The sequence below is a fragment of the Manis javanica genome, chromosome 6, assembly GCF_040802235.1.
Source record: "Manis javanica isolate MJ-LG chromosome 6, MJ_LKY, whole genome shotgun sequence".
NCBI lineage: Eukaryota > Metazoa > Chordata > Mammalia > Pholidota > Manidae > Manis > Manis javanica.
In genome coordinates, this window is record NC_133161.1 from 60,531,513 (window position 1) to 60,675,691 (window position 144,179).

Below are 144,179 nucleotides of genomic sequence, written 5' to 3' on the forward strand. Positions count from 1 at the left end.
AACCAATGAAACACAAATGATTCAGGTTATGGATATGCCTTGCATATTTCTTTTATTAGCTAAATAGGCCAACACCAGGAGAAAGCAAGGAGCAGAAACCCCCATCCCTAACCAAAAAAACTTGCCTGCCAGCAAACCTCTCAGTAATCTTAACCTTGTTAAGCTCTGTTGGTGCATTGATTCTCTCCCTGGCATTATCAACAATGAAATCCCCAACTGTGCTTTTCTCAGGAGTTTTTACCATAGATTATTTGTTAAGTCCCTTAACAAGGAGTTGAGAATAGGACAAGGGAGCCAGGAGTCATTTCCCTAGAATCCTCTTTCTGTTCCAGATATTGACTTTAATTTCTTAAGAAATATGTATTAAAAATGCTTAGAAATATATTATCTCATTATCTTCAAGCTCATTATCTGCCTTCCTCTGACTTCTTAGCTTTTCCAATTTGCAATAATGAGATGGAAATTAATCCGAAACCTGCCATCTTTGTTTTTCCTTCTTGTTTCCCCCACTAAAAGGTTTGAATTTTAATAAGGTTACTGAATTTGATACCATAGTGCTTCCGATTCACCTGTGGATTCTGGTTACCCATAGTGACACTTTCTTCCATTGCACTGGAGATTAAAATCAATGTGCTATAAGGGGATGTTTCTTAAAATTGGGGAACAAAAGTAGGAGAGATTGGACTCTAGTTCAGTGCCTTTCCAGTTTTGGTATACAAAAGAATCACTAGAATTTTTAAAAATAATGCATATTTTTGGATATCACTGCTGGAGATCCTGGTTTTATGTGTGTTTGTGTGTGTGTAAGCTTAAGAAACTTAGAATTTTTAAATGACCGTCCCAAGAGTTTTGATGTAGGTGCTCTGTAGACTAATTTGAGAAAAACTGTTTTAGGGAGTAGCGTTGAGCTGTATCTGAAGAGTTCAAAAGGATTTCCTAAAAGAAAAACATCTGAGTGGTAGAAAAAGTAGACCAAGATGAAAAATTCTTTATTTAGCTTGTATTCTTGAATTTGGGAATCAAAGTACATATGTACAGAATATGTTCTGAAGCTACTTACATTAGTACAAAAAATAGATTCCTATTTCCCTTAAAAGATCTTTATGTAACATTGATTCCCTCACGGCATATGGTCTGTATTGTTTGCTCGCACACCTGCTCATTGGTTGTCTTGGAATTGCCTTTGAATTGCTCATCATGATGACGTAGTGTGGTGTCAGAGACACAGATTTTAGACTTATTTATTTCCCACCCAGATTGGAAACATTGATTCTTTTTGTGAAACCCTACTACCTTAAGAAGTCTCAATGGGACAAGGGGGATCCCTGGCCATAGATGTTTGGCAAACAGCCTATATTCTCTTCTGTTCCTATATTCCCAATGCATGTTAGTTTATTCAAGGCTCTGACAAGTCCTGTAGCAGACTGCAGGATCCTTGGCGTTAATGTTGATACTGAACATTGTACTTCAGTGCTAAACTATTGATTTCATTTAATAATATTTAGAAAACATTTTTAATTAGCCTCCCAATTAAAATGAGTTTTGGTTGTAGTAAGAAGAGTATAAAGTAAGAAGAGTATAAAGTCCTCAGGCTCAGATTTTGTCTTATTTTTCTTTGTACAGTACATAGTACATGGAAGCAAATAAAAAACTTCTCCCCCAATAATCATATTTTGAATGAGTACATTACATTTGTGTAGTGGAAAGAATGTAGAGCCCTAGGTGACAGAAAGAAAACAGTACTACTTAACTGTGATATGGAATAGTCCAGCAATTGCTTGAACACTTCTGTGGTTGGGAATTCTACTTTGCAAACATAGGGAGAATAATACCACTAGGAAGAACTTACCACTAAAGAGAATAATCTTCATATTACAATGCAGTGAAAAGATCTCACACAAAATAACTTTTATGATAGTTTACCATTGGGATTTTTTTACCACTGGTAAACAATTAACAACTTTGTGTTAAAGACTGAAGTCTTGCAAATATCAAAGAGTAGGCTAATACTGGATTATGGAATTGATGTGTGAACATGATATCACTCCCTGGCCAAATTCTCAAACAGATTAATAAACAGTCACTTCGTGAATCCTTACAAAAGAATGTAGTGATCATAGAAAAAAAATTAAGGAAGTAATGCCAGAAGAGTCATTTCCTTTTTAGGAAATGTTTATTGGACTAGAATATTTGGGGAATATTCTATTGTAGACATATTATAGCTTGATATTTGGAAAGGAAAGATATTTGACATCTTCTCATCTTAATGTTTAAAGACAAGATGAAAAAATTATGGGAAGAATGTGACTTGTTTGCAGTTTTGCAGAGATATAGGAATAAGAAAGCGTCTGAATATAGAGTTTGTAAAATATCATTTCTAATGTTCTCATGGTTATTTACTATTTCTATGGTTAAACTTTAAATAAGCTCCTCCGACTGCTTCCTCTTTCTTCGCGTCCCCCTTCAGTAGCTAGTTCTGCTCTTTCTAATTCTGCTAGTCAAACTCTCATGTAATCCTGTGTGGAATACTTCTCCAGATCTTCTCAATTAGCTCACCTTTGTTACATATGGAATGGAAAAAATTAGATTCACTCTTGATACATTGGAAATTAGAGTCTTTCAAAGGCATTATGACACAAGTTTTGAAAAAAGTTTAACAGTACATTTAATTGTTAAATTATTCAAAAACAATTTTTTTGTGTGGGGGAGTTATTCATGATAGTTTATTATTTGAGCTGGAGTACATATGTAAAAATGTATCAGCATATCAATTTTAACAAATATATTTGCACACAGAATTCTATCCCCTTGCCCTTTATGGGCAGAGTTAATTACACATATGTGAGTTCTAGTTTAGAAAGCCCAATTTATGAGGAAGTTGGAGACTTCTGGTATGGGAGTTCTATTATATTACTAATGCATCTGAACTGCCATTTTTAATCTTTGGCATTCCTTGCATGTATACTTAAAAATTGTTTTTTCTTTTAAGAAAGATATTTTGTATCATTTAAAAAAGATATTTGACAGAGTAACTGAAATAAAAATGTACCTAAATTCATTCTTGGTTTATTCTGTTACTGCTTAGGGAACATTTGATCTTGGCCTATGATATTCTGGACTGAATGTCTTGCCAGTGGATTTCAGCCACTGGCAAGTTTGCTATGGATTCATTGTGATCAAAGAAAATGACAGTAAAACGTTCTTGGAGTGAAAGGGTTATAACCAACTTTATTCCCACCGTGGCAGGTCAATCACTCTGGGCCTCTCTGCCCACACAACTGTCCTACACAGCCGTCCTCTGGGTCTCTGTCCTCGGCACTGCCACCAATACAACCTCTGCTCTGTTCTCCTGCAGCCATGCAGCCATGCCTCTGTGTCACCCAGAGCACTGGGCAGAGCTCTTTATATAGAGTCAGTAGCAACATATTGCCTGCACGTGTGTAGTGAGCTAGCCGACCAGGGCCAGGTGAGAATCCTGGCCACAGGGATTTTCATTTTATCCACGCTGAATTAGATAGCTTCCTTTATAGTTGTATCAATATATTCCCACCACACTCCATCTTACCTTTTCTTAGGTCTCAAAAAGCTCTTGCATACCTTGAGGCAGCATTGCACACTGGTTAGGACTCACAGTGGAGTATGACAGATCTGGAGTCATGCCTCACATATGTCACTTTCTACTTATTTGATTTGAGGCAAGTAATTACTCTATTCCTCAGTTTTTTCATCTGTAAATATCTGGCACACCACTCAGAATCTGCTTGGACTGCCTACACTTCCCTTGAGGCCTAAAGTACTTATTCCGCAGCTGCTGGGAGTGTTGGAGCTGATGACTCACAGCTGAGCATCCTTCTGGAGATTGCCTTCTGCTCTTAACCCAGGCCTCAGTACTTCCCGGGTGCAGGTCACTGAGGGGGCATCAATCCCTGACCCCTTTGCCCCAATTTGTACCCTCTGCAGGGGCCATCTCAGCTCCAGAGCTCCCTGGGGGCGTGGCCAAGACCTTTGTTGCAGCAGCATGACAGACCAACTCATCCCTCTCACCTCCTTGCCTCCCCCTACAGATCTCAATCCTGATGCCCACTGCCCAATAAACTTCCTGCATTCCAGTCTCTATCTCAGGGTCTACATTCCAGGGAAACTGATCTGTGACAGTGCCTACTTCATAGGCATGGTTATGAGGTTTAAATGAGGTAATTTCTGAATGTTAGCTATGAATACCATCCTTTTAAATAGGATGTACTGAACCATAATGTCAGCCCGAATGCTTTAATAGTTATAGTCAGGTTCTAAGTCTTGGAATCAGACTGGTGAGGTTTGAAATCTGCCTCCACCACTTATTGGCCATGTATCACGTTAACTCTCCTGTGTCTGTTTCTTGATTTGGAAATGAGTAAAGATGGTTTCATATCATGTTATTTTGTGAGATAAATACTATAAAGGGCTGATAACATTTATTGAGCTTACTCATGGCCCAGGCACTGTTAACTATGACTGTAATTGTAACTCATGATCATTATTCCCCACTTGACATCAGTGATGTGATAAGATGTCTCTATCAGAGCACTTGCTTCGAACACCTGGAGTCTGAGGCCAACTGACACCAGAAATTAATCTAGATAGGTTATTTCTGATTCAAAATAAAATTCCACAGGGACAGATCTAACTGTGGGAAAGAAGTGAGTATTTGAGAACAAGTGAGTTAAAGGGATTTTCCTTAATTCACAAACTTCTTAAGATTTTAACCATTCACTTGTTAATTTTAAATAAGTAGTTGAACCTTGTTCTTCTACATAATTTTGACTTTAATTGAATGAATGGTATGGATACATTGGGCAAGTTCAGGCTGATTAGATTGTGAGACTAAGGAATGAAGAGTCTACTGGGGGAGGGAATGAGAGCTAGAAAACTTGGGTTCAAATGGACTCTGTCAGGTGCTCATGTTTCTTTGTAGGGGTGTGTGTGTATATATATATATATATATGTGTGTGTGTGTGTGTGCATGTATAATTTCTCTGAGCGTATTCCATCTAAGATTTCACTACTTGCTGAAGAGCAGAAGAAACATACAGTGTGCTTGTTAGTCCTGACCTTGAAAGCACATACTACTTATATATTTTTGGTCTGCAAAATGAATGGAGCTCATTTACAATACTCACACTGTATTTCAGTATGTGAGCAATCCAGTATAATGATGGCTTATATTGGGGCTAAAGTTCCTATTCTTTGAATGACATAAAAACAAACAGCATTAAAAGCTATGCGTATTGAATTTAAGGCCTCCAGGAGTGAATGTTTTTTAAAGGGGGAAAGGATAGAGTTTTGCTTATCTTAATAACATACAGTGGCAAATAAAATGTACAGCTTTGTGAAAGTGCTACCTCATTTCTGCTGTGTTATAACTTTAGGTTGGCTTCCTCCTTCAAAGGGAAGCATACCCAAGGTAAGACCTGCATGTAGGGGACAGGGACTGTTGTTCAGTAAATGTTGATTGGCCAAGTTAAAGAATCAAAGCACAGATGCTAAGATCTATCTTGGCCTGTAGGGTGCTAGCCCTTTGTGGTTGCACAGGCCATCTTCCTCCTCCAAATTGACAGTCTCAAGATGTTGCAGGAAACAAGAACATATGTGAATAGAAAAAGGAGTTTCATTCCTTCTTTTACTCCCACTTAGATGAACTTGAGCAAAAACACCTTCTCTGGGTCTTGGCTTAATAATTCTAAAGTAGTTGGACAGGATTAGTGATTTCCATATTATAATTTTTTTTTCAGATGGGCCTTTTTTTGTGCAATGAAAACTTCACTGAAATGAAAACCCTGTACTTAACACATGTTGGTCCACTATAAGCAGAGCAAAATGTTTGCCTTTCTTCTAAGACAGAAGACAGTCTTTGAAGCTTTTCCTGAAACCAGGGCGTATACAAAACATGTTTTGAACAACTGAAATTAAATTTAACAACACTTTAAAGTTAAGAATTTGATTACCTGTCACCTAGGTCAGTGATTCTCAACCCTGGGGTTATGACACTGCTGTGCTGTGTCAGTTGTGTTACTGGCCATATTGTTATTGGAAGAAAACCAAGCTGTTGAATCAAACTCATGATCTCAGTGGATTAATGCACTGTCAGTTCTCATTTGCTATTTATCTCCAAAACTCTGGCTTACAATAGACATTTGTTATTTTTTCATGGTTCTGTGGATCATCTAGGCAGTTAGTCTGGTCTGGAGCAACAGGGCTGATTTCTGAGGTAAGCTGGATGCCAAGGTAAAAAACAGGGTCATTTATAAGAAGGACAAAGCAAGAGTCCAATCATTAACAGCAGTGTTGCTTCTATATCATTGGTAGACAACTGTCAATCAATCCTCTGGTATAATGTGGGTGTTTAGGGTTTTCCTAGTGATTCATCTTCTTTATATACCTTTTCATCTTCCATTCTTCTCCATACGCCCCTTTCCTCTTCCTTTCATCGTGTTTTAAGATCTTGGCCAGAGAAATGACCAAGTTTTCCACTGAGAAGATATAAATTCATGTTTTGAGTAATCTTTGGGCTCTTTGTTAAGAGGTATGGAATTCAGGAAATATTGAACCAATTTTTAAGTGAGAAAGTACAAATCTGATTTGATCTCCCTGACCATGAGACCTAATCCTGGAAGTAGATATGATTATCTTTTTCCAATAAAATCAAGAAAAATGTTAATTATTTTATTGATATATAATTTATATACAACATTGTGTAACTTTAAGTTGTACAGTATGTTGATTTGATATATATCTAGTGCAATATTATTACCAAAATAATATTAGTATCTCTGTCATGTCACATTATTATCTCTTTTTTGTGCTGAGAATAATTAAGATCTAGTCTCAGCAACTTTGAAGTTTATAATACATGGTGACTATAATCACTATGCTGTGCATTAGCTCTCTAGAACTTATTTGCTAGTTACTAGTTTGTACCCTTAAACCACATCTCCCCGATTTCTCCATCCCTAAGCCTTTGGTAACTACCTTTCTACTCTACTTCTATGAGTTTGACATTTTTAGATTCCACTTAAAAGTGATAGAATTTCAGTATTTGCCCTTCTCTAATTTATTTCACTTAGCATAGTGCCCTCAAGGTCCGTCCTTGTCGTTGGTTGCAAATGTCCTTTTCTGAGGCTGAGTAATATTCACGTATGTATGTCGTCTTCTTTATCCATTCATTTGTTGATAGACACTTAGGTTGCTAGCTATCTTGGCTACTGTGAATAATGCTGCAATAAACAAGGACACAATATCTTTTTGATACCCCGTTTTCATTTCCTTTGGATATAGATTGAAGAGTGGGATTGATGGATCATATTGTAGTTCTATTTTTAACTTAAGGAAATGTCATACTGTTTCCTATAGTGGCTGAAACAATTTATATTTCCACTGAAGCTGCACAAGGGTTCTCTTTTCTTCACACCCTTACCAAGGCTTGTTATCTCTTGTCTTCTTGATGCTAGTGAAACTGACAAGTATGAGATGTATGAGATAATATCTCACTGGGGTTTTGATTTGTATTTCCCTGATGCTTTAGTGATGTTTGGTATCTTTCCATGTACCTGTTGGCCATTTGTATATCTTCTTTGGAAAAATGTCAATTCAGGTCCTTTGCCTATTTTTAATTTTTTTTTGTTATTGAAATTGTATGAGTTCTTTTCTATATTTTAGATATGAATTGTTTATCTGATACAGGATATACAAATATTTCCTTCCATTTTGTATTTGCCTTTTTATTTTTTTGATTGTTTGGCTGTGCAGAAGCTTTTTTTCTGTTTCTCTGAAACATGTCATCTGAATTTTGATAGGGGCTGCACTGAACCTGTAGATAGCTTTGAAGAGTATGGGCATTTAAATAATACTAACTCTTCTCTATGACATGAGACAGCTTTCCACTTGGGTCTTCTTTAACTTTAATTAAAGAGTTGTAGTTTGCATTGTATAGATATTTTACATCCTTGGTTAAATTTATTCCTAAGTATTTTATTGATTTTGGTGCTATTGTGAATGGGATAGTTTTTTTTTTCCAATATATTTCATTGCTAGTATATAGAAACACAACTGATTTTTGTATGCTTAATTTATATCCTACAACTTTCTGAATTCATTCATTAATTCCAACAGTTTTCTTCTTCTTTTTTTTTTTTGGTCAACTCTGTAGGGCTTTTATGTATATAAAATCACATCACCTGTAAATAGTGACAGTTTTACTTTTTCTTTAACGATTTGAATGCTTTTCATTCAAATGAATGAATCAGGCATACTTTGCTTGCCTGATTGCTTTAGCTGGGACTTTCAGGATTATGTTGAAAAAGAAGTGTGACGGTGGGCACCCTTGCCTTGTTTCTGATCTTAGAGGAAAAGCTTTCAGCATTTCACCATTGAGTATATTAGTTGTAGGTTTGTCATATATAATTTATTATATTGAGGTATGTTCTTTGTAAATGCAATTTGTTGATGATTTTTATCATAAAAGGATGTCATATTTTGTCAAAAGCTTTTTCTGCCTCTATTGAGAAGATCATATCATTTTGACCTTTTAACTCAGTTAATGTGGTATGTCAAACTATTGATATGCATATGTTGAACCACCCTTGCATCCCAGGGATAAATCCCACTTTATCATGGTTTATGATCCTTTAATGTATTGTGGACATTTTTTGCTAGTATGTTTTTGAGAATTTTTCAATCTCAATTTAGAATCTATATTAATCAGGGATACTGGTTTATAATTTTCTTTTCTTGTAGTCTTATCTTGCTTTGGTATCAGGGTAATTCTAGCCTTGTAAAAAGTTTGAAAGTGTTTGCTCTTCAATTTTTTAGAAGAGTTTGAGAAGGATTGACATTAATTCTTTAAAAGTTTGGTAGAATTCAGTGAAAAGACCATCTGGTTCTGGACTTCTTTGCATTGATAGGTTTTTATTTCTGATTAAATATCCTTACTGATTTGTTCAGATTTTCTGTATCTTTATAAAGACTTTGTCTTGGTAGTTTGTATGTTTCTAGGCATGTGTCTTTTTCTTCTATGTTGTCCATTTTGTTGGCATATCCACAGTAGTCTCATCACCCTTTGTATTTCTATATCAGTTGTCATGCCTCTTATTTATAAATTTTTTCCCTGTACTCTAAAGGTTTGTCAATTTTCTTTTCAAAAAACAAGTTCTTAATTTCATTGATCTTTTCTATTTTTCTGGTTTCTAGTACATTTATTTCCATTGTGATATTTGTTTTTTCCTTCCCTCTGTTCATTTAGGGCTTAGTTCTTTGAGGTGTGGTTCTTCAAGTTATAAATTTAGGTTGAGATCTTTCTTGTTTCTTGACTAAGTATTTATCACTCTGAACTTCCCTCTCAGAACTGCTTTTGAACTTTTCCATAGGTGTTAGTGTTGTACCCATTTTTACTTGCTTCAGGATATTTTTTTATTTTTCTTTTGATTTCTTTTTTGACCCATTGATTGTTCAGGAGTTTGTGGTTTAGTTTCTACATGCCTATAAGTTTCCTAGCTTTCCTCTTGTTGATTTCTATTTTCATACTGTTGAGGTCAGAAAAGATATCTGGTATGACTTCAGTCTTGACTTTGCTAAGACACATTTTGTAGCCTATCATATGACGTTTCCTGGAGAATATTCCATGTGCACTGGAGAAAAATGTGAATTGTGCTCCAATTGGACAGAATATTCTGTAAATGTTTAAGTCCATCTGCTCTAATGCATACTTTAAATCAAATGTTTTGTTATTAATTTTTGGTCTGATATCCATCCATTGCTGAAAGTGGGGTTATTGAAATCCCCTACTATTATTGTATTGTATGTTTTTCCCTTCAGATCTGTTAGTATTTGCTTAATATATTCAGGTGCTCCAATATTGGGTTCATCTATGTTTATGACTATTATATCTTCTTGATAAATTAACCCCTTTAACATTGTTTAATGACCTTGTTTGTCTCTTCATCACTTTTGGCTTAAAGTTTATTTTATCTAAGTAGAGCTAGGCCCACTTTTTTGGGTTTGTACTTACATGGAATATCATTTTCCATCACTTCACTTTCAGCCTATGTGTGTTCTTAAAGTTGAAGTGAGTTGCCTGTAGGCAGTGTAGAGTTTTTTTTTAAATCCATCCATTCATTCTATGTCTTTTGGTGAATTCAATCCATCTATATTTAGAGTAATTATTGATATAGAAGGACTTACCAATATTATCTTATATCATTTTATATCTTCAGTGTCTATTTTCCTTCTCTCATCCTACCTTTGTGAATTGGTAGTATTTCATGGTGATATGTTCTAATTCCCCTGTTTTATCTTTTGCAAATCTGCTGTCAGTTACCAAATGCTTACATATAACATCTTATGTACTATATAATGTAAAATAGCTCTGCACTTTTACTTCCCCCTTTAATATGCTTGTGACAATTTACTTTCTTTATATTGTGCATTCATTAAAAAATTTTACTCTTTTCCACCAGCCTTTCTTTATTCCACATATTACAGAATTAGAGCTTTCTAAATCTGACTTATATTTAATTTTACCAGTTGTTGTATATTTTCATGTTACTAATTAGCAGTTTTCCATTTCTGCTTGAAGAACTCCTTTCAGCTTTTCTTGCAAGACAGATTTAGTGGTGATGAACTTGCTTAGCTTTTGTCTAGGAAAGTCGTTCTCCTTTCATACAGCTTGTTGAATTTCCTCAGAACAGCTATTTTGAATTCTTTATCAGCTAAATCACAAAACTGTGTACTTTTGAATTCTGTTACTGGAGGATTGTTGTTATCGTTTGGTGATGACATGTTTCCTTAATTCTTCACATTCCTTGGGAGTTTGCGCTACTGTTTTTGCATATGAAGCAGAAGACACCTCTTCAAATCTTAATCTTCATTTGGGAGATATTCTTCCTTTTATCTGCTACTTTTCCCTCCCTGTACAGATACACTAGTTCCACACTTACTGCTCCTTTTCCTGTCAATTCTTAAGCTTGTATGTCTTCTCTGGTTCTTAGAACTCACCAGTCTGACTACTAGAAAACTCTTGTTTACCCGAAGATGGCACTACAGTTAAGGTCATAGGTCTTCCCTTGCCTATAATCCCCAGCCTGTTCTTTTGAGGGGACCTCCTGTTTACTGGAGCTTGCTTTCATAGGTACACTTGAGACTGCACACAAGGGACAGCTAGCAGAATTGAGGGAGGTGTGACTTTACCTCCTGGGGCATTGGGGTTGCCCATGGGGGAATCCTTGAGTGTGTTTCTCCCAATAGCTCATGGAGGAGATTTCTGCTGGAGTCCTGAAAGCAGTCAGCTAGAACTGTATGCTTTTAATGCTCTTTTGATAATCTTATTTGCTTCTTTCCTGACTTCCTCCCACAAGCCATGGAGGTCCCTCCTTAATGCTTGGGGTGTTGTAGGAGAAATAGGTTTCTTCAACAGCCTCCTATACAGCTTTGGTAGCTGGGCACTCTCTCACAGCTCTTTACCCTGCAGGAGTGGGCCCTACCAGCTTGTTCTGCCTTGTGTTGTACTGCCTCGGGGGATGGCTGCCACCATCAAAGGTCTGCTTACCCTCTCCGAAATGTCCAAATTTTTTTTACCCCCCACCACCACAACCCCTTGAATGGAGTGCCATAATCTCTCCTTAAGGCTGGATTTCTACATAGTCTCTCTCATCTGTGCATTTCTGTCCAAGTCAGCACTTTCCTGATTTCTGCTGACCAAGGTTGAGAGGGGCGATGCTTTGGTTTGTAAGCTCCTGTTGGTTCTTCAGCCCACACAGAGGTCTGTCTGCCCACCAGTCAATGTGTGGTGGTGATACTCTTCCTCAGCCCTTGTTGCGTGATGATGGATCCCACAACTCCCACAGAGGAACTTTTGCTCATGGATGGAGGCTAAATTAATTGTTAAAAATGTGGGGATAAAAAGAAGGGACCTCTTATGCCACCATGATGCTGACATCACTCCCTAAAAAGATTAAATAGGTGCTATGTATGTACCATAATACATATGTGTGTATTAAGGATAAGTGGTGCTAACTTTTATCCTGCAAGGTAATATTAAATGTTTAGGCCCCATTGCTGAAACCTTAGACACATGTTTGCACTAAGTATATATGAAACAATACATATCTGTATATAATACATAACTAAATGAATGCATATATATATATATCGAGGAGTCTACACATACACACATTTTGAAGAATTTCATTGAAAGGATTAAGACACTCATTATCTAGTTGAATAAAAGTTGGCTCTACTTTATATGTGGAGAAACTTGAGCTATCATGTTCATCTTATATCTGAACAAAAGTAGCTATAATTTTTAAGGCTCTTTTCCTCATCACATGTCTTGAAATCTCCGTGAAATCAAACTTTCATGATTCAACTATCATTGCTTCAGTCTTAAGAGGAGAACCACATATTTGACTATTGCTTTTTCTGAGTTTTAAGATTGGAAAAATAAAGCATAGTTACTATTTTGTTACATGTTAGACTTGGGCACAGCAAAATTAACCATATTTTATAACCTAACAAATGATAAACTGTAGTTTCAGAAATAGAGAAAAAAACTACTTCGAAAAGGTTCTTCCCCATTTACTGAAAAAAAAATTCAAAAGCTGCCATTGAAAATCCTAGTGATCAGCAAAAATACATGGGCTTGCTTGATAGCCTTAATTAGTGATCTTGTAATTGGCTATCATGTCAGTTGTCATGTAGCTGGCAGCATGCACTGAGAACACATCTAAATCCCTATTCTTTCACTCTCTCTCAAACGTTGTCATTCATTTGGGTGACAATTCATGCATAATATAATAGCCCTGGGGTGCAATTAATTTTAGCAGTTGCACAACTTAGTAAGAAAAAAAATGCATCACTGGTATCTTGTGTGCCTTGAAGGTCAGATGATGCTACAATTTGCACCTTTGTTGTGAGACATGAAAATTAGCAATTAACATAAATATATTGATTAACATATGGATAGTTTAGCCTGACGTACTAATGAAGCTAATCATATTTTACCAGCTGTAAGATTTTGTTCTATCTTCTACAATGAGACATTTAAAAATTTTAAAATTTTAAATTTTAAAACATTTTTAAAAAATGTTATAATTATTTTAAAAATAAAGTTGAGAAAAATTTTGGTTTAATAATGTTATATGATAAATATGCCAGATGAAAAATAAGATGGGTCTCTGCTCTCAAAAGTGTAAACAAACAAAAATTAGATATAGTTTTATTTCTCTTGTACTACCCATGTTACACGAGTGATACATGCTTCTGTCTCTTTCATATAGCTCATGTCTCTCCCATTTTTTACATAGTAGCTGCCACTCTTGCATTTAAGTCTTCACCATTTTTCCTTTTCACTGTTGCCGTAATGTTATAGCTAGATTTGTTTGTTTAAATACTGCTGGAAGGTGCTTTCTGAGTCATACATCTGATTCCTGACCCTCTGTTGCAACTTTGATATGTACATAAAATCTGGATCTTAGTAAAGATTCTAATAACTAAGTTGTTGATATAAGCAAGTGGTTTGGATAAATTACTCTTCTCTTACCCTTATCTGTTAGGGATGCCTCTATATTGAGTAGAGCATGTAAAGTTTTTAAAGTAGTAGTATTGATGGTATTAATAGCATCTTTTGAGCATTTATTGTATCCTAGTCATTGTTTAAAGGATGTTATGTTTATTTCATTTAGTCTTCTCTCAATAATTCTCTCAGGAGGTTGCAATAATTGCCAGTTATATTTTATAGATGAAGAATCTGAGGTTCAGCAAGATCTACTATTTTTCCAAGGGAGATGAGATTTGTGTTTATACAAATTGAATTGAAACCTTATACTTTTTTTATCAAGTATGAGGGAACTGGGGCAAAGAATGAAAAAATCTAGAAGCCACCGTTTGGTGCCTTGTTCTCTGTAAACATATATAATGCTGAACATTTGTAGATTCTTACTTTGGTGATTGGCTAATGTGGAAATTTTAGATTGTCTTTGTTTAAACAGAGTATATTTATTTTTCAGTGTTAGCTACAAACTGAAGGGCATTATCTGATATAAACCAACATAATCAAGTATATGTCATTTTATAGTCAAAGTGAATGACATGTAATTTAAGGGCTAATGTCAGTCACTTCTGTGTACTGTGTAACAGAGGTGTTACATGCACCATTTAACTTATCTAAGTAAATAGATACTGTAGTTAATTTTTTTTCTGTTTTAAGGTTATCTGTAAGAATATTGTCGCTGATAAATCTGAAGCTAAAGTATATTCAGAAAGATTTGTTTTAAAAAAAGAGATTGTCAGGTAGTATTGAATAGTTATTCATTTCTTCAACAAGTTAGCATGAGTTCCCAGTTGTTAACCTTGTTAATTGAAAGTCACATGATGTCCCGTAGGCCATTACTTTCGATTGCATGTATTATTCTCAGCTGACCTGTCCAATGGTAATGCCAAATAAAACATACGGATAGTTAGAGGAGAACTAAATGGAAGAGATTAAAATTGCACAACTTCTGTTAGTGAGGCACGACTAGTGGAGTTGGACTGTTTTGGGAGAAATAAGACAATGTCCTATGTATTAGCCTGTATGTGTTGTTACTGTTCTGGAGAGGGAGAAGGAAAGAGCTGCGGAGAGGGCAGGGAAAAGAGAACAGTAAAAATAGAATGGAATTGTCATTGAGTAGAGCACATGAACAGTGAGAACTTTGTGGAGTGTCAATCTCATTTAGACTGTTGTAAATGCTGTATTTCCTCTGGTCACACAGCTAGTAAAAAATGGAGTGAGAATTTCAGTTCAAATAGTGGAATCCAAGGCTCAAATTCTTCACTATAAGACCCACCCTGTAGTTTCCAAGATGTGTGCTAGATGTTTATCATGGATGATGTCATTTAATTCTTATACCTGCCTTTCAGTTTTACTGTTGCATAGATGAGAAAACTAGAATTAAAAAAAAAATACCCTGAAGATGTAGCCAATTAGACTGCTTGCCCAGTTTGTTATAACTGTGTATTTTCAAAGCCAAAAATAAGATGTCAAAGGCTTATCAAAATCATGTCCTTATGCTACCACTAGCAAGAATGCTCTAAAGACTTACAATTCTTTATAAGACTTACAGATTTTAGACAATCTATTCTGTGGCAGTCCCAACTCCAGAGACCTGGTATGGGAATCACCCCAATTCCTGTGTTCTTGTTTGTTCACCTCTGGCAACTATCTTTGAATATTAATTATTTTTTGACTCTTGTCTGTGTCTAGATGAATAGGAAATTTAGAAACAAAGCAAAGCAAAACAAAAGAAAAAGCCAGGAGAAAATACCTCTTACATAGACCTGAACTACTTAAACATTTTAGTTTTATCATTGAGAAGTCAACACTAATATTGGAGATAAAAAAATATTTTTCTTTGCACTTTATTTCAATATAGTGGATTACTTTATAACCTGATTGCAAACATTAGGAACAATTATTATCTTTGCTCTTTTATTTGTAATTCAGCTGATTCTATTAGAAAATGAAACAGATCATATTCATTCAATATGTTGTAAATAGTGAAGATTTATTTTAGCCTTGCAGTATCTATCAACAATAAAAAGACCACATACAGGACTGAACAAAATGAACTGTCAATAAATACCAGGTGTGTTTCACATCAACATTTATGGCATTTGATGCTTCTGAAGCAATATGCGCATTGGAAGCCACTTTAAGTTACATGCAATATATTTTTTCTTACTAGCTTCAGAAGTACTAGAGCAATAAATGTGCCTCTATAAAGAACACTAAAGGTGAAATATTAACAGGGGAGATTGTAATTATGGAGTCAAATATTTAAGTAAACACTGAGAACATTATGTACCCATTCAAGCATTTGGATAACACCTTTCAGAGTGGTACCTATGGTAGTTGCATTATAGGGATGCTAAATTAGCACAAACAGTTGGGGGTAATTGGAAAAATATAACATTGGCTTTAAATCAAAACTAGTTTCAATATCCCCTATTAATTTTTTAAATTTCTGTCTTGTTCACTCTCTGAATGTGTGCATAATGTTTTCTGTTTGTGTATTATATTTTTGTAAATCACTTCAATGATCAATATATTATACAAGGAACTTTTTTATGTTATACATTAAGTAAAACATGATCATGTGTTTAACTACATGAATTCTGAGTCAATGTCTGTGATGAATCCTGGCACCACAGGGTAATAGATGTGTAATCTTGGGCAATTTGCTTGACCTCAGTGCCTTAGTTTATGACCCTGTCTGTAGAATGAGATAATAATAGCAGGTGTCTGAAAGGCTTGTTGTGAGGATTATATTGGTATTTGTAAAACACATTGTCCACTCAATAAATAAGAGTTTCAATCATGATAATGATGACTACAGCAAGAAGAATGATGTGTTCTACTTTTTTGAACACTGTGGAGCCTCGAGTATAGCACTTGGGTCTAATTTGAATATTAGATATCATAAAAATCTTATACTCAACTTCTTAATCATACATAGTAGGGAGTACATTAAATATAACTTAAAATCATGTAAAATTAACATGATGGGGAAGGGGTAGGAACAGGAATAGAGTGCTAATGAGGTCTTATTAAAGTTTTACTTGTTTTTAGATCATGAGAGAATATTGTCAACTTGTAGACTGCTCTGGGTGAGGGAGGGGTGTGCTAATCCTGGGTGAGTGATCAAATCATGCTTTTAACTACCTATCTTGTGGGTCCACAGCAGTGTCTAGTCACAGTATTAGGCCCCAAAACATTAACAGGTGAAACATACCCCAGAGCAGGTCGACAACTAATTACGAAGGGACAGAGTTTGAAACACAGTAATTTCAAAGTGGACTAGAATACACATTAAAACAAAAGGAAAGATTTCTGGGATACTCTATCCCAGAAGATATAGGGTGAGCTAAATTTAATGTCTTTAAGTGATGTTATGTTGTTTGGGCACAGATGGAAATAGTATATAACTTTTGTTGATTAAAAACTGGTGAAATCAATAGATGATTTATATGAAACGAGAATCCATGTGACTTTAAACCTAATGCTGTGATATAGTGTAGCATTCTACTCTTCTATGGATTATGATATTACTGTGAAAATAAAATACTTTTTTTGTGTATAACAGTTGTGAAAATTGGTATACTTTTGTCTCAAATCTAAACTTTACTACTTACTACTAAGTATGTAAAAGTGTCCACAACAGAGTGAAGTACTCAACAGAGGTTATTTTTTGTCAAACATATTTTTCTGAGGCCCACCAAAAATAATATTCTTATTCTGATCCAGAGGTTTATACTGAGGCTTACAATTAATTGAATTGGGGATTCTGAATTAGCTGGTTTTGTGGAGCTATAAACTTACACTTGTGTGGAGAATAAGAATTGCCCAGCAGTTTGTTGGCACATAGCAAACACTCGATAGCACTGGCAATCATTAGTAACTGTTGTCAGAACTCCAAAGACAGTGTCAGAAATTCTGGCAGAAGTCTTCCTTTTTCTGCAGGACACTTTGCCTACATCTTTGCTAGTCTGTATCATGTGTCAGGAAAACTTCTGTGATGGTCTCTGTGCTCTCCATTGCCATGATGCTTACATATTCACTTTATGAATTTACTATTGTTTTCTTGCCTTTCAGGTTTTTAAGCTTCTGAAGGGAGGGAAACCTGAAGGGCCAGTCAACTATTTTAAGAATATTTTATTTTCCTTTGCTGTACATGGGAGAGGGATGAACACATAACTGGAGTTCAAAGATTGACTCTCTGCACAAGCATTCACCAAAATGTACACATAGGTTGCTAAAACATATTCGCCCTAGTAACATATTACATATTCTAATTTGAACAGGGACACATCTGTTTGTACTTTCAGTGTTTAACATCTGATTCTTTTTATGTAAGATTTTAGGGCAGAAATAACTGGTCTTAAAATTAATGGTGATAACTGATTTCATGTGAAAGAACATAAAAATAATATACTTATCCTGATAGGCCATGTTTCGGTCTTCTGGTAGCCTTATATAAACAGTCTAGTGTTTTTTTACACATCAATGTGCAACATCATTGTTTGGAGAAACTGGTGAAATTCTAGTAAAGTCTGGAGTATAGGTAATAGTAATGTCCCAGTGTTGGTTTCTTAGTTATGGTGAGTGAGCCATGACAATGTTGTTGAGGGCTATAATAAGGGGTAAAGTCAGTTATTGACAAATGTGTAATTAACAGTGAATAGAAACAAGCAAGATGTTTAAAAATATTAAATGATCATTTCATTTCCAGTGGCATATTTACTTAATGGCATATAATGTAGTCATTAAAAAGTTTCATTGTAAAAAATGGGCTAAATGCAAAAAAAATTTCCTACTATATTGGGTAGAAAAAAAATTAAACAACAGTATGTCCATAGTGTGATTACAACCATAAAAATGTAACAATGAAAAAAATTTTATCAAAGTGGCCATGCTAGGACAATGGAATTCTGACTCATTCATTTTCTTTTTGTCTGTTTTCTAAGTTTCTCTGGCTTTTACTCTGGATAATCTTTGAAAGTGAAAGAGGTTCTAAATAACTGGGTTTACTTACCAGGAATGTGAATTAAGCCATGTTAAAGGAAACATATTTGACCATGACTTCCCCAGATATTTAATGAAAACAGTTTTATCAATCTTTACAAATTTGATAATTTTGGCTGAAGGTGGCCAAAAGGTACAAATGTCCAGTTGTAAATCTGAGGGCTGTAAATGCATAGCATGGTAACTACAGTTGATAATATGTGTTGTACATTTGAAAGTTACTAAGCAAATAATCTTAAAAGTTCTCAGCACAAAGAAAAAGATAGTAACTATGTGTGGTGATGAATGTTAAGTAAAACATCGTGGAGATCATTTCCCAGTATATACATACATTGAACCATTGTATTGTATGCCTGAAATGAATACTTATATTCATTTGTATCTCGGTAAAAAAGTGATTTTAGCCGATGTTTTATCTTAAGGATATACCTCCTTCAGCCAGTACTTCATTCTTATTTTACTCATTTTACTTAAATTGGGCTGAATATTCTGAAAGCCCTGTTCAAAATGTGTTACTTAGACACACTGACATAGGAAGAGATAGAGTCAGAAGTAACTTGTGCAAATTCAAAGGACTGCTGTGGGTGAAAGATCCAAGAAACAACTGTTGCTAACAAAGGGCAATCAAATCAAAAGTGACTCTGTAGTGAGAATGATGGAAGTGATCTTGAGGGAAGAGTGATGGCTTGACTCTCTCCTTGAGCATATGTATTCTGGCATCACTAAGAGTGGCACTTTTGGGTCCATCTGGAGCCTGACTTCCATCTGCACACTCACAGGTTACTTGCAGATCTTTTCCTGCATCCAGAAATTCTATCCTAAATTCATCTTCTTACTTTGGGAGTATACTACTTGATTAATTTCGTTTAGAATCAGGAAGAAATAAGTAAGTGCTTTAAACAAATATAAAACATAAAGATTATAATGGCTTATTGAAAATATGCTGTTACGGATAATTTTCTCTATCGTATATTTAGAAATGCTTTAGAGTACTTGAAACATAAATGCTACTCCAAAATAAAAACAATACAAGTGGAAATTCTTATTGGCAAAAAGTTTTCATAGCTTTAAGGCTCCTAGTTGGAAATAGTAGTATAAAGGGAATACATCTGTAAAATATACATAAGTATGAGGAGATTGACTGAAAGAGACCTTGCAATGCTTTCATTTCTTAGGGCTGAAGGAAGGTACATATTTAGAAGCAAAGACAGGATCCACTGGACAGTTTCACCAAATGATAGGCAAGGTGTGTGCTTGGAAATCATAGTGATAGGTCACTTCTTCCTTGGAGGTATTCCATCATTAAAAATGGGATAAGGTGTATTGAACCTTGTATCAGTGCTTCGATAGAACTTGGACAAGATTCAAAAAACTGTGAATCATTCCAGAAGCCCCTCTCAACCCTTTCAATGGATAAAATATTTGATCGGAACTCACCACTAAAGGGTGTGTGTGCGTGTGTGTGTGTGTGTGTGTGTGTGTGTGAAAGAGCCTTGGAAGATTTTCAACTTTTGATGAGATAGCTCCTTGGATGATTTTCAAGACCTGGAGGGGTCCATAATGAAGAATCACGCTGCTTCCATTAGTGTATTTTTCCTCTTCGTGTTTGCAGACAAAGCTGAGAATCTGTCCAATTTCTTCTTTGGCTAAGGTAGTCTTTATTTTAATAGAAAGGCTAGTCAACTTGGCACATTCACAAATGAGAAGAACAAGAGAAAGCAAGTAACATTTAGATAATTCTTGTAGCCAAAGGGAGGTAACTTTGCGTTTGTGACAGCTGCATTTTTTCCCCCAACAGTAGTTTACCAAAAGGAGTAATGTGTTTGGAAAATGATAAAATTATGTTTTGTTTTATAGCTATTAACCACTGGATGATTTTAGGGTTCATGTTGTGGAAGAAATTTAGTTGGGATATATGTATTTAAAAAATGATGCCTTTATATAGTTCATACTGCTTAATTAATGTGTTATTTTTTAAAGTTCTACAGGTTAATTATTAACTAGATTGATAGGACATGTATTAGTTTTGGGAGTTTCACCAACAATCATTGATTTGCTCTTAATTTAAAAGCCAGAAAGTCTTCATGCATCTTAATATGTGATTTAATTTTCCCTTGAACTTACTAAGGTAGTATTGTAACATGTACCAAGTATATTTAGTTATAACAATGATTAAGAAATATAAAGTAATGAACTTTGAGCATAATTTATTAAAAATAGTTACTTTCTATATATACTGAAATTTCATATACTAATAACTGGCATGACTTGACTAGTAGGGGAATATACTATTCCCTTAGATGCTACTGCTAGGGGGAATATAGGTATGATTCATACAAATGTTAAAATGACATTGTTTGTAGGCCTAATTTTTAAAAAATTGTCTAATTGCTAATTGGCTCCCAAATCTTCATTATCACTGTGCACCAAAACATAGAAGCATGATCAGAATTAAAACCCATTTTACATGAATATGATCTATTGCAATACCAATGAAGTTGCTTTGGTAGGTAGAAATTTAAGGGAGATAAGGAAACTAAATACAAAGCCCCAAAATTTCTGTTCTTTTGGGGAACATCTGTCTTATACTCTAATCAAAACCAGAGAATCTGTGAATAACCTCGTTAATACTGCAGGTGGTGGATATTCTTGAGCAGGTGATAAGTTCTGTGCAGCTTGTTCCATTATGGCTGTTTATACAACTTTGCTCAGTAAGGTGGTTCTAGTGAAACTCTTTATTCCCAATTTGAGATGAGCTTCTACAGGTTCCAAGAAAGGGGAAAAAAAGAAAAAATAACTTCAATGAAGTCAGAAAGGATCTCTGGGGTTCTATTTAACAAAAATTATATTCTGGCTTCCACAAAATGGTTTTCCTATTTAGGTAAGCCATTCAGTAGAAAAATGAAATGGGCGAAAATAGCATTTTTATTGCTTACACTTTCATTGCCGTGGCTCCCGTCCTACTTTTCCCAGTGGAATGTGAATTCTTAAGCTCAAAAGCCAAAGACACACACACAAAAAACCTGTTCTGTGGCTTTAAAAGTTATTGTTTTAAATGATCTGGCTCTGCAGTGGAATTGAAACACAATATATTCCTTTAGCCAGTGGCACAGACGGGCATTTCTGGATGATATTCTGCCCCCTTGTAGTGGAACGTGATGTACATTTTGATTCCCTGGCATGCCTACACTAACACCCATCTGTTAAGATGGCATTGTTCCTAAAAAAAATAAAAAAAGGATTTGCCAGGTTCCAGAAGTCCTAGGTGTCTGGCATATGTATACATTTCTGAAGGTATTTTCCAGAATTAAAAAAAAAAAGTTTAGGGTGCTTTCTCCTAGAGAATAGTATCATTGGTGAACCATCACAGGCAATTTTATGACTAATATGTAAATTTAAGTATAAATATCCTTTCTGATATTTGATATAGGGAAAGTTACACATGAACAAATCTAATTGTGACTTAGAACAAATATTAACTCATCTTACATATTAACATTTATTCATTGCAGTCACTCACTTTCACGGATACCTGTATTTGTTGTTCATGTTTTTTTCCCCAGTTCCATCAAGTATTCCAAGATGGTTTTGTTAGAGAGCAAAACATCCAAAAAGGTTGTGAAGAATTTTGAGATGGAAATCCATATCCCATGAAATTGACAGGACAGTGTCGATGGCCTATGGTGAAAGAGCCCAGAAATGGCTGATGTTAAAATCAAATGTTGGAAATCCTATGGAGCCCTGTCACCCAAAGAGGGTGATTGGATAATGTGGTTACTGAAGAGAAGACATCCGGTTGTTGCAGAACTCTGGGTGGTAGCTCTTTTTTCTTTCACATTTCCTGGTGTTTTGTTTTTGTAAATGTTTCTTGCAGATGACAGTGCCTGCATGCAGATGTCCATATTGCAAGTATTTGGATCTGTAAAATGAAATCATATTAGAGGAAGAAAAAAACAGGGAGATATAGAATTTGGGCAGGAAGTTCCTCTTTGTGCTTCATTGACTAAGATTAAATTAAGTTCTATAAAATATTGCAGACACTTATACTTTTGGTGTATATTTGTTAAGAGAAGCCTTTTGTGTTATAGCACTAGAATCATTTTTTTTCTCTCTAAAGAATAATGGCTATATATTGAAATAATGGGCATATATATATGTAGAAAATGCCAACACCTGTTGCATATACATGTATTGAAAATCATTGATATCCAATTTACTTGATGGAAAGTTTTCCAAAATATCAATTTCAAACATATTACATATATATGTTCACGTACATATTTTTCTATTTCATCTTTGACCATATTTGAGTTAAATTCTTTTACCATTTTAACTTTGTATGCTACTTTCTATATTAGTTCCTTACAGCTAAGGTATACTAGAGATTCAAATAATATTCTATAATTTTATCTATTCTATAAAACCCATTATAATTACATTCAATAAGTTTAGTTTGTAGTGATGAAAGTTTATTGAGGTATCGGAGCTAAAATAACAATAGATTTCTAATACAATTCCATGGGAAGACATTTGGTTATGCTTAGAAACTTGTTAGAAAGTTGAGGAATTAATTCAGAAGTTATAAAACTTTCAATTCTATAAGGTTAGTAAGGAAGTGTTAAAGAATAATTGGGTTCCTGTACCATTTGGAGTTCCCTTATTTTGGGGTAGACTAAAAACCTAATGTCTTTGGAAATGTTTTTCTCTCCTGTTAATTATATATGACACTGGATAAAGGGCATTAAAACAACAGTGAAAGAAAGTACTGTTAGGTTAAGGTGGCCAAGGACTCTTTGCTTGACAGTTCTAAACAATGAAATACAGATGTAGATACTTCTCTGTAAAATCTCACAATGTAAACTTTACAATTGTCAATTTAAAATTTTTGTAACAAAATCCCCAAACACACACTTAAATTACAAGTAGTAATTAGACAGTAATTTTCTGGGCAAATAGACCTTAGTGTGAAGATGAGAAAGAATGAAATGGGAACCTAGAAAAGACTGAAATTGATATTCTGATATCACCAGTGTCTCTATTCGATGCCTGATGCTAGGAGATCAAAAAGGTTTCCTAGGAAGCAAGGACCAACACTACCAGAAAGGTTTTAAAGGAGATGTAAGTTTACAGTGGGCTCTGACAGAATGCTGAGATTGGTGAAAGTGGATGTTCCAGTAAGTAAAATGCTGAAAAATAACAAAGAACTATAGAATCAATGCTCTGCAATTAAAATCTCCTGTTGAGTCATTGAACTATGCATCAATTTCATTAAAAGAGAGTTATTGAACACAGTAGAGATACTTGTCACTGAAAAAGCTAAATTAACAGCTTTTTTGGGGGGACAGATTCAGAGTGAAGTAGATATGTCTAGAAGTAAGTGTAATTGTGATTTGTGTTCCATCAAGATCATATGATTTAGAGAATTTACAGGAAAAAAATCAAGATGAGGAATATACACTAAAATCTTAGTAATCATTATTTATGGATGGAGGTCTATGGGGTGTTATTATATAATTCTTGTCATCTATATATTCTAAATGTCCAACAATATATGGATACTACTTAGTGGGGATCTTTATCATGTCATACTCAGATTACTGCCCAATAATATCAAATTTTTATCCCTATTGCCTTTGAAATAAGAAAATAAATTTCTCAAATTAGAAAAAGAAATTAGTTATTTTATAACTGTTACATTTATAATAGTTTAAGAGTATAGCCAAGCACAGTAGTTGTAGGTATGTGTCTGTATGTCATGCTTATTTTGGTAAAAACTAAAGAGTCAGTGTTCCAAAAGTCCAGAGAAAGAAAGAAAACATCTTTGCAAATGAAGAAAAGTAATTTTGAAAGAAATTAATTGTAGAGGGAAAGGACAGTAGTGGAGCGGCTAATTTTACATTACTTGGCAATAGCCTAAATATGGTATAAAAACAGCCTTTTTGAATAAGTAAATATTATTCCAAAAATGTTATTTATGTGTACATGTATTTACATAATGTATGTATATTGTAAACACGTGTATATGTATTTATATATATATATGTACATGTAATAGGGGTTTGGAAAACAGAGATAACTAAAAAGATTAATATAGAATTTTTCCATTGACTGTCCACCTATAAATAACCACTATTAAGATTTTAGTTTATTTAGGTTTTTTTTTTGGTAAATTACAAAAAAAAAGGAAATCATATGATCTTGAAGAAACACAAATTACTACCATACTTCCCTTTAGTGTTTATTCTATAAAAATCATGTATAAATCACTGGTTTTCTCACTTAATATACCTTATGTATTTCCTTTCTCAGTTGTTATTCTAATATATTACTGACAGTTCAGATTTTCTTAAGAATGCCAATTATTTCTATGTAATTCAGCCCAATGGTAGTAGTGATCTACATGTCCTCAATGTCTTGTTCCTTTTTTGCTTTTTGCCTTTAATCTTCTTCTATTTGTCAAGGTTCGGTGAAGTCAGTGACACCAACATTTCTATTTTGCTATAAAATAACTGATTTGCAATTTCCTACTTGTGATTAAGGAGTATAGAAGCCTAAAAAATGTACTATATTAAAACTGCAGGTCATATTTTCAAATGTTATGAACATTCTTTATGCAAGCTTTTTTCCATTTAACTTGACAAATTTGCATAAGTAATGAAAGACAGCTTACAACACAACTCCCTATACTCTAGATATTTCTACAAATATCTTTGGGGCTGTTTATGTTGAATATTATTTATAAATTATGAATGCTTTTTTCTCTTTCATCCTTCTTCTAGCCCAGAAAAGAACCAAGCCTCATTGGGGAGATGACAGATGAGTTTTTCCAGTTGCTTCCTCCAAACAGGAATATTAGGTACGAGGTTCCTTCCAGGGTGTCTCTGTGGAGAACCAAGGTTTTTATCTTTTTAGTTATATTGATACCACCAAAAATGTTGCAAAAACAAAAATTGACAATAGTTACTACATTATAAATTTCATACCATTGTAATCAGTAGCAAAATATATTCTACTTTAAAGTCCTAATGATGTAAAAAACGAGTATTTGAAAATCACATATATATTATGAATAATAATTCTACATAGGAGTTAGTGTTGATAGAGGTCATCTCTTTCAGTTTATAATAACAAAACTATTTATTTAGGAATTATCCATTGTAAAAACATTTTAAAAAAGAATGTAAGGGCATCTTACTACACTGATGGACAGTGACTGCATTGGGGTATGGGTGGGGACTTGATAAAAGGGGTAAGTGTAGTAACCACATTGTTTTTTCATGTGAAACCTTCATAAGAGTGTATGTTAATAATACCTTAATAAAAAAGAATCTAAGGAAGGTCAAATATATGGTATTAAGTATATAAATGTGAATCTCTTAAGCTAATTCTTCTACTTGTAGGCCATAATTACTATGTACCAAAACAACAAATGTATGTAGAAAAAAATAGTAAGATGAGATTTAAAGACTAAGAGCAAAGTAGCCTTCATATTGAGAGGAGAATACTTTTAAAACTTACTTATTCCTAACACAGAACCCTTCAACAGAGTATGCAGGAGGGTAAATGAATAAATAGTGGCAGTCTCTTTTTCTTTCATTTCTCACAGGCTTTTTTTTTTTAAATAAATGTAAGGCATACTTATTATAGCCCCTGGAACTTTTCCATCCTTAAAAAGCATCAAATATTTATTTTTGTTAACAACTTGGATCTTTTAAAAAGATTCATCATTATATAAAGCTGTTTTCCTATATTCTTCTAACCATTAAGATACATTGAGGTGACCATGTATTCAGCTTGGACCAGCAAGTTTCAGCAGACAGCAGCATTCTGGGCCTACCTTACTTATACCCCACTCTTTCACAGGAGAACAGAACAAATTAAGAAATTTTAATCAACATGGGGAAGTTCTTTCTAAATCCAAACAGCTGGTCTGAATAATTTATTCACTTTTTTATTTAAAGAGTCTGCTTTCATTTTTTTCTCATGTATTGTTTCTGTTGTAAAAGCTATCGTGCCCCATCTCCAGGTTGAGAAACATGAATCTGAATTCACTAGTAGAGGGAAGTGTGACATGAAATAAATATGTGTTTGTATGTAACAAATGAGAAGGAAAGAAAGAGTAAACTAAAGAGTAAAATTAAATGTCTGGAGAGAGTCCCAAGACTACCATACTGAATAGCGCGCGCACGCACACACACATACACACACACACACACACACACACACACACACACACACACACACACACAGTTACAGGACTAACTCCTTGTCTTATTCATGTTATGGCTCAAGGCTGCATATTTTTACCTTCCAGTGTTTTTATCAATAGTTAAAATGAGCAAAAAGCAGAGGACTTGATGATGTGAAGATATATGCTCAGAGTTTGTTCAGAGAAAAATGTTTATACTTATTTCCATGAAAATTTAGGAAGGACCTTGGGTAGTATGTTGAATGTAGCTGTCCTGAGCATCTGTTGGTTTTAAGTCTCAAGTAGAGAAAGAGTCTAGTGTTATGACAGACTACCTACTCAAGTGAATCATTTTGCCTCCCTCACTATTATTTCAAGTGGATAATTCATTCTGCACATTCCATCTGAAAACATATTAATGTAAAGCTGCACAGACAGAGCATAGCAGTGAGGTTACTTTTTAATGAACCAGGCCTATTTCTAATATATACAATATATGTATTCTATTTGTATACAAAAGGCAATAAGATTTTTTAAGGCTGATAAGCTGTTTGGAGTTACTTGTCATTCCAGTAACACGTCATTGCAGGAATAAGTGTTTAGACTTTATTGATGATTTTGCAGGTTGTCACTCATGTGAATGAAGATACTCTGATACCTGCTTTTTTGACACCATCCCCTGACCACCACCACCAAGTTTTATAATACCGTAGCTAGGAGGTATCAGGGTACACAGTCAAACAAGAGGTAATGGAGGATGGTGATGGGAGAGAGCACAGACTTTCAATCAGACCATCTTGTTTGAAACTAGGATCTACTAACTTACTAGCATTTTGAGTTAGCTACCCTCTCTAAGTCTCAATTTCCTCTTCAAAAATGGGGCAACAGTGTCCAAAACACAACCAAATGAAATAACAAGTTTGAATTGCTTGTCTTTGTATGTGGTACAGAATAAGCACTTAATCTAACTCTCCCAAGATGTCTTCTGGGGAAATGCACAAACTTCACCTTGCAGAAGGATTCTTATATAGTAGTAGCTTTCCCCCAGTTTAAGACTGAAACTTAGGCTTCTCTGGAGTATAGTGTACTTTTTGCCTGTCTCTTTTTTAAAAATACATAAATACAGCCCATGTACGTGCACATTTTTTGACTAACAAGAAACTCCATGACTTCACATAACTTGAATTTATGAGACTGTTAAAGGAACCATGGGAATAATACTGTGGTAAAGAGAGGGAAAAAAAAGAGATTGGTGGAAAATCAAGATAACAAAATCACAATTAAGTGCTGTAGTGAAATTTGCATATGAAACATGTTATTCTGTCTTCAACCGTTTTCATTTTCCTGCAAGAACTTAATATCATCTGGGAGATATTCTTCCTCAGTCTCCATTGCTGATGTACCCTCTTGCTGTACATATGCAGGTACAATAGTTCAATAAAACAAAGAGTGACTTGACATTGCGAGCTCTCAGTTGTTTGTGTTCACCTGTGACATTTACAAGTGAAGACATACAGAGCCTTCTTTTGTTTCCTGGATAATCGCTCAGGTGTTAAAGAAGTTGATTCAATTTTAAATGGCATGGTTTTCTCAAGACTTGGAAAAGTAACTGATGGATTTTCTTCTTCTTTTTCCATAGCTCAGATATACACACTGCAAAGTCATGTCTTACTGTTTAATTTTACAAGACTCAAAATACTGGCTTTAAAGCTTATGTTTTAGTTTAGGTTTATTCTTGGTGTTCCACCCTGTCTAAACTTTCACAGGCAAATCGGAAATGAGACACAATTGAAATTAACCAAGCTTTCTTTTCTGCCTGCAAAGGGACCTTAATATTTCATTTTGTATTTTCAGACTGAGTCTAATGAAAATGTGATTTTATACAGATTCCTTATGTCAGTTATTCCCTGTATCCCTTCTAAACTGATCTGTGCATTCAATGTGAAGCTTCATTAAGGATCAAGCCAAGTAGTCTTTAAAAAGTACAGGGTTTTGGTGATAGACAGATGGTGGCTTTCATGATGTCAGGAAGTGTCAGATATTATGGTTGGCTGCAGAGTGGTGGCTACTATCCAAACAGATTGGGAAACAGACAGAAAGAGCAAGAACACCATTTGTTTTATTTAGATACATTGTGAACAGAAGGAAGCAAGACAGAGCATACTTTTACACATCTTTTTTCCACTCCTTGTGAAAACAGTTTAGGATTTGTTATGTTATATTAGCCCTTTCATTATGCAAAAACATGTGAAAGCCAGAGATGCTGGTAAAAGAATTCATCTCATTGTGATTTTGTATGAAGTTTGTTTATTTTTATTTTTACAAAATGTGGTTTTTAAAAACATTCCCTCTTATTGGAAATACCAAATACTTCAAGCAGAGAGAACTGATATGAGTCCCTTTAGAAGTGCTGTACTGTGAAGAGAGTATTGACTTCATGACCTAGATGAGGGACTCTAAAGAATATTGTCAGAGAATTTCAGTTCCTAAGCTGAAGAACTTTAGTTCTGAAGAACTATAAATCTTATTTCTGTTAAGGCTTTCATTTAAATTGGCAGCCAGAGGGCAGTATCAGCTCCAGTCAAGTATGTTGGGTCTAGTTGTAGGGTTCAAGTTAAGCATTCATTCAGCCCCAGACCTAGGTATTAAGGCACCATCATATATTGGTGCAGGGCTTCTTGATCTTAGTCTAAAATAATTTCTAGCATCTTCAACAGTCCAGAATGCCTTGAAACTTACTTTTCCGATATTTACTTCTTAATCGCTTAATCGCTTACTCCATCTCTTGGGAGGTAACCAAAATTTTGTTAGAGATCCAGTGCTGCAATGTGCTCTCTAATATATCCCCAAATCATGGTGAATGTACTGGAAATTTGGTCCCTAACGTAACTCCTCATGTTTTTGAATATAAGGGACCATGTTAAAATCCTGAATGACTAAGGAAGGATGTAGGTTATCCAAAGAAACTGATAATCTTGGGAGATTTGAGATCTGAAAGGACTTCAAAAGACCATTCTAGACTAGTGGTTTTCTCTCTGTGCTTTATGACGCCCTCAAGTTTAGTAGAGGTGCTTTAAGGACTGCTGGAAGGTGAGTGAGAGGTCAGGACTCCAGTCTACTCTCTGCTTAATGTAAACAGCTGGGTAAATGAAGAGCCTTTCCTGCCTGGGGACAAACAGAGGCCAGAATCTTGGCTTAAGAGATGAACATTCCTTTAAGAGAAAAGTGTAAAGCATTTGGATGGCTCTGAGAGTTGGGCATGGCTGCATCTCAGTTGCTCCCTAAGTTCAAACAGGAGTCAAATTCCAGAGAGTGGTATGGGGTGATTTATAAGGTGGAAGGACCTCCCTCGATGCCACACAACCCAACCCACCCCCACCTTCCTCACATGTCCTCTTCCTCTGCCACCATGATTTGAGTCCTGATGTGACCAAAGTACCCAGTGGCTTCAAAAAGGTAGGGGGTCCTGAAAAAATGAAATGTCAGCTACCTTCCCAGGATCCCTCACCACCCACCCAAAAACAAACACCCTTCAGTCAGCAATTATCTAAAGCAGTAGAGGCACCCCTTTTGGAAATGAGGTAATCTACAGTGGCATAAGACATTGTGGATTCTTTACTGGGGAGTTTTAAAATCACAGTATGCATGCTGACTTATAGTTAATAGTAATCTGTTCATGAAAAAGCAAAACAAAACTCTCAAATACTTTCTTTTGTTTGTTGAGACAAGCACACACATTAAGGAGAGAAAATATTGAGATACTTACCTGGTGGAAAGCCCATCCCTGGATTGTGGGTAGGGACTGGAGTAGACAGAAAAGACCCTTTATGCTAAGGGCGTCTTTGACTCAAGGGTTAGAGAATTTCATATAATTTCTACAAGGTTTTGGTTTATACAGTAAATTTTATTGCCTTAAATAAAATTAATCCTTGTTCTACCTTGGAAAGGATTTGAACCACTTGACAGGTTAAAATTATGATTCTCCAGTGCATGATTTTAATATCAGCTCTGGTTAGGATTCATTAACTGTTGAAAGAACTCTTATAAGGAGAAATGTAACATTAGAATATTTGCTGAAGCCATTAATTTATATCATGGAATTAAAATCTCTGGGAGTCATCTTAAATCTCCCTTGGACTTTCAGAGGTAGTACATGTTGAATTTATATTGAGGTGTGGGCTATCAGAAAAGAAAGCATTTGATATAAAATTTATTGCTCAAATTTTCTTTCATCATGTTCCAAACAATTACATGGAGAATTATATGTAAGTTAAGATGCCACTGCTTAATAGTTCAACTTCTATTCAAAAAAGAAGCTGATAATTTGTTTCAATGTAATTTTCTATGAAGTTTTTATAAACATTTTTTATAGGATATGATTTATTAAAAAAAAATTCCTCTCATTGGAAATGTTGACTGCTTGAAGTAGAGCAAGCTTACTTTAAATTTTGCAAAAAATCAGTTCTGTTTTCTGATTTTGACAACAGGTAAAAAAAAAAATCCATACTTTACAAAAGCGGGCAAAATTACTTCCCCAAATTGGTTGGTATCAGATGTATGGGTTAAACATAGAACATTTACAATTTAAAACATGTAATCTGGAATTACATATAATTCTTATCAGGTATTTCCAAATCTCTCATGCCTACCTGATAATGGCATGAAGCTGTTCAGCTGTACTGTGTATTTTTTTATGAGACCAGCCTCTTCTTGAAGTCCTTATGACTTCAGAGAATTTGTGCACCTTCAGGGAGAAAGGGAAAATTGTAGATGCTGACAGTCTCATGTCTGGATCTCCCAATCTCTGATAAAGGGAGTTAAACCCTGGTAAACTGGGAAGGAAGAAGTCCTGAAGTCCTTCACATTAAGGTAGTGTGCAGAGATGACATGCTAACTTTAGCAGGGAAAATAAAATTCTTCTATGTTCTTGCCATTCGAAATAGACATTTTAACACATTTCCTTAAGGTCTATTTCTGTGTTTGGCAAGAAGGTTTTTCTTTAGTTACATCATATACAACTTAAAATTCTGTTTTATATGGGAATTTTAACACTTGAGTAGTAGGATTAGTGCTGATTTTAATGTTCTTCATTGTAATTTCTCCAATATTCAAGTTTCCCATGATTTTATGTTTCTTTTATCATCAGGAGAAACTGTTTAAAATAAAGTCAGTTTGGCAGCATTTTCCTAGGTAGATATGGGTGTAGAGAAGCAGGGAAGCATGGGACTATTTGGGACAGAGGCTGTTGGTAGGATAGTGGAGAGAATGCACTTCAGGGGGTAACCAGCCTCTCATTAAGAGCTGAAGTGATGTCAGTAGGATCTTCATTGCCTACCTCTGGGTTGACTCCATCCTCAGACTCTTACAGGATAGTTACTGGCTTCAGCCTTACAGAATTACAATACCCAATCAATGGAAAAATCTATTTCCTAAGTAACTCAGAATCCTGTCATTGAATTGTATTGACCTTGATTGACTGGCTTTGAGATGTGTGCCCACCTTTGAACCAACCACAGACAGGAAGGGAATAGCCTGATTGGTTGGGCTTATTCATGTATTCAATTCCTGGATCATAGAGTCTATTCCATCTAAAGAACATGGCTGAGAATGGAATGAAGAGTTTACCCAAACAAAAGTTAATATAGCTTAACCGTAAGAGGAGGGAATGGATGCTGGAAATGAAATAAACTAATTTCACCAGAGCTTTTATGACAACACTCCCTTTCATGTTTTACTACCTTGTCTGCATACCTCTGTGCATTTCTTCCTATGCTTTCTATCACTTCCTGTTGCTCAGATGGTTTCAGATACTTAGCTGACTGAGCTCCTTTCCTCTGTCTTTGTCTCTTCTCTCCTCAGTATACCCCTTAGGTGGTTGGATCCACACTGAAAGTTTAACTCAGCATGTGTGTGTGTGGATACTTACCAAGTCTCTTTTCCTATCCCAGCTTTCTCTCCTCAGGACAAGGCCTTCATGTCCACATAGCTGACAACCTTCCCTACTTGGATGTCCTACTGTAAAACCTCACTACCATGGAGAAAGTCTTACCTACCTGTTTGAATCTGTTTTACCTCTTCACTGTCTCTTCAGGAATGTCACCTCCTCTCCTGCCACTCTCGTTTCTTGTCTGCATTGCAGGATTGGTTTTCCAGCAGACTTGGCTGAGGCTGAGCCCACCCTCATCTGTCCTCCTCTCCTGCCAAAGTTAACTTTCTAGAATCTGATCATCACAGGTCTTCACTCAAAACTCACAAATGATTTTTCCATTGCATTCAAGGTAAGGCAATTAGTGCTGCTTACAAGGGACCTCATTTCTCTAGTCGCCTCTTAGTTTTCTAGGCTCTTCTCTCACACCCAAACCCTAAATTATTGGGCCCCAAAGTGGCTTTAATGGACTATTTTTCCTTAATTGTCTCCAGGCATTTGCATGTATTTGCACTTCTACCTGGGAAATTCACGTTTTAGCCTTTTTACTTTCTATTTCAAAGTCATTTCCTATAGATAAGCTTTATCAATCACCTCCCACTCCTACTCCAAGGACTGGGGTATACACTTCACTGACCTACTGAAGAGTTTTACACTTCATTTTAAAATTCCTTTCTCACTTGACTCTCTTGCCCAGTGGACAAAAACTTCCTTGAGGATAAGAACTGTGCCTTAGTCACAGTTGTATTTCTAGACCCTAAGACACTGCCTAGTGTTTCATTGTCTCCCAAAATAATGCTTATTGAGTAGGTGAAAGTAATTGTTACCCCATGTTACAAATGGCAGGCACAGCCACAGAGAAATAGTAGCTTCTTAAATTCATAGTTAGTGACTGAATGTGCATGTGGCTATAGGCAAGTATTTTGGCTTTATAGTCAGACTGTTACATTTCTCTGCAGGTTTTTGGGACAAAGTCAATCAGGGTGGTCCTGCTAATGAAGACTGTATTCCTTTATGTTCAGGAGTTTATTGGCATCAGATAAGATAGTTTGTTTGTTTTTTAAGTACCTATATAACATCAGGTCAATAATGATGGATTGATTAAGTTTCATCTCTGAAGGGAGTTGATGGCCTAACATGAGGGCAGGAATCATTACCTTCAGTTGGTCATTAATCCCCATGAAATATCCTTCCCAACAGTAGTAATTGCTCTTATAAATTGAAAAGTGGAAACATATTTATGCAAGGCTAAAGATTTCTGTTTTCTGCCATTTCAGTTGTATGTGTAAGATATTTCTAGAGACTTAATGTTCGGTACTTATGCTTCTCAGATTGCATTATAGAGCTTTCCACACTCAGTTATATAGGTAAGATTTCCTCCTTCATCATTGCAAACCCTGTGATCAAAGCAACAATCAAAACCCATTTCATGTGAATGCTATTCTGAAGAACATTTGTACATTTTCCAACAGCCAATCTGTCTTATTACAACATGACTCAGTTCATACTTTTGGTTGCCTGCCATAAATCATGGGGTTTTCCTATAAGAAGTTTCTTTATTCTTATGGAGGCAAAGCTGTACAGTGAGAGGAAAAAAAAATCATATTCCAAACTAAGCATCTACTTGCTAGCTAAAAGGGTGTTTTTATTGTTTTAAAAGCCATAGATTTTATTTGCTGTGAAGACTAATTGTAATTCTTCTATATGAACATATACAGTGAAATTAACATGTACATGTTTAAGAGACTATCCCATAATTGATGACAAATTATTAGGGTTTCTATAGTTGTGTTATGTTTTCATTCATGTGTAATGGCAAATAATTGAAGGTTGTGTAATTTAGCTTAAGTTTGCAACCAATTAGACTCTCACGTCTGGTCCCACTGTGGGCAATCACAAGCACTGGTGATAAGCTGGCCACGTCATGTGCTATGCAAGAGAAAACTTCCTCTGTGGCTGAGTGATTGGAATTAACTTGGTCACATTTGCAATAAGTTATGAGCAACTGAACCAACATTCTTAGATTATAGAACTTGAGCTACATGGTGTGTGGCTAGGACCTTCTCTTTCTTTGGAAGTGGCCTCCTCTGCTTTACAGGGCAGCACATTACCTACTTGTGTCTTTCTCTTGTTTTATATTTGAGTAGAAGAGTGAAGAGGGTAGATGAATATGGCATGAAGCCAAATATTGTCATTTAGGAAAGGAAGGCAAACCAAGTAAATCTATCTCTGTTTCACATTTGATGTGTTATTAGACTTGGGAGGAACACACAGGTTTCTAGATTTTCCTGCTTTGAAAATTGTTAAAATAAGTTTGAATTTAAATTGTACAGACATGCTTTTCCCATTGCCATTGCTCTCGAGATAACTCCCCTGACTTATAAGCAGGATGAACTACTGTTCCTTTTTCCCAACAAGTCAGCCTTGATAACATGTAACTCAATCACTCATTATTTCTTATTTTGCACCAAAAATCACCCTATGTGCTAACCTTTTGCCTCTATGTTTTGCCTTTACATGGCTTCCAATTTGTTTCAAAAATGCACTGAATGTATTTTAGATGGCAGCCTTCAAGGGCAGTTATTTTAGATTTTTATAATCATGAAAGAGCTGCTAGAGGAACCATATAGTTTTTTTTTTTTTTTTAGAAAATGTCACTGATGATGACAAGAAAAGCACCTGGAATATTACTAGGTGTGGCGTCTATGAGCTTGGGTTTGAATTTTGGCTCTCCCAGACGACTTGATTTAATGCAGATCCTTTCATTATGCTAGGACTCAGGTCTTCAGAAATAATAGGAACGGTCTCAGAGGTTTACAGTGAGTATGAAGTCTATGTGCCAGTCCTTAGCATAGTCTGGTTCCTGGGAGGTAGATGAGAAATAAATGTTTTTAACTTAATAATTAAATTAACACCTAAATTAAATAAGTGTTATTTTAAAAGACCAAAGCAAAAAAGCATATACTGAGGATTGAACTACATTTGAAATCAGTGGAAATTAATCTAAAATGATAGAGGTATAGAGAGCCTAATGTCAAATTAAGATCAAACTACACTGAATTCCAGATGTTTTATCCCATCCCTCTTCCTTGGTTAATGTTTGGTTTAATAAGTTTTTGTATCACCTCAAGGGAATGATTAGAATTTTAAAACCCTTGATGACCTGGAAAAATAAACTGCCAGAAATGGCAAGCTGAATTTTTTGACCATAAACTTTGTATAGCAAATACCATACAGAGAATATCTAAGTAATAATAAGTTTTTTAAAAAGGCTAGAGATTATAGGAGTCTTTCTATAAGTTAGCAATTATAATGGCTTCAAAATGTTAGAAAGTTACAAAGCAAAAGAAGAATTTATTAGAATTTGTAATTATAAATCACCAGTTCATGTATCACTTTCATGCATTAACTCATCTAATAAATATTGGGAACCCAAAATGTGTCCGATACTGAACCGAATTCTGGGAATACAAAAGCCTAGACAGAAACCAGTTCTTTGCCCTTATGGAGCTATGATCTGGTGAAAAATATGGCTATTAAAATTATTTTACATATGTAATTAATTTTGTGGAAGGGAAATAGAGCTAAGAGTATAAGTAAAAGGCCAAGGACTCAGGAGAAAGTTCCCTAAAGTTTGATGCCTAAAGAAAGAATAGGTATTAACAATATTAGTAAGCCTGCGTGTGTGTGTATGCATGTGTGTTACAGGGGCAGTTTTGAATGAGGCAGATGGAAGAGACTTACATGGAGAGAGTACACTTCTGTTCAGAGGCCTGGAGATGAGAGCATATGTCTGCGGTCTGAAGTGGAGAGGGAGAGAGTAGGGGCTGAAGAGATCAGGCTAAAGAGTAATCAGAGGCAAATCCTGGAGCGCCTTTTAAGCCTTCAAGAGCATAAAAGATATTTATTAAGGAGAAGCCACTAAAACATTTCAAGAAGGGAAATAATATGGTTAGATTTTTGTTGTCATAAAACTCAGTTTTGATAACTACGGTTTGTTAAAGTGAATCTACTTTGCAACCATATAAATAACAAGTGGAATGGAGCACCAAGAGAGGTTAAAATATTACAAATTATTTAAGAAGTAAAAAATAGGTCATATTTTTAAGAAAGCATTTAATGTAAGGAAAAGGCCATCATATTCTAGGAGAGTGATTCTCAAAGTATCTATGGTAGAGGACTAATTTCTTTTTCTCTCTTCTTTTCCAATCTGTTATAGACTGACACTTCTATGAAATGCAATAAGGATGAATTACTTAGAAAATAACCTTAAAAATATATACATAATATACTCCTTGATTTTTTTTATTATTAGATTCAACAGACATAAAATTGCATTTCCATACATATAGTCAGAATAAGCGTAATGGATAGAGGAAAGGGTCACAGTATATAAAGTGCTCATTGAAAGTGTGGGTGATTAAAATTTCTGAAATTATCTCATTGCAGACCACCAAAAAAGTAGGCACAAGCCACATTTAGAGAGAGTTTTGCGTTTGGAATTATTTTATATACTGAGACTGATATAAAATTTAGATTCTCTAGATTTTTTAGGAGTAAGAAAAATGGAACAAAATTAGTTTTAACAAGAGGGATTTGGATATCATATTGACAGGCATGGAACTAATAAAAGAAAAGATTCTAAACATTTTGCCTGTATGCCTTCATTATTATCAAAGAATATTAAAATTCTTTCTTTTTTTGGATACCAAATGGTTCTGGTGTCATTTTGCCTGTGACACAGCCCAGTGAACCTGAGGAGCATTGCACTGACCTATTATTGCAGGCAGTAAGGACCAAGGAGTTTGATTTTTATTTTCTTCTGGAACATTGTCATTAGGGCCTTGTTGAAAAGTCTAATGTTACTCAGTTTACAGCTATGTTCTGCACACTGAGAAACACAGCATGCAAAAAGGGTGGTTGAACTATTCAATTAATACTTGTAATATGTTAGATAACAGAAAGCAGGAAGGAGTTTTCAAATGAGCAGCGTAATGGATGTATGAATACCAATGGAAGTTAAAACATAAATACAGACCAACAATAAAACTCATTAATTTGAAACTTTTCTATTTTTCCTTAGGCATTCATTAATTCACTTACTAATTTAGCCCATCTTTATTGAGCATCTGTTATAAACCTGTAACTCTGCTGTGAGTTCGTGTTATAGAGAGTATGATCCTCCTGTGTGAAAATTACTCATACTCAAGGGAAAAGTGGAGAAAAAATTAAGTAATTGTCATCTGATGGATTAGCCATTGAAGAAGCAGTATGTATAATATAAGTTCAGCTTCAGGAAATACTCAAAATCATTCTCTCCCAGGACTAGGCAGATATTGTGAAAAGTTTGAGGCTCTGCAGTATAAAATGATTAATGTAAGTGTTTTAGGTCTTAATACATTTCTCCAAATGCCTACCATCTTCACCAGCCAGTATTCTTAAACTGGCCTTCCCAGTTTTGTTTTAGTCTTTTTCTATTAGGACTATTCCCTACTATTAGAATATAATCATAATCAAAAGTTTAGAACCAACTAGTAATAGTTAGTTATATTGTTAATAAAAATGATAATTTATCAATTGTCTATTATGGGCCAGTCACTTTACAATTTTTGTTTAATCCTTTTAACAATGGACAGATATGCCCTTGTTACAGATGATGAAATTAAGGTAATTTGTCAAAGATTATACAGCAGTTGTATGGCTCCCTGAGAAGTCAAGCCCAGACAATTCTGCTGCAGCATCCTCCAGCATTCGTCCGTCATGATGATTTTCCTATGGACTTCATCCGTGATACTCAAATCCTTTGTATGAATGTCTACCTGCATTCCAACTCTTTACCTTCAAAGAACAATATAAATCCATGACTTCTCCTCCAGGTCTTTAATCCTCTGTGCTGTCTGTTTCTCCACAGAGAATTGGTCTGTGACCTTTTGTTGTGGAACTGATGAAGCAGGCTGCTCTAAATCTGAGTGTATTTTTTAAGGCAGTAACCTATTTCAACTTATTTTTGAAAGATAGTGAGGTGTCAATCTTGAGTGTATCAATTTTATCATTTAAGAAACATAAAATGATGTGTTCTGGTTAAGTATTAGAGAAAAAGACTTAAAAACTGTTAAGTCCCATTATGCCTAATATCATAAATTTGCATGAATACTTGCTTTCTCTACCTTGTGTTTGGCAAGCCTTGGGCATTTTAAATTAATGAGTTTCTCAACCACTTAGAGAGGAGATTTAAAACAAAGTTTACTCTCAAGATGTAACTTGAGACTGAGTTATACCACTGTTTTATTATTCCTAATGGCACTGAGTCAATCCACAGATATTTCATCCTGCAATTTTCTACCGTTATGAAAATGCATAATGTTAATCATTGTAGTACTTTATAATCTGACCATAAACCAATGTTTATAGTCAGTTAATCATTGAATTACTTTGCTTTAGGTAATTTAGTACATTACCATAATGTAGCAATCTACTTAATATAAATTTTAAAGTGAACACAATAAAAGTTGTATAGCATTAATATATTATGCATTCTAACCTGAAATTTTAAAATACAACCGAAGTTTGGATGGAGTTCAGATGTGCTGACTTTGGTTTCCTCTATCTTTGATGAGAAAAGAGTGAAGCCTTAATGAAGGACAGAGAAGTAAACAATTACTCTACCTCCAATTATTTATGTATCCCTTTCACAGCTTGCTTTAGTGGGGGCTAGCTTTGGTGGTTTTCAGGCCACTGATTAGGAATCTAAAACTACTTATTTTTGAAGGACTGAGCTCCAGTTAGAGGAAATCTACCCCAACTTAAAACCTGTAAGTTGGGGAGTAGTTGGCACTAATTTAAATAAAGTGAGAGAGTGTTCCTTTTATAATTGACCTCAAGGTATTCTTTATACACACTTTTAAAACTGACACAATCATTTCAAGACAGTGAAATTGGATAGTATCTTTGTTTGAAAACAACCATTTATTGAGTGAGTACCCTGGCCCAGACACAGTGCTAAGTGTTCTTTTTTACGTTATCACCTTCAGTCATCATCCTAGGCCTGAGGTACAGATTGCTTTCTTGGGACATAAAACTTGGAAATCTTCTAGGAATGCCTAGCCATGGTTTAGTTGGGATTTTTAGAAAGCAGTAAAGAAATCTGTATAAATGTGGACTGTTTCAACAGTCTTCATGAAGTTTATGGATTCTCTGGACATATTCATGCCTCCCAGCCACCAGTGTCTCAGCATAAGCATTTTTTCTTTTCATTTTTTTTATTATTTTTATAGAAGTAGAGTTGATGTACACTTAAAACTAATAAATATTGTATAAAATTCAGTGTAAGCATTTGATGTGTCCACACAGAGAGGACTAGAGTGAAGAGTCAAGGACTAAGTAGACTATTGTTACGAATCACACAAAGGTTGTGTGTATGCAGCTGTCTGGTCATCTCCATGGTGGATGAGTCAGTCAAGCTGTTTCTGGATATCAGTCTGTTTTAACAAAATTTTGATTAACATTTGCCAAAGACAATTTTGGTGTGTTTAAAGAAAAAATCTGGGGAGTTTCTTAAGCAATGATAAGAGACATAGTGGGGAAGTGAGGTCTGTGTTGCATACTGGAATCACCAGGTGGTCTTTTAAATATCTCAAAGTCAAGCCCACACTCCAGGCCATTAAATGATGATCTTGTGGATGGATGTGGAGTGAGACACAGGTTATCAGTACTTCAGATTTCCCAGTGATTGCAATAACAAATAACTGTAGGAACCCTGAACTATTTTATCATGTATAATGGGCATTGCTTTCAAACTTGGCTTTGCTCTGTTTAAATCCTTCTCAGATTAAATATTTTTGTCTAACAGTTTTGTCCAAATGTGTACATAACCATGATTGAATAGAGATTATGTAATACACTCTGCATCTTATGAATGAATGTCATTGAGCTGGATTGTGAGACCATAAAATTTCCCTCACTGTATTTTAGAAAATAGAAGACAAGTAAATGGAATATTTGGAGAAATATATCTTAGCTTAAATGATAAGATTCACTGGAAAAAATAGAGTCACAATAGAGTACTTAGTGTGTTGCAATATGGCAGTACTATGTTACACTTCACTACAACTATTCGTTTCGATTGCTAGTGCCTTTAGAAGCTCATTATGCATACTCTGGAGAAGCAAAATTAGTAAATAAGAAATCAAACTCTTTTCTTCTCTTTGCCATACATTTTCTTCAGCACTTTGGTTAAAGAAAGCATATGTAGACTTAATGATACTAATATTAACCACAGCAACACCTGCCATTTATGGAGCACCTATTTCTGGTTCTTTCATAGATTGCATTCTTGAAATTGACTTTGGCATTCCCCTCATGTATTGGAAAGGAAATTTACATTAGGAGAAACTAACCCACTTATTTAGTAACCAATAAGTGGCAAAGCTGGTGGTCCAACTTCAAAGTGTGTTTTTGGCTTATTTCATCCTGTGTTTTCAGTCACAATAATTGAATTTGTTCTAACTTCATCCAAATTTACACTATTCCTTTCCATATGTCTGCCACTTGTTAGTAGACTATGAAGGTAGAGTTTGAGGAGGAATTACTTCTTAGCCTGAATGTGATCATGTCAATATCAAAAAGTGTGTGTGTGTATAGTTCCTTAAGTGTGCAAATTTTGAGTCCAGGTTTACATATATAAGGGTGAGATAAAAAAAAATGCATGTTGATGGGGATTAAAACTGTTGAGCTTTTGGAAATTGGCTCATTCCTATGTTTGCCGCCACCAGTCTGGTGCTTTGTGTCACACTTCTCTGCCATATGCAGGCACATTGGCTCTTTTCCTAGGGAAATTGTTTATTTTAAAACACTCAGAAGACACTATTGGCTAAACAGTGGTTATCCCTGTTTTCTGCAATACAGAACCTAATATTTTGTAGTTGTATAATTCTAATGGTTACTTGTGTTCAAGTGACAAAAATTCAACTCACACTAGCTCAAGCCAAAACAATAACAACAAAAACAAAACTCAACAACCAACCACCACAGGTTTACTGGAAGAACTCTGGGGGAGCTCAATCACTGAAGAACTCCTTTATGAATGACAGTGCTTTGGGGCACTGAGGGACAGACAGGCAGACTATGTCTTCTCCAGGCTTCCTGCTTTTGTTTATCTCCTGTATTTCCATGTGTTTCCACCTCATTTTCCTCTGTTCCTCCAAGTACTGTGAAGCATGTGTGTGTGTAGGCAGGTGGCAAGGGACCCAGGGATAAGTACAGCTTCATGCCTGTATCATCTCATTTAGGGATTTGACAGGAAAGGGCTCTCACCACCCTTATTCCCAGACCAAAGGTAAAAGCAATCCCAAGGAATCAAGGAATGCCTCTGCTTGTCCTGGCTTGTCTCTTGGATGTATCCCTGGGGTTACATGCCCCGACCCCATGGTACTGGGATTGGCACCCTCCCCTAAACTCCAGGGATGGAGCAGGGAGAAAGCTGAGCTTGAAAGGAAGGGGAAGAGCTTGTTCCAGAAGAGGAAGAAAGAGTGCCTGATGGATGAAAATGAGCAGTGATAGTTATGCAGGCATCCTTTGATTTCTTCTTAGGAATTCACTTCCCACATCACTTGGTAAATAGTTACCAGATTTGGATTATGAAGTTGGTACCTTACCTATTATCAAAGCATTGAGGACATACTTCTGTTGTTGAAAACACAATAAAACTATAAGTAAGTAGGATGTCTAGCTGCTCTTTTGGTTCTGAATGATGAAAGTATAACATTTGGAGTTTGAATTGAGGTTGAGTCTAGGCGCCTCACTTACAGAAATGCCATTACTTCTCTGAGCCTAATATGCCTCATAAGTTAAATGGGAGCATAATAGTGCCTGTGAGGTAGTGTTTTACATGGATTCAATGACATTATTTGCTTTTAGTCAAGAACAGGAACTTTTCATATAGCTACTCAGTGCATGCTAATAGTAAAAAAATAAAAATTAATAACAAAAGAAGTTTATAGTTTAAATGTAAGATAGAGGTCAGAATGAAATTGTCATGTATTAATATATTCACAAGAGGCCTCATTTTATAAAATGTCTACATATATATTTATATAACACATATAGATATATGTGTATCTATATGTGTGTGTATTTAGTATAGTAACTTAGAAGGTGAGCAGCTTATTGTAAATCTGTATGAACAAAGCATGTCACTGCCATGAATGTTGCCTTTGTTTTGATGGTTTCTATATCACTGGCCAGAACTTGAACCCTCAGTTTTCACATTTGAATCTTTCCTTGTAAAATTCTATTGCACACCTGTATATACTTATAGATTATGAATCTAGCTTCCAAAGCTTCCCCTTTATGAGTAATTTCCATAAAAATCACTTGTTTTGCTTTTAAAAGTATGAAAACACACATATTATAAATATTTTTAATAATATATCTGTATTTTTCACAACTCTATGCATAGTACTTCTCTGTAAATACATGAAATATAAGGAAAGAATAATCTATTTGATATTTATTAAAAATGGGTGGCATGTCCAGTGAAAAGAGTATTTGAAAAGTTAGTTTCATATTCAGAACCCATTAACTAGCATATGGGATTGGAGAATTAGTGCTTTTGTTAAAATTCTTCCGTTAAAAAAACACCAAATTTTAAAATAGAACATTTACATTTTGCAATAGACACAGTCTTATTTTTAAGAGAAAATAAAATTGTTGACCACCAGGTGGCTCCCGTATTTTTTAAAATTCAGAGAGTAGAAATTCTACATAAAATAAACATAGGTTTAAAAAGAATATAGCTAAATAAACTAACAAACTTTCCCACATGAAAATAATTGAAGTCCCAAAATTTTTGGAAATTTCTTTTTAAATATGAACAGCATGATTCAATGTACCTTTCAGGTTTTTACTTCAGTCTTTGAAAATACCATGCTATTGGTATTTCAAAATGGAAGAATACATCTTATGTAGAAAAAACACTCAAAATATTATAGGATAGATTTTAGTATTTTTGTATTATGTTGAAAAAAAACCCCAAAGATCACATCTCTTAATTAATGTAAGGACAAACCCATATGATGTTGTATGTATAGATTTGGCCCTAGGAACTATTATTGATGGGCCATCTTCTTTAATGACACCACCTCTTTGTGTAAGTATCATTCCATAGGAAATTTAACAGTGATGTCACATTACAAACCAAGGTTCTCCATTAAAGCAAAATCATTTTGACCTGTGGCAACACTGGAGTCAGTTTGTGATTTGGGATGCATTATGCATCCCAGCTCAACTACAGACATTGCTGCTCTTACAGACAAGATTTTGAAAGTTGTTTTATACTAGTTTTAATATGTAACCTATTAAGAGAAAAGACCCTGCACTTGTCACTCTGACAGCTATTGTTCAAAGGCTAAGCTGCCCAATTTGTCTTTCATTAAAAGCTCTAGTGCAGTCATTGAGCCGTTGAGCTTTCAGAGCACACAATTCTATTTTGAGAATTTTTTTTTTGTCAATAAAAAAGGCATACGCTTCAGTGAGTCGTCTTAACAGAGCAAACTCACAAGAGGGAGTTGACCTGCACTTCCGCCCTGCTACTGAATTTTCCCTACCTTTTCTTGTTAGCACAAAGCTTGCCCCCGTGCCTCGTGTACCGCAGAGAAACCAGAAATGTGGAGACAAGGTCTCTTTAGCCCATATGGTTTTATTTGTGTTCCGCTGGCACAGTTATAGTCATACAGTAACCAACATAAATTTTTAGTTTTATTATCACCTCTAAAAAGAGACAGAAATGTGAAAATTGAAGCCAGAAGGTTTGTATCACAGGATTAATTAGGCAGGGCCAACTGGAGTCTCACTCCTCCTGGCAGCCACTGCCTCAAGAAGGTGCCTGCCTTCAATTATGGAGCACACAAAGCAATTAAAAACCCTGTTTCTTTTTCCTGAGGTGTTACTTGTTACTTGATAAATCTCTTTTTTAAAATTCTCTGGGGATCTGAACTGGCTTGAGGTGCAATCTACTGGGGTAGATATTCATGAAAAATTGATTTAGCTCTAGCCTAAGTGCAATAGGTTTAAAATAAACCTGAAAGGAATGAACAGTGTGTTTCTTGGCTGACATTTTATTGGCCATTTTTTTTTTAATGCACAAAAGACTAGATAATTAAGAATTGAGACATTATGGATCTCCACCAGGAGATATGAATCGAAATGGTCAGCCATCGCAGGCATTTTATCCTAAGTCATGTTACACATTTGATTAACCTTTTTCACAGGGCAATTTGTACATTCTATGGGCAGCAATGTGGTGTGCATAAGTCAGAATTAAGTGCATGCCTCCCAGAACCCACATCCCCTTTCTAATAGAGAATTGGTTCTGTATGAAATTATATCTTTCTACCTGATTTATATTCTAGTCCAATGAGATTTGAAACTTGGAGCTGATGTTCTATTTCTTCAAAATGAACTTTTCTTATTTTTCACTGTTATTTTTTAAATTACATTATCCTAACTCTGGAACTATCTGAATTCAAAAGTAATCTTCAGTTGTCTTTTGTACAGCTAGTTTTGTGGACTGGGGTTTTTACCACCAATACGTAAATCACCTAGCTAACCTTTTTCTCTGAAATATAAATAATTAAAATATGCAATAAGGACAGAGTATAACTGGTTCAAAGAATAGTACTCTATCAAGATATATAGGCTTAAGCTTTATCAGTGATCTCATACTTCCTGTTTAAAAGAGAAGCAAAATATTTTTTAAATCAATAGGCTAAAAACCATCATTGTAACTACAGGAATTAGATTCTACTTTCACTTAAAAAGCATATTGTATATGGCTTAATAAACAACAAAGGTAGTAATAGACTTTAGTCTGTGTTATTTTCTATGGTTTCTGTTTCTGAATTTAAAATCTTAATTTACTTAAAGCAGTTAATTATAATAATTTATGTTCCCCTTTTTCTATTTTTTTTCTTCCCCCTAAGTTTGAATATATTATAAAGGTTAGGCAAATTGTTTTAAAAGGACTATTTAATAAATGACAAGATAGTACAAATACTAGAGTACAATGACTCTAAACAGTGATTATAATCAGAGAAATTTTACAACCTTTTAATGAGGATACATTTTGAAAAAATATCATTTTTGAAATTCAGATTCTAGTCACTAGAAATTCTGATGAATTCTATTAAGCTTTTCACTTATGGATTATTTATCTAGCTATGTGTATTTCTATTTCTTAAGACAAGCATGATGATAATTTTTTAAATTATAGGCCAGGCTTGACACAATATGTTTTCCTCCTTTGTGTTATGATATAATGGGCCTAAATGTTTATTAAAAGAAAATCCCAGACTGACACTATTTTAGGGATTTCAAAAAGATGCTGGGAAATATTTGCTATTTCCTTATATGTTCACTTTGGGCCTGGCTTAAAAGTCTCAGCAATGTGTACCTGAGTAGGCATATGATCTGTTTTGCTGTTGGTTTTAGTCAGACTGACTACGTTGACTGTTGTGTAAAGCAGTCTGGAGAAGTCAGTCTGTGGCACCGCCATCTTTTCTTTTGAGACATAGGCCATGGGTAAGCTTTTGGGAAACAGGCTGTTTCAAAGTCCCCTCATGACCTTTTGTCCTCTTACTTGAACTCTCTACTATGTTTCCTGCTTTTATTAAAGTTTTATAGGGTGGCAGACTGGATCCTCAGATCGCCCTGTGAATCCTACCTCCTGGTATCCAAATCTTTGTATAACCCATAATTGTGAGTGTGGATGGAACCTGTTAATATAAAAGATGCTCACTCCAGTGATTAAATTATGCTAAGGCAAATGTGAAGGGATTTTTTGATGCAATTACAGTTCCCAATCAGTTTATTTAAGTCAATCAAAAGGGAGATGATTCTGGGTGGGTTTGATCTAATTGGGTGAACTCTTTAAAGGAGGGAGTAGAGGTTAGAGACTTGAAGCAGGAGAGATTCTAATCCCTCTCCGGCCAGCTCCGAGGAAATCAGTCATGGAAGGGAACAGTTACAAAGAAAGGAATGATGTCAATCACCACTTAAGCTTGAAAGAGGAACGTGAGCTTCAGGTAGAAGCCAAGCCCAAGTCCACCCTTGATTTCAGCCTTATGAAGTAGTGAAGAGTAAACCCAGCTATTATCTCCCTTGTCCCCTAACCCATGGAAACTAAGATATAATAAAGCTTGTTACATGAGAATGTAATACATCCAACACTACTATTCTTGTTTGGACATGTATTTTCCAAATTTTACTTAGTACGTTAATGCCAAAGTATGTTAATTTTGGTGCTACAGAACAGACTGGGTAACTGAACTAGAAATTTGTGACTTGCTAGCAACAGTAAACTAGGTTTCACAAAGGCCTTGCTCTAATATTCACTGTGAGTCTCTAAGAAGAATTAGCATAGCAGCATGTCCCAAACTTCTTAGGTCCGTTTTTTTCCATGTGGCAACTTTAAAAAGTGGAATTCTAAGGAATTCCCTTCAGGAAAAGGGCTTTAGGGCCACTTCGTCATCCTAGTTTAAAAATCATTACCCCTCCTTAAATTAGGAATCTTCTACTAGAGCTGATGGAATAAATTAAAGTTACAGTTGTAATGGTGTTTAGGAGAACAATGTGCTAAACCTTCTGGAGTATTTCTAATATAACACTGAAAAAATAGGGCTTTAACTAAAGAAATGCATTGTTATTAGTGTAGATTTTACTAAAATCCCAAACAATGACTCCATCCACTGTAAAGTTGTTAAAATTCAAAATTATAAAGAGAACTGAAATTTTGTAATCTACTTACATCCGTGTTAAAGCCCAGTATAGTTTAACCCTTAGCCTATCATTTGGATTCCTAAAGTAGGTGCCTGCATATGATAAAACGCATAGGTCATAGACTTTGCTCCCAAAATTTTAAGCATGTCATTTCCTTTGTGTAAAATGGTTGGAAAGTGAAAGGTGATATTGCCAGGAAAGATTTTTATTCTCTTCAGGAGCAGAGCCATTTTTCAAGCCTGTCTGCCTCTTACCTGATCAAGTTCTCAGAGAGTCAATTTAATTCCCCTACCTCCTTAAATCTGCTTTTTCCCACTGGACCTTTCAGATCCTTGTTGCAGAATCAATGTGAAGAACTTCTACATTCTTTACTCCTTTTTTGCTGTCTCTGAGAACTAGCATATAAGTCTGAATGGTTGGAAAAATAAAATTAATGGAAGTGTACCAATGAATAATGTTTAACTGCGTTAAATAGTATCCCTTTTATTGTAATCTCCCTTATTAATTTCCTTCAATCTAGAACTTTAAACAACCATTGTGATACGAGGCTTAGTTATAAAAACCTGAAGTCAGTTTGCTTCTAAGTACTTTAATATCCTGTTTCACATTTGCATGAGAAAAATATTTAGAATATTCTAGAAAGTTTATTGTAAACTTGGAATACTGGAGAGTTTATCCATATTTCAAAACATTCCCAAACTTCAAATTTATCTAAAGAATCAAGTTATATAAAGATTCTTGTGTCTTGCATACTCTTTTCACTTAAATTCTTAATGACCTTTTATTGTTTTCAAGTAGCAATAGTAATTATCTCCCTTCCCTGAAAATCATAATGGATTAGAAAATATATTTCTTCCTACATGCCTATGTTCTAATTTTATTGTTCCAAACCAGTGGGGCTTCATAAATGAAAAGGAATTGGACTTTATGGAAACTCTCATTCTGACTCAGGATTTCTCAAATCTGGTACCATTGATGTTCTGGGCTGATAATTTTTCCTCACAGGGGCTGGTCTATGCATTAAAGCATGTTTAGGAGCATCCCTGGTTCTCTATACACTAGCTGCCAGTAGTAGCTCTTCCAGTTGTGACAAAAAAATGTCTTCAGATATTGGCAAAGGTCCCATTGGGGACCAAATTTTCCCAGTTGAGAACCACTGTCTAATTACACATTCTCTATAATTTAGAAATTGATTGGCTTAATTTTAATTTGGGATCATTTGGTTAATATTTTATAGTTTTCTCTCATTATTGGTAATTTGGTGCTAAGTAAGCCAGACATTATTGTTGTTCTTGCAACTGGGTTTTTGTTCTGTTTGATCTGCATTAACAATAGGACACAACACTAAAATCTTTTAGCACTTAGTAAAAAGTGCTCAAGTATACCTCTCTGGTGCATATTTTTTGATGCACCTATTTTAACTTTGAAAGCATTTACAATTATTTTCAAAATATTGAGGATGCCTAAGGAGTGTGGAATTTGGCAGGAGTTAAGCCAGAACAAAGGCATATTTTGGAGAATCATTGGGCTTATGGAAACTTCCTGATTTGCTTTCCTTGGACTAGAAATCAATGAATGGACATTTGATTGCTTGAAAGAATTATTTTGTCCATGTTCCCTTTGCTTACTTTCCTTCATCTGCAGCAGGTGGAATTGAGCAGGTGTTATGCATTATGAAAAATTTCACTCTGGTTTGTGCTTTTGCATCATAAGATTGCATCATAAGATTCTGGTCTTAGAATTTTACTGATCTCATTCTTCGTGGTTTCCTGAAAATTAAAAGTTCCAATTTCTGGGAGAAGGATGAAAATCCCCTGTTTTGCTAATTTCCTGTAAGATGAACATAAATAAAGGAGAAAATGAGTCAGTAAAGAAAATTCTGACCAAGGGAAGTGGAAATTAGGCAGTCAGAACAAAAGAGGGACAAGGGGGGAAAATGTGGTCCAGTGGCCTGACTCTCTCAAGTTCAATCATACTGATTTACTCAGACTGCAAGGAAACTCAAAGAGCTGGGGAGAATGAATCTCTTTGTGGTGAAGATCTCTCTATGAAAACTGCTTTCGTCCTGGTGAATGACTTACTTTCTTTCATGATACTAACGTAAGTTATGTTAATAATGTATACTTCGTTCTCTTGCAATACTTTCGCCACAGTGCCTCCCCACAGTACTAGCCTGTCTGGATCAGGACAGCTTCTTGCATCAGGAAACATGGTGTGCTCAAGAAGTGCTAACCGCCTTACCCTTGTGTTGATCCCATAACTAGTCTAGAATCTTCCCTCCCTGTGTCCTCTTTCTAGTGCCATTTTTCTTTGCTACTACTTGATCTTAGTTGAGTATAGCAATTCACTCTATCAGACATGCTTTTCATATCATTCAAACACCTAGAGAGAGGACCAGGGTACAAGCTATTCTCTCACAGAACGCTCTTGCATGTGTGTAAATTCATGGATGAACAGACCTACATTTGGGAAGTACGGCATCTAACTTAACCCACAATTACTCCAGCAATTCTTTTCAAAATTAGGGATGGCCTGCTCAAAAATACATTTCACTGCTCACCTTAGAAGGAAGAATTTGCCTAAAATTTAAAAAGAGCTCTTTGAGCTATAAAATATTAAAGTGAAATATCAGCTATAGATTTCATTACATGCTTTTTAACAAGGTCATTTTGATCTGTTGGTAAGTAATTTCCTTTGGACCTATGATTCAGCTAAGTTGCTACAAAGTCTGCTTTATAGCAAATGTTCTCTTGAGGTTACTGTGTGTTTGGACAGTGGACATAGATAGGGTCTAAATTGATGTTCTGTGGTTTGAGGATCCTTTCTGGAAAGAGTAAAATATTACTCACTTGTATTTTTCTCTTACCCTGATTTATACTTTTTTCCTTCTAGCAACATTTAAAGGCAATTTAAATCTCTCTCCTCCCACCCACACACAGCTTCTTCCTGTAACCTTTCCTGGCTCTTCAACAGAATCTATACTTGCCGTTTCTTCTACTCATTTACTGTTCATTCTTCAACTATATCTACCTCTAACAGTTTGACTTCTTCCCTGTCAGTTTGCAGATCTGTTTTTGCTAAGGCCACTTTCGACTTCCATGCCATAAACTATAATTAGGTACATTTCATCATATACATAAAAATGTAACAATTATTAGTTGTAGTTTATTTGATCTCTCATCAGCACTCACCTCTCTGGCCTCTCTCTCTTCCACAGGTTTACAGGTCACTGACCATCCCCTAGATTTCCTTCTACCTTTATGAACACATTTCACAGACTTTGTTGACTGCTGTTCCTCTGTCTAGAATGTGGAGTTCTCAGAATTCTAATCTAAGCCTCTTTTCTCTCATGGCACATGCCTCCAATTAAATCTCATCCATTCTTATGGATTCATTCCTCTCACACACAGAAGACTTCTATTTCAGTTACCTCTTGTTGCATAGAAAACCACTCCAAAATTCAATTACTTAAAACAACAGTGATTTTGTTATTTCCTACTAGTCTTGGTGTTCACTGGGCTAAGTGGCATTGCTTTTTCGCTTTATCTGGTATTGGCTTTGGCTGCATCATCAGAGTGCTCCATTGTGCTGGACAGCCAAGATGGCCTGTACATATGGCTGGCCTTTGATGCTGGCTAGTGGCTGGCAGTCCTCTGAGACTGTCAATTGAAACATCAATATGTGCTCCATACATGGGGCTTGGGCTTTGCACAGCATGGTGGCTGAGTCCCAAGAAGTGTTCAAGAGTGAGAAATCCTAGAGGGAGGAAATAGATGTAATTAGTCTTTTAAAGGTATGTCTGTGATTGGCACATTGCTTCCACTACATTTATTTGTTGAACTGTCACAGGGGCATCCCAGATTCAACAGGGAAGGGAATAATCTCCATATGTTGATGGGAAGAGTAGTAAAAAGTGTTTGGCCATCTTTATTTTAGTTACAGTTACATAAATTCATCCAGCAAGCCAAATACCCTCACCACTCCTCCAGGCTCCTAAAGTCTCATCCCTTTATTGCATCAGGCTCAGAGTCCAGCATCTCAATATCTAATGTGGTCCAAGAATGGATAAGGCTCCTCAGGCTACTCTTGATATGAAGAGCTATGAACTAGCAGACAAGTCATCTGAGCCCCCCAAACTCAGAATACAATGATGAGGTTAGGACAGTAGAATCTATAATAGACACCCCCATTCAAAAAAGAGGGAACAGTGGTTCACAGAAATCTTGAAATTTAGCTAAACATAACAGTTCCCTGATTAGGGTTCCTTCTGGCTTTCATGGATTCTCCATTTCTCCTGGCTTTACCCTCTGTGCTTCTGGCCCTCTCAAATGGGTTCTTCATTCTTTCCCTAGGATATATCCCTGTGGCAGCTGAGTAGCTTTCTCAGGCTGTGTCCTACTTGCTGGAAGTTGGGGGTCTCAGAGGCTTCTTTTAATTTTGAATTATCACTCTTCTTTTTAATATAAGATGGTGTAATCTTTTAGAAACTTTGTAGGCTTCCCGAGCATCAAAACTTAGTCTACTCATAATAGCCAAAAGAGACCCAGAAATTTCTTCGAAGAAGGCTCTCTTTATCTTGGAATGAGAATTAGAAGCCTTATTTCCTAGAAAACAGTTTCAAAGAGGCACACTCTTAAGTCTTTTCCAGTTCTGAACAAAGGTTTTATTGCCAAACACTTGACATCTTGATTCTGAGACTGTATTTTACTAGCAGTGCCTTGGAGTATTTGGTAAAAAAAAAACCCAAACACTTTAGAGGATCATTTTAATAATAATAAATAGTGTCCATTTTTTTTTGATCAACATGGAAAGGTTTTCCACATACAACCAATCTTAATCTTCAGTGACAACAGATCTCACAGTACAGGGTGACAATAATCTACTTCCATGGGAAGATTCCTCAGAAAGTACAGTAAAGCCTTCTATTTAGACATTACACCCTAAAGATAGCCTCCTCCTGAACTACCAGCCTCTAGTAACAAATTGATGGGTAATGTGGAAAGTATCTTGCAATTTCTCAAATACTAAGCAGCATTGTTAAAGTTCCTCATATTAGCTCTTCTGAAAGGATATAATTAAATGAAATGATTTGCTGTTTCTCCAATTGCTAGATCAGTTATTAATTTAAGCTAGACTTATATGTTCATGGTAATTACTATAGATTAGATTTGTAAACAAGATATTATGTATTTGATCAAAATTCATGAGCAAAGTGTTGATAAAATAATCTTCAGATATATGACATTACTGATCACATGTCATAGAATTGAGATTCTATGTGTTGCTAATCAACAAGCAACATCAAAGTAAAAAGCATGTTAAATGGAAATTAGAACATTTTTAATGTAAAGAACTTTTAAAGTCACAAATGAAATGAGCTATGAGAGGAAAGGGAGAAAATGAGTGTATTGAAAGCTACTGTGATGCTTGTTTCTAGAGACTAAAAATTGCTCTCTAGAATAACCAAATACATTTCATTTATGTTAAGAATTGATTTCATGAGAAGTATTATTTAATTGGTCTAATGTCTAACATTCTATATGCAACAGTTGATTTCAAGTTTCTTTTTCTTTTCTTCCTTAAAAACTTTAAAGTTTTAGAGTTTGGTTTTATGACCAGATGGTAGTTTGGTGACTAGCAGAGATGTCCTGGAGCTGGCTCCTGTTGGATCTGATTGTAAGCATTACTTCCCAACATTTTGTATCATACATAGGGCCTGGTGGAAGTATTTACATCATGGAAATAAGCAAACACTAAAAACAAGGGTTCTCTATCTCCCCAGACAGCTGACTATAATACATTTACCAACATTGTAACTGGTTAGTAGGTATGGTAAAAGCATAATCTTTCATTGTAAGTCAAACAAAATACTTTTGTTATACTTAGAATCCTTCCATTAAAAGTAAACTCAACTTGAATCAAATTTATAACAAGAAGTTGGTACAAATTATTTATTTAGTGATGGCTAAAAAAAAAAAAAAAAAACCAAAACAACACAAAAACAAAGCCACTATCCATATGATGGAAAGACTCATTCTCTTTAAAAAATATTTTCTCAGAAGTTTTTTCTTTGGCAGCTCTACATTTCTTCCTTGTGAATGCAGTTACATATTTCCAAGTTTCTAGATGAGAAATTACATGTTCATTAATGGTTCATATTGTATAACTGAGCTTTAAGAATGATTTATAATCTTAAATGGCTTAATATGGGAGTAGTTGCCAATCAAAACTTTGGATATATAATAGAAATAAAGGTTTAGTATAAGAGATCGATAGGGGCTATTCAGTACTGAAACTATGCTTTGTTCGGGATAACACTTGAATTTTTCCTTGAATAAGTTTAATATATCCTTATCAAGTATACTTAGTTCCATACTACATGCATCCTTTAATCTTTGTATGTTGTATTTAGAGGCTTTTATGAGCTCACTTCTTAGTGTATGTGTTCATGTGTGTGTCTGGCTCAGTTCAAAGGTTTTTTCTCTAGGGGTAGCCACCTAGACTACATTGATTCTACTACCAAATGTTCTATATTCATACTTAATTGAGAACATAAGTATCCATGCCAAATGGCTAAAGGTAAATTTCCCAGAGAAAATGGCACAGTCTTGTGTGTAGTGATTACATCTTACCTTTTCACTGCTGATGATAAAACTATGACTTTATAAAGTTAGTATAGCACATTTAAAAATGTTATGTATTTTTGTCTAATGTTAAAACTAATGCAGATTTTTTAATGTTACTTTTAAATTTTTGAGATATAATTAACATACAACATTACATAAGTTTAAGATACACAACCCATTGATTTGATAATTTCTATATTGCAATATGATTACCACTATGGTGTTAGCTAATGTCTATCATGTCACATAATTAGCATTTGTTTTTTGCAGTGGGAACAATTTGGTTCTACTCTCTTACAAGTTTGAGATTTACAGTACATTATTGTTATCTATAATCTCTATGTTTGTAGAAGACTTTTAAAACTTATTTATCCACAGGTTGTAAGTTTGTACCCTTAAACAACATTGCGTTAATTCCCCCATTCTACTATTTTTACAAATTTGGCTTTTTTTAGATTCCACATATAGGATAGATCATGCAGTATTTTGTCTTTTGTCTAATTTACCTTATTTAGCGTAATGCCCTCAAGGTTCATCCATGTTCTTGCAAACAGCAGGATTTCCTTTTTTCTCAGGGCTAAATAACATTTCAGTGTGTGTGTGTGTGTACATATACATACAATATCATCTTCATTCTTCTGTTGATAGAGACAGGTTGTCTTCATATCTTGCCTTTGGTGAATAATTCTACAAAGAGTATCTGAGTGCATATATCTCTTTGTCATATCCTTTGGATATTTACTCAGGAGAATATAGCTGAATCGCAGTTATATTTTTAATTTTGAAGGAAATTCTGTAGTATTTTCCACAGAGGATTAACCAATTTACAATCCCACCAATAGTGCATAAGGTTTGCCTTTTCTCTACATCCTTGCCAATACTTACCTCTTTTCTTCTCGATGACAGACATTCAAAAAGGCATTAAGTTGACATCATGTGGCTTAGATTCGCATTTCCCTGGTGATTACTGATGTTGAGCACATTTTCATATACCTGTTGGTCTTTTGGATTACTTCTTCATAAAAATGTGTATTTACTTCCTCTGCCTACTTTTTTTTATTGGATTTTGTTTTAATTGAGTTGTATGAGTTCATTTATGTTTTTGACATTAATCCTTTATCTGATATGTGGTTTGAAAATATTAAATCCCATAGGTTGCCTTTCCATTTATTTTGGATTGTTTCTTTTGCTGTGTAGAAGGTTTTCAGCTTGATGTAGTCCCACTTGTTGATTTTTACTTTAGTTCTTTGTACTTGTGTCAAATCTATGAAATCATTGCCAACAGCATTGTCAAAGAGGCTCTTCCTTGTTTTCTTCCAGAACATTTGCAGTAGTAGTTCTTATGTTTAAGTCTTTAATACATTTTGAATTAATTTTTCTAAGTGGTGTATGATAGGAGTCCAATTTCATATTTCTTCATATGGCTAACCAGTTTTCCAATGTCATTCATTTAAGAGATTATCCTTTACCCACTGAGGGTATTTGACTCCCTTGTCAAATATTAGTTGAGTACAAGAGTTTATTTCTGCAATCTCTATTACGTTTCACTGGACTATGCATTCACTTTTATGCCAGTACCATATTGTATTAATAACTATAATTTTGTAGTATAGTTTGAAATCAGGAAGTGTAATAACTCTGGCTTTGTTCTTTCAAGATTACTTTGGTTATTTGTGTTTTTTCTTTTGTTTTTTGTTACTTGTGTTTTCATACAAGTTGTGCTTTCTCACTTTCTGTGAAAAATGCTGATGGACTTTTGATAGGGATTGTGTGAATCTGTAGATGACTATGAGTGGTATAGCCATTTTAACCATTTTAATTTTTCTGATCCATTAATATAGTATATCTTTCCATACGTTTGTATCTTCAATTTCTTTCATAATGGTCTTGTAGTTTTTATTGTTACATATCTTTCACTTCCTGGTTAAATTTATTCTAAGTATTTTATTGACTTTGATGCTTTTGTGCACGGGATAGTTTATTACCTCTTCAGGCATTTTAGTGTATAGAAATGCAACTGATTTCTGAACATTGATACTATATCCTGCTAACTTTACTGAATTTGTTAATTAGTTCCAACAGCTTTTTGGTTGAGTCTTTAAAATTTTCTATATATAAGATTATATCATCTGCATCTAACAACTATTTTACTTCCCCTTTTATGATTTGGATGCCTTTTATTTCTTTGTTTTGCCTGATTGATCTAGGTAGGACTACCAGTACTATGTTGAATAATGTATTATTCAACAGTGAGAGTGGACATCATTGTCTTGTTCCTGATCTTAGAGGAAAAGCTTACAATTTTTCGTCATTGAATAGAATGTTAACTGTGGGTCTGTTGTACATGGTCTTTATTATGTTGAAGTACATTGCTTCTTTACCAATTTTTTTAAATGAAGTATAGTTGACATTAATTTCAAATGTATGTACAAAGAGTGATTCAACATTTGTGTACATTGTGAAATGCTCACCATGATAAATATAGTTAACATCAATCACCATACAAAGCAATTACATTATTATTGGCTATATTCCCTATGCTGTATTTTTAATCCCTGTGACTTATTTTATAACTGGAAATTTGTACTGCTTAATCTCCTTCACCTATTCCTCCTATGCCCCTACTCCCCTTCAATCTGTCAACCTCTAGTTTGTTCTCAATATTTATGAGTCTGTTTCTAGGGTTTTGCTGTTCATTTTTTTTTCAGATTCCACAAAACCACATGATATTTATCTTTCTCTGACTTATTTTCACTTAGCATAATACCCTGTAGGTCCATCCATGTTGTCAGAAATGGCAAGATTTCATTCATTTAATGGCTGAGTGATATCCCACTGTGTAAATATATACCATATCTTCTTTATCCATTCATCTAATGATGCACACTTAACTTGCATCCATATCTTAGCTATTGTAAATAATGCTGCAATAAACATAGGAGTATATATATATATATTTTAATTTTGGTATCATTAATGTACAATTACATGAGCAACATTATGGTTACTAGACTTCCCCCATTATCAAGTCCCCACCACATACCCCATTACAGTCACTGTCCATCAGCGTAGTAAGATGCTATAGATTCACTACTTGTCTTCTCTGTGTTGTACTGCCTTCCCCATGTCCCTCCCCTACATTATGTGTGCTAATCGTAATGCCCCTTTTTCCCCCTTATCCCTCCCTTCCCACCCATCCTCCCCATTCCCTTTCCCTTTGGTAACTGTTAGTTCATTCTTGGGTTCTGTGAGCCTGCTGCTGTTTTGTTCCTTCAGTTTTTTCTTTTTCTTATACTCCACATATGAATGAAATAATATGACACTTGTATTTCTCTACCTGGCTTATTTCACTGAGCATTATACTCTCTAGCTCCATCCATGTTGTTGCAAATGGTAGGATTTGTTTTCTTCTTGTGGCCGAATAATATTCCATTTTGTGTATGTACCACATTTTCTTTATCTATTCATTTACTGATGGGCACTTAGGTTGCTTCAATTTCTTGGCTATTGTAAATAGTGCTACGATAAACATAGGGGTGCATATGTCTTTTTCAAACTGAGCTCCTGCATTCTTGGGGTAAATTCATAGGAGTGGAATTCCTGGGTCAAATGGTATTTCTATTTTGAGTTTTTTGAGGTACCTCTGTAATGCTTACCACAATGGTTGAACTAATTTACATTCCCACCAGCAGTGTAGGAGGGTTCCCCTTTCCCCACATTCTCACCAACATTTGTTGTGTTTGTCTTTTGGATGTTGGCAATCCTAATTGGTGTGAGGTGATATCTCATTGTGGTTTTAATTTGCATTTCTCTGATGATTAGCAATGTGGAACCTCTTTTCATGTGACTGTTGGCCATCTGAATTTCTTCTTTAGAGAACTGTCTGTTCAGCTCCTCCTCCCATTTTTTTACTTGGATTATTTGCCTTTTGTTTGTTGAGGTGTGTGAGCTCTTTATATATATTTGGAGCTTAACACGTTATTGGGTATGTCAACCCAGTATCTCCCATACTGTAGGATGTCTTTTTGTTCTACTGATGGTGTCCTTTGCTGTACAGAAGCTTTTCAACTTCATATAATCTCACTTGTTTATTTTTGCTTTTGTTCCCCTTGTTGGGGAGATATATTCATGAAGAAGTTGCTCATGTTTATGTTCAAGAGGTCTTTGCCTATGTTTCTTTCTAAGAGTTTTATGATTTCATGACTTATATTCAGGTCTTTGATCCATTTTGAGTTTACTTTTGTGTATGGGGTTAGACAATGATCCAGTTTCATTCTCTTAAATGTAGCTTTCCAGTTTTACCAACACCAGCTGTTGAAGAGGCTATAATTTCCCCATTGTATATCCATACCTCCTTTATCATATATTAATTGACTATATATGTTTGGGTTAATATCTGGACCCTCTGTTGTGTTCCACTGGTCTCTGGATCTGTCCTTGTGCCAGTACCAAATTGTCTTGATTACTGTGGCTTTGTAGTAGAGCTTGAAGTTGGAAAGCAAGATCTCACCTGCTTTATTCTTCCTTCTCAGGATTGCTTTGGCTATTTGGGGTCTTTTGTGGTTCCATATGAATTTTAGAACTGTTTGTTCTAGTTTGTTAAAGAATGCTGTTGGTATTTTGACAGGGATTGCATTGAATCTATAGATTGCTTTAGGCAGGATGGCCATTTTGACAATATTATTTCTTCCTACCCAAGAGCATGGGATGAATTTCCATTTAGTGTCCTCTTTAATTTCTCTTAACAGTGTCTTGTAGTTTTCACGGTATAGGTATTTCATTTCCTTGGTTAGGTTTATTCCTAGGTATTTTATTCTTTTTGATGCAATTGTGAAAGGAATTATTTTCCTGATTTCTGTTTCTGCTAGTTCATCGTTAGTGTATAGGAATGCAACAGATTTCTGTGTACTAATTTTGTATCATGCAACTTTGCTGAATTCAGATATTAGTTCTAGTAGTTTTGGAGTGGATTCTTTAGAGATTTTTAGGTACAATATCATGTCATCTGCAAATAGTGACAGTTTTTGACTTCTTTCATGCCAGTCTGGATGCCTTTTATGTCTTTGTTTTGTCTGATTGCTGAGGCTAGAACTCCCAGTACTATGTTGCATAAAAGTGGGGAGAGTGGGCATACGTGTCTTGTTCCCAATCTTAGGGGAAAAGCCTTCAGCTTCTTGCTGTTAAATATAATGTTGGCTGTGGGTTTATCATATATGGCATTTATTATGTTGAGGTACTTGCCCTCTATACCCATTTTATTGAGAGTTTTTATCATGAATGGATGTTGAATTTTGTTGAATGCCTTTTCAGCATCTATCAACATGACCATGTAGTTTTTGTCCTTCTTTTTGTTTATGTGGTGGATGATATAGATGGATTTTCAAATGTTCTTCCATCCTTGCATCCCTGAGATGAATCCCACTTGAGCATGGTATATAATCCTCTTGATGTATTTTTGAATTCGGTTTGTTAATGTTTTGTTGAGTATTTTTGCACCTATGTTCATCAGGGATATTGGTCTGTAATTTTCTTTTCTTGTGGTGTCTTTGTCTGGTTTTGGTGTTAGAGTGATACTGGCTTCATAGAATTGAGTTTGGATGTATTCCCTCCACTTAAATTTTTTGGAAAATTTTAAGGGGAATGTGTATTATGTCTTCTCTAAATGTCTAATAAAATTCAGCGGTGAACCCATCTGGTCTGGAGATTTTTTCTTGGGTATTTTTTTGATTACTGATTTCAGTTTCATTGCTGGTAATCGATCTGTTTAGATTTTCTGTTTCTTCCTTGGTCAGTCTTGGAAGGTTGTATATTTCTAGAGAGTTGTCCACTTCTTCTAGGTTATCCAGTTTGTTTGCATATAGATTTTCATATTATTCTCTAATAATTCTTTGCATTTCTGTGTTGTCCATTGTGATTTTTCCTTTCTCATTTCTGATTCTGTTTATGTGTGTAGATTCTCTTTTTTTCTTAATAAGTCTGGCTAGGGGTTTATCTATTTTGTTTATTTTCTCAAAGAACCAGCTCCTGCTTTCATTGATTCTTTCTTTTGTATTCTTCTTGATTTTTTAAATTTCTGCTCATATCTTTTTTATATCCCTCCTTCTATTGACGTTGGACCACATTTGTTCTTCCTCTTCCAATATCATTAATTGTGAGTTTAGACTGTTCATTAAGGCTGTTCATTTGGGATTTTTCTTCTTTCCTGAGGTAGGCCTGTATTTCAACATACTTCCCTCTTAGCATGGCCTTCGTTGCCTCCCACAGATTTTGCGGTGTTGAATCACTGTTTTCATTTGTCTCCATATATTGCTTGATCTCTGTTTTTATTTGGTCATTGAGCCATTGATTATTTAGAAGCATGTTATTAAGCCTCCATGTGTTTGTGGGCTTTTTGTTTTCTTTGTGTAATTTATTTCAAGTTTCATACCTTTGTGGTCTGAGAAGCTGTTTGGTACAATTTCAAACATTTTGAATTTACTGAGGCTCTTTTTGTGGTCTAGTATATGATTTATTCTTGAAAATGTTCCATGTGCACTTGACAAGAATGTGTATTCTGTTGCTTTTGCATGGAGTGTTCCGTAGATGTCGATTAGGTCCATCTGTTCTAATACGTTGTTCAGTACCTCTGTCTCTTTACTTACTCTCTGTCTGTTTGATCTGTCCTTTGTAGTGTGTGGTGTGTTGAAGTCTCTTAAAATGAACGCATTGCATTCTATTTCCCCCTTTAATTTTGTTAGCATTTGTTTCACAAATGTACTTGATCCTGTGTTGGGTGCGTAGATATTTATAATGGTTATATCCTCTTGTTGGACTGACCCCTTTATCATTATGTAGTGTCCTTCTTTGTCTCTTGTTACTTTCTTTGTTTTGGAGTCTATTTTGTCTGATACTAGTACTGCAACACCTGCTTTTTCTCCCTGTTGTTTGCATGAAATATCTTTTTCCATCCATTGACTTTTAGTCTGTGCATGTCTTTGGGTTTGAGGTGAGTCTCTTGTAAGCAGCATATAAACAGGTCTTGCTTTTTAATCCATCCAGTGACTCTATGTCTTTTGATTGGTGCATTCAGACCATTTACATTTAGGGTGATTATTGAAAGATATGTACTTATTGCCATTGCAGGCTTTAGATTCATGGTTACCAAAGGTTCAAGGTTAGCTTCTTTAGTATCTTACTGTCTAACTTAACTCACTTATTGAGTTACTATAAACATAGTCTGATAATTCTTTATTTCTCTCCCTTCTTATTCCTCCTCCTCCATTCTTTATATGCTAGGTGTTTTATTTTGTGCTCTTTTGTATTTCCTTTGACTGCTTTTGTGGGTAGTTGATTTTATTTCTTGCCTTTAGTTAGTATTTGGTTGGTCTGCTTTCTTTGCTGTGATTTTATTTTCTGTTATGACATCTATTTAGCTGTAGGAGTGCTTCCATCTAGGGCAGTCCCTCTAGAATACCCTGTAGAGGTGGTTTGTGGGAGGCAAATTCCCTCAACTTTTGCTTGTCTGGGAATTGTTTAATCCCTCCTTCATATTTAAATGATAATCATGCTAGATACAGTATTCTTGGTTCAAGGCTCTTCTGTTTCATTGTATTAAATATTTCATGCCATTCTCTTCTGGCCTGTAAGGTTTCTGTTGAGAAGTCTGATGATAGCCTGATGGGTTTTCCTTTGTAGGTGACCTTTTTCCTCTCTCTGGCTGCCTTTAATATTCTGTCCTTGTCCTTGAAGTTTGCCATTTTAATTATTATGTGTCTTGGTGTTGTCCTCCTACGGTCCCTTCTGTTGGGAGTTCTGTGTGCTTCTGTGGTCTGAGTGACTCTTTCCTCCCCCCGTTTGGAGAAGTTTTCAGCAATTATTTCTTCAAATATACTTTCTCCCTTTTTCTCTCTCTTCTTCTGGTACCCCTATAATGCAGATATTGTTCCGTTTGGATTGGTCACACAGTTCTCTTAATATTGTTTCATTCCTGGTGTCCTTTTATCTTTCTCTGCACCAGCTTCTCTGCATTCCTGTTCTCTAATTTCTATTCCATTAACAGCCTCTTGCACCTCATTCATTCTGCTTTTACATCCTTCCAGAGATTGTTTTTTTTCTGTAGTCTCTCTCCCAACTTTATCTGTTAGCTCTTGCATTTTTCTCTGCAGCTCCATCAGCACACTTATGAGCTTTATTTTGAATTCTTTTTTCAGGAAGATTGGTTAAATCTATCTCCCCAGGTTCCCTCTCAGGGGATGTCTGGGTTATTCTTGTCTGTATCAAATTCTTCTGCCTTTCATGGCAATAGAGGTAGTCATAGGCAGTTGGCATGTGTGTCAGCTGGGAGAACAAAGTCCCTTCCCACTTGCCTTTTGCCTTCCCTTCCTTTGAGAACAGCGACCCGTAGCAGCTTGTGCTGGGCAGCTGCATGCCAACAGGGCCTCTGAGTCTGTCCTGGGTGGCTGCAGAGAATGTTCTGCGTGGCTGCTGTGGGCGTGACCAGTCTCAGGCTGCTTCTTCCCTATAGCTGGGCTGCACTGGAGGGGTAATGGGAGGGAGGCTGTTTATCACCGTGAGTGGCCTCAGAGCTGCATTGCCACTCAGGGGGTTAGGGCACCTGGAGTTTCCCAGGATTCTCAGCTGCTGGGCTGAGTGCACCGGTACGCTTCCATCCAGCTGTGAGGCTTCTGTCCCTTTAAGACTTTCAAAAACACTCACTTTTCTTTTGTCCAAGGGGCACTGGCTGTGGGAACCTGCATGCAGGATTTACTGTTCTGTTTCCCTTGCAGCCAACATACCATGCACTGTGTCTGTGCTCCTGGTGCAGATGACTCGGGCTGGGTATTTAGCAGTCCTGGGCTCCCTCTCCCTCCCTGCTCTGACTCCTCTCCTCCTACTGGCAGCTGGGGTGAGGGGCACTCGGGTCCCACCAGGCCGCAGCTTGTATCTTACCCCCTTTGCAAGGCAATGGGTTCTCACAGGTGAAGGTGTAGCCTGACTGTTGTCCTTTATCTTCTGGTCTCTCTTTTAGGAATAGTTGTATTTGTTGTATTTTCCAAAATATATATGGTTTAGGGAGATTTCCACTGCCCTACTCATGTTGCCATCTTGGCTCCTCCTCTGACATTTAAACTTTTGACTTAAGACTTTTTGCACATGCAACCTTAAAATAAACACCAGTGCAAAACTTGTAAATGTATTTATACTTTCACTGAATACTTTCAGCTGAACTCTTTTAAGTGGAGTTTGCACATATAGATCCTTCGTTTGAATACTCCTTGCCTGATTCCTCAAGTGTTACCTATTTAAGGATTTTAGTGAAGATCTTATTTAAATCTTTTTTAATATCACCATTCACCTAATAATACTTTTTTGAATACTAGTTCCCACAAGATTACCTGTTATAAATTTGATCAACAGATTTTTAATGCAAACTTTAAGCAAGATTTTAATGTGTATCAATAATTATATACTCTTTGGATGTTTTATTTCTTTAAGCATCTGCTATAAATTTGTGGACAGTTCAAAGCATTAGTGAAAAAAGTATAAATCTTACACTTAATTAATATTTGAGTCATATACATGCCAGTCTTAGTTTTGATATAAATAATATTTTAAAAGTTTATTGACCATGTTTTTAAAACAGTATATATTAAATATAGTATATTTTTTTATAAAGAAATGTATTTGCTATGTAGGAAATTTAGAAAAAGACAGGTAAGCAAAAACAGAAAAAATAAATTATCTGTAAATGCACTATCCAGAAAATGAATATATTGCTTGCTTAAAAACAAAAAGTAGTGCTGCACAAAGTTTTCAAATTATTATAGTGACATATATTGCATACATACACACACAGAGTGGATATGTATACATAAACATGAAAAGAACCATTATAGTTTCCTTATTTAAAAATGTCTTCTTATTGCTATTGTTTTAAAATTTTTCCATTCCCTAAATTGTTCAAACCACTTCCACATTTAAAATTTTAGACATAATTAATATATTTATTATAGTTTTGGGGATGTCTGTCCCTCTAGATAATGAATATTTTGCTAGTTCCAATCCTTACTTTTCTAAGCACTTGGTCCAAGTAATACTTTGTAACTGGAGTGAGGATCAACTCTTCAAATAAACATCAAAAGGATATTAAAACAGAGAGCAATGCTGTATTAATGTATTGATATTCTCTTTATTCTCTTAGTACAAGCTTTTTTCCTCAGATAAAATAAAAACAAAGATATATATATATATATATATATATATATATATATCTTAATGGAAATATCAATCAGATCCATTTAGAGCCCAATGTTGTAAATAATTATCAAAACTACCTTTAAATTGTTACTTTTTAAAATCCATTACCCCCAACCATTTGAAACTGATATGGTATCTTTGCAACTAGAGATATCAATCTATTTTAAATGGTATGTCAGCTAACAAACTGTAAAAGTACTTTTCGGATAATGGGGAGCACATATATACACATAAAATGAAAAATGAAATCCAATTTGAATAAAACACATTAAACAGAGAACTTTCTAAAAACTTGATTTTTAACTTAGATAATTAATCTATGATAATATTAAAAATCATTCAAAACTATAAAAGCATTTACAAAAAAATTTCTGAGTGATACTGTAGCAATTAGTTGACAAATATTGTGCTGTTTCAAATAGTCTCTTAAATTTAATTCTTGCTACAAGGAAAAGAATATGATGTTATTTAATGTAATAAGAAAATTTCATGCCATGTTAAAAATGAATTAAAAGAGCAGTAAGCCTTTAATTTACTCAATTTTTCAGATATTCTCATTCTATTGAAAATTAAGGTTTGTTCAAATTGTATCAACTTATTCACAGTAAAGGCTCCATTTAGATGCTATTTATTTTTCTGGGAACATATCAACTGCTACATGTAGTTTGCTTTCTACCTCAAAAAAATTGACCTATTGTTTTTCATATACTTAAAGTCCTCTAATGCCATGACTGATCTTCACAGAAGTAGGATTTCTTTAACACTGCTCACTTAAGTGTTTCTTTTTCTGTGATTTTTGTACTTTACTATTTTCTTACTCTTTCATCCAAGAAAAAATTTTCAGGAAATTAATGTATGCAGGAATACGTGGGAAGCAAGAATAAATATTCAAGGTCCTTTCCTTCACTGATTCTACATTTTAATAGAAGATATGCTAGGTAGCCAACATGCACATTTTATTAATGAGTATAAGATTTCTAAGCCATCTTACTCACACCATTTTCTCCGAAGTCTTCCTGCTGGTAGATTAAGAAAGTTTCAAAACGCCAATCAGTAAACCATGTTTTGTCTTTTTCTAACCAGAAATATCAGCATGAGTTCTTTACATCTCTTCACTGCTGTGCAGAACTTGACAGAAACCCACCATAGTCATGGCACTAGAACACCACTCAAGGAATGGAAAAAAGCCAGATAGCTATACATAATAACTGCCAAGAATTGTATTAAAGTATTTGAAAGAATTGTATGCCTAGTATTGGTGATGCAGGATATGTCTAGATCACGAGTCTAAAAGCTACAGCCCATGGGCCATGACATCTAGCATGCTGTTTTTGTAAATAAAGTTTTGTTGGAGCACAACTGTGACCATTTGTTTACATTGTTGTCTATGGCTGCTGGTACATTAGAATAGCAGAATTGAGTGGTTGTGACACAAGCTGTGTGCCCTCAAGGACTATATTATTTGTTACCTGGATCTGAACAGAAAAAAATTGCTGATCTTTGGCTTAAATGGTACATATTTATGTTTATATATTAATTTGGTTGTGTGTGTGTATAATATAACAGTGTGATTTCAGTTTATTCTTACTTGGGATGAGGTGCAAACATATAAATAATGGTATAGGTAATAGTTATGACAAGAATAAAATGAAATTGAGAAACCTGTTTTAAGAATAAACATTCTGCAGTGTAAACTCTATTTTATATTACTTTAAAAAGGTTGGCAGCAGGCAACAGTAAAACCATAGAAAAATGATTTAAAGACAGCTTGGTCTCTGGCTACATGAAATCTAGTGGTTAAACTGTTTATATTAGATACATACACAGATGAGTGAGTAGGCACAGAATGCATGCATATGAAGCCTGAAGGATACAGAGTCATTACAATCAATCAATGTACTTGCCAGTAATACAGAAAATTATTCTGTGTAAGAAAATAGTTTTCTTCAAAACACATAATTTCAGCATTAGATAATTTTATAAATATCTTATGCTATAATTTCAATCCTATTGTATATGCAATATACCATTCTAAAGGTATTGCTTGATGAAGATAGAGCTCCAAAATTAAAATGTTTTCCATTAATAAAAACTGGAAACTATAATGTATATACAAAGTTTTATAAAACTAAGTGGATCTTAAGCTATTTAAGACTATGTAAGACTTAATTCTCAGTTTCCCTCCCCCATGAACACATTCAAAAGCACTCACAAATGCACCAGAACAAAGAAAGAATTATGTGGATCTTGAGCTCAATTAACTTGGCCTCCAAATACTGTGTATTGTCACATGAGTCATCATTTCTTTAGTAGAGGACTGAGGAAAGGGACTGTGTCTCATTGCTTCAGTATTCAGGCACCTCCTGTGCCTGGCATATGGTAATATGCAGAACAGTTGAATGGATGTATTATGGGGCATATATTCTTCTTTCCTTAAGTTCCTTTTTTGCGGTAATTTAAATAGAAAATCTTTTTTTTTCTAGACCTCAAAGTTTATTATGAGCAAATCAGTTAATGGCTTTTCAAAGATTCTTTGGAAAAGCAGGGTGATAGTCCATGTATATTAATGTTTAAGCTCTTTGTAATAAGAATTATAGACAAGGATACCAAAAAGAAAAAGTCAAAAATGTTTGACCTGCATCACTGTATAATCTGAGGTTTGGCTGCTAAAGTAACATTATTCTATTCCTACCCAACTGGTTCAGCCCTCTCTGCTCTTCCAGGTTGCTAGAGCAAATGCATCCATGACCCAAAATGAAATGTTTCATCTACTAGTTTTAAGGCTGTTTAAAAAATAACGACTTGGCTTTTAGCAGTCAGCGCTCTCCTCTGAAATACTCTGCTGATTCACAAAGCTGTCTGAGAAATTCATGATGTCGCTGCAATATCAGCCTGAATGAGGATAAAGTACCCATTTGGAGATCAGAAAATTTACTTTATTAGCTAAAGGGCTACTCCCCTTTGATATAAAGAAAGGCATTAGAAAATCTATTAAGGGTGAGTTATAGTCTGCAGCCACCATCTTTTCTTGTTACCATTAGTATTTCATTTTAATTGTGCTGCTATATAATTTCTTATGAAAAGATCCTCAGTATGAACTCTAAAGACTTTTTTTAAACTAAAATAAAACATTTTTCCACAGAATACTTTCCTACTTTTCCTGTGTTATAGAGAGAGGTACAGGAAGTGGTCAAGGAAGTTAGGGCATATTTTAAGTGTTTTCCTCTTACATCTACCTCTTTTGTTAGTGTTCATGTTGTTGTCAAAGGAAAATGGTGTATGCACCTTTTTCAGTCAACTTGTATATTGTCATGTCTAGTGAAAGTCTGGTTGTCTCTCATTTATGGGACATTCCAGATAGGTGGTCATGGCTTTTTATAAAATGAAGATAGTTTCTCCTCTTGGAAACAATAACTCATGTCCTTCTTTAGAATCTTTTCTTTACCTTTTAGACATTTCTAATAACTGTTCTATATGGTTTCTCCCAATTCCTCTGCATTTCCTCATTGAGCAATTATCCAGCATTTACTATGTGACAAGTCTGTGTGTTTAAGCTATGTTGGTTAAAATATGAGTAAAACATTCTCTACTCTAACAAGCTCAGAGTATTTTGAGAAAGACAGACATGTGAGCTATTAACATATGCTCAGAGAGGTTTGGGCATGATTTCTTCTCACTGAGATAAAGGAAGGGTGTGCTGAGTCTCTAGTCTCTTTAGCAGTGAGCCTTAAGCAAAAGGACATTCTAGGCTGAGGAAACAATGTCAGCTCAGGCACAGTGTCATCAAAAAGTGCAAAAAGTCAGGTAGCAATGAGCCAGGTTACTGAGGTTGAGTGAATATGTAAAACAGATTTGTTTGTTCAGCAGTTGGGGAGTTACTGAAGGTTTTTGAAGAGAGAGGTAAAAGCTCTGACTTAAAGTAGCTTATAACAATGTAGAAAGGAAGTTGTCAAGTCAAAGGCAGAAAAATATGGGAGAAATGCTAGTTAGACATTTCAGTAGGAGAAAAATAGATGCCCTGTTTTGTATTGCTTCCTTCACAGAGAAGTATTTCCATTAATTCAATGTTTCTTTATAACCAATGTCCTACATCTTCAATAAGAGCAAGTTTTATCTACCATCAATCCTGACATATCCTTGGTAATCTCTGTTCTTGTTATAGACTGAATTGTATTCCCCCAAAATTCATATGTTAAAGTCCTAACCTCCAAAATGACTTGATTTGGAAATAGATCTTTTAGGGAGGTAATTAAGGTTAAATAAGAATGTAAGGGTGGTCCCCTAATCCAATAGGACTGCTGTTCATATAGAAGAGGAAGAAACACCCGAGATCTTTGTCTGTCTGAATACAGAAAGGCAAGGCCATGTTGGAGACACAGCAAAAGGTAGCTATCTGTAAGGCGTGAAGAGTGGGCTCACCAGAAACCAACCCTGATGACACCTTAACCTAGCACTTCTGGCCTCCAGAACTGTCATAAAGAAATTTCTGTTGTGTAAGATACTCAGCCTGTGGTATTTTATTCCAGCAGCTGAGCAGACTAATACACACCTAGAGCGAATTCCTATTGTCTTCAGGTTCCATATGGATTCTTTCTCCAGGACTCTGGTTCTGCAAGTCTCAGAAATCAGAAAGCATCCCCTAGAATATCACGCCTCTCAAATTCTCATGGCAGGTGAAGGGAAAAGAGGGAGTAGTATAAGAGAATTTGTTCAGATAGAAACAACTGGCTTTACCAAGTTGATTAGATTTAGAGGTAAAGGTGAGACTGGTTAATGACAACACTCCTTATTTCCATCTGAAGTTCCTAATCTTTCTCCCTTAGTATTCTGCTGAGAACAAGCTCCTGAAATATAAAGACACACCTACATATCTGTCCATGAAGTGAGTGGTTTTCCTGACCTCAGTGGGGTGTGTCTAGGACATCCACAACTCCACTGGCCTCTATCTCTTTTACATCTTGGGTGCTGCCTCATTTTCCATCTTTTTCTTTCTACCACTTTGTAATTGTTCATATATCTTAAGATGCTGTCTTTGGTGGCTTCTCATTTTCCTATACTTTTTTGGCTTGGAAAGGTCAATTGCTCCTATTAAAATTATTTTCCGTTATAAATGGAACTTACAAATCTACAGTTCTGTACCCTCAAGTTCCATGTACATCTTAACAGCAGTGTAATTCATTTCTGTAGCTTTGTATAATTGACAAAGCATCTTCATCTATACTATGAATGTACTTGTTTCCCTTCACGTCAGTGCTATGAGGTATGTGGTATTAGTTCTATTTTATATTTAGGATGCTGACTCTGAAAGAGGTTAATTTTCCAAGTCATGAAATAAAGAATATTTTGATGTCAAGTATAGGGATATTTAAATATGTCAAAAACACATAAAATGAAACTTTATGAGTGTTACCTTTACTTGCAAATGGTTGTCCCTTCTCAAATGTCTTAGTTAACTGCCCTATGATTTTCCTAATCAGCTTGTCAAGTTCAATACCTGAAACTTGGTATTTGTTGAAAGTGCAGTGAGATGACTACACAAATGGTTCTTTAGGTTTATTCTCAATTTAATGCCTATGTGAAATCACTTACAAAGTCATTAATCATTCCACATTCTTCATTCCCACTGCATTTAACCAGGATATAGGAAATAGCAAGAGAATGAATATGAAGAAACATGGATTTTTATATCCACATCCAGTAAGGAATATCTTATTTTTGTTAAATTTATCTTTAAAGTTCTATAATAAAAGTAAATCCTTAAAAAACAGTTCTATACTGTTTCTTATTTACAAACCACATAATTATCACACAAAATACCAATAATACTAGTAATGTGGACTCTCATATGTTATTATTGGTCTTTCTACTAATTAAGCTTAAAAAACCCATGGCATAAAATGTTATATGTTGTTATGTTGCCTGATGTAGTCTTAAAAATTTAGGAAGTAATATTGGTGACTAGTGACAATAATATAAGGAAGACTAAACATTTCTTAATCAAAATAAATGTTTATTCTGGTCTGGAGACCATTCCTTATTTGATCATCCTTGGAAAATATAAAATGTCAGAGCCATTACTTTTTATTAACTGGATCTGGCATGGGCATAAATAGTAAATTGAACTTTTTTTTTTTTGGGTGGTGGGCATTTAATAAAAATTGGGCTAAAAAAATAAGACTTAAAATATATCACATAGGTATTTATCGATGGATTAAATCAAATTTTAATAGAACTTTTATTTTATAAATGAATATGATATCTCAGTAATTTTGATAAAATACAAATAACCTGTCTTGTCACACAAGGGATAGTTTGTATGTCTGGCTCATCACAATTTTAATTGTAAATCTCAGGAAATGCAGAATATGACAATTAAGTTAGGAAGTGCTCAATGGATTGCAGAGTAGTAAATTTTATTAAATTTCTTCATAAAATAACATTGACAAATAATCTAATACAGTGCTGTTTGTGCATTACTAGGTATTGCTGAAGGACAAACAGGCAACTCCCAACTCACTCAGGACATGAGTTCTACTAGTGTGTTCTCAATAACTTATATGTTGTCCTGTGATACAATTTTAGAAGTTACTTGGTTCTCTTTACAAGGGAGCAGGGCTTTAAAAAACAGAACATATCTAATAGCAGAAAACTATTTTAGTACATTGTAGGAAATCAAATATAAATCCATATATAGAGACTATTAGCTTAATATTTTAATATGAAATCGATGAGAAATTTGGATGGAGGAATATTGATAGAAAAAATACAGATATAAACTGGAAGATTTGGGGGAAAAATGGGTGAATTTCTTGGGATTTATCTCCTTGAACCTTAGCTGGCCTGATATTTGATGGTCTCAGAAGGCTCAGACACCATCTGTTTTGTATGATGTGCTAGAAGGTGGCTATGGTACATGTGCTTGTCTTTTTATGAGAGTCAACAGTGTGCCAGGAAAGCAATGTCCAGTCTTACTCTAATAACAGGTTTAATATGGTATGTTAGATTCAATAATTCGGCTTCCATGATAGTGGTACATGATATTTAGAAATGCCATGGCATAAGCACCTGTCTAAAAAGCAAACTAAAATGTGAGCCAAAAATGGCTCTGTGCTGTCTTCAAAATTATGTCTCTCTCTTTCATAGCTACTGATAAAGTAAGAAAAAACACTTTTAGGTTTTACTCTATCCCAAGACAGTAGTAATGCACTGATTTTTTTACAAGACTCACGTAATATTCTGGGATATTTATCACAGCTTTTAGAATGCTGTGGCATTTACTTTGCCACATAAGCCTAGAAGCTAGAATTAATAAACGCAAATCCAAAGCATAGCTGCAGATCTGCCATGGGCATCAGACATTCTTAACATTTAAATGGGCACCAATATGATAGTGCATATATATTTTCTTACAGAAAGTGTACAAGCTATGATTCTAAAATTTGGATCACTACTCCAAACCTAAAGAATATTTAAATGTTTTAATTTTTTTGGATTCACCTTAAAAGTATAAACATATAATGGTCATGAGGACATTTCTCGGGATTTTTGTAGTCATCTCTGACTTAATCATTTGGGTCACTTATTACTAGAATCAGCCTATAGTTTGTGTTTCAATGTGTTACTGTCTCAAGTAGATAATAAGCGTGGTTATGCACTGAACGTTTGTGTCCCTCACATTCATATTTTGAAGGCCTAACCCACACGTGATAGTATTTGGTGATGGGGCTGCAAGGGTAGCCAGATATGCCCAGAATGTGCCTCCAAATAGTTCATATTGTCATACAGAATATTTTGGCATGAGACTGGGCCTGGTGTCCATATGGGGATTAGTGCGCTTATAAAAAGAGATATTATAAAGCTACTTCTTTCTCTGCCTAGTATGTGCGGACACAGCCATACATCAGCTGCAATATAAGCCAGGAAGAGCAACTTCAGTGAGGAACAGAATTGGCTGGTACCTTAATCCAGAACTTTGCAACGCCAGAGCCATGAGAAATCAATTCCTGTTCTTTAAGCCATTCTGTATAGGATATTTTGTTAGGGCTTCCCAGACTAAGACAAACATGAAGTTGGCCAAGAATCTTAACTATGGCTTTTGCTTATTTGTAGTCCTTCTTTGGTCTTGACACAGGGTCATGCATATAGATGTCAATAAATAGCTAATTTCTCCAAATTTGGTAAATAAAAAAGTTGAAAATTGGCTCATCAGCTTTTATCCTTCCTGGCCAAAAAAAAAGACCACAAAAATAAAAGTAATAAGAGCATCAGAGAGGCAAAAAAAAAAAAAGCGTACCCTAAGAAAAAGAGAAACAGAATTGGGTTACTAGAAAAGATCAGAGATAATTGATAAAAGTATATCATATCTAGAGACATTTATATTATCAGATACATTTTTTTGCTTTTTAATTTCTATTTTTGACCTTGCATAGATGTAATCAAAATGAACTTTGATGAATAGGAAGAAAAGTATACAATCACATAAAGTTTTAATCATATGATATATGGTATTTCACAAAGAATACTCTAACCTGCATTTTTGTTTTTTCTAATTTCCCCTTTGGCCAAACAGCCATGAAAATTATTTATGTACTTACTTAGTGTTTTCACACACCACCAACATTAATGTATTTCTATGACTGCTATGGCTTGTCTGCATTACTTCAAATACTTTGACTTTTTATGGTGCAGAACCAATTCCTATAAAACTGAATCGAGAGGGACTAATATCTCCAGGTAACAGGAACCACCTTGTATAGATTGAGTGTCTTTATCAGTTTTCCTTTGGTATTGCACTTTCACCCCCATCAACTAGTGACCCTTTGAACATGACAAGATTCATTGTCAGCACATGGTCTCCCCATAACAAACCCTTATACTACAGTAGGGCCTTTCCCAAGTTCATCTCATGTTATTTCATATTGGCAAAGGGAATACAAAGTAGGATCGTTTTAGAATATAGTATCAGTTTTTCAGACAAAATTGATTTAAACTCAGACCTCTGAATATATAAAATGCCATTTCTTATTATTTTATTCTACATGAAAAGCTTGGGATTATGAGATGTAGAAGGAAGGGGATGACAATGACATTACAACTACATCTGTATGTCTTCAGTTCATAATAAGGCTTGTTTTGAAATTTTAAGTCCATTGTTTGAAGCGTGGCCACCCCCCTTTGAAAGTAATGATTAAAATATGGGACAGAAGGTTATAAACCTGTTCATATAAAGATAAGACCTCCCTTGGCTGTGAAGATATCAGTTCTTCCAGGATTCTGGAAGCAGCAGCATAGGGAGGTGAGCATTCTATTTGGGGTGGGGGATACAATCTCTGTTATGAGCTAGAAATGGTGACTCTAAAGATGGCACATTTAGGGCATCTAACATCGTTTTCAGTAACGTGTCTAGTGGGCCAGTAGCTTAGAAAGAGCAGATCATTGTTGGGTCAAGTAACATCAGGATATGTTACATGAGGGTTAGTTTCTATTACTTGAAAACTAGGATTTTTATAGTGCAAAATCTAAGGATGTAAAGTCAAATAAACTTGGGTTTTAATTCTAGGATTGTCTTTTATTAGCCATGTGGTCATCAGCAAGTCAAACTCTCTAAGCTTCAGCTACCCTTTCAGTAAATTTAGGTAAATACCAAATCTGCCAAACTATTGATATAGGTTGATCACATTTATAAAGCACCTGATATCTCTGTCTGGGATCTATTAGCTAATATTTATATTACTATATGCTCTAAAATATATATTTTTAAAAATTGGCACATTTTCTATGTGCTTTGAGTAAAATTTAGTTCTCTAGTTCCTCTTAGATAATAGTTTTAATATTTAAAAAATCACTAAACTTCTTTCTATTCTTTTTACTCATTTTGATGAAAAAATTGGAGGGAGCTAAATTAATGAGTAAATTTCATTTAAGAAATCATTCCATTCACCTTTCTGTGGGGTTGAAGGGGGATCATCTAGACTTCAAAGTATGGCCTTCAGGATCAAAATTTCATTAAGTTGCAATTGCAAGGGTGGGGGAAACCTTAAAAACCCAGACTCAGGAACTTATCACATCATTTTCTTGATGGCCAACTCTTAACTATTCCCAGCTCAGTTTCCCTAACTCTAAAAGGGTATCTACCATCCTTTTAGGCAGGATATAAAGATTAATCAGTTAAGACTGCAAAGTGCTTTAAGCATGAAATGGTGTATGAGATAATAGGATAAATATTAATAATATCCTGTTTGAAGTACACAGACAGCCATAGTAAGGTAACTAAGAAAAATAAATTGCAGTGCTTTGTGGGACATTGAAAATCACTAATGGAATGAAAGTTTGTTCATATTGGGAGCAATGTTGGATCATGTATAATGTAATACGAGGTCATTTTTAATTGTTTTAATTGCCATGAGCAACAACTGATCTTTAGAGCTGTTCCTGACAAGCTCTTGCATGGCCCTAATGATTGTAAAACAGTGCCAAAGACCAGCATTATCCCCTCTTGAACATTAAATGGTATCGACCCCCTTCACTAGGTCCATCACTCAACAGACTCCTTAAAGTAATTCATGACACAATTAACATTAATTAACTTTAAGAAAACCCCGCCAAACTCTTTGCCATTTGAAGACTTGAGACATTGAGGAAAGTAAAGAGCAACTAACAAAAAAGTTATGAATCCTCTTGTGAAAGCCATCAATTAGGGTAAGTAAAAGATTCCTAAATTTTTATAATCCTCATTTATCACTTGCCACTCCTGATAATTTTATCCTGTGCAAAGATATCTTTAAAGCCATTCAGCACTAGAAGAACCATTCATCTTGGTACTTCACATGCACTTTAAAACCGAGAATGGCAGCTTCCAAATTCATGTCAGAGTAAACCAAAGTCACAAGTCATTACTGGGCCCTGCAGAAGAAATGTGATCTAAGTACCTCTCAGGTATACAAGGAAGGTACCTGGTCTTTTCCTCATCTCCATTTCTAGTGCACCCTCTTACAGGAATTGTATTTCTGCTCCAAGTTCTAAGTGATTAACACTGGCCTTCTTTAGAATATCAACAATAACAAGAATGTACTGTTCATTATGTACATGACATTTTACATCTATTATCAATTTAGCCATCCTATTAAGTCTATAAAAATAAACATTCTGATCTGCTAACACTACAGTATTTGCTTTTATTCCAACCACTGGAAAGTAATTGCTCAATAGTGATAGAGCTGGTGCTCAAATCATTTTAAACCTGAACAGACGTCTTTTTCATTGCAAAGGTAGCAAAGTTGAGTATTCACTGTATGCAAAGCACAAAACTACATGTGGAGGAAGGTTGTTGACTCAAGTATATCACAGAGCTCTAACTCACAAAGAGAAAACAATTTTTTATTTTTGTTAGGCAAGAGCCTGAGGGAAAAGGTTTAGAGAGAACAGGTATAAATTTACTGCCAGTCATCAGCTAGCTTAAAGTGTCCTGGAAAATGTCTGGTTCCTCTTAGATTTGAAAGTTTGAAAGAAGGCAGCATCTTATTCTGTAAATCCCAGTCATAAACTACCAAGAACTTCAGAATAATTCAATCTTTTTTCATAGTACTCATAATATCTCTCTGGTTTTTCACTCACATCTTTGGATTCTAGGTTCTCACTTTTTTAGTAACAAAAGTGTTATACAAACACAAATGTCTGTTATTTCATTGGGTCTGCCCAAAAGAAATGGTGTCAAATTTTTTTCTCTCACATTTTTTTCTCTCAAGGACATTTAAGCAGTTTCTATGAATGAAACTAGAAATATTTACTTGTTCTAAGATTCTTATTCTCCAAAAACAGTTTCTCTATAAGGTCCAAATGTGACATATAAACAGCTCTAAAAGGTTATTCTGTCATAGAGCACAGTACAAAAACAAACAGAAATGAAATTGTGCACACTGAAAGATGTAGCAAGCTGTAAAAATATTTCTGGATTGGTGACCTTGAATGAGACTTTGAAAAAAGTGTGGCTTATACAGCGTTTTTAATTTTCCTCAATGGAATTTCTCCATACATTGTTATTTTGAATATTTTCTAATAATAGACCACCTTAAACCTGTTCAAGAGCTCTAGCCAGTGCATGAGGGCAACAAATAATAGGCTTGTGTTGGGCTGAAGGTGGAAATTTAAAATCTTACATTTAGGAACTCTAATATTTTTTAATGTTTATTTTTTATCCTAGACATGGGAAAGAGGGTACAGCCAATTTTTCCTGAAGATTTAAGCAGCTAGGTTATATCACTTTTTGTCTGTGATCTTAGAATTTATAAAATTGATGTTTTCATCTAACACATTAATGAATGCTGATAATTTGCCTGTAGCTGTGCTAGGGATAAGTGACAACTAACATCCAGCCTCTTTTGAGAAATACATAATATGTAAATAATAGTTATAATACAAAGTAGTAAGTACAGTGCTAAAAATGAAAATAGAATATCATGATTATATAGTGATGTGAGATCACTTAGCCCACAGTGAGCAGAGCTTCATTCTATTGATGTGTTACAATTTGGAAGGCAAATGAATAAGAACAAATAGCCTATTATATTCTCTTCTCCAAGAATAAGGGCATTGAAAGGACATTTGAAAACTGATATGCTTATAGTAATTTCTTGTTCATTTAGTATTGACAATCATGGCTAGCTCTGATTATTCACTATAAAATTCTCACTTCCAAAGATTATTTGCTTCCTTCCAAGCTAAAAGATGCCTGGACATTTACAAGGTCATGATCTGATGTCAATCAATAGCTTCCCTCCCTCCGTCATTACTTCTCAAGTCAGGAGCATGCAAGTTCTTTGTTATACAAAGATTCTCCTAGGCAGGTAATAGGAACACACTTAGGTAGCCTCTATTCTTTTACTTCTTGGTGTTATAATGCAGTGAGAAGTCAAGTCAAATTTTTGTCTTATACTTGAAAGTCCAAATACTAAGAGAAGGATCATCTATTTATTTATTCATTAATCATGTTTGTTGATACAAAAGATGTGAAAACAGTGACTCAGTCAAGACAATTATAACCTAGTGGAACAGACAGACACATAATGAAATAATGTATTACAAAACATCTCAGTGCAGACATTTACAAAGGGTGATGGGAATAGACTTTTCTGGAGATTATAGAGAATTTCTCTGAAGGAGGAATATTCCACTTGGGTCTTTAAAGATAGGAAGATGTTAATAGTGAGGGAAAGGAAGAGAATTTAGACATACAAAGCAGCTGATGAAAAAGCCAGGGTGTTAAAATGTACAGTTCCTTCAGGGAACTTGGATTAGAATATACATAGAAGAGAGGTTGTATAGAGCATCTGCGATTAAATTTTGAAGGCTCTTTTATGCCATCATGAAAGGATTAGACTTTACCTTGAGGAAAATGAAGAATGAAGAAATTTTTAAAGTAAGGTGTGATACTGTCAGGTGTCTTTAAAAAACTTTTCTGGAAAAACTATGGGAGTGCATGGAAGGTCAGTTGGAGTCTTGACATCAGACTTGGCAAAAAAATTTTTTTTAGACACTAAAAGTAAAAGCAACAAAAGCAAAAACAAGTGGACTATTCCAACTTAAAAGCTTCTGCACAACAAAGGGTAATCTACTGAATGGGAGAAAATATTTGCAAACTATATATCTAATAAGGGGTTAATATACAAAATATATACAGAACTTATACAACTCAAAAGCTAAAAAAAAGCAAACAATCCAATTTAAAAATGGGCAGAGGATTCTGAATAGATGTTTTATAAGGGAGACATACAGATGGGTAACATGCACATGAAAGATGTTCAGCATCACCAATCAGCAGGATCATGTAAATCAAAATCACAATGAGATACACTCACACCCATTTCAATGGCTGTTATCAAAAAGACAAGAAATAACAGCAGTGGTAAGGATGCAGGGGAAGATATCCTGTGCACTGTTAGTGGCCATGTGAATTGGTGTAGTCACTACAGAAAACAGTATGGAGGTTCCTCAACAAATTTAAAGTAGAGCTAACAATTCCACTTGATCCAGCAATTCTACTTCTGGGTACTTATCCCAAGAAAATGAAAAAAATTAATTTAAAAAGGTGCACACAACCCCATGTTTACTGCGTCATTATTTACCATAGTCAAGACCTGGAAACAGTCAAAGTATCCGTCAGTGAGTGAATGGATAAAGACGATGTGGTGTGTGTACGTATATATGTGGTGTATCTATATATGTATGCATATATACACATATATATTTCATTCCTTCTATGACTGAATAATATTCTTATTCCATGTGGAATATTATTCAGTCATAGAAGGAATGAAATCTTGCCATTTGTGACAACATGAATGGACAATGAGGGCATTATGCTAAATGAAATAAGTCAGAAAAAGATAAATACCACGTGATGTCACTTATATGTGGAATCTAAAAAAAAAAGAAGGAAACAAATAAAAATCCCAAACTTATTGATGTAGAAAACAAACAGATTGGTGTTTGCCTGAGGCAAGGGGTTGGGGGTAGTGTGAAAGGGATCAAAAGGTACAATTTCCAGTTATAAAATGAGTATGTCATGGGGACTTAATGCACAACATAGTGACTATAGTTAATAATCTATTGCATATTTGAAAGTAACTAAGATAGGATCTTGAAAGTTCTTATCACAAAAAAAATTTTTTGGAAGTATGTTGACCAATATCAACTGGACTTACTGTGGTAATTATTTTGTAATATATACAAATATTGAATCCTATGTATACTTGAAACTGATATGTCAATTATACCTCAATTAAAAATAAAGGGTAACTGAAATTAAAGTACTCTGTTTCATTGATTCTGAAGTGCTATTGAAAAATAGTATGTCTTTAGTTTTCCTGTTTCCTATCCCATAAACAATTTTCAAAGTCATATTTTTCTTCTTATGGGAAGAAAATTCTCCCTTACCTTGGCCCATTAACATGTGTTAGCAGAATAAGTCATTGATTTCAACAATTATTTGCCAATGTACTGAGACTCAAATTTTTCAAATTTAAAAAAGGAAAATTTGCTACTTTTTCTGCTATTGAGATGTTTTCCATTATAAATAATATCTTACCACAAACTCTATCATAAGACACTGATAATATTTACCCAGAAATACAAAGGGCAATAAAACTGAAAGAAAAGGCAGAGAGCTGAAATGAACTAAAAATATCACAAAAATGTGCATCAGCACTTTTCCATAATTGGATAGAAAATACTGATAGTGCAAAAAAATTCTATAATGTGTAAATTCTTTCTCTGAGCAATAGTATTTTCCACATATTTTAGTTTTAATATTACCAACTCATAGGAATTGCCTTCACAGAAATTGTTACACTATCATCCTAGAATCTAGTCCAATTTCCATATTGAGTGAAAATCTCACTACACTCCTAAATCTCCCAAGTGTTTTGTGTATATTGTTCACAAAATGTTATACAATGTAAGTAGATTTAGATCTCTATTTTTCCAGATTCTTTCTAAAGCCTAAATTCTGTTTTCCTAACTGTAGGGTTTCTTCAAAACCCAGTACAAGTTCTGAAATCAATGCTTTCTCTATCTGTTTTCTTCCATTTCTTATTTCTGAGTTTACTTGCCTTTCCTAAAACATCTTAGCTTCATGAAAACAACATATTATGCCAACCATATTCATCACTGTGTCTACTGTGCCACCTAAAAAAGAGTTATTCAATAAATATTTTCTGAATCTAAAAGATAAATAAATTTAACATATTGATACTAATCAAAAGAAAGCAGTAGTATCAATATTAATTGCAGACAGAGCATAGTTCCGCAAGGAAAGTTATCAAATTTAAGGAAGAGTATTTTATAATGATAAAGTAGTTAATTCTCCAAAAAGATATCATAATCCTTAATATATATGCATGAAACAGGAGGGTATCAAAAAACATGAGGCAATATCTGACATATCTGCAAGGAGATATAGGTGTTTCTACTATCTATTTGTAGGTTTCAATTCTCCTCTATCAGAAATGGGCAGATCCAACAGAAAATCAATAAGGACAGTTGAACTGAATAATATCATCAATCACCTGAATATAATCAACAACTATTGACTACTTTATCCAACAATGGCAAAGTACATATTGTTCACAAGCTCACACAGAACATTCACCAAAATAGATCACATTCTAAAATAGAGCCATAAAACACACCATAATACATTTTTTTAAAAGTAGAAATCATACAATGTCTGCTCTCAGACACCAATGGAATTACATCAGAAATCAATAATGGAAAGATAACTGGAAAATGTAAAAATATGTGGAGAGTAAACAAAAGAGTTCTAAATAAGTCATGCACCAAAGTAAAAAAATCTCAAGAAAAAATTTAAATATATTTTGAATTAAATTAGAATACAACTTATTGAAAGTGATGTGAAAGCAGTAGTTACAGGGAAAGTTATGACACTGAATGCATATATTACAGGAGAAATATCTAAAGTCACTAATGTAAATTTCCAACTTTGGAAATTTTTTAGAAAGCAAATTAAATACAAAGTAAGAACATCCATAACAAAATTTAGAGTAGAAATCAATGAAGTTGAAACAAGGAAATCAATTGAGAAAGTCAACAAAAACAAAAGCTGTTTCTTTGAAAGATAAATAAAATTTATAAGCCTATAGCGAGGCTAAGTATGATAAAAAGAGAGAGGAATGCACATTTTTAATATTGAAATGAAAGAGGAGACCTCACTGTAGAGTCCCAGGAGATTAAAAAGGATAATAAAGGAATACTATGAACAAATCCATGCCTAAAAATTTGATAGAAATGGACCAGTTCCTCAAAAGACACAATTTGCCAAAACTCACCCAAGAAGAAATTGACAAACAGAATAGGCCTATATTTATTACAAATATTGAATCAACAATTAATAAACTTCCAATAGAAAGCAACAGGCCCAGATGGGTTGATTGATGAGTTCCACTAGACATTTAAGGAAGAAATTATATCATTTCTCTAGAGTCTCTTTCAGAGGAGAGAAGCAGAAAGAATACTTCCAACATCATTCTATGAGCCCAGCATCAGACTAATACCAAACCCAGGCAAAGACATTACAAGAAAACTACAGATCAATATCTGTCATGAACATAATTCAAAAATCCTCCATAAAATATTAGCTACTTGAACCCAAAAATGTACAAAAAGAATTACCATGACCAACTAGGATTTATCCCAGGCATGCAAGACTAATTCTGTATTCAAAATCAAATAATGTAATATATCAAATCAACAGATTAAAAAACAAAAATCACATGATCACATCAATAAATGCAAAAGAAACATTTGAGAAAACCCAATCCCATTATGATAAAATAAAACCTCTCAGAAAAGAGTAGAGGAAATTTCCTCAACTTGATAGCATATATCTACAAAAAACTTGGAGCTAAAACCTTTACTTCATGGTGAGAAACTTAAAGCTTTCCCACTAAGATCAGATACAAGAGAAGGATGTCTCCTCTCACTCCTTTTTAACATCATGTGGGAACTCTTAGCTAGTGCAATAGACAAGAAAAGGAAATAAATGGTACATGGATTGGAAATAAATAACAAAATTTCTTTGTTCAGAGATTATATGATTATGTAGAAAATCTGAAAGAGTTGACAACAAAAACTTGGAATAAGCAATTATAGCAATCTTGCAGGATAGAAAGGTAATGTACAAAAGTCAAGCACTTTCATATATGCCAGCAATGAGCAAGTAGAATTTGAAATAAAAAACACAATATCCTTTTCATGAGCATCCCCCAAAATAAAATACTTAGGTATAAATCTAACAATATCAAAAAGATTCAGTAAGAAGAAAACTACAAAACTCTGAATTAAAAAAATCAAAGCAAAACAATGTAAATGAAGATACATTCCATGCTCATGGATAGGAAGACTCAATATTTTCAAGGTGTCAGTACTTTCCAATTTGATCTATAGATATGATATAATCACAATCACAATCTCAGAAAATTATTTTGTGATATTGACAAACTGATTCTAAAATTTCTATGGAAAAACTAATGATCCAGAATAGGCAACACAATATTGAAGGTGAAGAACAAAGTTGGATGACTGACACTTCAAAACTTACTGTAAAGCTGCAGTAATAAAAACAATGTGGCACTGGTGAAAAAACAAAACAAAACAAATAGATCAGTGACATGATAAACAGCCCAGAAATACACTAACATAGTCAACAGGTCTTTGACAAAGGAGCAAAGGCAGTACAATGGAACAGAGACAGCCTTTTCAACAAATGGTACTGGAACAACTGGACATCCACATACACAAAAATAAATTTGGACATAGACCTTACACAATTTACAAAAGTAACTCAAAATAGATCATAGATCTCAATGTAAAATATAAAAATGCAAAACTAGAACATAACATAGGAGAAAATCTAGATAACTTTGTGTTTGACAATTACTTTTTAGATATAACACCAAAGCCATGATCCATTAAATAAATAATAAGCTACAGTTCATTAAAATTAAAATTTTCTGCCTTATGGAAGACACTGTCAAATGAATGAGAAGAAAAGTGGAAGACCGGGAGAAAATATTTGCAAAATAGAGATCTGATAAAGGACTATTATCTACAATTTACAAACAGCTCTTTAATATCAACAGTGAGAAAACAAACTGCCCAATTAAAGAATGAAACAAAGACCTAAAAGACATCACCAATGAAGATACATAGATGACAAGCATATGAAAAGATATTCTGTATTATATGTCACTAGGGATATGTAAATTAAAACAAGACATCTTTACACACCTATTAAAATGGCCAAAAAACCAGAATGCTGACACTACCAAATGATGGAACAATGTTGACCAATAGGAACTCTTACTCATTGCAAGCAGGAATGCAAAATTGTTTACTCACTTTGGAAGACTGTTTGATGCTAAAATGCTCTTTGCATGAGATCTCGCAATCATGCTTCTTGGTCTAGACACAGAGGAAATGAAAATTTATCTCCACACAAAACACTGCACATGGATATTTATAGCAGCTTTATTCATAATTGCCAAAACTTGGAAGCAACCAAGATATCCTTCAATAAGTGAATGGATACATAAACTGTGTTATATCCAGACAATATTTTTCAGAACTAAATGAAAATGAGCTATCAAGTCATGAAAAGATATGGAGGAACCTTATATACCTACTACTAAGTGAAAGAATCCAATCTAAAAAAATCTATATACTGTATGATTCCAAGTACATGATATTCTTAAAAAGCTACATTGTGGAGAGAGTAAAAAGATCAGTGGTTGGGGGTGGAGCCAGGATGGCGGCGTGAGTAGAGCAGTGGAACTCTCCTCCCAAAACCACATAGAATTATGAAAATATAATAAAGACAACTCTTCCTAAAATAGAGACCAGAGGACACAGGACAACATCCAGACCACATCCACACCTGTGAGAACCTAGTGCCTCGTGAAGGGGGTAAGATACAAGCCCTGGCCTGGCGGGACACGAGCGCCCCTCCTCTCGGCTCCCGGCGGGTGGAAAGAAACCAGAGCGGTTTTCTTTTTCTTTTTTAGTGAGTGCTTTTTGGAAGCCTTAAAGGGACAGGGACCCCAATAGCAGGGAAACAGGGCAGTAAGACGGGTGAGCGGGAGCCTGAGACGGGCACCTGAGAACAAAGAATATCGCACGTTTTTTCCCTTTTTTTTTGGCGAGTGCTTTTTGCAAGCCTTAAAGGGACAGGGACCCCAATACTGGGGAGGCAGGGCAGCAGGACCGGTGAGCGGGTGCCTGAGACCAGCACCTGAGGACAAAGAAAATCGCGCGTTTTTCCCTTTTTTTTTGGCGAGTGCTTTTTGGAAGCCTTAAAGGGACAGGGACCCCAATACTAGGGAAACAGGGCAGCAAGACCGGTGAGCGGGTGCCTGAGACTGGTGCCTGAAGACAAAGAAAATCGCGCATTTTTTCCTTTTTTTTTTTTCTTTTTCCTCTTTCGTTGTTGCTGTTGTTGTTTTGGTTAGGAGAGTGCTTTTTGGACGTCTTAAAGGGGCAGGACAGGACAGTTGGCCCAGAGGCAGGGAATCTGGGGTTCTCTGGGCACTCTAACCCCCTGGGCAACAGGGAGCACAGAGGCCCATTACGGAGATAGATAGCCTCCTGGCCGCTCCCCTTCCAATGGGGCTCCACCATTTTGGAGGAGCAGCCCCAGGCATGCCCACAGCAACAGCGGAGATAAACTCCACAGCAACTGGGTAGGTAGCAGAAGCCCTGTCTGCTCACAGCTGCCAAGCATAAGCCACTAGAGGTCGCTATTCTCCCAGGAGAGTAAGGCCACAAACCAACAAGAAGGAAAGCTCTTCCAGCTGTCACTCATACCAGCTCTGCAAACTATCTCTATCACCATGAAAAGGCAAAACTACAGGCAGACAAAGATCACAGAGACAACACCTGAGAAGGAGACAGACCTAACCAGTCCTCCTGAAAAAGAATTCAAAATAAAAATCATGAACATGCTGACAGAGATGCAGAGAAAAATGCAAGAGCAATGGGATGAGATGCAGAGAAAAATGCAAGAGCAGTGGGATGAAGTCTGGAGGGAGATCACAGATGTCAGGAAGGAGATCACAGAAGTGAAACAATCCCTGGAAAGATTTATAAGCAGAATGGATAAGATGCAAGAGGCCATTGAAGGAATAGAAACCAGAGAACAGGAACATATAGCAGCTGACATAGAGAGAGATAAAAGGATCTCCAGGAACGAAACAGCACTAAGAGAACTATGTGACCAATCCAAAAGGAATAATACTCATATTATAGGGGTACCAGAAGAAGAAGAAAGAGGAAAAGGGATAGAAAGTATCTTTGAAGAAATAATTGCTGAAAACTTCCCCAAACTGGGGGAGGAAATAATCGAACAGACCATGGAATTACACAGAACCCCCAACAGAAAGGATCCAAGGAGGACAACACCAAGACACATAATAATTAAAATGGCAAGGATCAAGGACAAGGAAAGAGTTTTAAAGGCAGCTAGAGAGAAAAAGGTCACCTATAAAGGAAAACCCATCAGGCTAACATCAGACTTCTCGACAGAAACACTACAGGGCAGAAGAGAATGGCATGATATATTTAATGCAATGAAACAGAAGGGCCTTGAACCAAGGATACTGTATCCAGCACGACTATCATTTAGATATGATGGCGGGATTAAACAATTCCCAGACATGCAAAAGCTGAGGGAATTTGCTTCCCACAAACCACCTCTACAGGGCATCTTACAGGGACTGCTCTAGATGGGAGCACTCCTAAAAAGAGCACAGAACAAAACATACAACATATGAAGAATGGAGGAGGAAGAATAAGAAGGGAGGGAAGAAAAGAATCTCCAGACAGTGTATACAATAGCTCAATAAGCGAGCTAAGTTAGGCAGTAAGATACTAAAGAATCTAACCTTGAACCTTTGGTAACCACGAATCTAAAGCCTGCAATGGCAATAAGTACATATCTCTCAACAGTCACCTTAAATGTAAATGGACTTAATGCACCAATCAAAAGACACAGAGTAATAGAGTGGATAAAAAAGCAAGACCCATCTATATGCTGCTTACAAGAAACTCACCTCAAACCCAAAGATAAGCACAGACTAAAAATCAAGGATGGAAAAACATACTTCAGGCAAACAACAGTGATAAGAAAGCAGGGGTTGCAGTACTAATATCAGACAAAATAGACTTCAAAACAAAGAAAGTAAAAAGAGATAAAGAAGGACACTACATAATGATAAAGGGCTCACTCCAACAAGAAGATATAACCATTCTAAATATATATGCACCCAACACAGGAGCACCAGCATATGTGAAACAAATACTGACATAACTAAAGAGGGAAATAGACTGCAGTGCATTCATCTTAGGAGACTTCAACATACCACTCACCCCAAAGGATAGATCCACTGGGCAGAAAATAAGTAAGGACACACAGGCATTGAACAACACACTAGAACAGATGGACCTAATCGACATCTATAGAACTCTACATGCAAAAGCAACAGGATATACATTCTTCTCAAGTGCACATGGAACATTCTCCAGAATAGACCACATACTAGCTCACAAAAAGAGCTTCAGTAAATTCCAAAATACTGAAATTCTACCAACCAATTTTTCAGACAACAAAGATATAAAACTAGAAATAAATTCTACAAAGAAAACAAAAAGGCTCACAAACACATGGAGGCTTAACAACATGCTTCTAAATAATCAAAGGATCAATAAACAAATCAAAATAGAGATCAAGGAATATATAGAAACAAATGACAACAATAACACAAAGCCCCAACTTCTGTGGGATGCAGCAAAAGCAGTCTTAAGAGGAAAGTATATAGCGATCCAGGCACACCTGAAGAAGGAAGAACAATCCCAAATGAATAGTCTAACATCACAACTATCAAAACTGGAAAAAGAAGAACAAAAGAGGCTTAAAGTCAGCAGAAGGAGGGACATAATAAAGATCAGAGAAGAAATCAACAAAACTGAGAAGAATAAAAGAATAGCAAAAATCAACGAAACCAAGAGCTGGTTCTTTGAGAAAATAAACAAAATAGATAAGCCTCTAGCCAAACTTATTAAGAGAAAAAGAGAATCAACACAAATCAACATAATCAGAAATGAGAATGGAAAAATCACCACAGACCCCACAGAAATACAAAGAATTATTAAAGACTACTATGAAAACCTATATGCCAACAAGCTTGAAAACCTAGAAGAAATGGACAACTTCCTAGAAAAATACAACCTCCCAAGACTGACCAAGGAAGAAACACAAAAGTTAAACAAACGAATTATGAGCAAAGAAACTGAAAAATTAGTCAAAACACTACCCAAGAACAAAACCCTGTGCCGGACAGATTTACCTCAGAATTTTATCAGACACACAGAGAAGACATAACACCCATTCTCCTTAAACTGTTCCAAAAAATAGAAGAGGAGGGGATACTCCCAAACTCATTCTATGAAGCCAACATCACCCTAATACCAAAACCAGGCAAAGACCCCACCAAAAAAGAAAATTACAGACCAATATCCCTGATGAATGTAGATGAAAAAATACTCAATAAAATATTAGCAAACAGAATTCAACAGTATATCAAAAGGATCATACACCATGACCAAGTGGGATTCATCCCAGGGATACAAGGATGGTACAACATTCGAAAATCCATCAACATCATCCACCACATCAACAAAAAGAAAGACAAAAACCACATGATCATCTCCATAGATGCTGAAAAAGCATTTGACAAAATTCAACATCCATTCATGATAAAAACTCTCAGCAAAATGGGAATAGAGGGCAAGTACCTCAACATAATAAAGGCCATATATGATAAACCCACAGCCAGCATTATACTGAACAGCAAGAAGCTGAAAGCATTTCCTCTGAGATCATGAACCAGACAGGGATGCCCACTCTCCCCACTGTTATTTAACATAGTACTGGAGGTCCTAGCCACGGCAATCAGACAAAACAAAGAAATACAATGAATCCAGATTGGTAAAAAAGAAGTTAAACTGTCACTATTTGCAGATGTCACGATATTGTACATAAAAAACCCTAAAGACTCCACTCCAAAACTACTAGAACTGATATCGGAATACAGCAAAGTAGCAGGATACAAAATTAATACACAGAAATCTGTAGCTTTCCTATACACTAAAATGGAACCAATAGAAAGAGAAATCAGGAAAACAATTCCATTCACAATTGCATCAAAAAGAATAAAATACCTAGGAATAAACCTATCCAAAGAAGTGAAAGACTTATACTCTGAAAACTACAAGTCACTCTTAAGAGAAATTAAAGGGGACACTAACAAATGGAAACTCATCCCCTGCTCATGGCTAGGAAGAATTAATATCGTCAAAATGGCCATCCTGCCTAAAGTAATATACAGATTTGATGCAATCCCTATCAAATTACCAGCAACATTCTTCAATGAATTGGACCAAATAATTCAAAAATTCATATGGAAACACCAAAGACCCCGAATAGCCAAAGCAATCATGAGAAAGAAGAATAAAGTAGAGGGGATCTCACTCCCCAACTTCAAGCTCTACTACAAAGCCATAGTAATCAAGACAATTTGGTACTGGCACAAGAACAGAGCCACAAACCAGTGGAACAGATCAGAGACTCCAGACATTAACACAAACATATATGGTCAATTAACATTTTTTAAAGGAGCCATGGACATACAATGGCAAAATGACAGTCTCTTCAACAGATGGTGCTGGCAAAACTGGACAGCTACATGTAGGAGAATGAAACTGGACCTTTGTCTAACCCCATATACAAAGGTAAACTCAAAATGGATCAAAGACCTGAATGTAAGTCATGAAACCATTAAACTCTTGGAAAAAAATATAGGCAAAAACCTCTTAGACATAAACATGAGTGACCTCTTCTTGAACATATCTCCCCAGGCAAGGAAAACAACAGCAAAAATGAGCAAGTTAGACTACATTAAGCTGAAAACCTTCTGTACAGTGAAAGACACCATCAATAGAACAAAAAGGAACCCTACAGTATGGGAGAATATATTTGAAAATGACAGATCCGATAAAGGCTTGACGTCCAGAATATATAAAGAGCTCACATGCCTCAACAAACAAAAAACAAATAACCCAATTAAAAAATGGGCAGAGGAACTGAACAGACAGTTCTCTAAAAAAGAAATACAGATGGCCAACAGACACATGAAAAGATGCTCCACATTGCTAATTATCAGAGAAATGCAAATTAAAACTACAATGAGGTATCACCTCACACCAGTAAGGATGGTTGCCATCCAAAAGACAAACAACAACAAATGTTGGCGAGGCTGTGGAGAAAGGGGAACCCTCCTGCACTGCTGGTGGGAATGTAAATTATTTCAACCATTGCGGAAAGCAGTGTGGAGGTTCATCAAATGCTCAAAACAGACTTACCATTTGACCCAGGAATTCCACTCCTAGGAATTTACCCTAAGAACGCAGCAATCAAGTTTGAGAAAGACAGATGCACCCCTATGTTTATCGCAGCACTATTTACAATAGCCAAGAATTGGAAGCAACCTAAATGTCCATCAGTAGATGAGTGGATAAAGAAGATGTGGTACATAAATACTACTCAGACATAAAAGAGGAAAAATCCAACCATTTACAGCAACATGGATGGAGCTGGACAGTATTATGCTCAGTGAAATAAGCCAAGTGGAGAAAGAGAAATACCAAATGATTTCACTCATCTGAGGAGTATAAGAACAAAGGTAAAACTGAAGGAACAAAACAGCAGCGGAATTACAGAACCCAAAAATGGACTAACAGGTACCAAATGGAAAGGAACGGGGGAGGATGGGTGGGCAGGGGGGTGAAGGGGGTAAGAAGAAGTGGGGTATTAAGATTAGCAAGCATGGGGGGGAGGGAGAAAGGAGAGGGAGGACTCTACAACACAGAGAAGACAAGTAGTGATTCTACATCTTGCTATGCTGATGGACAGTGACCGTAAGGTGGTTTTTAGGGGGACCTGATATAGGGGAGAGCATAGCAAACATAATATTCTTCATGTAAGTGTAGATATAGGAATAAAAAAAAAAAGAAAGAAAAGGGGGATTACTCCTTGATAGGATAAAACAATTGGTAAATCAAAGATTAACGCATGCTTTAAATATCCTTAATATTGATCACTTAAAGGGTGTCAGATGATCAGCTATGGAGGTACTCTTTTCTGATAATATTCCTTTCTCTTAATAAAAATTAAAAAAATTAAAAAAAAGCAGTTCCTGTGTGCTGACATCCAATGAGTTCTACACAGTGGTATAGAGGGCATGTCAAAGTGTGGGCAAATGGTCTGTTTGTTTCTATGCAGAAGATCAAGGCTTAGAAAATGAACTAAGATATGATATGAGGAGGAGCTTCCGGCATCAGCACTCTCTGGAGGACTCGTGCCGGGGGATGATCATCAAAAAGCCTCCACAGGGATCCGGGCGATGCTGCGGTTGTGGCTGCGTCCACCCCACCGTTTCCTGGACTTGCCATTGGAATGAGGAAGGAGATGTCTAGGCTGGCATGTTCATACAGTGAGACAACGAATTTGACCCGATCTGTACTGTTGGAACTCAGTCAGGAGTTGGGAGGGGTGCAAGTTGTAGCGCTCCAAAATCCTACGACTATAGACTATCTACAGTTAAAAGAACATACGGGATGTGAACAGATCCCAGAAATGGGTTGCTTTAATTTGATTTCTCTCAGACTCTTCAAGTACAGTTGGACAATATCCATCATATCATAGACTAATTTTCACAAATGCTTAGGTTGCCTAAATGGTTTTCTTGGCTTCACTGGAGATGACTGGTAATTATAGATTTGCTTTGTTTAAGTCACCGTATTCCTATTATGTTAATATGTGCAAGCAAGTTAGTTAGTAGTTTAAAACCTATACATACTTAAGGTACTCTACAAGAAGATATGTCAAAGAAATAATCAATCCTCCCATGTTTTCTTCCATATGCTACCTCTATAGCTTTTCTTCTTCCTTCCTAATTACAACCCTTAAATAGAATTCATGCCTCATGTCGAATTTACCAAGTATCATAATTCCTACAGGTGGTAAAGATACCTCGAGACAAGTGCTGGGCATAAAAGCCACAGGGCATAAATCTGCAAAGAAGTAAAAAGCTAACCTTTTCAAACAATATGGCTTCTCTCTCACTTAACAACTTAACATTTCCCTTTATGGCCCCGGAAGATGACTGGTTAGCCAGAGATGGGTAAGATTCCTCAAGGGAGGAACAACCTAAGACAGGCACAGTCACAGGGGGGCCATCAGGTGAGAAATTGGGGAACAACAGTGGTGAAGCTTAGAACCTCACCCCCCCTCCTGTATTGAGAGAAAGCTTCTGCATCCATGGATGTTTTATTGCCCTTGTCTAGCTCGGATTAGCACATAGTCTACAGGCACACACCTGATCATCTACAATTGCTCTCTTACAACACTAAACTATGTTTTCTACCTTTATCTTGCATCTACCTACCACTTCAGCAGTTTATTAAAAATAAAACTAATAATAATAATAAAGGGAGAAATGTGGGATCCACATATAAATTAAGTATAAAAATCAAACGAATATTCGTATTTGACCTGATTGTTTATAGTTCTTAATGCGTGATCAGAACCGAAAGTTTCTGTGATGAATGCTCTTGTACTGTTCACCATGTAAGAATTTATTCACTATGTAAGAATTCGTTCGCTATGTAAGAACTTGTTCATTATGCTTCAGAAGATTTGAGACTGATGAGAACTAGGGTTGAGATGGATTAATGATTGTGCATTGAGCATTGACCCCCCTGTACAGAATTTTATTATTGTTAACAACCATTTGATCAATAAATATGAGAGATGCCCTCTCAAAAAAAAAAAAAAAAAAAGATCAGTGGTTGCCAGAGATTGAATAGGTCGAGCACAGAGAACTTAGGGCAATGAAAATCCTCTGTATGATACTATAATGGTAGAAACATGTATTATATATTTGTCCAGACCCACAGACTGTGCAACACCAAGACTGAATTCTTACTTCAGCTATGAACTTTGGGTGGTTATGTTGTGTCAATGTATGAGTAGGAGATTGACCTTCCTTTAGTAAAAACCAATTAAAAATAATTGAACATATAGTCTAATATAAAGAGTAATTAGCACTAGAAAATAAAAGAACCCTGTGGAACTAATAAAGCAATGACAAACACCTAAAATTTAAGTCACAAAATTTTAAGTCACAAATAAATAGGAGATGATATTCCTGGATAGGGATACTCAGTTGTAAGAATATGATGGCTACACAGATTAATTTATAAACTCAATCGCATGTCAATGGATGTTTTTGATAAAACTTCACAGTCTAAAGTTAAAGTTTATTTAGAACAGAAATGCATACTAATCCCCAATACATTTCTGGAAAATTTTAATGATTTTATAATGCCTCACTAGATATGAAAACTTACTCTAAACATTCAGTAATTAAAGTGATACATTTTGGCAAAGGAAGAAAAATAATTGAGAACCAAAATTAGGTATCTCAGAAACAGTCTTGTGTATGTGGGAATTTGCATATACCAATGGTGTAATTTCAAGTCAGGGTGAATGGAATGGGCTACTCATTTAATATCTTGATGACAACCAGCAATTTTTCTGTTGAAGATAGTGTGTAGGCTACATTGTGGTAGAAAATTAACTGTCTTAGAGACTTTAATAAATTCTGTTGAGACCAAGCCTAGATATTCTTTACCAATGGTGCTCTCATTCCCAGCCAGCTACTTTTAGTGTTGGCTGCTAACAGCTTTCAATTGCAGATGGGGGGCACCTTGTATAGTACTATTGTGCCATTAATGAACTGAGCTGAGGTTAGATGTCAACTAACTACATCTTTGCTCTATTTTATCTTCTTCCCCTGTTCTGTTTTTCAATCACTCCCTTATAGGCTTGACCACAGGACGCTTACTCAACAGTCACTTGTAAAAGAATCCCCATGACAGACTCCAATTCTCAAGAACCTGACCTAAGATGACCTAATACAGCAAAGTATTATTTCTCACTTATATAAATTTCCATGTGATTTTACAAAGGTTCAATTCCACTTGGTGCCTCTGGGATGCAGGCTTCCACAAAATTGTGATGATACTATTATAGCATATGATTTACAAGTCCCTGTATTATGAGAAAAATTAGTCCACATACAATTCCCACCTAGTCCTAAATAAAAGGGACCAGAAATGACATGCCACTTCTGATCACAATCCATTGATCAAAACTAAATTCATGGAGACTGAGGTATAGGAGAGTCCAGGAAATAAATACTTAATGACTGCCAATGTCTGCCATAGCAGTCCTTCTTAAGAAACACATTTAAGCTTTGTGTCTGTACTAAAGTCCAGATGGACTAAAATTTATCAACTATTAAAATAACTATGTTAAAAAAGGGCATATTTTTACAATTTTGGTATCAAGACAACATTTTTAAGTAAAACAATTCTGGAAAATTTTAGGTATAAGACATTCAGATTTCATGAAAATATTCATACAAAAGACAATCAGAGATGGAATAGTGGACCATGTTTATGGATTGGAAGAGTTAAGATTGTTAACATGTCCATACTCAAAGCCATCCGTAGATTCAGAGCAATCCCTATCAAAATTCTGATGGCATTTTTTACAGATGTAGGAAAAAAAACAATCCTAAGATTTAAAGGGAAATAAAAAGACCCTGAGTAGCCAAACTAATCCTGAGAAAGAAAAGCAAAGCTGCAGGCATCAAATTTCTTGATTTCAAGCTATGTTATAAAACTATAGCAATCAAAACAGTATGGTACTGATATAAAAACAGAATTATATCCAATGAAACAGAATCAAGAGTGAAATAAACCCATGTTCAACTAATATTTGACAAGGGAGCCAAGAAAATTCAATAGAGAAAAGAGTCTTTTCATTAAATGATGCTGGGAAAGTTGGATATTCTTTGTAAAATTAGATATGTAAAAGAATGAAATTAGACCTTTGTCTTATACCATGCACAATAATTAACTCAGAAAGTATTAAAGACTTAAATGTAAGACTGAAAACCATAAAACTCTTAGAAGAAAATAGGAAATTACTCCTTTTCATGGGTCTTGGCAATGATTTTTTGGGGTATGACACTTAAAGTACAAACAACAGAGTAAAAAATAAACAAATAGCACTACTTGAAACTAAAAAGCTCTGTACAGCAAAATAAACTCTCAAGAAAATAAAAAGACAACCTACAGAATAGGAAAAATATTTGCAAACCATGAATCTGATAAGGAGTTAATATCCATAATTTATAAAGAGCTCATACAACTCAGTATCAGAAATAAAATCTAATACAAAATTGGCACAGGACCTGAATAGACATTTTTCCAAAGTTACATGAATCTCCAACAAGTACATGGAAAGGTGTTCAACTGCACTATTGGGAAAATGCAAATCAAAACAGAAATATCTTCTGCCTCTTATAATAGCTGCCTTCAAAAAGCAAGAGATAACAAATGCTAGAGAAAATATGGAGAAAAGAGAATTCCTTCTGCACTGTTTGTGGGATTCTAAATTGGTATAGCTATTATCGAAAACAGTATGGAGGTACCTCAAAAAATTAAAAATAGAACTACTATATGATCCAGCAGTTCTACTTCTGGGTGTATTTCTGAAGAAAACAAAAATACAATGTCACAGAAATATTTGCACATCCATGTTTATAGCAGTATTTATAATAGTCAAGATATGAAAATAACTTAGGTGTTGTTAAATGATAGATGAATGGACAAAGAAGCTGTGGAACATATAAAGAATGGACTATTATTCAGCCATGAAAAAGAAGGTACTCCTGCCATTTGCAACAACATGGATGGAACTTAGGGCATTATGCTAAGTAAAGTAAGTCACACAGAGAAAGACATACACTGTTTTTATATATGTCTCACTTATATTTGGAATGTAAGTTTCTTTTACATTATAAAAAAACAAACAAAACTCATAAAAAGAGATCAGATTTGTGGTTACTAGAGGTGGGGGTGTGAGTGGGGGAATTGGAGGAAGGTGGTTAAAAGATTCAAATTTCCAGTTATAAGATAAATCAGTACTGAGGATGTAATATACAACATGATGACTATAGTTAATACTGCTATATGACGTTTGAAAATTGCTAAGAAAGCAGACACTAAAAGTTCTCATCACAAGGAAAAATTTTTTTTTAAGTTTATAAGATGACAAATGTTAAAACTGTAATATTTCACAATATATATGTGAAGTCATTAAGCTGTATACCTTTAACTTATACACTACTTTACATAAACTTTATCTTAATAAACTGAAAAAGCTATCATAGAGAATAGGAGATTTGCACCTTTATAACATAAAATGTACAAAACACATGAAGATTTCATTCAAATTGTTGGAGAAAAAATGACCAGTAATTCCAAATAAAAATGGGCTGAGTCTAGTTATTGGTTATATCCTCTTTGTAACACAGGAAATTTTTTTTTGTATTTCCTCTTTCCTTTCTTCTACAAAGTATTCTTCCTATTCAACCTTATATCAGGCTATGGGTAGACTGGCTGATAGGACCTGGCAAAAGACTGAGAATAAGAAAAGAGGAAGGTTCAGGATATTTCTCCTTTATTTGTTTCTGGCAGTGTTTCCCATTAGTGGGTGCTTCTTCGTTCCTTGCTCCAGGTAGTCCCATCATGAGGCAAGCTCCTGTGGTATATAGCCCTGACTTCTATATGCTGCTAAAATGCATACTCATGTCTCACCAACATGGGTAGATATACTCATCCTCAGTCACAACCAGGAAGTGCAAATAAAATTTTAAAATCCTATTCAGTTGTTCCACATTCATGTTATTAAATGTAATGTAACACATAAAAATGGTTTGCTTCATTTTCTTTGTAGTGCTCTGTGTTAGTCTAGGTTCTTAGAGGAACAGATGCCATAGTGGTATTAAACAAATAAGGATGGCATTAGGGTAAATATCTTTGTGAAAGAAGATGGGATGGGCTGAGTATGGATAGAGTACTGTCAAACCACTATACAAATTTACTCTGAATCACATAGAAAAGAAAGTGAGGCTAGGTATTATGCTAGTTTTCTAGGGCTGCCATAAAAAATTATCAAAAACTGGGTGTGAACACCCAGTTAAACAGAAATCTATTGTCTCACAATTCTGGAGGCTTAAAATCCAAATTGAAGCTGTTGGCAGGATCATGGTCTTTCTGAACACTGTGGGGGAGAACCCTTCCTTACTTTTTCCCAGATTCTGGTGGTTGCTAGCCACTCTTGCCATTGTTCAGTTTACAGCTGCACCACTCTACTTTCTGTCTATCTCTACGTGGTCGTCTTTCCTTTGTGTATGCCTGAAAAACCTGTCATTGCATTTAAGCCTCAGTTTATTTAATCCAGTATGACCTCATTTTAAATTAAGTACATGTACAAAGACCCTATTTCCAAAGAAGATCACATTCACAGGCACTGGGGGTTAGGACTTCAACATTTTTTGTGGGCAGACACGATTCTACCAAATACAGGTGTTAAGGCATTTGGGCAGTCCTTGAGTTAAAGATAGCAATTGAAGTCCTGGGTCTCCCAAGCAAAGATCTGCCTTAATTTCCCTTTTGCACTTAGTCATTGTCAGTGAGCTGCCATGTGCCTACCTTTGTGCCAACCTGTTGATGCGTTTTGGACCATGGCAGCTGGGCCCTGGGCCCGTACAACTACTCCTGTAATTGGTAACATTTCCATGAACACCACATCTGTATTTCTGTAGAATTGTGTACTTTCAAACATCTACAACAGATTATTCTTAAGAAGTTTCTTTTAAGGTATCTGCAAAACTTAATTGGTGCATCAATTGGCAGGTGCAAGTTAATTATATGGGTACTTAATTGCTAATTTCCTATGCAAATCGATATTTGAACTTTTAATTCTCAATTGAGCATGCATCAAAATGGGATTTTAACTGCTCGAAGTAACTGCAAAATTTTGAAGTGTATTTTTGTGCCTCCATATACACTTGCTCTGGTAATGTCAGCATGGTCTCTGGTTTGGAAGCATAATGTTGGCACAGACATAGTCACATAGCACACAGTAACACTATTTGATAGATAAAATATATTAAAAAGAGATTCTCATATTTCTGGAAATGTAAACTTCTAGGTAGAGTTCAAAAATATATTTACTTTTTAAAATTATAATAATGTCCATCACATAAAATTTCCCAAACTGAAAATTAAAAGGTAGAAATTGAACATTAAAATCACATCTAAATGTATTATATATGTATGTGTATATATATAGATAGATATACATTCCTATTATTAACTGTTATGTAACACACAAATAGTTTGCTTCATTTTTTGTATATATATATATACACACACAACACACATACACATACATACATATTATTAACACTGTTCAATCTGTCTTTAAAATATGCTTGTATGTGGAAATTTATAGGTATTCCATCATTTATATATAAATGGGGGTCCCAGTACATTCTGCTTTGGATCTGTGGTAGGCAGAATTCTAGGATCACCCTCAAGGTTTCCACAGCTGCTACATGGACCTTTCAGCTACTCAGTCAGACACAAGTCTATTTACTGCTGTGAAGGAATTCTGTAGATGTAATTAAGGTCCCAAATCAGTTATCTTAAGAGACGAAGTTTATCATAATCCTTTGAGCCCTTTCACACCACTACTGACCAGAAGTAGGAGAGGGTGCCTTCTAGGAGCTGATAGTGTCCCCCACTCCTCAACCGACAGAGAATGAAAAAGGGGACTCAGTATTACTGTCACAAGGAACTGAATTCTGCTATGAACACAAAATGAGCTTGGAAGGAATATTTCCTTAGAGGCTCCAGGAAATACTTTGATAAAAGACTTGTGATAACCTTGAGCCGAGAGCCAGTCTTGGCATTCCAGATTTCTGACCTACAAAACTGAGCTAATGGATGTTGCTCTAAGCTATTTCATTTGTGCTATGTGTGACACAGCAATAGAAAACTAAAATAGTATCTTATTTTTAAATGCAGTAATAGAGCATTTATATTTTTTTTCACTTTAATACTTCTGGTAAGTTAACTTTAATGTTTTCATATCATCCTTTATGAGTTTCAATGAGGTTTTCTCTTATGATCAGTTTCTTTAAGTGAAATTACTGAGTAGAGGCATTATGCATAAAAATATTAAGGTTTTATACTCAAGTTTCCACAAATGGTCAAAAAATACTCATGAAGTCTATATCTTTATTATTAGAATTTTAACATGTTCATTTCTATTTACTACTTGTCAACAGTATATCACAATTTTTTTCCACCTGTTGGCTGAAAAATGGCATTTTTTTCCTTGGCTTATATTTTGGTGCTTGTTAAAAATATATTTCACACATTATTAGCTATTTATTTTTTTGTTTTGTGTCTGACTTATTTCACCTGTTATGTATTCTTGTTATTAAGTTCATGTGTTTAAATTTTTAAATGTATTTGTAAAGCTGTTTATCCCTTACGAGTAATATTTACCTTTTCTCTGTCACATATGCTGGAAATATTCCAGTGTGTAATTTGTCTCAGACATTTGTCCTGGTATATATATATTTTTAATCATAAGAACACTTAAAACAATTTCTAGTGGAAAAACTATATATTAATCTTTCTTATAAGATTTTTGGTTTTAGAGCTCTTCTTACTCATAATTTAGCTTAAAAAATTTTTATACCCCATTTCTTGCAAAAAAAATCTACCTTATTTTACTCAATATTTTAATGTACTTAGTTTCACCAACTGCAGATCAAGGTAGGTATGTGTCTGAGTTAAAATAGCTATTGTGATCTTAGTAAGAATACATCTTTTTTTAACTGATAAGAGTCATTTTTATAATCTTGTTAGTCTTGCAAGAGTAACTTTGGGGTTACTAACAGTCCCTTTTGTTCTTTTAAGACAGCATTTTTCCAAAGAAGCAAGCCAGTTGCCTGATAGGGCTTCTTACAGAATCAAAGAAAGCTTTCAATGTATGCATTTATTAAATTTGCTATGAAAAATTCAGTGCCTGTCAATTTCTCTCATGATGCCCTTCTTCAAAGTAACTGTCTGAACTCAGTCATACATTAAAAGGGTAATAGATCAGAACAAATCAGGTCTATTTCAGGAATGTAAGGTTGGTTTAACATCTCAAAGTAAATCAATATAATTTACTACACTTACAGAACAAATGAAAAATCATATGGTAAATATAAACAGAAAATAATTGGATAAGGTTCAACTCTCATTTATGATAAAAATTTTTAGCAAGCAGGAAAAGGCAGTGCTTTTAATATGAAAAAAAACACAAAAATCCTTTAGGAAATACCATAGTTAATAGTTAAATTTCAAAAAAAATTCTCCTGAGATCAGGAACAATACAAAGATGCCCTCTTATACTACTACTATTCAACATTGTACTGGTGATCATAGTAGTACTAGGTAAGAAAAGCAATTAAAAAATATGAGAGATGGGAAGGAACAAATACTATTTATTATTCATAGATAAATGCAATTTTGTAAGTAGAAAGTCCAAAATATCCTATACATAAACTATTGCTTCTGCACAGCAAAGGAAACCATCAACAAAATGAGAAAGCAAGCTACTGAATGGGACAGTATGTTTGCAAATGATATGTCTGATAAGTAGTTAATATCCAAAGTATATAAAAAAATATACACAACCCCCCAAACACAATAATCTAATTAGAAATAGAGGACCTGAATGGACATTTTTCCAAGGAAGACATAAAAATGGCCAGTGGACACATGAAAGAGGCTCAACAACACTAGTCATCAGTGAAATGCAAATCAAAATCATGGTGAGACACCACCTCACACCGGTCAGAATGTTTACTGTCAAAAAGATAGGAAATAACAAGTATTGGTGCAGAGGTGAATGAAGGGGAACACTTGTGCATTGTTGATGGCACTGAAAATTGGTGTAGCCACTATGAGAAACTACCTAGTTTCCTCAAAAAATTAAATAAATAGAAATACTATATGACCTAATAATTCCACTTCAGGACATTTAAACTGGAGTAAAACAAAATCATGAATTCAAAAATATAAATGCACTCCTATGTTTATTGCATTATTTACAATAGCCAAGATATGGAAGCAATCTAAGTGTCCATTGATAGATGAATGGATAAAGAAGATGTGGTACATATACACAATGGACTATCACTCAGCTAAAAAAAAAAGTCAAGTCTTACCATTCACAACAACATGGATAGACATACATATTAAAGTAAGTGAAATAAATCGTGCAGAGGAAAAATACCATATGATTTTACTTATATGTGAAATCTTAAAAAAAATGACAGATGAATGATCAAATAGAAATAGACTCAAATACAGAGAACAAATTGGTGGTTGCCATAGGGGAGAGGTATGGGGGGGAACAAGTGAAACAAGTGAAAGGGATAAAGAGGTAAAAACTTTTAAAAAATGTATTATAGTATTTCTTTAAAAATATAATACATATTTCTAAGTCACACTATTTAGAATACTTTTCCAGTATTAGTGTGTAATTTCAGATTCTGGGTTTATGTAGGGCATGCAAATGTTTGCCTTCATGACTGTATTCTTCTGTTATGAATGAATAAAACATACTGCACCATGAAAAAACAAAAGATGCCACCATTGAATATAGCCATAATTATACTAGATGGGTAAAAGTAAAAAGCCATGAAAATACCATTAACTGTTGGTGAGAAGGTGAAATAATCAAGACTCTCACTTAAAGGTGGAGTTTAAATTGGTACATACATTTGGAAAACTAGCAGTATGTATAACACCAAGCATACACAGACCCTATGGCCCAGTAATTTTGATCCTAGTTACACAGCCAACAGAACAGTATTACTTGCTATAGCCAAAGGCTGAAAACAGTTCACATTGTTCATCAACAGTAGAATGAATAAATTTTGGTATATTCATATGATGGAATACTATACAGAAAATAAGGCTCACAAAGTTTAATGTTCAGTGAAAAAAGCCAGACACAAAAGAGGGCTTAGTATCTAAATCTGTGTCAAGTAAGAAAATAGGCAAATTAATTAATGATGTTAAAAGTCAAGAAAGCGATTACCACCTCCGGAGGTGCTAATGAATAGTCTTGTTGGGTGTAGTCTTGCATGAGTAGTCTTGGTGGGTGCTAGGTTTCTTGATGTAGGTTTCACGTTTTCAGATGTGTTTCTTAGTGAAAGTTCACTGAGATGAACACTTCTAACATATGTACCTTTCTGTAGGTATTATTTTTCAATAATATTTTAAATTCAGTTCTGAAGAAAATTTGTCCAAGAAAGAAAGTATCATCCTAATATGCTATATACTTCAGGTGTGAGAAACATTTCTGTAAGCATAATAAAAGGAACTTTCAATATTTATGCAAACAAAAATTCTTAATTTAATGAGAATATGGCAAGGTGGGAAAGTATATATATGTCTGTGTGGTGTGTTTTGGGGTGGTGGTGACATAGCACATGCATTAATCTTCATGCTGGGATGCTCACACCATGTGAGTATGCAAACACTCAACCATCTTTATGTGACATCTTAGGGGCTCCTAGAAATAATTAGGTGAGGTTTTAGAGTATGTGAAACTCTGATGTTATGCGCTTGGAAGCATGATCCATTTAAAATATGTAGTCTGAAAAGGCCTAGAACCTCTGAGTTATATTTGGTTATATGTATGAGTCAAATAGATCCTTCTGTTTTTAAACTACCAACCAAATTTAAACGGGCTTGACCGTACTCCATATGTTTTACACTTATTTGTAAAGTGATAGAATGTAAGAAGAGAAGGAGATATGACTTATTAGAAATAGTATTGGGTTTTGAGGACTGGCTTCTAGCTATAGTTCTGTAGAAGTGACTACAACTTATCTATATGTCAAATGAATAATTTACAAGGAAAGGATTTGTGGGTCCAGGCTAGGGCTCATATGCTGTGACTGTACATATATGTAGAGAGAACCACCCTTTAACAAGGGCAGTAAGCTTTAACAGAGACTTATATTTGTAAACAATACCAAAATAATTAATACTCATTTAACTGATCATAATGTGATAATTATATTGGAAAAACTCTTTAGCCTGACATATGATGTTACTTTAAGAAAAATAAATTGATTTATACTTTTGATATGATTGATAGTTTTAAAGCTAAACTAAAGATATTATAGTAGAGCTATTCTCTATATTTAGGTACAATCTGTCTCTGGTTATGTGGCCTCAAAATAGAATAACATAAGGTGAAATTCCAACACTGCAGACACAATTATAAATGTTCAAAACCTTAGAAGGAATGGGTAGTCATATCAGGAAATTAAGTATTCTCCATGCTATTTGTTTTATCTTGCTTTGTTCCAAAAATAGTTTATGGTCTTTATTAAGAAAAGGTAAATATAGTAGGTGGACTAAATGGGAACTGGGGAAAGCTTATATCATGATCATTTGTATATTTTTAATTAAGAACTTAATATACATTTTAAAATTAGGAGTTCTTTTTGTATGAACACTAAATTAGCAAATTATCAGAAGGCATTAGAGCTTGATGGCAGTAAATATAAACTAGCATATTCAGGAGTATATATTTATACATCAGAATGCAAACAATATCTTACTGAAATTATTTTTAATTTTATACTCAAAAATACTAGACTGATAGGTTTCTTTTTTATAATTGCTAGTCTTATGTTCTTCTGTAATTTCTTTTCCATTTTTTTGACAATGCATATATAATGCTTTTATAGACACTATGTGAGATGACACTATGTGAGATGACACTATGGATAAAATGTGAGATTTCCAGGGTGTAGGGGATGTTGCGGCTAGTTGAGACTTCTGTATTTGTTTCCCCTCCTCTATGATATTTCTGCTGAGTCTCCAAAATAACTTGTAGTTTAACTAGGGGAGTCTTTCCTATACTGTGATGTTCTTAATCATGACTATTTAAAACATTTCAAATATACAAGTCTCTAAATCACCATTCTTAACCCATGCCTTTCTGGTGATGTTTTCCCCTGCCTGGCATGTGGGCATGGGGCCAAGGCCTCTGCCAGATGACACATTACAGTGTCCTGGCCCCAGGGAACTGAATCAAGCCCAAGTCATAGCTAATCCTCGCTTTTGAGCATCATGAAAGAAGCATTTTCTCTTTCACAGTGCAGTTGGATCTGAGAAGTTGTGAGGGCTGTTGCAGCCATCTTATGACCACGAAAAAGAGAGGAAAGGGGGAATCAAGATTCTCACAAGACCCACAGAGCCTGTTGAGAGCTTTTCAAGTCCTCCTTAAGCTATCCATGAAGTTAGGCCTATTTTGGATTTTTCAGCCATATGAACTAAATGAATCCCCACTTTCATCAAGCATGCTAGATAGGGTTTTCTATTTTTCAGAGAAAATCTGATTTTAATACAACATCTTCTTCACCATATTAGTTAACTTAATTATTAAAAAACACTTATTGAATATTTGCTCTCTTAAAGGAACTGTCCTACTTGCTTATTCAATGAACAAAACATACAGAATTCCATGCCCTTCTGAGCTTTATAGCATAGTGGGATAAGCAGGCAATAAACAACAACACGCTATGAAGTAAATCTCAATACAATAAAAAGTAATAAACGTCATGGCAAAAAGAGAAGCTGAGAATAAAAGGATTAGGAATGTTGAATGCTAATGGAAGATAGCAAGTCAATAGGCTGTCATTTTGTAAGATGGAGTAGAATTACTTTTTCTTAAAGATTAAAAAAAAATACCTCCTATAAATATGTTTCTTGTGTTTTATTCCTAACATCTTTCCCCAAACACCCTCTACAATTTTCATGGCCATATTTTTCTGATGATTCAACTTATGGCCTTATAGGAAGATCAGCTGGGATAAGTCACCTTCTTGCCTCTGTAGAGCGGAGGTATTAGTCTTTCCTGATCTTTTCTAGAGAAACTCACTAAGAAGCTGCATGGTCTTTGTGGAGATCTTATATTGCAATATTCTGCTTGCTCCATCTTTTGGCCTGTAGCAGCTGCCCCAGGTACACAGGTCATGATCCCATCGGGGTTTGCCTCAAGCCTTACTGCTTTTCTGCTGCATGGAACTGCAGGCTCCAGGTAGGCTACTGCTGTTTCTGGCCTGTGGCTGCTCGCTGCCTCCCCTTTATGGCTCACAGAAAGAACATGGCACTGCAGCTCTCAGGGTATGTTGCCTCCACAGTCCATAGGGGCCAGGGAACCCTGGAGAGGGGTGTAGGAGAGTGTGATGAATTTGACCAATGAGAGGCCAGTAATGGGAATGTGCCTGTAATAAACAGTCCCATCTTCCTTCCCTAACAGAACATTCTGAGAAACAGTCTTTCCAAACTGCCTCACCACAGACATCAGTATGATTGAACAACAAACTGTTCATTCTATAGAAACTATGGTCAGCTCCGTAAGGGCTCATTTTGTTTTCATTGAAACTCATTGAACTTTTCCTCCAACCTGTGTCCCTGAGGTTACAAGTTTCTAATAAAATAGTAGCAGGTAAAGTTTGCCTGAGGCTCAGTTTCTGTGAGAATCTAGGTTAAGACACTGTTGCATATACTATGGAGACAAGAATGATCACATCCAAAATGTATCTTAAATTGCTGTAGCTCATAGTTTGCAGTTTCAAGCAATTTCACATTATAAACAGAGCTCTGGGAGGCACAGTTTTCCTAAGTACAAAATATTTTTCTGAAGTATCACTCATCACAAAGAATGTAGGGAAACTTAAACCAAATTTCAATAGCATTATTCATTTCCCCATGATTTGGACATTCATTTCAATATTCCAGAATTTAAGGGTAGCTATTAGAATTAGGTTAAGCCTAGAGATACTGATACTAACATGAGAAAGTCATGGCATTTTAAAACTGCTTTCACTCTCACACACAGTGGGATCGCCAAGGTGCTTCAGTAGTAAGGACCCGTGGAATGCAAAAATGCAGAGGAACTGAATAACATTTGAAATCAGAAGTCCAGGTAACTAAAGTTGGTAAATGGTGAAGGATAAGATGTCAACACAGTAAGTTCTCAAAAGAAGGGGAAAAATATAAACCAAAATCTATATTTTCCAATATCATAGGATTTAATACCCTTAAAAATGTATGTGGAATTGTCATTTGAGCAAGAAGGTAGGAGTGTGGTGTGAGCAAATATGGAAAATTGGGTTGGCTGCTTTTGTGAGCTAAACTAGTTCCTTTATAGATGACACATAGCTATAACCAAGCAACATCCTCTCATACTATTTATGGGCAAGTTCTTACAAATTGTCAAATTTCCTCCAGTGTGTAATATATCTACAACTTGAAGTTCTAGATTATTTTTATGTCTACAGTTATTGAGGTTTTTTAAATCTCAAAATTATTTTCAACACTCTCCCATCTCTCCCCTAATTGTCCCCTGCCTACAATGCCCTTCACATCCTTTATTTGAGAAATTGCCATTCTTCTATAGTTTCACTTCATTACATGTAGGAGCATGGTGGTGATAGGGTTCAAATATGCTATAGTGGTTCCAAAGATTCAGTCTAATGTTATTAATGAATGATAGTATCATCCTTAATTTTCTGGCTGCACTTTACCTTTGCTAAAGAAATGTTAGGGACAACAGAAAAAATGAGTGGTTTCTGGCTCCATGGGATCGTGAGAAAAATATTTCTAGCCTGTGTAGCTGCCAATCAAGCTGACACAGTAAGTTATTATCTAGGGATTAAAAGTCAGTCTGTAGTCACCACAAAACACTTTCTTCTTGTCATACAAAAGTTGGCACTTAACATAGCCACAGGTGATAAGGGATGTTTCAAAAAGGCAGACTTACAATGGGAACTCAAATTGATTTTATTAAATGTAGGAATTATTGAACACTTTGGGTTTAATATTTCAAGTTGAACTTGAGCCCTTTGTTACTTTGGTCTTAGAATAATGACTTTTTCCTATTCAAGAACAATATTTTAATAGCTTATTAAAAAACAATTTCCAAAGCCTATTTCAAAAGCTTTTTGAGTTAGAGCTTCAAGTAGCTCTTTTAAAATATAGTTTGATGAATAAAGTATGATTGACAATTAGTCACATGTGGATTAAATTTTCCTCATAATACATAAAGGATTAAAATTTCAGAGAAAAAACAAGGAAAGCAAACTATGTCAATTCTGCTCTTAGAATTCATGTCAAGATTCAGAAAATACCCAAAGCATTTGTAATTTATGTCCTTGAAATTTGTACAGTGAAGTAACTGCTTTGGGGAAGAGGTCACTGAAAAAAGCAATCTATAAGCAGGGGAGACTTGTTTAGTAGGGTTTTTACCAAGTCCTCAACAAAGTTCAATGGCTTTTTTTTTTTCAGATGACACATCAGCTATCCAACTGAGTTTAATTTTCTAAGAATGTCATTTGGCATTGAAAAAAAATTCTGAAACCCGAGGGAGACTTCCACATTTAGAAGGTATGCAGATAAGTGGAAAGGCATGAGGGCATGGAAGTTTTAATGATTAGAAAGTAAAAAAAAATATTTCAGTTTTTTTCTTTACATTTCTTCCCTCTGTATCTCTTATACCATATTGCTATTTTGGGTGACATTAGAATCAAGGATGCAATATTTATAGAAGGATGTTACTCGAGTGATAACATATTACAAAAAGCCTTTGCGACAATCTAAGACACAGCAGGGGAGCTGTAAGAGAGCTATTTTTGTAATGTTTAAAATTAAACTAAATTAAAAAAAAATCCCTGCTGGGCTTCAAGCTTTAAATAGCATGGTGTGGTGTAACTGATCAGAGCAATAGATTCTGATAATTTATTACAGAGAATGGAGCACATGTTGACAAATAATATTTATGTATGAAAAGCAGTTTAGGCCATTTTGATGTAATTCAACATCTAAAGCCATTTTCAATGGATTCTAGTCTAAAAATAGAGGACTATAAAATGGAAACTCTACATTAAAATAGATACTAGACTTCTGGAACACACCAACCACAACTAAACACACACACACACACACACACACACACACACACACAATCTCTAATGCCACATTTAATGTCCTGGTACATTCCTATAAATCAGATTTGGATTAAACTGCTATTATTCTTTTCTCCTAACTCTCTTATTTTGCTAAACTTTATTGAGATGTAAATCACATAACATGGAGTTCACCTATTTAAGGTGTATAATTCAATGATTTTTAGTATATTCATAGATATGTACAACTGTCACTACCACCACTTTTAGAGTATTTTAACTTAATAAGAAACCCTATGCCCTTAAGCTATCACCCCTTATTTTCTACCCCCATCCACCAGCTATAAGCAACCATTAATCTATTTATGTTTCTACAGATTTCCCTCTTCTGAACTTTCATATAAATGGAATAATATAAAATGTAGTCTTTTGTGACCGGCTTCTTTCACATGTTTTCAAGGTTTCATCCATGTTGTAGGATGTGTCAAATACTTCATTTCTTTTATGGCTGAATAATATTTCACCTTATAGATATACTGCATTTTGCTTATTCCATTCATCAGCTGGTGGACATTTGGGCCTTTTCCCTAACTTTTGGCTATTAAGACTAATAGTGCCATGAGCATTAGTCTACAACTCTTTGTGTGGACATATGTTTTCTTTCAGGTCTCATTCTCTCAGAAAAGTATCTCAGGACATAAAGATCTTATTAGCACACTATTATCAACAGGTCAATATTAAAATCTTATTTGGTAAAGCTTCAAGATATTTGTTGTTACCATTGCCTCTTGTCATCCAAATGATAGGCTAGGATTCCCCAACAAAGGGGCCAACTTTATTTACTTGGTGAAAGGTTTGTCTGTGGGATTTGTTTTTCATCCTTTTTAAAGGAATCTCAAGACATAAAGGGAAAAACATATTCCAAAAAACAAGTTTTGACACAATGATATTTAGATTTCTGTAAGTAAATCCCAATAGCCTTTGAATTTTAGTATTGAGATGCTTGCAAAATAGAAACATGGTCATAGAATTTTTTTCTGGTGACAATTAATGCCCAGTTCAAATCATCCCTAGCTAAATGTTTTATTTCCCTAGAGAGCTATATCATTATGTGTGTGTATGAACTTAACATGAAAGATTTTTGGTAATAAATGTGTTCAATTTTCAGGTTTAATTGAAGTAAGTGTAGATTCTTTGTTTAAATTCAAGATCAGAATTTGGCCCTTAATATGTAATTGGTATTTACTTAACATACTCAAAATTATAATTAGAATCCTTGCTAGAACAAGTTACTCTTAAATGTAACTAGAGGCTTTGACCACAGCAGCAGCAGAAAGTTAAAACAGAGCAAAAGAAAACTCAATGCTTTAAATGGGCAATAAAATCGAACTCTAAAGGGGTCTGGAGGAAGACGGTACTATGTATGGTTCTTCACTTGTTTTATTATTATATTTTCTATTTTTCAGGACTTAAATTTTGTGTTATTTAAACATGCTTTTTGGAGAGTGGACTTTGTCACTCCATCTTCAGGGAAAGAAGAAGAAAAAAATAAACATATTGCAAAGGGCAAATTTTTTATCTTCTTCCTCTGCTGGAGTTGGTGCACACCAGCACTCTGATTTTCCTTTATTGCTTTAAATTACATCATCTCATTATTTTTCATGTCATAGGATGAAAGCAAGACTTCCTAGGGTGGTGTGATGGACTTTGGAAAATATAAATCTACATTGGAATTGTTTACATTTATTAACCCTTGAGATACAGGGTCCTCAACCTGTAAAAAGGACTACAAAGAGCTACCTGGCAGATTTGTTGCAAGGCTAAGAAAACAATTAGAATTGCCAAGAACAGTGCGAGGATCATAGTTAGTGCTCATTCATATTTATTAGTGATGACAATAGATTTGAACATACTTATACTCTCCTTTTTGCCTCTATAGGAATGTATGTATATTTGTGTGTGTTTGAGATTATTTGCCCTTGAAACATCAGATAATCCTTGAAAGATGGGCTTCTACTTTCAAAAATATTGTGCTAATTAACAGTTACAGTAATATTTTTTTTAAATAGTGATGCACCTCTAAGGAAAGACTAATATAAAAATTTTATTTTCACATTGGAAATTCCTTACATGTTGTAGAAGCACATGCTCAGAAGTTGAAAGAAGATATGTTAGATAAATGAATGGATATTTTCTAAGGATAAGCAGAAAGGATAAAGGAAGATACTCTTTCCAAGAGGGGGACTGATTCCAATCCATTTGAAATTAGGCAGAGAACATGTGCTGTCTTTTTCCTCACTGTAGGGTGGGTTCACCTGCCAGTTCCCATTTGCTCACTTGTTAAAATAATATACAGTGTCTATAAAAAGGTTATAAACAGAAAGGGAGAATAAGGTGAAAGTCACTGGCATTCTTCTTAAGTTGTCTGATATAATATGACCTGAAGTTACATGAAATGGTGAAATGATGCAAGAAGGAAGATTCTGAAACAAAGTCAACCTTTAGAAGGTCATGTACTCTATTTCCAATTATAAAAAATGGGAAACTGTAGGGATAACATGTTGCTGGGATGAAGCTCATTCTGCTCTTGAATAGATACGTGTGACCTTTTGCAAGTTAATAAAACAGATTAAGCCTTACTCAGTCTCTTCATTTTTAAAACAGGGAAACATGTATTTTATAGAGTGGTTGTAAGGTCTCATTTACTCATTTATTTGGCCTATATTTATTGGTCATCTCTCAAGTAGTAGCCTCTGTGTAAGATGTGGAAATAATTTAGTGAATAAGGAAGAAACAGGGTCAGTGCTCTTGAGATTTTATTATGGATAGAAGCATTCAGTATGTAAGTGTATAAATCATTGTGAAGATAATTATAGAATGTGGTAAATTCCATGAAGAAAATATGAGAGGGAGAGATCAACTGTAGATGAGGTTGTTAACATCAACCTCTAAGAAAAGATGGCTTTTGACCTGACTATAACAATCTAAGTCATTCATATGAAGATCTTGGGAAAGAGTTCTGCAGGCACAAGACCTACAATTGGAGTGTCCTAGTGGCTTATAGTATTCTGAAAGTCTTCCTGGGGAAGAGATAAGAATAGCTGGCCTTTGGAATACAGAAAGCTGAAAATGGGTACCTGTCTGGATATCAGAAGTGCTATGGACCTTTGGTTGCTGTGTGCTTCTTACTCATTCTCCTTTTGAATGATGTGTTACTAAGGTTATATTCTCTCTATTTCTCATTTGAATACTGGATGTGTGAGAGGCAGATAACCTGTCTTGTAACTTCTCATGTCTCTATCTACATCAAGAGGGGCCATGGTGGGGAACTGTACCTGAGTGTTCTCGTCTACCTTCAGACTTGATTCAGAACATGAGACTGAATGTTGAGCCTAATGTCATAACTGGATAAGAGGTGATTGAAGACAGCACGTTGGAAAGAGAAAGTATGTTTTGCAAGTGAGAAGGATGCACGTTGCTGTGCCCAAAAGCAATCTGTCACCGATTTGCAAGGTGGCTGTAATTATTCCTACCATGCCCCTTTGCAAGATGACTTTACCTTTCTTATCGAAGTTAGAGCCTATTTTCCCTCCTCTTGAATTAGGGATGGCCTTGTGACTTGTTTTAATGAATAAAATATAGTAGAAGTGATTCAGACTGCCTTGAGATGTCAGTCTCTTTGAAGATGAGAGGCTACTTGTAAAATAAGACCTGGGGGATGAAAGGAAAGAGAGACGAAAGAGAAAGCCTGCCAGCCTTTTGCCATTTCAGAAATACCACTTTCAAGCACCAGACAGGTGATTGAGGTTGTTTGTGATCCACCCACCATAACTGAGCTGTCAGATCACTACAGTGTCTTGAATGATTCCAGAAAAGACTAAAAGAATTGACCAAGTTGTCAACCCATCTAAAATGAGAAATAATAAATTGTTGCCAAAACTTCACGCCACTAAGTTTTGAGGCTTGTTACTTAGCAATAGATAACTGAAAATAGTAATATATAACTGAAAAGAATTTTAAGAAAGGGACTTTTCAGCAGTTATAAAAGGGAAACAAAGGAATTACCCAAACAAATTGTGAGGAATACTGATATTCAAATCCAGTGATAACTGGATTTAGTAAAAATCCAAGAAATATTTCTGTTGAGATTAGTCAGTCATCATTATAATTTCAAAAATAATTTTTGAAAATGCAGAAATGTCTAGAGATAAAATGCTGATTATGTAAACTCCAAATTGAAAGACTAAAGGCTGATTTATTTTAGAGTCATATGACTAAAGAATTTTATAGCTATTTTATAGAAAACAGTGATAAGAAATACCAGCAATTTAGGAAAGAAATTACATTTTAATTATTTTATTGAACACTTACATATGTGTAACTTACTATATGACTAGTCTGGTTTTAAGTGCTTTATGCAGATTAATTTATTAAATCTAATAAAACTCTATAGAGTATGTAATATAATCCCTATAAAGAAACTGAGTAACTGAGAGACTAAGAAATGTGCCCAAGTTTACACAGCTAGTAAGTGAAGGAGCCATGCTTTCAATCCATGAAGCCTAATGCCAGAGTCTGGTTCTTACCCTCTAGACTATGCTAATGGTATTGGATATTATCACCACCACTACCAGGGTCAGTAAAAGCTAAGGATAAAAGTGAGGTCAGTTGGTATCACAAGTGTGATACTAAATTCCATGGACCTGAATTTTGCCTTAAGAAAGAAGAGAATATCTACTGTGACATAAACTTTCATCATACATTATTTGAAGCTTTTGACAAGGACCCTAAAGATTGCTTTGACAAGTTGACAGTAAAGTTTCACTTTGCTGATAGTCTACTTAATTATTTAAACAAAAAGATTACCATGGCCTGGATTAGAATATGCACAAAGAATTTTAAGAAAGGGACTTTTTGGCAATTATAAGAGGGAAACAAAGGATTTAGCAATAGATGCAGTTATAAGAAAGGACTGTTACCTAGCTTTTCTTGTGTTGTCAGCTGGGAAAGGCATTTGAAGTCTTATCAATATCTTCAACAGTTTTCATCACTAGAATCTCATTAGATTATCACTAGGTCATTACTAGTGAGAATCTGTGGCCTTAAAAAATGAATTTGCCTATTTTCTTAATTTTGCTAATCTTAAATGAATGCTTCCTCTTTGAGGAACATAAAACTTTGTGTGATTCAATGGTGTTCAATTTCTTGATATTTGAGCAAGGGACAGCGTAGTGCCCTTTAAATGGCAATAGGGAATGTTCTACATTCTGCTGTGCTTCACAACATTGGTTTGTTACAATTAAGATCACAAATACAACTAAACCAGCATTAAAGGATATGTTAAACTTCTATAGATGGAAATTTTTTTAAGCCTAAATAGTTTTCAGCTGTGAAAATAAATTCACAGTAAAGATAGTAGACTAATTATTTAACAAGAAAGTATGAAATTAAAACAAAAATAGTAAAACCAACTGTACACAAAATCAGTCAAGGGACATGCAAAAAGTGAAAATTATGACATCTAATATGTGAAGTTTGGGAGAGGAAGAAGAATCAAATGGTACTTCTGGATTGTGTTTCAAATAGAGCAATCATCAACTGAACTAACTGTTACATGGTTAGGAAGCTATCCATGAATCTTATGGTGACCACAAACCTAAAGCCTATAACAGATACACAAAAAATTTAAAAAGGGAAATCTAAACACAGCGTTATGGGAACCATCAAACAACAAGAGAAGAGTATAAGACATACCTATTAATAATACCTATTAACAAAAGACAGAGTGGCAGAATGGATGAAGAAATAAGATGCATCTATATACTACCTACAAGAGACTCATTTCAGACCCAAAGACATACACAGAATGAAAGTGAAGGGATGGAAAAAAATATTTCATGTAAATAATAGGGAGAAAAAAAGCAAGAGTAGCAGTACTTACATCAAACAAAACAGACTTCAAAACAAAGACAGTAACAAGAGACAAAAAAGGACATCACATAATGATAAAGGGTATAACCATTAAAAACATTTATGCACCCAATATAGGAGAACCTAAATGTGTAAAACAGAATTAAAGGGGGACATAGACTGCAACTCACTCATTTTAGGAGACTTAAACACACCATTGACATCAATAGGTAATCAGACAGAAAATAAATGAGGAAACAGAGGCACTGAACAACACATTAGATCAAACAGACTTAGCAGATTTAGCAGGTATCTACAGAACATTCCATCCAAAAGCAGCAGGATACACATTTTTCTCAAGTGTACATGGAACATTCTCCAGAATAGATCACATATTAGATCATAAAAAGAGCCTCAATAAATTAAAAAAGATTGAAATTGTATCAAGCAACTTCTCTGACTACAATGGTATGAAGCTAGATATTAATTATACAAAGAGAACAAAAAAGCCCACAAACGCATGAGGGCTAAACAACATGCTTCAAAATAATCAATGGATTAATGAACAAATCAGAACATCGGTTTGAAGCCACAGAAGTGGTTCTAAGAGGGAATTACATGGCATTACAGGCCTACCTCAAGACACAGGAACAATCCCAAATAAACAGTCTAAACTCACAATTAAATAAAGTAGAAAAAGAAGAACAAATCAAACCCAAAATTAATAGAAGGAAGGACATAATAAATATCAGAGCAGAAATAAATAAAATAGAGAAGAATAAAACAACAGAAAAAAAAATCAATGAAACCAGGAGCTGGTTCTTTGAGAAAATAAACAAAATAGATAAACCCTTACCCTAGCCAGACTTATCAAGAAAAAAGGAGAGAAGACACAAATAAACAAAATTAGAAATGAAAAAGGAACAGTCACAACAGATACCACAGAAATACAAATAATTATTAGAGCATATAATGAAAAAATATATGCCAATAAATCATACAACCTAGAACAAATGGACAAATTCCTAGAGAAATACAACCTTCCAACTGACACAAGAAGAAACAGAGAATCTGAACAGACCAATTACAGGCAATGAAATTGAATTTGTAATTAAAAAAAACTCCCAGGAAACAAAACCCAGAATTTTACCAAAAATTAAAGAAGAGCTAAGACCCATCCTTCTTATGGTATTCTCAACAGTAGAAGAAGACAAAATACTTCCAAACTCATTCTACAAGGCCAGCATCACTCTAATACCAAAACCAACAGACACTACAAAAACAGAAAATTTTGGGCCAATATCCCTGATGAACATAGAGGCAAAAAGCCTCCACAAAATATTAGCAAAACAAATCCAAAAATACATGAAAAGGACCATCTATCATGAATAGTGGGATTTTTTTCCAGGGATGCAAGGATGGTACAATATTCATAAATCAATCAATATCAAAGACCACATTAAGAAAAAGAAAGATAAAAGCCATATGATCACCTCAATAGATGCTGAAAAAGTATCTGATAAAATCCAATATCCATTCATGATAAAAACTGTCAACAAAATGGGTATAGAAGCTATGTACCTCAACAAAGAAAAGGCCACATGTGACAAACTCACAGCTAACATCATACTCAATGGTAAAAAGCTAAAAGATTTCCTTTAAGATCAAGAACAAGACAAGGATGTCCATTCCCCACTTTCACTGCTTTCATTCAACACAGTACTGTAAGTTCTAGCCATGGCAATCAGGTAAGACAAAGAGAAAAAAGGCTTCCAGATTGGTAAGGAAGAAGTTAAACTGTCACTATTTGCAGATGACATGATATTATACATAGAAAACCCAAAAGACTCTACCAAAAAGAAATATTACAATAACTGGATTCAACAAAGTTGCAAGACACAAAATTAATACACAGAAATCTTTTGCATTCTTATACACACACAATGAACTAGCAGAAAGAAACATCAGGAAAATAACTCGATTTACAACAGTATTGAAAAGAACAGAATAGCTAGGAAAGAACCTAACCAAGGAGGTGAAAGACCTGTACTCTGAAAACTATTGAGACACCCATGAGAGAAATTAAAGAGACACAAGTAAATGGAAATCTATCCCATGTTCATGAATAGGAAGAATATTGTCAAAATGGCCAAATGGCCACATGCCCAACGATTCACTACAATCCCTATCAAGAAGCCAGTGGCATTTTTCAAATAACTACAGAAAATAATCCTAAATTCATATAGAACCACAAAAGACCCCAAATCGTAAAAGCAGTCCTGAGAAAGAAGACAACAGCTTCTTTTTTATTATTATGCTCTTTGACTTCAAACTATATTATTATAAAGCTACAGTAATCAAAACAGTATGTTTCTGGCACAAGAACAGATCTGTAGATCAGTGGAACAGAATAGAGAGTCCAGATATAAACCCATGCATATATGGTCAATTAATATATGATAAAAGAGCCATGAATATACAATGGAGAAAACATTGCCTTTTCACTAACTTGTTTTGGGAAAACTGGACAGTATGAAAAAGAATGAAACAGGATCACAGTCTAACTCCATATACAAAAGTAAACTTGAAATGGATAAAAAACTCCAATGTAAGACATGAAACCATAAATCTCTTGGAAGAAAGCATAGGCAAGAACTTGAATATAAGCACAGCAGTTTTTTCCTGGACACATCTCCTTGGTCAACAGAAACAAAATAAAAAATGAACAAGTGGGACTATATCAAACTAACAATCTTCTGTACTGGAAAGGATGCCATCAGCAGGACAAAAGGGCAACCTACAGTATGGGAATATATTCATAATGACTCATCTGATAAGGGGTTAACATTCAAAATATATAAAGAACTCATAAACCTGAAAACCAAAAACACAAAAAACCTGACTAAAAAATGAGTGGGAGACCTGAACAGACATTTTTCCAAAGATGGATGACCAACAGGAATATGAAAAGATACTCCACATCACTAATTATCAGGGAAATGGAAATCAAAACTACAGTGAGATATCACCTCTCATCAGTTAGAATAACCATTATCAAACAGTCAAGAAATAAGAAGTACTGGTGAGGATGTGGAGAAAAGGGAACCCTTGTACACTGTTGGTGGGAATGTAAATTGGTGTAGCCACTGTGGAAAGCAATATGGAGGTTCCTCATAAAACTAAAACTAAAAATACCATACGACACAGCAATTCCACTTCTAGGAATTTACCTAAAGAAAACAAAATCTTTGATTTGAGAAAATATATGCCACCTATGTTTACTGCTGCACAATTTGCAATAGCAAAGATATGTAAGCAAACAAAATATCCATTGGTAGATGCATGGATAAAGAAAATGTGGTATGTATACATAAGGAATATTATTCAGCCATGAAAAAGAAAGAAATACTGCCATTGCACCAACGTGGATGGACCTACAGGGTATTATGCTAAGTGAAATAAGCCTGGTGGAGAAAGACAAATACCATATGACTTCACTTTTTTGTGAAATATAAAAACAAAATAAAATGAACAAAATAGCAGGAGACTCATAGACACTGAGAAGATACTGGTAGTTGCATGGGGGAGGGGTGGGGTGGGGAGCATGAAGGGGATTAAAGGGCACAAAAATACTCAATCATAATATAAATTGGCCACAGGGATGTTATTACATCATGGAGAATATAGTCAATGATTCTATAATATCTTTCTATGTTGACAGATAGCAACTACATTATTGGGGTGAGGGTTTAATAATATGGGTAACTATTGAACCACTCTGTTGTGTACTTGAAACCAATACAAGACTGTGTGTCAGTGATAGGTCAATAAAAAAATTAAAAAGATCACAATTAAATTTTCATATTTGATTGGCACATGTAGTCAATCCATTGGTTGATACAGTATCAGTCCACTGATCTTGGAAAAAAAACTGGAACTAAACTTAATGCAAACCAATTTGAAACTGAGCAATTCAGGGTTAGCAAGCTGGAAGTAGGTTTATGGTTTCTTATTTGATATGCCTGGGAAATTTTGATTCTTAACAGTGTCAACTTTACAGAAGAAAATCTTAGAAAGTACAAACTAATACGGTACCAAAGGTGGCCAGTGAAACAATCCACTCATTCCTAAAGTACCTTGCCAATTTTGAATGTACAAACACAATTTAATCTGGTATTATTTATTTGGAAGAGAAATACATTAAAACTAATTCTGGAGATTTTTATAAAGTAAAACATAAGTTTGAAAGTTATTCCATAACCCAGTTCACCAGCTTTGTGTATTGGTTCTCCATGCACCTAAAGATTTTGGAATATCAAGAAATCAATATCTTTTTAGTCTCTAAAATTTTTAATTTCTCTAGTATTAATTTCTGATCTGCACAGCTGTAATTTTACTAAGGAAATATGAAAAACATTTTTTCCTAATATCTGCTATCATATCTTTGATGTTTTTATCTTAAAGAAAGAAGCAAATATGAAACTGATGCATAAAACTGAATGTGGTATTTCACAAAATCGCTTACAGAAATTATTGATATTCACTCAGTGTATGCTCACCACTTAATTAAAACTTCAACAATGATTTTTTGAACCCATGTTGTCACAGACACAGGTTTTAACAGGAAAAGAAGAGCTGACCATCAATGTATTCTGAGTCTATCATGAGAAAGGCTGATGCCCTTGTATATTGATATCGATATACAATTCACTGTGGTAGGAAAAAATAAGTTCTGTACATGCAAAACCTTGATCATTTTAGTCCTAAACTACTTCAGACACTTCCATCATATGCGGTGGAGGCTTAGTTTTAGGACAGAAATTTTAGAACTCATTTTCAGAAACCATTTTTCCTTTTGACAGGACAGATATCAGAAGCTGTATTGAAGTTATTTGTAAAGTAACCTTATACAGAAGTTTTTATGACATGTGTAGTCAAAGCTAATGATTATCAATTTATAACCAAAGAAAACATTAAGGGATGTAAAATGTTAAATTTTTATTTCACTGGCTAAGAAATTGATTAATAAGTGGTTATACTACTTCAGTCTTTAACATATTTTATATGAAGGCCATAACCAAATCCCTTTTCATATATCTACAACTTTATAGCTTCAAATATCAGAACCATTTCATTAGACAGCTAATTACTTCTTTATGTAGTTCCCATTAAAATCAGAAAGTCATACTTAGAAAATCTTTCCATAATTCTTTGAATACTATTGATGAAATGGTATAAGATCTGCCATTTCAATATTGTAATGAGGTTGTTACACATGATAAAATATCAGGTGACTATTGAATATAGTTTATTTTTAGAGTTCTTAATAAAAATCTAATTATTTAGATATAAATTCTGATCCTATTAATATTGTTCTCTCCCTAACAGGATTGTGAGCTCTGTAAAGTGGACTTTGTTCTTTTCTTTATTCTCATTGTAAAAAATATAAATCATTTATACTTGCCAAGAATAATGCATTTAGTAACTGTTCTAGGCAAGGACCTGATTATCACTCTTTCTGAAAATGATCTGCCTCTCTTAAAGTGTTCAGTTCTCAGAAGCCTTGTTTTTTCAGTGCTACATTCATCCCAGCTATAACTGATGGGTCTGGAGGAGGATATATATTCTAAACTGGGATGATCAAGATCCTTCTCTAGGACATTAATTGAGAAAGACAAAAATCAGGTTCTCTCCAGACAGCAGAAATGTTTGCAAGTGAACCCTGGCACTCATGACAGCCAGGTAATATAGCAGCTTAGTGACTGTAAGTATTAGTTAATTGATCGTTAAAAGAGAGAGAGAATTTGTAAGTAAAAAGAAACAAAGAAACAGGAAGAGAGAAAAAGGGAGACAGGGAAAAACAGAGAAAGACAGAAGAAGGAAAAGAAGATAAGTTCCAAAAGTTCCCAAACTGGACTTTTCTTTTCCTTTTCATGAATTACTAATTTTAAAATAAAAATAAAAATGGATTTTTCCAACTTTATCTACAATAGAAAAACACATTTTCTAATATATGTCATAAAAATTCTGGCTAAGACAAAGTAGCTTTTGTTATTGAAAAATTTGAAAACCACCTGTGACCATCCATATAGAAATACTGTATATATATATATATTATTTATATATATATATATATATGTGTGTGTGTGTGTGTGTGGTTTTTTGAGTAAGTTGACTTTTTCCCTTTATTATATTAAGAGAGCATATTTTTTAGGCTAGCAGATGCATATCACCACCATTTTAATGGCTGAATAATACTACATTGTGTGCATGGTAGGATAATTAATTTATAAAACCCATATTTTGGATATTCAAGTAATTTTCAAATATAAAAGGATTTTTAGAATAATTCAAGGTTTACAACAAAATTGATAGGGAGGTACAGAGATTTCTAAATTACCTTCTTCCTCTACACATGTACAGGACCTCTCTTATCAAATCGGTCACTATGATGCTACATTATTTTACCAAGTATGAACTTATGTTGACACAGTGTAATCAACCAAAGTCCATAGTTTACTTTAGGGTTCACTCTTGGTGTTGTATATTCTATGGGTTTAAACAGTATATAATGACATATATTTATAACATCATAACAAATATTTTCACTGCCCGCAGTTTCCCTGTGTTCTGCCTATTTCTCTCTCCACTCCTGCCCGTATATCCTGACAACCACTTATCTTCTGTCTCCTTTTTCCTTTTCCAGAAAGCCAGTTAGTTGGAATCATACAATTTAGCCTTTCAGACTGGCTTCTTTCACTTCGTAATATGCACTTAAGTTTCCTGCATGACTTTTCATGGTTGGGCAACTCAGTTCTTGTTAGCACTGAATAGTATTCCATTGTCAGGATTTATCCAAATTTATGTATCCTTTCACCTACTAAAGGATATCTTAGCTGCTTCCAAGTTTTGGCAATTATGAATAAAGCTGTTGTAAACATCTTTGTGCAAGTTTTTGTGTGGACATAAGTTTTCAACTCCTTGAAATAAATTGAAACTAAGTGATTCTTAAACTTAATGAATTCAACTCTTTTACATTAATTTTTATTCCTGGTTTTGAGACTGAAAGCAGAAACAACTATTGAGAGAATATCTTTGGCCCTCTAATATCTCTTTGTCATAGTCAGAACAAGGATACAGGAGACGTCCTGAAATTTGCCATGTGTGGGTTTAATTTTATAAAAACTTACATTTGCCACAGCAAATTACTTTAAGCATTTGAACCTGTTGATCTTCAAGGTATTTCATATCCTCTCTTCCTCTTTTGAACTTGGTTTCTAAGCATCTGTGTCCTATCTCCTTGAACTCTCAGAGCAAATTTTAACTTAGAAAACAGATTTATGTTTGGTTTATTGGGGAATGAGATAGAGATTAGTGAGGGGTTGTCAAAGCCTTGTGACTTTCAATGGATGGAACCTATCAAAGTATTGGTTTTATTTACTAAATTCAACTAGGCATTTTAGGAACAGGATGCTCTGACGATTTGTCTGGAGTGATTTCCTGCTTACTCCGGCACAGTGATATCCAAGCAAGTCAGATTGCAGTGGGGAAACATCACAGGCTGTGTGATCTAACAGTTTCTTTCACATTCTCATACACTTGCCAATAGCGAAGCTGATGCCATGTTCACCACTCAGCATTCCAGCTGTGACACAACGTACAAATTATAGCATCAGACTGACCATCTGAGTTTCTTTATGTGAATTGCAAGGATCTTTTTTATTGCTATTCAGTCATCTTGAGTATGCTAGGAGCTCTGTTTTTGGTCCACCGGAGTGAGTTGCTTTTCTTTTCTTGGCACTTTTTTTTTATTATTTTCAAAAACATTGTTATGGTAGGCAGTTGGTCATGGATCATGAAATTTCAGAAGAAAATTATCATGTTGGCTAATAAAATATGGCCCTAGGGGCTTACAAAAGTCTATTTTATAAAGTTTTATGAATTTTTGAGTTTATGAATTTTTCTTGAATGTAAAATAATGAAACTGTAGGTACAAGTATGTTGATGAAAGCTCTCTGAATAGGTATTATTTTGCATTATGTCATGGAGTTTTGCAGGAAAGAAGACTGGATGACTGCACTAGCATGATTTCAGACAAGCTCCTACTCTTATGACAAACCTTTAAAAACTTTTATCCCCAATTGCAAAAATAATTAAAATTCTATGATCGAAGTTTTAGAACACTGGGCTGTGTGCTAAAGTGTAATTGCCATGTAGAGGCATGAATATATCCTTTTATGAGGGCAGATTCTGAAAGAAGGGGAAGAGAGCATGAAGACCCGAGTGCCTATCAATAAGGGCATGAATGCTGATAAGGAATGCGAGGTGGAATGTGGGGAGGAGATTGCAAGAGGAGAGAAATGGAAGAAAGGGAGCTTCTAAAGAAAAAAAAAGTAGTTTATTTAAGCGTTCCCCACAGGTAGACTCTGAAACAAAGATTCATGTGCAAAGAGTTGATTTGGTAGGCAGTTTTTAGCAGGCACTGGAGGGAAACTGAGGAAGTATCTAACATATCAGAGTTTAAGGCTTTCTGGAAAGCGCTTTCTTTGAGAAGTAATGATAGCTAACAGGAGAGAAGGACAGTGGCAGTGAAACAGGAAGGAGGGGAAAACACAAGAACTGATTATTTAGTTGGTTGACCGAAACTCACTATCTTAGGACCTTCTGAGGAGCCTTATATGCATCTCAGATCTGTTCCTCTGCCTGTGTAAGAAAAAGTGAGAAGCATTGATCCATTTATCTATCATACAACATAGTGTGGTGGGAAAATAAATCTGTTTGTAATCAAATGGACCTGGGTTTAGCACTGCTTGCTAACTTGCTATGTAAAATACAGTTGACTCTTGAATAACACAGGTTTGAACTGTCTAGGTTCACTTAATATGCATATTTTTTTCAATAAATACATTGGAAAATTTTTTGGAGATTTGTACCAATTTGAAAAAACATTTTTTTCTTTATCTTATTTACTTATAAAAATGCAGTGTACAAATGCCATCATAGGTGGGCCTGCAACTCAAAATTCCAAAACAAATGAGGGAAAAAGTACTAAGAACAATAGCTTAAAAAATCAAAATTCAGAGGGCAGAGCCAAGATGGGGGCGAGAGTAGAGCAGCGGAAATCTCCTCCCAAAACCACATATATCTATGAAAATATAACAAAGATAAATCTTCCTAGAATAAAGACCAGAGGACACAGGACAACATCCAGACCACACCCACACCTGTGAGAACCCAGCGCCTCACAAAGGGGGTAAGATACAAGCCCCAGCCTGGCAGGACCTGAGCACCCGTCCTCCCAGCTCCCAACGGCAGGAGAGGAGTTAGAGCGGGGAGGGAGAGGGAGCCCAGGACTGCTGAACACCCAGCCCCAGCCATCTGGACCAGATCACAGGCACAGTGCATGCGTGGGGTCCTAGATACTAGGGAAACAGGGCAGCAAGACAGGTGAGTGGGTACCGGAGGCCAGTGCCGGAGAACAAAAGAAAAACGAGTGGCCATTCTTTTTTTTTTTTTTAAATTATTAAGTTTTTTTTTGTTGTTGTTGTTTTGTTTTGGTGAGTGCTTTTTGGAAGTCTTAAAGGGGCAGGGCAGGACACTTAGTCCAGAGGCAGGGAATCTGGGGTTCTCTGGGCACTCTAACCCCCTGGGGCAGCAGGGAGCATGGAGGCCACTTACGGAGATAAATAGCCTCCTGGCCGCTCCCCCTCCAATGCAACTCCACCATTTTGGAGCAGCATTGCGAGCCAGGCCACACCCACAGCTACAGTGGAGACAAACTCCATAGCAGCCAGGAAGAAAGCAGAAGCCCTGTCTGCACACAGCTACCCAGCACAAGCCACTAGAGGTCACTGTTCTCCAAGGAGAGGAAGGCCACAAACCAACAAGAAGGGAAGTTCTTCCAGCCGTCAATCGTTACATCTCAGCAAACTATTTCTATCACCATGAAAAGTCAAAATTACAGGCAAACCAAGATCACAGAGGCAACACCAGAGAAGGAGACAGACCTAACCAGCCTTCCTGAAAAAGAATTCAAAATAAAAATCATAAACATGCTGACGGAGATGCAGAGAAATATGCAAGAGAAATGGGATGAAGACCGGAGGGAGATCACAGATGTCAGGAAGGAGATTACAGAAGTGAAACAAACTCTGGACGGATTTATAAGCAGAATGGATAAGATGCAAGAGGCCATTGATGGAATAGAAACTAGAGAACAGAAACGCATAGAAGCTGACATAGAGAGAGATAAAAGGATCTCCAGGAATGAAACAGTATTAAGAGAACTGTGTGATGAATCCAAAGGAACAATATCTGTATTATAGGGGTACCAGAAGAAAAAGAGAGAGGAAAAGGGATACAAAGTCTCTTTGAAGAAATAATTTCTGAAAAGTTCCCCAAACTGGGGGAGGAAATAATCAAACAGACCACAGAAATACACAGAACCCCCAACAGAAAGGATCCAGGGAGGACAACAACAAGACACAAAAAATTAAAATGGCAAATATCAAGGACAAGGAAAGAGTTTTAAAGGCAGCTAGAGAGAAAAAGGTCACCTATAAAGGAAAACCCATCAGGCTATCATCAGACATCTTGACAGAAACCCTACAGGCCAGGAGAGAATGGCATGATATATTTAAAGCAATGAAACAGAAGGGCCTTGAACCAAGGATACTGTATCCAACACGACTATCATTTAAATATGATGGCAGAATTAAACAATTCCCAGACAAACAAAAGCTGAGGGAATTTGCTTCCCATAAACCACCTCTACAGGGCATCTTACAAGGACTGCTCTAGATGGGAGCACTCTTAAAATTGCACAGAACAAAACACCCAACATATGAAGAATAGAGGAGGAGGAATAAGAAGGGAGAGAAGAAAAGAATCTCCAGACAGTGTATATAACAGCTCAATAAGTGAGCTAAGTTAGGCAGTCAGATACAGAAGAAGCTAACCTTGAACCTTTGGTAACCATGAATTTAAAGCCTGCAATGGCAATGAGTAGATAACTTTCAATAGTCACCCTAAATGTAAATGGAGGGAAAACTCCCAAACTCATTCTATGAAGCCAACATCACCCTAATACCAAAACCAGGCAAAGACCCCAAAAAAGAAAATTACAGACCAATATTCCAGATGAATGTAGATGCAAAATACTCAATAAAATATTAGCAAACCGAATTCAAAACTATATCAAAGGATCATACACCATGACCAAGTGGGATTCATCCCAGGGATGCAAGGATGGTACGACATTCGAAAATCCATCAACATCATCCACCACATTAACAAAAAGAAAGACAAAAACCACATGATCATCTCCATTGATGCTGAAAAAGCATTTGACAAAATTCAACATCCATTAGTGATAAAAACTCTCAGCAAAATGGGAATAGAGGGCAAGTACCTCAACATAATAAAGGCCATATATGATAAACCCACAGCCAGCATTATACTGAACAGCGAGAAGCTGAAAGCATTTCCTCTGAGATAGGGAACAAGACAGGGATGCCCACTCTCCCCACTGTTATTTAACATAGTACCAGAGGTCCTAGCCACAGCAATCAGACAAAACAAAGAAATACAAGGAATCCAGATTGGTAAAGAAGAAGTTAAACTGTCACTATTTGCAGATGATATGATACTGTACATAAAAAACCCTAAAGACTCCACTCCAAAACTACTAGAACTGATATTGGAATACAGCTAAGTTGCAGGATGCAAAATTAACACACAGAAATCTGTAGCTTTCCTATACACTAACAATGAACCAATAGAAAGAGAAATCAGGAAAACAATTCCATTCACAATTGCATCAAAAAGAATAAAATACCTAGGAATAAACCTATCCAAAGAAGTGAAAGACTTATACTCTGAAAACTACAAGACACTCTTAAGAGAAATTAAAGGGGACACTAACAAATGGAAACTCATCCCCTGCTCATGGCTAGGAAGAATTAATATCATCAAAACGGCCATCCTGCCTAAAGCAATATACAGATTTGATGCAATCCCTCTCAAATTACCAGCAACATTCTTCAATGAATTGGACCAAATAATTCAAAAATTCATATGGAAACACCAAAGACCCCGAATAGCCAAAGCAATCCTGAGAAAGAAGAATAAAGTAGAGGGGATCTCACTCCCCAACTTCAAGCTCTACTACAAAGCCATAGTAATCAAGACAATTTGGTACTGGCACAAGAACAGAGCCACAGACCAGTGGAACAGATCAGAGACTCCAGAAATTAACCCAAACATATATGGTCAATTAACATTTGATAAAGGAGCCATGGACATACAATGGCAAAATGACAGTCTCTTCAACAGATGGTGCTGGCAAAACTGGACAGCTACATCTAGGAGAATGAAACTGGACCTTTGTCTAACCCCATATACAAAGGTAAACTCAAAATGGATCAAAGACCTGAATGTAAGTCATGAAACCATCAAACTCTTGGAAAAAAACATAGGCAAAAACCTCTTAGACATAAACATGAGTGACTCTTCTTGAACATATCTCCCCGGGCAAGGAAAACAACAGCAGAAATGAGCAAGTGGGACTACATTAAGCTGAAAAGCTTCTGTACAGCAAAAGACACCATCAATAGAACAAAAAGGAACCCTACAGTATGGGAGAATATATTTGAAAATGACAGATCCAATAAAGGCTTGATGTCCAGAATATGTAAAGAACTCACACACCTCAACAAACAAAAAACAAATAACCCAATTAAAAAATGTGCAGAGGAACTGAACAGACAGTTCTCAAAAAAAGAAATACAGATGGCCAACAGACACATGAAAAGATGCTCCACATCGCTAATTATCAGAGAAATACAAATTAAAACTGCAATGAGGTATCACCTCACACCAGTAAGGATGGCTGCCATCCAAAAGACAAACAACAACAAATGTTGGCGAGGCTGTGGAGAAAGGGGAACCCTCCTGCACTGCTGGTGGGAATGTAAATTAGTTCAACCATTGTGGAAAGCAGTATGGACGTTCATCAAAATGCTCAAAACAGACTTACCATTTGACCCAGGAATTCCACTCCTAGGAATTTACCCTAAGAACGCAGCAATCAAGTTTGAGAAAGACAGATGCACCCCTATGTTTATCGCAGCACTATTTACAATAGCCAAGAATTGGAAGCAACCTAAATGTCCATCGGTAGATGAGTGGATAAAGAAGATGTGGTACATATACACAATGGAATACTACTCAGCCATAAGAAGAGGGAAAATCCTACCATTTGCAGCAACATGGATGGAGCTGGACAGTATTATGCTCAGTGAAATAAGCCAAGTGGAGAAAGAGAAATACCAAATGATTTCACTCATCTGAGGAGTATAAGAACAAAGGAAAAACTGAAGGAACAAAACAGCAGCGGAATTACAGAATCCAAAAATGGACTAACAGGTACCAAAGGGAAAGGAGCTGGGGAGGATGGGTGGGTAGAGAGGGATAAGGGGGGGGAGAAGAAGGGAGGTATTAAGATTAGCATGCATAAGGGTGTGGGTGGGAGAAAGTGGATGGCTGTACAATACAGAGAAGACAAGTAGTGATTCTACAACATTTTGCTATGCTGATGGGCAGTGACTGTAAAGGGGTTTATAGAGGGTACCTGGTATAGCGAAGAGCCTAGCAAACATAATATTCTTCATGTAAGTGTAGATTAATGATAACAAAAAAAAAAAAAGAAAGAAAATGGGGATTACTCCCTGATAGGATAAAACTAAGTGTAAATCAATGATTAATGCATGCTTTAAATATCCTTTATTTTGATCACTTAAAGAGTGTCAGATGATCAGCTATGGATGTACACTTTTCTGATAATATTCCTTTCTCTTAAAAAAAAAAAAGCAGTTTCTGTGTGGTGACCTCCAATGAGTTCTACACAATTTTATAAAGGGCATATCAAAGTGTGGGCAAAGGGTCTGTTTGTGTTTTTGCTGAGGATCAAAGCCTAATTTGGCTACCCAGAAAATGAACTAAGATACGATATGAAGAAGAACTTCCAACATCAGCACTCTCTGGAAGAGTCATACCTGAAGATGATCATCAAAAAACCTCAACAAAGTTCCAGGCGATGCTGCAGTTGTAGCTGCATTCATCCCACCGGTTCCTGGACTTGCCATTGGAATGAAGAAGGAGATATCTAAGCTGGCCTGTGCATACAGTAAAACAACAAGTTTGACTGGATCTATACTGTTGGAACTCAACCAAGAATTAGGAGAAGTGCAAGTTGTAGTGCTCCAAAATCTTACAACTACAGACTATCTACTGTTAAAAGAACATATGGGATGTGAACAGTCCCCAGGAATGGGTTGTTTTAATTTGTCTGATTTCTCTCAGACTGTTCAAGTTCAGTTGGACAATATCCATCATATCATAGGTAAGTTCTCACAAATGCCTAGGGTGCCTAACTGGTTTTCTTGGTTTCAATGGAGTGTCTGGTAATTATAGGTCTGCCTTGGTTATGTAACTGTATTCCTATTATGTTAATGTGTGTGCACAATTTAATTAGTAGTTTAAAACCTATACATACTTAAGTTACTCTACAAGAAGATATGTCAAAGAAATAATCAATCTTCCCATGTTTTCTTCTGTCTGCTACTTCTATAACTTTTCTTCTTCCTTCCTAATTACAACCCTTAAATAGAATTCGTGCCTCATATCGAATTTACCAAAGTATCATAATTCTTCCAAGTGGTAAAGATACCTCAAGATAAATGCTGGGCATAAAAGCCACAGGGCATAAATCTGCAAAGAAGTAAAAAGCTAACCTTTTCAAACAATATTGCTTCTCTCTCACTTACCAACTTTACATTCCCCTGTACGGCCCCGGAAGATGACTGGTTAGCCAGAGACAGGTAAGATTCCTCAAGGGAGGAACAACCTAAGACAGGCACAGTCACAGGGGGGCCATCAGGTGAGAAATTGGGGATCAGCAGAGGTGAGGCTTAGAACCTCACACCCCTGTTTTGAGAGAAATCTCCTGCTTCCGTGGATGTTTTATTGCCCTTGTCTAGCTTGGATTAACACTTAGTCTACAGGCACACACCTGATCATCTACAATTGCTCTCTTACAACACTAAACTATGTTTTCTACCTTTATCTTGCATCTACCTACCACTTCAGAATTTTATTTAAAAAAATAATTATAATAATAAGGGAGAAATGTGGGATTCACATGTAAATCAAGTATAAAAATCAAACGAATATTCATATTTGACCTGATTGTTTATAGTTCATAATGCGTGATCAAAACTGAAAGTTTCTGTGATGAATGCCCTTGTACTGTTCACCATGTAAGAACTTATTCACTATGTAAGAATTTGTTCACCATGTAAGAACTTGTTCGTTATGCTTCAGAAGATTGGAGACTGTTGAGAATTAGGTTTGGGGTGGTTTAATGATTGTGCATTGAGTCCCCTATACAGAATTTTTGTTGTTAACAACCATTTGATCAATAAATATGAGAGATGCCCTCTCAAAAAACAAATAAAGATCATAACGAGGTACTTTAAATTTCTATGCTATATATTTAATGATATTCTAATTTAAAAAGAGACTAAAACGAGGAACAGAGGATATCAGAGGGCAACATTAAATCTTCCCATCAAATCTGCTGTTCTCCAGTGTTCCATCTCAGTGAATGAGCCTACATGCAACTAGTTGCTTATGCCAGGAACTGGGGAGTAATCTTTGATATACCCATTTGCTCAGCTCTCAACCCTGTCATTACAAATTCTTGTCAATTTTTCAACAAAATGATAACCAATTTTAATAAAGTCTAATTTGTCAGTTTTTCCTTAAAAAAAACCCAAATTCAAGAGACTGTCACTTCAGATACAGTTCAAAATAATATATCTAAGATGACCCTAAAATATACATGTGGCAGATTCTTCAAGTCATAGGAGAAAGGAAGCCATGAAACACAACTGCAGGATGGTATGAAGAACAGCTAGTTCCAAACATGAGGTATTAAAAATGTAATCACTAAAATTAAAGAGTTAAGAAATTGTTTGGTTGAAAGGGATATAGTCAAAGAGAGGGTCAGAGTATTTTCTTATTATCATAAGGAATGCATATCAAACAGAAGAACTGGCAAAATAAAGAGTAAAAAAGTTCACAGAAGTTCACACAAAAAAGAAGTTCAGAGACACATGTCAAATAACAAATTTAGGGAGAGAATCTAACTTACCTCTAATAGGAATACTCCAGGAAATATTGGAGGTACAATACCCAAAGAGGTAAGGTTAGAATATTCTAGTACAATTGGAAGACATGAATCTTTGGTTGGAAAGTAAATGTGAAACGACAAGCAGGATAAACAAGAATTAATCACTATGTCATCAATGCACTGTAGTGATATAATGTTAGTAGTGCCATAATCAACAATAGTAATAATAAATTAGCACATGATTAAGTAATGAAAAATATTTCACATTTAGAAATATATCATATGGGACTCCCATCTCCCTATCAAGCCCCATAAATTAAAATGTTCAATATTTTTCTTTTTAAATAAAGTACTAAATAAAACATTCAAGTAGCAAAAAAAAATACAGTGTACAATACTTAAAACATACAAATTATGTGTTAATTGGCTGCTTGTATTATCATGAGGTTTCCAGTCAACAGTAGGCTATTAGTAGTTAAGTTTTTGGTGAGTCAAAAACTATATGTGGATTCTCCACTGTGCAGGGGGTGCCCCTAACTCCTTCATTGTTTAAAGGTCACTGTTGTTATAAAACCTCCCTGAGAATTTTATCTTACATATACAAAATAAGGGGTAATTTTTTTTCTGGTAAAAATCCAGATAATTCTTCAGTTTTACAACTATATATCTCAAATTATTTTTGTCTAAAAATAACAAGAAAACTTTTCTGACACAAAACTTAATTAAATTATTGAACAGAGCTACTATTTATTACTGCTTTAATCTTATGTCTTTTTGATAGAACAGGAATGCAAAGGAAAGCAATGAAAAAAATTACATAAAATAGTTATATTTCATTAACTGCAATAGTAGGATCTGAATTTATTGGACATTTTATCATTTTCTTCATGTACATGGATTGATAAATATAATCTTATAGTATTCTTTAAATATATTTTAATGACTTAATTTTATAAATGCAAATGTAGTATTAAATATAGATAAATAAATATATTTATAAATTCTGTAAAGGAAATATAATTAAGAAACCAAAGCACTTTCAGAATGGTTCTACAACATTCTCTGCATCTATTTCTTGATGCCTGCCTTCAAGATAAATAAAACCACGTAACTTTTCAGCAGGCTCTAAAGAGCCTGCAATTCATGATGTCACTTTCTGTGAGTATGTGAAATGCTTTTCCTCATTTTTTGCCTCTTCCTGGGATGAAAACATAATTCTGGCCCAAACTATAACATATGTACAGCCTATAATATATGTACATATAGCGTATGTATTTTGATATCTAAACAACATCGATATTTAATTACTACATTATAATAAAGCAAATTTCAGCAACAGAGCTCTTTAAATTTATTATTCTCTTAGTCTTTTTTAAATATGAAGGATTTCAGGTATGTGTAAGAGTAGAAATTCATTCACTTTTATGAGAACATGGTGGCAAAGGAAAGAGAGTGGGGAAAAAATTCTGAATTAAGTCTTAGATGGTATTCCCTGCCTTTTCCTTATGCCACACAAAAGAGGAAAAGTCTACTCCCAAAGGGGGCATCACCTTCATTCCAGTGTCTCACTCTTTGCGGAGATTTTTATAATATCACAAAGACCTTTGCTTCAGGGCAAAGCAGCTGTTCTGGGTGGTTGCCAACTGAAGTGATGGTATAACAAAATGTGTCAACAGACAACACATACCACATCCTCATATTCATGTTGTGGCTGCTTTCTCTTTTCCCTTTCAGCCTACCCCTTTGGGTATTGCCTTATGTAGAAGACCAAGAAGGGTGAAATACGTGTGAACATATGGCACTGCCCTCCTAGGGTAATGTACATGAAAGCATATGGCACTCTCTCTTACTCATGAGCAAACACAGGAAGGACTGCCATAGTTACTTTGTAGATTTTCCATATGGTTCAGAACTGTCCCTGAAAGTGGACAATTTGCATTCATTTTCCTCCAAAATTCTTTCTAGATGTGAAAAAATGTCTGGGCTTTGTAAAATTCAAAGGGTGACCATCTAAAGATATTTATTTCTAAGGAACTGATTGCATAGCTATAGTTATTCACATATGCGTATATATGTATGTATATATGTGTGTATATACACTTATGATTATGTGTGTGTGAAGATATATATAAATAAATATTGCACACACATACATCCCTAGGAGAAAAATTACCAGTTAATTTTTTTAAGTGGTTGTTTTATTCTGCCATATATTATAAAAGAATTTTTAGTTTGTTGCTCTTTTTGACATTTTTACATCCAGGTCTTTTCATTTCCTCTGGTTTATCTACCCTTGCTGTATCCTTCTGATTTCAGTTTAGAAATAATTTTTCCTAGAAGCCTATGCCCTGAGGTTAGAATAGATGACTCTTCTAGTGACTTCCACACTACTGTTCTTCCTCACCATTGTACTTAACACCACCTGAACACTGGATACTACTCACCACAACACATCAGCCCCACAGGGAGAGGAGACCAGGCCTATCTTATTCACTGTGGTGTTTCTTCCATGACTAGCATGGGTCCAGGCAGGAGGTGGATGATTAATAAATATTGGGTGAATGAATGAAGGCATGCATTCAGGTAGGTAAGAAATTATAAAGACCTGTACACAGACAAAAGTAATAAATATAGAAGGAATTTTGAAGTAAAAAACTCAGTATCAAGTAACTGATTGGATATTAAAGAGCAAAGTGGAATCAAGAAGGAATCTGAGTTTTCTAGCTTATGATGATCGAGAAGGAAAATACAGGGAACTGAGATGAATTTTTGTTAGGGGACAAGACAAGAGAGAGGGTACTAATTTCTCTTTTTTGCTGCCTTCAGTGGACAGATCTGGTCACTTCCTTTCTTTCCAGTATTTGGGGTAAGTGATTATCATGTTATTATAAGAAAGACAAATATTTTGTGTCTCACCTCTTCCTCCTCCACTGATCATCTATGGTTTCCTGGCCTAATCCAATCTCAAGGTATATCAGTCCAAAATCTGATGCAGACAAAGCAATGTAACATCAAAACTCTAAAGACTACACAGTTGAGACATATAACTTTTCTGTTTCTAGAAGATAATGCTGTTCTTTCAGCTTCATAGTGCTGCCCTCAAACGTTATTCAACATATCATCTTAGCTGCAAGGATTCTTCATGTTTTGTCCCTGTTGTGACTATGCTTTTCACAGGCCATTTAGTACATAACTTCTCAACAGAAACTTGTCAGGCCAGGAGCCAATGGGATGATATATTCAAAGCATTGAGAGGAAAACAACTGCCAGAAAAGAATACCACCCCAGGCAAAGCTGTCCTTCAGAAATGAAAGAGAGATAAAGATTTTCCCAAAGAAACAAAAGTGGAGGGAGTTCATCATCACTATAACTGCCTTATAATAAATACTAAAGGGAATTCTTCAAAACGAAATAAAAAGATGCTATGAACATTATAAAAACAGATGAATGTAGGTGTAACACTCACTGGTAATGGTAAATATATAGTCCAAATCAGATTCCCTAGTATTGCAATGCTGGTGCATAACTTACAATTCTAGTTTAATAGTTTAAAAAATGAATTTAAAATATCATAATTACAATAATTTGTTATTGAATACATAGTATAAAAATATTTAAATTGTAACATCAACAACCTAAAATATGAAGGGGTAAAGTAAAAGTGTAAAGTTTAGGAATGATTTAGAGGTTAATGTTGCTGAAGTAAAACAGGGTGTTATAAACATAACATTTTATATAAGCCTTTGGTAACCACAAAGGAAAAACCTATAGTAGTTAAAAGATTATGATAAAGAAGACAAAACATACCACTACAAAAAGTTATCAAATCACAAAGGACAGAAAAGAAAATGGGTCTCCAAAACAGTCAAAAATAATTAACAAAATGGTATAGTAAATTCTTACTAATCAGTAATTACTTTAAATTTAAATGGATTAAATTCTCCAAAGATTTTGAATAGCTACATGGGTAGAAAAGCAAAATCAAATGATATGCTGCCTAAGAGAGACTCACTTTAGCTTTTTAAGGACAAACAGACTGTGAAGGGATGGAAAAAGATTTTCCAAGCAAATGGTCACCCAAAGAAAGCAGGGGTAGCTATACTTGTATGTTAAAATAGAGATAAGATGTAACAAATATATAAATATAAGAAAATTATGAAAGGAAAAAATTCATCTATGACCTTTAACATACAGTAAAGGTCATAGATGGCAACAGCTGTAAAATCAGTTATGTAACAAAACTAGTCAAGGATTACACAAAAAAAAGCTGTAAAATATGACAATATGACATCACATATATAAAACATAAAGGGGGAATAAGAAAAAAGTAGCGTGTTTAGAAAATGTTCAAACTTAAGTGACTATCAACTTAAATATACCACTATATGTTATATATAAATATAATGCTAATAACAAATTAAAAACCTATAATAGATACAAAAAAAATTAAGGAAAAGGACTCTAAGCATAACACTAAAGAAAGTAAATCAATCACAAGGGATGAGAGCAAGAGAATAAGGAACAGAGAACTACAAAATAACCAGAAAACAATGAAAAGGCAATAAGTAAATACGTATCCATAATTATTTTAAATGTAAATGCACTAAATTAATGTTCCAATCAAAAGACATAGGGTGACTCAATGGATTAAAAAAAATTCTTTATATGCTTCCTACAGATGACCCACTTGAGACCTAAATCATGTACAGATTGAAAGTTAAAGGATGGAAAAAGATACTATGTGTAGCAATAGACAAAATAGGCTTTAAAATGAAGACTGAGAAGAGAGACAAGAAAGACATTACATATTGATAAAGAATGAACCCAACAAGAATATATAACAATTGTAAGTATGCATCAGATATAGAACATAAATATATAAGGCAAACATTGAAGGTAATGCAAATAAATGGAAAGATATTCCATGCTCATGGATAGGAGGAATTGATGTTGTTAAAATGAGCATACTACCCAAAGCAATTTACAGATTTGATGCAATCCCCATCAAAATATCAACAGTGTTTTTTGACAGAACTAGAGCAAATAATATTAGATTTCTGTGGAATCACAAAAGACTTGAAATAGTCAATGCAAGCTTGAGAAACAAGAACAAAGCTGTAGGAATCATGCTCCTTGCTTTCAAACTATAACTGCAAAGCTACAGTAATAAAAACAATATAGTACTGGCACAAAAATAGTTATATTTATCAATGGAACAGAATAGAGAGCCCAGGTATAAATGCATACTTAAATCATTGTAACATATGTCAAAGGAGGCAAAAATATGCATCAGGGAAAAGAAATCCTCTTCAATAAATGGTCTTGGGAAAACTGCACAGCTACATGCAAAAAGTGAAATTGGATTACTGTCATGCCATACACAAAAATAACCTCAAAATGGATTAAAGACATAAACTCCTAGAGGATAACATAGACAGTAAACTCTTGAACATTGTCACTAATCATTTTTTTTCTGTACAAAAGAAGAAATAAACAAGTGGGACTACATCAAACTAAAAAGGTTTTGCACAGCCAAGGAAACCATTGACAAAACAAAAAAGCATCCTGCTGAATGGGAGAATATATTTGCAAATGATATTCTCATAAGGGCTAATATCCAAAATATTAAAAGAATTCATTGAAAAATCCCATAGTCAATCCAAGTAAAAATGGACAGAAGACCTGAATGGACATTTTTTCAAGGAAGACATATGGATGGCCAACAGATACATAAAAAGATGCTCACCATCACTAATCATCAGGGAAATGCAAATCAAAACTACAGTGAGATACCACTTCATACCAGTCAGAATGACTAATATTAAAAATAAAAAAAGAAATAGCAAGAGCTTGAAGACAAGTCCATAGTTTACATCATACTCAGTGGCAAAATTTTGAAAGCTCTTTCTCAAAGATCCACAACTGGACTAGGGTACCTGTTCTCACCATCTTATTCAATGTAATACTGGAAATGCTAGCCAGAGAAACCATCAAGAAAATTGAATAAAGGCATCAGAAATAAGAGAGCCTTTATTGCAGATAACATGATTTTATTTGTAGAAAATCACAAATACTACACCAAAAAACTGTTAGATCTAATCAATTAATTCAGTAAAGTTGGAGGATAAAATACCTGCATACAAAAATCAGTATTAGTTCTATATGGTAACAATGGATTATCAGAAAAAGAAGTAAAATGATCATATTTAAAGTAGCACAAAAAAAACCAGAAAATACTTAGGAATAAATTTAACCAAGGAGATAAAATATCTCTATTCTGAAAATTCTGACATCAGTGAAAAAAACTTAAGATACAGGTAAATGAAAAGATATTCCACATTCAGTATTGTAAAACTTAATATTGAAATGTCTATACCATACAAAGTCACCTATAGGTTTAATGCAATCCCTAACGAGAATCCAATGGCATTTTTCACAAAAATGTGTTAAAAATCCTAAAATTTATATAAAACTACAAGAGACCACAAATAACCAAAGCAATCCTGAAAAAGAGAACAAAGCTTGAAATGCGGCACTTCCTGATTTCAAACAATATTACAAAGTTAGAAATCAAAACAGTATGGTATTGGCATAAAAACAGATATATATATATATATATATATATATATATATATATATATATAGTTTTTTAAATTTTTTATTAAGTTGTTATTGATATACACTCTTATGAAGGTTTCACAGGAAAAGACAATGTGGTTACTACATTTACCCATATTATCAAGTCCTCACCAATACCCCAATGCAGTCACTGTCCATCAGTGGAGTAAGATGCCACAGATTCACTATTTGCCTTTTCTGTGCTACACTGTTTTCCCTGTGATACCCCATACCATGTGTACTAAACATAATACCCCTCAATCCCTTTCTCCCTCCCTCCCCAACCACCCTCCCACACCCCTCCCCTTTGGTAACCACTAGTTCCTTCTTGGAGTCTGTGAGTCTGCTGCTATTCTGTTCCTTCAGTTTTGCTTCTTTGTTATACTCCACAAATGAGGGAAATCATTCGGCATTTGTCTTTCTCCACCTGGCTTATTTCACTGAGCATAATGTCCTCCAGCTCCATCCACGTGGCTGCAAATGGTAGGATTTGTTTTCTTCTTGTGGCTGAATAGTATTCCATTGTGTAAATGTACCACCCCCTCTTCTTTATCCCTTCATCTACTGATGGACACTTAGGTTGCTTCCTTATCTGGGCTATTGTAAAAAGTGCTGTGATAAACATAGGACTGTATATGTCTTTTTGAATCTGAGAAGTTGTATTCTTTGGGTAAATTCCAAGGAGTGGGATTCCAGGGTCAAATGGTATTTCTATTTATAGTTTTTTGAGGAACCTCCATATTGCTTTCCACAATGGTTAACTAGTTAACATTCCCACCAGCAGTGTAGGAGGGTTCCCATTTCTCTGAGCCCTCACTAGCATTTGTTGTTCTTAGTCTTTTCGATGTTGGCCATCCTAACTGGTGTGAGGTGATATCTCATTGTGGTTTTAATTTGCATTTCCCTGATGATTAGTGAAGTGGAGCAGCTTTTCATGTGTCTGTTGTTGGCCATCTGAATTTCTTCTTTGGAGAACTGTGTCTTCATATCCTCTACCCATTTGTTAATAGGATTATTTCATTTTTGGGTGTTGAGGTGTGTAAGTTCTTTATAAATTTTGGATGTTAACCCCTTGTCAGATATGTCATTTACAAATATATTCTCCCATACTGTACAATGCCTTTTTGTTCTGTTGATGTTGTCCTTTGCCATACAGAAACTTTAGTTTGATGTAGTCCCATGAGTTCATTTTTGCTTTTGTTTCCCTTGGTCGAGGAGATATGTTCAGGAAGAAGTTGCTCATGCTTATATTCAGGAGATTTTGCCTATGTTGTCTTCTAAGAGTTTTATGGTTTCATGACTTACATTCAGGTCTTTGATCCATTTTGAGTTTACTTTAGTGTATGGGGTTAAACAATAATCCAGTTTCATTCTCTTGCGTGCAGCTGTCCAGTTTTGCCAACATCAACTGTTGAAGAAGCTGTCAGTTCCCCATTATATGTCCATGGCTCCTTTATCATTTATTAATTGACCATATATGGTTGGGTTTATATCAGGGCTCTCTAGTCTGTTCCATTGGTCTACAGGTCTGTTCTTGTGCCAGTACCAAATTGTCTTGATTACTGTGGCTTTGTAGTAGAGCTTGAAGTTGGGGAGTGTAATCCCCCAACTTTATTCTTCCTTCTCAGGATTACTTTGACTATTTGGGTCTTCCATATGAATTTTAGAATGATTTTCTCTAGTTCATTAAAGAATGCTGTTGGTATTTTGATAGGAATTGCACTGAATCTGTAGATTGCATTAGGCATGATGGCCATTTTGACACTATTAATTCTTCCTATCCATGAGCAGGGATGTGTTTCCATTTATTTCTATCTTTAATTTCTCTCATGAGTGTCTTGTAGTTTTCAGGGTATAGGTCTTTCACTTCCTTGGTTAGGTTTATTCCTAGGTATTTTATTCTTTTTGATGCAACTGTGAATGGAATTGTTTTCATGATTTATCTCTCTGCTAGTTCATTGTTAGTGTATAGAAATGCCACAGATTTCTGCTTATTAATTTTGTATCCTGCAACTTTGCTGAATTCAGATATTAGATCTAGTATTTTTGGAGTGGATTCTTTTGAGTTTTTTATGTACAATATCATCTCATCTGCAGACAGGCACAGTTGAACTTACACTTTGCCAATCTAGATGCCTTTTAATTCTTTGTGTTGTCTGAATGCCATGGCTAGGACCTCCAGTACTATGTTGTATAAAAGTGGGGAGAGTGAGCATCCTGGTCTTGTTCCCAATCTTAAAGGAAAAGCTTTCAGCTTCTCGCTGTTAAGTATAATGTTGGCTGTGGGTTTGTCATATATGGCCTTTATTATGTTGAGGTACTTGCCCTCTATACCTATTTTATTGATAGTTTTTATCATGAATGAATGTTGAATTTTGTCAAATGCTTTTCAGCATCTATGGAGATGATGATGTGGTTTTTGTCCTTCCTTTTGTTCATGTGGTGGATGATGTTGATGGATTTTCGAATGTTGTACCATCCTTGCATCCCTGGAATAAATTCTACTTGATCATGATGGATGATCTTTTTGATGTATTTTGAATTCGGTTTGCTAATATTTTGTTGAGTATTTTTGCATCTATGTTCATCAGGGATATTGGTCTGTAATTTTCTTTTTTTGTGGTGTCTTTGCCTGGTTGTGGTATTAGAGTAATTCTGGCCTCATAGAATGAGTTTGGAAGTATTCCCTCTTCTTCTACTCTTTGGAAAACTTTAAGGAGGATGGGTACTAGGTCTTCACTAAATGTTTGATGAAATTCAGCTGTGTAGCCATCTGATTCAGGGATTTTGTTCTTAGGTAGGCTTTTGATTAACAGTTCAATTTCATTGCTGGTATTTGGTCTGTTCAGATTTTCTGTTTCTTTCTGGGTCAGCCTTGGAAGGTTGTATTTTTCTAGAAAGTTGTCCATTTCTTCTTGGTTATCCAGTTTGTTACCATATAATTTTTCATAGTATTCTCTAACAATTCCTTGTATTTTTATGGTGTCCGTAGTGATTTTCCTTTCTCATTTCTGATTTTGTTTATGTGAGTAGACTCCCTTTTTTCTGATAAGTCTGGTTACTGGTTTATCTATTTTGTTTATTTTCTTGAAGAACCAGCTCTTGCTTTCATTGATTCTTTCTATTGTTTTATGCTTCTCGATTTTATTTATTTATGCTCTAATCTTTACTATGTCACTCCTTCTACTGACTTTTGGCCTCATTTGTTCTTCTTTTTTTCTAGTTTCATTAATTGTGAGTTTAGAATGTTCATATGGGATTGTTCTTCTTTCCTGAGGTAGGCCTGTATTGCAATATACTTTCCTTTTAGCCCAGCCTTCACTGCATCCCACAGATTTTGTGGTGTTGAATTATTGTTGTCATTTGTCTCCATATATTACTTGATCTTTGTTTTTATTTGGTCACTGATACATTGGTTATTTAGGAGCATGTTGGTAAGCCTCTATGTGTTTGTGGCATTTTTCATTTTCTTTGCATAATTTATTTCTAGTTTCATACCTTTTGTGGTCGGAGAAACTGTTTGGTACAATTTCAATCTTTTAAAATTTACCTTGGCTCTTTTTGTGGCCTTGTATATGATCTATTCTTGAAACTGTTCCATGTGCACTTGAGAAGAATGTGAATCCTGCTGCTTTTGGGTTGAGAGTTCTGTAGACATCTGTTAGGTCCATCTATTCTAATGTGTTGTGCAGTGCCTCTGTGTCCTCACTTATTTTCTGTCTGGTTGATCTGTCTTTCAGAGTGAGTGGAGCATTGAAGTCTCCTAGAATGAATGCTTTGCATTCTATTTCCCCTTTTAATTCTTTGTGTATTTCTTTCACATATGTAGGTGCTCCTGTGTTGGGCATAGATATTTGTAACAGTTACATCTTCTTGTTGGATTGACCCTTTTATCATTAAGCAATGTCCTTCTTCGTCTCTTATGACTTTCTTTGTTTTGAAGTCTATTTTGTCTGGTACAAGTACTGCAACTCCTGCTTTTTTCTCCCTATTAGTTGCATGAAATATCTTTTTCCATCCCTTCACTTTTAGTCTGTGTATGTCTTTGGGTTTAAAGTGAGTCTCTTGTAGGCAGCATATAGATAGGTCTTGTTTTTTTATCCATTCAGTGACTCTATGTCTTTTGATTGGTGCATTCAGTCCATTTACATTTAGGGTGTTTATCGATAGGTATGTACATACTGCCATTGCAGGTTTTAGATTCATAGTTATCAAAGGTTCAAGGTTAACTTCCTTACTTTCTAATAGTCTAATTTAACTCATTTAATATCTTATTATAAACACAATCTATAGGTTCTTTTCTTTTTCTCCTCCTTTTTCTTCCTCCTCCATTCTTTGTATATTAGGTATTGTATTCTGTGCTCTTTGTCTATCCCTTGATTGACGTTGGGGGTAGTTAATTTAATTTTGCATTTGCTTAGTAATTAGCTGTTCTACTTTCTTTTCTGTGGTTTGATTACCTCTGATGATAGCTATTAAACCTTAGGAATGCTTCTGTCTATAGCAGTCCCTCCAAAATACACTGTAGAGATGGTTTGTGGGAGATAAATTCTCTCAGGTTTTGCTTATTTGAAATTGTTTAATCCCTCCTTTAAATTTAAATGATAATCTTGCTGGATAAAGTAATCTTGGTTCCAGGCCCTTCTGCTTCATGGCATTAAATGCATCATGCCATTCCCTGCTGACCTGTAAGGTTTCTGCTGAGAAGTCTGATGATAGCCTGAAGGGCTTTCCTTTGTATGTGATCTCATTTATCTCTCTGGCTGCCTTTGTAGTCTGTCCTTATCCTTGATCTTTGCTGCTATATGTCTTGGTGTTGTCTTCCTTGGGTCCTTCGTGTTCAGATATCAGTGCTTCTCCATAGCTTGAGAGATTATCTTCTTCCCCAGATTGGGGAAGTTTTCAGCAATTACCTCCTCAAAGACACTTTCTATCCCCTTTTCTCTCTCTTCTTTTTCTGGTATCCCTATAATGTGAATATTGTTCCGTTTGGATTGATCACACAGTTCTCTCAATATTCTTTCATTCTTAGAGATCTTTTTTTCTCTGTGTGCCTCAGCTTCTTTGTATTTCTCTTCTCTAGTTTCCATTTCATTTATCATCTCCTCCACCATATCTAATCTGCTTTTAATACTCTTCATTGTGCTCTTCAATGAATGGATCTCCTACCATAATTCAGTCTTGAGTTCTTGAATATCTTTCTGTACCTCCATGAGCATGTTAACAATTTTTATTTTGAACTCCCTTTCAGGAAGATTCATGAGGTCGATGTCATCTTTCTCAAGAGTTGTATTAGTAATTTTACTTTCAACCAGGTTCCTTTGGCATTTCATATTTGTATATGGCACCCTCTAGTGTCCAGAAGCTCTACTCTCTGGAGCTGCTCAGCCCCTAAGCAATGTCAGTGGTTGCAGGGCAGTGTTATTGGTGCCTGTGGGGAGGAAAGAGCTGTTTCCTGCTTCCCGGCTGCTGTGTCTATCTCCACTGCCTGAAACAGGGGGCTGAGCATGCAGGTATAAGCCTCTATGCTTTGCATTTGTAGTTGCTGTAGTCAGATCTTCCCCCTGGCTGTCCTAATGTCAGAGTAGGGTTTGCCAGTTTGTGAGCCAGGTGGGGCTGGCTGGGAAAAATGTGCAGTAGGCTGCCTATCATGGAGGGGGTCCTTGGAGCTGCATAGCCAGCCAAGGAGCTGGAGCACCTGAAGATTGTGAAAGTTCCCAACCTGCTGTGTAGAGTGTACCTGGGCAATTTTGTCTACCTGTCCTTTCTCCTGAGCAGTAAGTTCTGTGCAATCCTTATACTCTTGCTAAGAGCTGCCTTATTAGGAAGTCTCTCAGATTGCCCACCTTTGTTTTGTCCCAGAGCAGCCATATATGTATGCCTGCTTTCCACAAGTGGCTGGAATCTCAGTCTCTTCAGGAATTCTGCCTGTCTTAGCTTCAACCCCCTAATCATGAGAGTATCATGAAAGCACCATGAAATACAGGTTTGTCTTCCCAGAGCAGATCTCTGGAGTTAGGTATTCAGCAGTCCCAGGCCTGAACTCCCTCCCTGCTCCATTTCTCTTCCTCCTGCTGGTGAGGTAGTGTGGAGGAAGGGCTTATGTACTGCCAGGCCACAGTTTTGGTATGTTACCCTGTTCCATGCAGTCTGCTGTTTTCTCCAGGTGTATGCAGTCTGGTGCAGTCCTCTTTCCTGTTGTTCTTTCAGGATTAGTTGTATTAAATATATTTTTGTGTTATATGTGGTTTCAGGAGGAAGCCTCTATGTCATCTCTCATACTGCCATCTTTAATTTCATCTTCTCCACAGATATATATTTCAATGGAACAGAATTGAGAAACCCAAAATAAACTCATGCATATATGGACAAGTAACATTTGACAAGAGAGCCAAGAATAGTCAGTGGAGAAATGACAGTTTGTTCAAACAACGGTGCTGATAAAAACTGGTTATTCATTTGCAAAAAAATGAAACTAGACCCCTGACTTACACCACTCACAGAAACTAACTCAAAATGGGTTAAAGGCTGATGTGTAAGACCTGAAACTATAAAGCTCCTACAAAAAAACTTAGGGATTAAATCTTGACATGTCTTAGCAATGACTTTTGTATATGAAATCAAAAAAAGAAATAAAATAAAAAAATAAAAATATCAACTATATTAAACTAAAAGCTTCTGTACAGCAAAAGAAATGATCAACATAATGAAAAGGCAACCTGTGGAAAAGAGAAATCATTTGCCAATCACAGATTCCTTAAGAAATTAATATCAAAATTAAATAGGGAATTCATACAACTCATTAGCAAAAAGAAAAAAAATCTGATGAGAAAATAAGAAGAACTGAATAGATATTTTCCCAGAGAATATATCCAAGTGCTCAACAGATACATGAAAAAATGGTCAACATCTTTCATTATTAGGGGAATGAAAATCAAAACCACAATGAGATATTACCTTATACCTGCTAGGATGACTATTAAAAAAAAGACAAGAAATTACAAAAGCTCGTGAGGATGTGGACAAAAGGGAACCCTTGTGTAATGTGAAAATGTAAGTTGTCATAGATTCTATAAAAAAATCTGGAGGTTTCAAAAAAATTAAATAACAACTGCCATATGTTACAACAATTCTGCTTTTGGATATACATCTGAAGGAAACATCAATATCCCCAAGAGATAACTGCACCCCTATTTTTCAATGTGGTATTATTAACAATAGCCAACATCTGTAAACAAACTAAATGTTCATCATCGGATGAATGGATGATGAAAAAAAAAAGATACAGACACACACAATGGAATACTATTCAGCCATGAAAAATAATGAAGTCCTGTAATTTGAGATAATATGAATGGAACTTGAGGGCATTATCCTATGTGAAATAAGTTAGAGAAAGAGAAGTACTATGTGATCTCACTTATATGTGGTGTTTTAAAAACAAACTCATAAAAACCAAGATCAGATTTGTCCCTGTCAGAGTAAAAGTGGGGTAGGAGTAACGGGGTGAAGGTCAAAAGTTACATACTTCCTGATAGAAGATAAGTTCTAAGGATGTAATGTATAACATGATAACTGTAGCTAACAAATTTTTTTGTATTTGTAAATTGCTGTAAGAGTAGATCTGAAAAGTTCTCATCATAAGGAAAAAAAATCACTATGAGAGGTGATGGATCTAACTAAACTTATTGCGGTAAATAATATATATATATTTCAAATCATTATGTTGTACACCTTAAACATACAGTACTTTTAAAAGTCAATTATATCTCAACAGTACTGGAAAAAAGAGGAAAAATGAAATATCTTTTAGTGGATTGTTTACATCCTCTGAACCTAATATAATTATTTATATGCCTATTTATATTTATATTAAACAGACAATGTAATTAAATATATTATCTTGCTATTGTTTTTTTATGTTTCCATATGGTCTTTTTCTACTTTTTACATTGTCTTTGTATTTTGGATTAGTTGTTTTTTTAAAAAATGATATGCAACTTCACTTTTAATATGAGCACTCCTATAGCCTACTTCCTTTTCCCTCCTCCTATACTTTGTGCTATTTCTACCATACATTTTAGTTCTATATATTTATAAACCCAATAATACACTAAAAAAACTTAATAAACTTTTAAATTTAGAACAATTTTAGATTTACAGACATATTGCGATGATAGAACTGAGTTTCTGTATAACTCACATCCAGCTCTCCTATTATAAACATCTTCTATTAGTATGATACACTTGTCAAAATGTACTTAAATGGTATGCTTCTAACATTTTATCATTATTAGAACAAGGTAGTGTGTAACTGGGACAAAGTTCCAAGAGATAAAGGCAGATCTCATTGCATCACAGCTAGAGTACATAGTATAAATATAACTTCTGTTGATACTGACCTTGATCACCACACTTGAGTTGCGTTTTAAACTTCTTCACAACAAAGTTAACTCTTTTTCCTTCCTGTCCACACTGGGCTCTTTACAAGGAAGTCACTATGGACAGCCCAAACTTAAGAAC

At 35.1% G+C, this 144,179-nt stretch overlaps 1 long non-coding RNA gene across 1 annotated transcript; it reads right to left on the reverse strand.

Annotated features, from left to right (window-relative positions):
* Positions 1-24,813: 24,813 nt before the first annotated feature.
* On the reverse strand, positions 24,814-83,314 carry LOC140850089 (uncharacterized). The gene is made up of 3 exons (XR_012132835.1): positions 83,250-83,314; positions 82,450-82,481; positions 24,814-25,470 (listed from the first exon to the last, which is right to left on the reverse strand). It is a non-coding gene; the product is annotated as an uncharacterized lncRNA (long non-coding RNA).
* Between the last annotated feature and the right edge of the window lie 60,865 nt (positions 83,315-144,179).